At 35.6% G+C, this 122374-nt stretch overlaps 5 protein-coding genes across 12 annotated transcripts; 3 read left to right on the top strand and 2 right to left on the bottom strand.

Moving 5' to 3' along the window:
- Positions 1-5345: 5345 nt before the first annotated feature.
- LOC144962919 (solute carrier family 25 member 45-like) lies at positions 5346-14184 on the top strand. The gene is made up of 5 exons (XM_078896322.1): positions 5346-5828; positions 9006-9049; positions 10692-10772; positions 11306-11561; positions 12342-14184. Exons 1-5 carry the CDS (start codon positions 5798-5800, stop codon positions 12806-12808), a joined length of 879 nt encoding a protein of 292 aa, XP_078752448.1. The 5' UTR covers positions 5346-5797; the 3' UTR covers positions 12809-14184.
- A 6941-nt stretch (positions 14185-21125) lies between these two features.
- On the top strand, positions 21126-45872 carry LOC144962917 (sister chromatid cohesion protein DCC1-like). Of its 3 annotated transcripts, none has more exons than XR_013643542.1 (12): positions 21126-21387; positions 25410-25574; positions 31337-31502; positions 31718-31852; positions 32595-32685; positions 33699-33837; positions 34264-34554; positions 39150-40791; positions 41140-41217; positions 41643-41728; positions 45343-45405; positions 45711-45872. XR_013643542.1 is itself a non-coding variant. In XM_078896320.1 (12 exons), the coding sequence occupies exons 1-12, from the start codon at positions 21362-21364 to the stop codon at positions 45814-45816; spliced, it is 1200 nt and encodes a 399-aa protein (XP_078752446.1). In that variant the 5' UTR covers positions 21152-21361; the 3' UTR covers positions 45817-45872. The 3 variants fall into 3 exon arrangements, 2 of the variants coding, with proteins under 2 accessions (XP_078752446.1, XP_078752447.1); XM_078896320.1 differs by having other exon boundaries at positions 21152-21387; positions 34264-34340; positions 40724-40791; XM_078896321.1 differs by lacking the exon at positions 25410-25574 and having other exon boundaries at positions 21220-21387; positions 34264-34340; positions 40724-40791.
- Positions 45873-53857: 7985 nt separating this feature from the next.
- LOC144962916 (uncharacterized) lies at positions 53858-67711 on the bottom strand. 6 transcript variants are annotated; one of them, XM_078896315.1, is made up of 2 exons: positions 67434-67711; positions 53858-56460 (listed from the first exon to the last, which is right to left on the bottom strand). In XM_078896315.1, exon 2 carries the CDS (start codon positions 56215-56217, stop codon positions 55534-55536), a length of 684 nt encoding a protein of 227 aa, XP_078752441.1. In that variant the 5' UTR covers positions 56218-56460; positions 67434-67711; the 3' UTR covers positions 53858-55533. The 6 variants fall into 6 exon arrangements, with proteins under 6 accessions (XP_078752441.1, XP_078752443.1, XP_078752442.1 ...); XM_078896317.1 differs by having other exon boundaries at positions 67670-67711; XM_078896316.1 differs by having other exon boundaries at positions 67449-67644.
- A 5964-nt stretch (positions 67712-73675) lies between these two features.
- LOC144962914 (centromere/kinetochore protein zw10 homolog) lies at positions 73676-97349 on the top strand. Its single transcript, XM_078896311.1, has 10 exons — positions 73676-73928; positions 79642-79844; positions 81003-81122; positions 86292-86432; positions 88114-88786; positions 89851-90139; positions 90800-90975; positions 92205-92405; positions 92947-93081; positions 94871-97349. Exons 1-10 carry the CDS (start codon positions 73895-73897, stop codon positions 95221-95223), a joined length of 2325 nt encoding a protein of 774 aa, XP_078752437.1. The 5' UTR covers positions 73676-73894; the 3' UTR covers positions 95224-97349.
- Positions 97350-97475: 126 nt separating this feature from the next.
- Positions 97476-108324, bottom strand: LOC144962915 (uncharacterized). The gene is made up of 2 exons (XM_078896313.1): positions 103536-108324; positions 97476-101218 (listed from the first exon to the last, which is right to left on the bottom strand). Exon 2 carries the CDS (start codon positions 100931-100933, stop codon positions 99638-99640), a length of 1296 nt encoding a protein of 431 aa, XP_078752439.1. The 5' UTR covers positions 100934-101218; positions 103536-108324; the 3' UTR covers positions 97476-99637.
- Positions 108325-122374: the final 14050 nt, after the last annotated feature.

Raw genomic sequence — 122374 nt, 5'->3', positions numbered from 1 at the left:
CTACTACTACTTCTAATTCTAATATTACGAGCTCAATAACAATCTCCGTCAGCGCAACCAATAGCAGTTGCGAAAAAATTTAAGGAGATGTTGAGGTTGAAATAGTTAAGCCGAAGTAACTGAGGAAATCTTGGAATTGTGTCGTTTTTGTACTGAATTGCGTCCCTTGTTTCGCTCTACTGTATGTTATAATGAAACCCTATTATAAGGGCATACTTTTTTCTTTTTTAGTATGAATGTGGTGGGCAACAGCTGTTGTGACAATAATTGTATTATAAATACTTTGTAATGAATAATATGTCTTGTCTTTAAAAGCGATTTTCTCGGTGTTTTAATTTTGACTCCCCCCCCCCCCCCCTCCTCCTTCAAATGTAAATAATTTCGCCGTAAGATAATTTGAAAATTCAAACTGCTTTTTGTCAAGAACTGGAAAGAGAAAGAGAGATGGCGGAAGGGAGACATTATAGATAGATAAACATACAGATAGATAGATAGATAGATAGATAGATAGATAGATAGATAGATAGATAGATAGATAGATAGATAGATAGATAGATAGATAGATAGATAGATAGATAGATAGATAGATGTGCGGCTATGTGGTCTATAGAATGACACTCGCTTTCGGATCGGAAGATCCTGGGTTCGAGCCTCGCTGGTGTAAAATGAGTACCTGGCCGTTAACAGCGTTTTCTATGTCCGAAAAAATTGTAATATCGCCTAACAGGCGTCATGTCTCGTCCTACATGTTAAGTGTTGCTGTTGGCCAGGGACCCTTTGTAAAGCGCTTTGAGCACCTTTAGTGGATACTGCGCTATATAAAAGCTCAAATTAAATTAATCAATAATGATAGATTGAAATGGTTCTGACATGTAAAGAGACGAGAGAGGGAGTACGTGGGACGGAAAGTATTGGACTTAACTCAGGGGAAAGAGGGGAAAGGGACGCCCATAGATAAAGATGGTGGGATAAGGTAAAGGACGATATGAAAGAATGGGCCTGGAGGGAGATGATGCTCTGAACCGAGATGCATGGAGATGTGGCATTCATTATAGGCAACCCTGCAAAATGCGGGATAAACTGAAAGAAGAAAAACAAGTGAAACAATTGCGCAGCAATTTTTCCACAGTAATGTTTTTATCTAAATTATGTTGTTCCCTTCTGCTATAGTGCAATAGAAAGCTCATTTTCTGATCAGATGATAAAGAAGCGTGTAAAAATGAGGAAGTACTTTCGGAACTGTTGACTGTGAACAGTTTGTTTTTATTTGCTATAAAATAAATACTTTATGTTAGATATTTCGAAACAAAAAATATTTTTTCGCGACAACTAGGTACAGTAGAACTCGGAAATAGCGAGTTCGACGGGTCCACTCCTGATTACTCGCTATTTCCGAGTTCTCGCTATTCCCGAGTTGCCAGAAAAGGTCACTCGGCCGTACAAAAAGATGGAAAGACAATGTGTGTGTGTGTGTGTGTGTGTGTTTGTTCGTGTGTGCCGCAAATGACTGTGTGTGGATAAAGTGGGGTGGGGGCGGGGTTGAACACGGCCTTCGTTAACAATGATGGCCACGGGTTGAAGTTGATCCACCCCTAAAAACCCCTTCCATTTCCATCAAGATTTCATGTGTGTGTGTGTGTGTGTGTGTGTGTGTGTGTGTGTGTGCGCGCGAGTGTTTGTATGCACTAGGCATGTTTGATGAGGTAAGCAAGCGCATCACTCAATCACTGACCCACTGAAATGATGGTTCAGAAAAGTGAGTGGAGCAGGCACTTATGTTGGTAACAACAAGATATGAAGTGAGTAGAAAAGTGCCAGAAGACAATAGAGAATAAAAAATTTTTTCGCGGCGGTGGTGGGGTTTGAACCTGCAACCTTATTGGTACGACAACTCCGCCTGGCAGGTGAGAGCGTGGCTCTACCGTGTGAGCTATCCACGAACACTAAAATATTCGTTTCAAACCCAAAGTCATTTCTAGATCCCTCTCTCACCCACTTCTTGAGATCGCCGATTCGTTCACCACCATCGCGAAGTAATTTTGACCAGCAGTTAAGCTTAATAGCCAATATTCTCATCACAAACATATAACATAGAAACGATTGAGACATGGAGTATGCTCCGGTGTATGGGGTGAATTTTTAATTCAGAAAAGTGAGTGGAGCAGGCACTTATGTTGGTAACAACAAGATATGAAGTGAGTAGAAAAGTGCCAGAAGACAATAGAGAATAAAAAATTTTTTCGCGGCGGTGGTGGGGTTTGAACCTGCAACCTTATTGGTACGACAACTCCGCCTGGCAGGTGAGAGCGTGGCTCTACCGTGTGAGCTATCCACGAACACTAAAATATTCGTTTCAAACCCAAAGTCATTTCTAGATCCCTCTCTCACCCACTTCTTGAGATCGCCGATTCGTTCACCACCATCGCGAAGTAATTTTGACCAGCAGTTAAGCTTAATAGCCAATATTCTCATCACAAACATATAACATAGAAACGATTGAGACATGGAGTATGCTCCGGTGTATGGGGTGAATTTTTAATTCAGAAAAGTGAGTGGAGCAGGCACTTATGAGAGCCACGCTCTCACCTGCCAGGCGGAGTTGTCGTACCAATAAGGTCGCAGGTTCAAACCCCACCACCGCCGCGAAAAAATTTTTTATTCTCTATTGTCTTCTGGCACTTTTCTACTCACTTCATATCTTGTTGTTACCAACATAAGTGCCTGCTCCACTCACTTTTCTGAATTAAAAATTCACCCCATACACCGGAGCATACTCCATGTCTCAATCGTTTCTATGTTATATGTTTGTGATGAGAATATTGGCTATTAAGCTTAACTGCTGGTCAAAATTACTTCGCGATGGTGGTGAACGAATCGGCGATCTCAAGAAGTGGGTGAGAGAGGGATCTAGAAATGACTTTGGGTTTGAAACGAATATTTTAGTGTTCGTGGATAGCTCACACGGTAGAGCCACGCTCTCACCTGCCAGGCGGAGTTGTCGTACCAATAAGGTTGCAGGTTCAAACCCCACCACCGCCGCGAAAAAATTTTTTATTCTCTATTGTCTTCTGGCACTTTTCTACTCACTTCATATCTTGTTGTTACCAACATAAGTGCCTGCTCCACTCACTTTTCTGAATTAAAAATTCACCCCATACACCGGAGCATACTCCATGTCTCAATCGTTTCTATGTTATATGTTTGTGATGAGAATATTGGCTATTAAGCTTAACTGCTGGTCAAAATTACTTCGCGATGGTGGTGAACGAATCGGCGATCTCAAGAAGTGGGTGAGAGAGGGATCTAGAAATGACTTTGGGTTTGAAACGAATATTTTAGTGTTCGTGGATAGCTCACACGGTAGAGCCACGCTCTCACCTGCCAGGCGGAGTTGTCGTACCAATAAGGTTGCAGGTTCAAACCCCACCACCGCCGCGAAAAAATTTTTTATTCTCTATTGTCTTCTGGCACTTTTCTACTCACTTCATATCTTGTTGTTACCAACATAAGTGCCTGCTCCACTCACTTTTCTGAATTAAAAATTCACCCCATACACCGGAGCATACTCCATGTCTCAATCGTTTCTATGTTATATGTTTGTGATGAGAATATTGGCTATTAAGCTTAACTGCTGGTCAAAATTACTTCGCGATGGTGGTGAACGAATCGGCGATCTCAAGAAGTGGGTGAGAGAGGGATCTAGAAATGACTTTGGGTTTGAAACGAATATTTTAGTGTTCGTGGATAGCTCACACGGTAGAGCCACGCTCTCACCTGCCAGGCGGAGTTGTCGTACCAATAAGGTTGCAGGTTCAAACCCCACCACCGCCGCGAAAAAATTTTTATTCTCTATTGTCTTCTGGCACTTTTCTACTCACTTCATATCTTGTTGTTACCAACATAAGTGCCTGCTCCACTCACTTTTCTGAATTAAAAATTCACCCCATACACCGGAGCATACTCCATGTCTCAATCGTTTCTATGTTATATGTTTGTGATGAGAATATTGGCTATTAAGCTTAACTGCTGGTCAAAATTACTTCGCGATGGTGGTGAACGAATCGGCGATCTCAAGAAGTGGGTGAGAGAGGGATCTAGAAATGACTTTGGGTTTGAAACGAATATTTTAGTGTTCGTGGATAGCTCACACGGTAGAGCCACGCTCTCACCTGCCAGGCGGAGTTGTCGTACCAATAAGGTTGCAGGTTCAAACCCCACCACCGCCGCGAAAAAATTTTTTATTCTCTATTGTCTTCTGGCACTTTTCTACTCACTTCATATCTTGTTGTTACCAACATAAGTGCCTGCTCCACTCACTTTTCTGAATTAAAAATTCACCCCATACACCGGAGCATACTCCATGTCTCAATCGTTTCTATGTTATATGTTTGTGATGAGAATATTGGCTATTAAGCTTAACTGCTGGTCAAAATTACTTCGCGATGGTGGTGAACGAATCGGCGATCTCAAGAAGTGGGTGAGAGAGGGATCTAGAAATGACTTTGGGTTTGAAACGAATATTTTAGTGTTCGTGGATAGCTCACACGGTAGAGCCACGCTCTCACCTGCCAGGCGGAGTTGTCGTACCAATAAGGTTGCAGGTTCAAACCCCACCACCGCCGCGAAAAAATTTTTTATTCTCTATTGTCTTCTGGCACTTTTCTACTCACTTCATATCTTGTTGTTACCAACATAAGTGCCTGCTCCACTCACTTTCTGAATTAAAAATTCACCCCATACACCGGAGCATACTCCATGTCTCAATCGTTTCTATGTTATATGTTTGTGATGAGAATATTGGCTATTAAGCTTAACTGCTGGTCAAAATTACTTCGCGATGGTGGTGAACGAATCGGCGATCTCAAGAAGTGGGTGAGAGAGGGATCTAGAAATGACTTTGGGTTTGAAACGAATATTTTAGTGTTCGTGGATAGCTCACACGGTAGAGCCACGCTCTCACCTGCCAGGCGGAGTTGTCGTACCAATAAGGTTGCAGGTTCAAACCCCACCACCGCCGCGAAAAAATTTTTTATTCTCTATTGTCTTCTGGCACTTTTCTACTCACTTCATATCTTGAAATGATGGTTCCACGCTCCCTTCTCTCGCTGATCGTGTCGTTCGTCGCTGACCGATGCTGCTACTGCTAAGTGAGGCATGTTGACATGTTGGCTGCCAGTGCTTACCTCGCGCGTCGCGTGGCACCACATTGAGTGAATAATTGACCCCCACCCCCAATACACACACACGCACACAAACACACGCACCCAACCCCCACCCAAATGATGTACTACTACAGACTAGGCTACTATGTAATATTACTCGTAACGAGAAATAAGAAAAGGAAAGAAGCTAGGCTAAAAATATTTAAATCACCCTTGTCTGTTGTTTTGCTTTACTTCGTTCCAAGTCCTAGGCTGGTGCAGGAAATGCTCGTTATTTCCGAGTTGACCTCTTTTTCATACTCGCTACTTTCATGCTAATTTTATTGACTCAAATAAGAGAAAAAAACGGGGATTTAGATTTTACTCGCTATTTCCGAGTTCTCGCTATTTCCGAGTACGTTACTTTCATGTTCTACTGTATTATTTGGAAAAATCATACAGGAAAGATTGCCAAGAATAAATTGTGTGCCTTTGGCGCATTGCAGTATTGCAGTTGTGTATTGTGCAGTAGCTACAATGATTTCGATGGTTGGATAAAAGTAGACTGCAGGACAAACAATACAGGTCCTGCAATTTCTGATTTATTTTTTTGGGGGGACACTAATATTTAACCCTGCAGTCACTTTTATTTTAAAATGAATGATTACATAGCTGGATCTATTGGAGGTAAGATATCCTTCTTATAATTGCGCAAAACATGACATAACATTTGGAACTCTGCCTCTGCCCTCGACATTTTGCTCGCGAAGTGGCCCAAAGTCCTGTGCCTGTTGCTGTGTTATTCGTCTCGGACACTCAAGCTCAAACTTCAAAGGGGGCATGATGAGCAAAGGCAAAGGGTCGATGTGCACTTATATGCAGGTCTGATTACCAAGTTCCTCATGACTCATAGGCTCATGGCATAGCTAATACTTCTGAAAGTGTAATTTGTAATGGAAATCTCAAAAATTGACCCAAAATATGTCCATTACTAATGATTGCAATTACAACAATGTTAAACTTAAACGAAGTCACTTCGGAAGTGACTATTTCTCCGAATTAATGCTCGGAAAAATAAACTTGACCCATTCTCAAGATTTTTCTTGGTTGTTTGCGAGAATGTGTGAATGATGAATGTATCATACATTGTATGTTTTTGGGGGGGGGGGGGGGGGGGGGGGGGGGTTCTTTTGCCAGTGCCCGGGCGCTCTGTATTTTTTTCCCAACTTTCTGTTAGACTTCTATCTTGAGTTTGTGCTATCCCGTCTTTCAACGTCCGTTCCCGTCTTGTGACTTTGGCTTTGTTATTTAAGTTTACTTCTATTCTCTCTTCTGTTCTCAGTGCGAAGTGCAAAAGTGATTGCGCTATGGAGTATTCGCGATAGCACAACTTTTTGATAAAATCTGTCTGTCAACAATATGCCTAAAAAACGCTAGCTTGATGATTTGTGAAATTCCCAGTCCACTCTGTTTGAACATTTACTTTTGCATCAACATCTCGTCCGTAACACATCAACTACTGGAGGCTAGCCGACCATTCGGAGAAATAGAGTTCAAGTTTATTTTTCTGAGCGTTCAGAGAAATAGAGCTGGCCTAAACTTAAACTAGGCCCATAAGTGGGTTCGGATCTCAGACCTACATATATATATATATATATATATATATATATATATATATATATATATATATATATATGTACATGTCGCAGAGGGTGGAACTGATAGAAATAAAGGGAGTAGCTATTTTCACCCCCAGGTGATAACTAAATTGGCAGATAAATGTTTTCTTGGAAGAAAGGAGTTGATTCTATGTAACCTGCATGGACGGTGTGGTGTTTTGGATGGAGTTGGTCAATAAGGAAAAAGAGGTTGCTACTTGGAATAAACTATATGCCCTCGTAATTATGAATCCTCTTTTGTCCACATACTGTGTCCGTTTGTTTGAGCAAATCATTTAATTTAACTGTACCAGTGCCTTGTTAGTTGTAATTGATGATTGATATTGCAATATTTGTAGCATGTCCTGTAACCTTATTGAGTGATTTTGTTCTTGTAGAGAGGTCATACTTTATAGGCAGATTGGTAGTAAATTGAGATATTGGAATCATACTCAATATTGGTTTTTAGTGTTTACTTGTCAATAAAATTGTATCGAAATGTTTATTCTCATGAGTTAGTTATTTTACCACATAATGACATACATCATATCGGGTTACTGTTATGACCAACAAACTGTTTGAGAGGAACGGAAATGGTAAAAAAAATATACAGGACTAACAAAACCAAGAATAAATCAAGAAAATCAACTGCCAATATGATAATAATGCACAGGAACATAGATGCATGTTCTTTTGAATATTATTAAAACTCTTGAGATTCTGCTAATGAGTTTTGAATAACAATTTTTTTATCTAAGTGCACCAAAATTTACAAGCACTTAAAATTAGATCCACACTTTGATTTTAAAAGAAAACTATTAACCACAAAAATGTCAATTTTGCACTGATGTTTAGAAAGACAACTGATTTTTCAAATCAAAAAAGTGAAAGAGGCTGTGCTGTTATTGTTTCCCCGTTATTACAACATATTATAAGACCGGCCATAAATATCCATAATTGCCCCCCATTGGACACGGCACTGCCTGATACTAGTTAACCTCCAATGACCTCATGCAGGGAGGGTTAATGGCCCCTTGGGATTTCCATCTGAAATAGCTCTGATTCAGTGACCTGGAAAGAAATTATGAGTGGAGAACCTCTTCCAGTGACTCAAATATTCAACCAGCAGGACTTGCAACTTCGACCTAAAGGTTTTGAATATGGACGAATTCAAAAATATGTCTCAATAACCCTTATTAATATGTTTGTTGTTTGTCAAAGGGGAAACTCGAAACATCCACACCATTTGTCTTTTAAAATAAAATTGAGTTGAAATTCTATCGTATAATTGTCAAAGAATTTTTTTGAGTGGAAAATACATTAGGCTGTATGACAATATGAATTTAATGCTGTATGTTCTAATTGTCAATGATTAAAATAAATTTTTTTTTAAAACAAAAAATAGCTATACAGCCATGGGAAATTTTTCAGATGAGAGTGCATGCACATTGAAATTTGAGTTCCAAATTCAAGCATGAGACTGCTTCTCAAAATGATGGAAGAACTCAGTTTTATTTACTAGATAGTCATTAAAGTGGTGTCTGCATGGAATTTCTCCCAAAATGGCAATTCGAGTAAGAAATAGGGGAAGTTGAGACAGAAAAGTGGCTATATTACTGAAATTGCCAGCAGATTTATTTGCAACAAAAAGAAGAGAAACAGGAAGGTTACATGGAGTTGGTGTGAGACTGCAATTTATTTTTATTTTTGCCAGTTCCGGCTTTTTAACTGAGCAATGTTGATTTTTTAAATTATTATTCTCTTGTGATTTTGGAGTTGTTAATGGTGATTGATGGAGTCATAGTCAAAGGCTTGAGAATATTGGCAAAGGTGTAAAAATATATATTGAACCACAAGTTATTTCTCATTTTAAATCGTCAGTGGTTTGCTCTCTTACTATATCATTTACTCATATATGAGTTGTCCAGATTATTAATGAAATTTCATCAGGTCGTAACTGGCATAGGAATGATGGGTCTGTGGATAGAGCATTGTACAAGTACTTCTCCAGCTTTTTCGTTATATTTGCTTCTTTTCTCAATTGGAATGTGAATGAGCCCTGAGCTTATGCATTGGCAGATATTTTAGGATTGCTTGTACACAAAAGGACTCCTAGGATTTAACATAGCCTGCTGTACCAACTTATTTGGTAAATTAAGTCGTCAGTCCTGTGATCTTTTTAAACATTTTGTGTTTTTTTTTTAAGGTGCAGCTGGAGTTGTTGCAGGACATCCTTTCGACACCGTTAAGGTGAGTGTGTGAATATAAAATTTTTAGTGAACCATTTGAAGGTGAAAAACACCAACTTTGGTTCTCCAATGCCATCCTATATCAAGATTTGGGTGACCTAAAAATCACATTGAATTTGACTTCGCAAACACAGTGAACCACTAAGGGCAAATGTTATTTAAAACAACAACACATATTTCCAAATTCAATGCTTCTACTTCTCTGTTTATTTCTCAACTGATCACACTCACATCCCTTGTGCACCATTTCCTTTCTTATGTTCAATACAATCAATTAAATGTGTGCGTAATCATTACATCCCGCCTTGATCTTAAGATCAATATTCAATTATTCGACATAAAAATCGACCAGCCACCTAGACGACTCCAAACTCATTCTCTTCTGAACATTCATCTTCATCACACTAAACCTCATTCCTCAGATTGCATTGCTCAATTTCTACTTCCCTTTTGTCATTTACATTGCCTCTTTCCTTCTGTCTGCTTTCACACATACAAATGTCACCAATATGACCATTTGTATCTTCACTTCAACAACTAACTCTGACACAATGCCTATTACTTCTGCATTCTCCCATTAATTATTACATCTCACGTTAGTTGGCTTCACATAGACAACATCTCCTGTTTTATAAGGATTGTTTGTATCTTCCTTTCTGGCGACACATCCTTCCATCTGTTAGTGAGGCAATCTGGTGCTGTAAAATTAGTCAGCATCTGCAGGCACGACAGCGTAAACATTGGGGGACTGATTGTACCAAAATAACTTGTCATCAATTGATCTCCCAGACAGCAATCATTCTCTTTATTGTCCTATAGTTACATTCAACAATATCATTGCCAGATGATTGGTATGCACAGCTGAACTTGTAGTCAGTATGCCAGCTCTTCATAGAGATACCATCTTCATAGCAAGCATTTCAAAAAAAGCACCCCTTTCTCTGAAATATTGTTCAGTTGATCGTTGACTGCATCTGTGGTCTCATTTCTTAACTTTCTCCCGATGGCAAGTCTGTTGGGTCCACTATCAATTATGGAAAGATAGGTGATCCTGTCACACGAGTAATACCAATTGTCAATCGCTCCCACACTGTTGTCACGTCAGATGTACCATACTCCCATTTTACAGGATTTGGATCAATAGACCTGCATCTGTGACAGTCACTCACACCAAATTTCTGCTCACTGACACTCTCAAGTTGCTTTTTAACTAAAGAAACTGTTCTCTCTACCCTAAGATGATGATCGTTATGGAACTGTGTCACCTGTTCCACCATTCTCATACCCACAACAGTCTTATCTTCAAACTACCTCTTTGGAACTCTGTGCCATTCCATCAGTGATGTTCTTGCTGGATGGAATAAGCTCAATCCTGAGTTTTACACCATTTTCCTCGACTAACTATATCACTGTCGTTACATACACACATACATACATACATACATACATACATACATACATACATACATACATACATACATACATACATACATACATACATACATACACGCACACATTTTCCTGCTATCTCATTGTTTTTATAAAGCGCTTAGAGTCTGGTGTCTCGGAGTTATAGCGCTATATAAGTTTTCAGCATTATTATTATTATTTATTATTATAATCTCTTTTGTTGCATCTTTCAGGTTCAAGTTCAAACTCAAGAATTTGGAGGGAAATATACTAATCTTTTTGAAGTTTTTAAGACTGTCAAGCAACAAAATTTGGTATGTTTGTGACAAATATAAGTTATTTCAATTATAAGAATAGTCAGAAGTAAAATAAAAATGACAACAGAAATTAAATTGCGTTTGTAATCCAAACACACTATAAACATTTTGCAGATTTTTGTCAAATTTGATATACAGTAGCCCTACAAATGGATAGAAATGTCCAGTAATGTATTTTGTATTGTTCCTGGCTTCATTATGCAAATTAAAATTTCTGACACCTTTTCATTTCCCCTACTATTAGTTTTAGAAATCCAAAAAGAAATATTAAAAGGTGTAACTAATAGCAAATCTAATAGTTTTGTTGAAATTGAATAAAGCTTTATTTCCAGTTTATAACTTCACTCTCAATCATATTATTTTTTGGAGCTAAATAAGTATGTCTTTATTCCTCATCCTCCTCTGACATTGCAATTCTGACCGACTTTCAAATGTGGACAAAAAACGTGAAATATAATGTGATTATATGAACACAATTTGTATTAAGATAATCCAAATATTAGATATTTTTGTTATGTATTCCTTTACAGGCCAAAGGATTTTACAGAGGCTTGAGTTGGCCATTGTTGTCATATGGTGCAACAAATGCCATATTCTTTGGATGTTATGGTCTTACTCTTAAAAGAATAAATCATGGCGAATTGGAAGAAGACACAACAAAGCCACCAAACTACTTAGCAATTGGAACAGCCTCTGCTGTTGCAACTTTGCCGTCAATGATTCTTTGGTGTCCTGTGGAGGTGATTAAGACCACTCTTCAGTCACAGATATCACATGGAGAAGGAAGTGAGTACTATAATCAGAGAGGCAAAAGGGAGAAAAAGCGTGCAATAGATATTTAGAGTAATTGAGTTTTAGGGTAATGAGAGAGAGAAAGAGAGAGAGAGAGGGGGGGGGGGGGGGGGGGAAAGAGAGAGAGAGAGATTTTCATGCATTTAAGTATTTTATTATTTAAAGGAAATTGTTAGTGATAATGGTAACGAGTATTCATTATGGTTGTCATTTGCATCTTTCATCTAGTGACAATAAAAGCTATTAGAAAATAGAAATGATTTACTTTTATAATTTACAAGCTTTATTTATTAGTGCGGCTTTGTGGTCATGTGGTAAGACCCTCACCTTTGAACCCTGATACGAGTCCTACTGTTGACAGCATAAAGATCATTCCTTGGGAAAGGCTCTTTACTCACAATCATTCTCTAACTGTACTCGGATGTAAAGTGAGTGCCTTGCTGGTGAGAACGTTGTCTCAGAAAAAACTCCAACCATCATGGCACCCTTAGGCATCATGTCTTGTCCTATATGTTACATGTTGCTATTGGCTTGAGACCCATTATAAAATGCTCTGTGCACATATAGAGTATAAGCTCGTATTTTTTAACAACCTATATCTGCTCTTTTTTTTTTAAATAAAAAAGAGTGATTATGCTTAAATGTGCTCAACATTTCAGCATACGAATATTCCAGTTTTTGAAAAAACTAATTATGTTTGTTTCACTTTTTCCTTTCTTTTTCATTTATTACATTTGTTTATTTATATATATATATTTTTTTTTTTTGCTTCAGCGTCATCTCCTAAGAGATATTTTTACAAAGGACCCACTGAGGCATGCAGAACTATTCTGAAAACTTCAGGCATTAAAGGACTATATCGTGGATTAGTTACTCATTCTATCAGGGATATGCCGGCTAATACCGCTTACATGGTCTTTTATGGAATGTTCCAGTATGAATGTGGAAGACTTATACCATATGTACCCAGTCAAGCTGTGAATTTTGTTGGAGGTGGGATAGCTGGTGTTTTAAGTTGGACACTAATCATGCCTTTCGATGTAGTTAAAAGTAAGCTTCAAGTTGACTCCGCCAAATTAGTTTATAGAGGATTCTGGGATTGTGCAAGAAAAGTATATATTTCTTCAGGCTTCAAGGGGTTTTTCATGGGTTATGTTGCCGTAGCTTTACGAGCCTTTCCTGTCAATGCTATAACCCTTATGTTTTATTCAGAAAGCCTTGCATACTTGAACAAGCAATGAATTCTATGGAATCATGGGTGTGACATTGTTCAATTGTGCAAAGGTAATGATCCTGTTGACTAGTCAAAATGAAAGAAATTTAATCTTCCAATATAATATTTTACTTGGCTATTACATCAATTGCGATTTGAGTTAGACTGTGTTCATTCTTTTGCAGTTAGCATTGTCTTTTTCCTTGTATTTTTTACATGTCGGGGCTTATTTTTGGACTATCAACTATCTCAGGCCAAGGAAATCCAAGCATGTGATAGTTTAGTAATATTCATGAAGTCTATAATAACAACCTGCTAAAAATGATTTTGATTTTTGAAAAACAATACTATAAGAATATCATTATTGATTAGACTTTATGCCATTATAAATATGATTAATTTAATTTCAAACATTATTCAAAACAGTCAAGGAATTCTTTGGTATAAATTTTTATCATTTTTATGTTGATAATTCCTAGTCAGAATGAATAGTCTCAAACATTTTTATTTGAAATGAATAAGACATTTAATTGTCCATCCAAGAGACAATCATGGTTTAAAAAAAATAAATTATATAATATAAAATGTTTTATAGATATTCAGTAGACGTTACAAAAGGAAAGAAGTATTATTTTTTTTTAGTTATGTTATGCACTACCTCTCGTTACATCTACTGATGATGGAAGAATAGATTTCCATACCAGAAACAAATAGAAAAAAAACTGCCACACCAAATTCGTTAAATAGGCAAATGTATGGGTCTCAAATCTTCTTTATTTAGCGGATCTCTTCTATTTCAAGTCCTTCGTGTTTTTCTCCGCCATGGAGATTTGCTGGGGGTCCAGTCCTTAGCAGTATCTCTTCACCTTCATAAATTATTGTATATAGTGTAAATAGGTGATTTCCATTAACTTTCTTGTCTGGTTGCTAGTACCTTACCCATTTGATAGTTATTTAATAATAATTTCCCCTTTTAGAGTGTCAAGTGATGTGAATATTGATAATTATATGTTTTACCAGTATTGGCATTAATGGGCACACGCAAAAGATGTTTATCCGTCCATTAAAAGCTTTATGCCTGGTATCCCTAGTATTTAACAGTTTAAATGTTTACAAAATGCAAGGAAAAGAGATATTAAACTGAGTTTTGATCTTTTGACTCATATATAAATATATTTTTTTTATATCACTATTTTATCAATTTTGCTCAGTACACATATTTAACATTCTAATTTCCTTTTAATTAAATTACACATGGTCATCATGATAGGCAATGTGTGTACAAAAATGGTCTGTTAAAACAAACTCATTTAGTTCTACACATAGATATTCCCAATATCAGTAAAGAAGAATCCACAGTGGCATCTCTATCTATAAGAAAGAAAATTTAAAAAAAGAAAGAAATGAAACAGCATGGGCCATCTCGATCCCTTGACATCACCCTTTATATTGTCTATGTGTGTCAAGGATTCGGACATGTAAATATTCAGTTAGAGAATTGAGAGAGTTGACACAAAAGTATAACATCATTTATCAAGAGCAGTGAGAAGGAACTCACCTTGAAATTAAATAATGACTGTAATTTCTGAACTCAGTAAACAATAACTGTGTTGAAAACTAATCAGTCCTTAAAGACCTTGTTTTCATTGTGGCTTTGTTTAATTTATATAATTAGTAAAACGTAATTAAATTGCATTTGATTTAACGGGTAGCCTACTGAAGGTCCAGGTCACCTATTTATTTGAAACCGTTCAATGACTATGTGATACGCTCAACGACTATGTGATACACTTTATTTTTGTTTCCTTGTACTTAAAATTTTACAGAATTAGACTTTACATATCATATAAAAATATGACTATTTAAATACTTTTTTTTTTTACTTTGTTTTGTTTGCTGTTTTTGCTTTTTAATTTGTTTATTTTGTTTGTTTTGTTTCCTAGTATGTGTTATACCTCCATAGGGCAAAAATGTGCATTTCAATATGATCTATGACCCTCAGATAAGAATTTGTTGGTTTTTTTTAAATAAAAAAAAATAAACTACAGGGTTCTGATTAATGGGTACTCAAGTCCAGTTCTCCTATTTGTTTGAAATGACTATGTGATACGTTCAATGACTATGTGATACACTTTATTTTGGTTCCTAGTACTTAAAAGTTTACAGCAATAGACTTTACATATTTTATAAAAATATGACTATTTAAATATTTGTTTACTTTTTGTTTTTTTGTTTGTTTGTTGATTTTGTTTTTTAATTTGTTTATTTTGTTTGTTTGTTTTTTCCTAGCATGAGTTATACCTCCTTAGGGCAAAAATGTCCATTTCAATGTGATCTATGGCCCTCAGATAAGAATTAAAAAAATTTTTTTTTGGTGAAAACGATATGTAAATGTTATGAAATTAAAAAAAAAACCCAAAAAAACTACAGGGTTTTGATAAATGGGCTCGACTTCTCAACATACACCCTTTGCATCATCATCATCACCATCATCATCATCATCACCATCATCATCATCATCATCGCCGCACCTTTTTTGTCTTCACTATCATTATAATTTTATTACTATTATAAATATTTATTATTATTATTATTATTATTATTATTATTATTATTATTATTATTATTATTATTATTATTATTATTATATTATTATTATTATTATTATTATTATTATTATTGTTGTTGTTGTTGTTGTTGTTGTTGTTGTTGTTATTATTGTCATCATTATAATATTACTGTTATTGTAATATTGTTATTAGGTTCACATTATTATTAGCATTAGTCACATTCATATTTACAAAATGTTCAAGAATGTCTCAGAAGAGATAAATTATTTGAATTTACACATTGAAAAGATTAATATAGATAGTTCGATAATGTGATGGATGTATGGTTGTATGATTTTATATTTTCTACAAATGATATTGCCCTGTGCATTTTGGCTCTGTAAAATGGAGCTATGACTATTACAAAGGGGCGATCACTAATATATTTTTACAAATAAATCCAAAGTTCACATTCCACCATGCTATTTTATTATTAAATATTTGCCTTACACATCTACACAAATAAGTTTATATTATCTAGTCAGAAAATTTCAACAACGATGAGTATACATTGATCTTATAGGGAATGAAGGTGACGTCTCTTTGCTCTGTTACTGTTTTTAGACTGCCATTTGAGTGGTTAGTTCCCACTAAATTGTATCAACCAGACTATACACTTTTGGGGTTACACATAGTTTTGTGTTTTTGCATGATTGATCTGTCAGGCAGAAAGAACTTATGAGGTGTATGCTGGTTACGATTGTTTTGGTTGGCAGACTGGTGAGCATTTTACTCAACCGCTAGCCATCCAGTAAATAGCAAGGTTTTGCAGCATTTTCCAACATATTTCTGCCGTTGTCTTGGAATGAGATTATTTGGTTTTGTCCTGGCCATGGCCGAATACTCTAGCTGGGAGAGAAACAGTTAAATGTATAATTAGAGTTTTGGGAGATATTTTTTGTCTTTTAAATCATCTCTCTGTTATGCACTGTATTTGTTTTACTTATATATATATATATATATATATATATATATATATATATATATATATATATATATACATATATATATATTATATATATTTATATTATATATATATGTGTGTGTGTGTGTGTGTGTGTGTGTGTGTGTGTGTGTGTGTGTGTGTGTGTGTGATAGATAGATAGATAGAGAGAGAGGGAGAGAGTTAGTTAGTTTTTGTCAGCGGGTGGTTGGATGGGAGCATCACCCTTGAATCATATACCTATGATGTTCGCATGGGTGTACGATCCGATAGTGATGTCGTTTCTTCTTCTCTTTACTAGCCTATCCTGCTTCTTTGGTTTGTGATTGTATTTTTGACAGGGGATATTTTTTTTTTTCTGTAAATCTTCTGCCTGTTTGTTCTTGGTTATTTATAATTTAGCTTATGATATCTTTAGGTTATGATTTTGATTTACATTTGTACTATTTTTGTTAGATTGCTTGTTTTTTTGTTTCAGCGGTCTCTCATATAACCTCAATTGTGTTGGAAGAGACCTAAAGCAACAAACAAAAAAGTTTTTGTCACAGTAATTTGATGTAAACATTTATATGTAACAACAATTATGCAGTTTGGGATCTTAAAACTATATAATTTGTGTATTGTTTGGCTTTAAAAAACCGAACTTTGATTTTTTTAAATTCTTTTTTTTACATCTATAACGAAGTTATGTCATTAATAGAACACCCTGTTATGTATTATTTAAATGGCTGGGGTGGTGTCCATGGAACTTGACTTTTTTTTATACATCATCGCACTAACCTAGTAAATGTTTTTAAAACTATTCTAACCCCAGTAGGCATGGGTGGGGTTCCTGGCCTCTCATAGTGGGCAGGGAAGCCACTTACTGTGTCTTCTATACCCTTATACAATATGTTTTCCAACTTGCTTTTTGTCATTGTCTTGAAATGAGATTACTTGATTTTATCCTTTCCCTTGTCGGAGTCCTTGGCTGAGACTTAAACAGTCAAATGTAAGTTAAAGTTTTGGTAGATGATATCTATTTCCGTATATTTGCTGTTTTGAATGTGCAATGTAAGCATTTGAATGTGTTCCTCATAGTGGGATCCAGTGCTTCATGCTGGATGAGACTTTTTGGTGATCTCAAACTATGCACAATGATAGTATGCTCTTGGAATCTAAATATGTTCCCTATTTGAACCATACCCCCTTGTCTTACTTTTCTCGTGTTCTTTTAATTGTAAATCTAGAGTTTTTTACTCAACCATTTTCTTCCTTTTTACTGGCGCTGAAATGACCTAAATGTGTCACAAGCGCTTCAAAACGTTAAACACATAAACACCAGTAGTCTACTGTATTTAAAAGGAGCTTTATCCAATTGGTCATTCAAAATGCTATTTAAAATTTTACTTTTTTAGTTAAATTTTACAACATTAATCTACTTAAAATTTATTGATTTTCTACATAATCCGGGTATTAAAATTGTATATAAACTTCCTAAACATTTTGTTTGAGTTCTTTGTTATTTAGATTTGTGCGGCTATGTGGTCTTGCGGTATGACACTCGCTATCGGATCGGAAGGTCCTGGGTTCGAGTCTCACTCAGCGCATTGTTGAGTCCTTGGAGAAGGCTCTTTACTCACATTCTCTCACCGTATGCGGGTGTCAAATGAGTACCTGGCTGTTAACAGCGTTGTCTCTGTCCGAAAAAATTATAACATCGTCTAACAGGCATCATGTCCCATCCTAAATGTTAGATGTTGCTGTTGGCCAGGGACCTCTTGTAAAGTGCTTAGAGCACATTTAGTGGATATTGCGCTATATAAAAGCTCAATATATACAAGTGAAAGTATTGTCCTTAAGCATAATGAGGCCTTTGGATCCATACAGTTTATCTTATGTGTATCCTCAATGTTACCATCGTTTTCTACAAAATTATTTGAATCAATATACATAAAGCGCATTTCTTCGACAAATACTCAGGTTGAAATGGTTTGACAAAGTGCCAAATGCTGACCTTTGGACAAGAACAAACCAAGAGCAAATGGATGTCCAGGTCAGAGGCAGAGAGTGGTGATGGGTTGGCCATACCCTGCGGAAAGAGCCCTATAATATCTCTCGGATGGAACACACAGGGCAAGGGGAAACGGGGTCGTCCAAAACAGACTTGGAGGAGAAGTCTTCACCAAGATATGTGGGTCTCCAATCTTACCTGGAGAAAGGCAAAGGTCTGTTCCAGGGACAAGAAGATGGAAGAGTGCTGTTGAGGCCCTATGCTCCACCAGGAACATGAGGCATAAGTCAAGTCATAAAGCACATTCCAACAGATTCACCATGCTCTTTATAATGTTTTATTTACTCCCTCAAGAGTCCACATACAAACAAATTTCCATTTCATACAACACAAGTACCCTGTGAGAATTCTTTTCTATATCATGCATCATCATCCGTCCTGGCTTGTACTCGTGAGCACGTTGCCGGTCAGCTGCCTCCACATATCACAATCCTCTGTGAAGTCTGCGTTGCTTTTAAAATAATTTTTGACCATTCTTATGTTATTTAAATATGCCATTTTCTGTCTTCCCCCCGCTCTCTTTCCTTCAATCATCCCAGATGTTACCATCTTTTCTTTTCTGTCTCTTCTCCACACTTGTCCCAGAAACCGTAACTGCTTTTTTCTGATGGTATCTATCAATATTTTTCCTTTTCTCACCTTCCTCTTCGTATACTTGATTGTCCATGATAACCTCAACATTCTTCTATACGTTCACATCTCAAATGCATCTAACCTCCTAGAACATTCATTGTCAAGCGTCCATGTTTCACAATCATATATAAGGGTACATATATGTTTTCACTACTTTCATTCTGGTCTTCAACTTTAGGTTGTTGTTTGACACAACTGAGTGCATTTTATGAGGCATTTTTTGCCATTGCTATTCTTTGTTTTATATCTTCTATGTCACATGCGTCTTGGGTAATGATAGTGCCTAAATAATTAAATTTCTTTACTTGTGTGATGGACTCGTGTTGTTGTCATTCTTTGAGACCACCATGCATTCGGATTTCTTAACATTTAGTTCCAGGCCCATCTCTTAACTTTTGCTCACCAGTATACTAAAGTTTTCTGTACATTTTTTTCTAGAGAATATACCATCAGAGTACCATCGTCTGCGTATCTTATATTATTCATATTCTGCCCCCCAATGATGGCAACTTTCGTATATTCAATTTCTCTGAACATTATTTCACTATATATGTTAAAAAGGCCCGGTGATAAGACGCAACCTTGTCTTACTCCCTTCTCGATGTTAAAAATACATTTGACTGTTTCTCTCTCACCCAGGGTATCCGGCAAGGGCAAGGACAAAACCAAGTAATCTCATTCCAAGGCAAAGACATCACTTCTTTATACTTTCTATATACTATATATATATATAGTGGGCAGGGAGGCACTTACTGTGTCTTCTATTATCCCCCTATATCTGTTATCCCTTTCTGTCATTGTCTTGGAATGAGATTACCTGGTGATGTCCTGGCCATTGCCGGATACCCTGGCTGAGAGGGAAACAGTCAATTGTATAGTTAGAATGTTGGGAGATGATATTTTTTGTTTCATAAATCATCTCTCTGTTATGCACTGTATTATTTTTGCTTTATATAGATATGGTTTGTAAATATTTGAATGTGTTCTTATTGGGGACCTGTGTTTTTGTCAGGATGAGATATTTAGATCTTCAACTAAGTACACTGATAGTGTGAATCTAAATCTATTTTAACTTATTCCCCTTTGTCTTACTTTTACTTGGATGCTTTATTTTTAATTCTAGAACTTTTTACTATCCCATTATTTTTTGCTGGCGCTGGTATGACCTAAATGAATGTGTTGCAAGCGCCGTAAAACCATTAAAAACTAACAAACAAAGCAATAGTCAGGTCCTCATTCAAAATTGAGTCGAGCAGGGTAATGTGTAAAGTTATATCACAAAACCACGGTTCCACAGAGTTAAGCGATTTTATGTACCATCCAGCAACGGATCACGCTCAATGTCGCTTTGGATTTGCCTCCTACTAGTGAGTAACTGAAGCTACACTGCCTGTGTAACAATGTTCTATCACATTTTCATCTGGATGTGAATTAGACCGTGCTTAACTATCCCTGCATGGTGGAAAGTTAGATCACAAAAATAGAAAAGATAATTCCACATTTTACTGTGTTATAATATGGGGATTGAACCTGGTCAGTTTGTGAGTTAGGGGTCCTGATAGCTCATTTGGTAGAGCACTCGCTTCACGTGCAAAGGGACCAAGATCGATCCTATGTGCAGCCCATAGAATTAAACGATTCCTTGGTGCAGCCAGTACTTACTATTGGTACGTCGACAACACTAATAATAATAATCAACATCATCATCCTTCTTCTTCTTCTTCTTATTATTATTATCATCATCATCATCATCATCATCATCATCATCATCATTATCATCACCATCATCATCATCATTATAAATAAAAAAGAATCAGTCAAAAGGGACCACTAACGACGGCTACTCTTTTAGTAACGGAGGCAACAACAGCCAGTAACTTTTCAACATGGAGGTAACCAGTGTTTGGATTTGTAGTTGTTCGACTACATAGTGAAACAATGTCAAAATCGTGATTCCTAAGTAATTGCAGATTTTCTTTTTCTTTTGACCTGTATTTTATTATCTTTGTTTTAACATCAAATTGAAATACTCAATGGCTTCTGAAACATAAAGGTTGAGGAAAGTAAGTGTCAATTAGATTATCGATACTACATTTTTACAACGATTATATCGCGGGAAAAGAGAAATGAGGTGGGAGTGGTTATCGTGCTGTAGAAGTTGGTAGACCGCTAATCGTTTACATTGACAACCAACACGACTCACCAGATATGTTTGAAAATAAAGAATAATCAGACGTTCCAGCCATCCTTTGTGATAATCATAAGCACACCTATTTTTGCATTAAATTCGGGTACTTTAATATTAATACTACCACTACGGAATCTGAAACTAAAAAACACAATATGGATTCTTCTAGTGACAATTTCAGGTAAAGATTAAGTTTTTTTTAAAAGGCATCCCAGTCTTCCGCTTCATTAAAAAAAAAAGAAGATATTTTACTATATTTGCCAAATTATAATTGTAGGGAATTATATATGCACATAAACTGTGTTATCTCGATCTATAAACAATTGTCCAACAAACGTTTTCTAAAAAATTGTTAAAATTTACGCAGTGGCTATTTTTACAGTCCCGTAAAGATGGTTCTCGGGGCTATTTTTACAGTCCCGTAAAGATGGTTCTCGGGGCTATTTTTACAGTCCCGTAAAGACGGTTCTCATGGCTATTTTTAAAGCGTTGATGCGATTCTGTTCAATTATCCGCATAGTTATAGATTATCATCTTTTTGCAGTATTCACAAAACTTCACATATCATTTCTCCCGATATTTAGATGTACAGATCTAGAGAGAGAGAGAGAGAGAGAGAGAGAAGGGGGGGGGGAGAGAAATAGAGAAAGAAAGAGATTGGGAAAGAATGAAAGAAAGAAAGAGGGAGAGAGATAGAAAAAAAGAGAAAGTAAAAAGAAAGAGAGAAAAGAGAGAAAGAGAAAGAAAAAAAGACATAGAGAAAGAATGAAAGAAAGAGAGAGAGAGAGAGAGAGAGAGGCTGCTAACTAGCCGCACCTGAACGAAGTGAGTGAGAGTTTTAGATTTCGAGCTAATGGCGTCTACTCAGCCAATCTGTTACTATTTATAAATCTATTACCGCAACGCCGTAAAAATAGCCACCAGAACCGTCTTTACGGGACTGTAAAAATAGCCCCGAGAACCATCTTTACGGGACTGTAAAAATAGCCCCGAGAACCATCTTTACGGGACCCGATTGACCCAGTGTTTGTTCCGACCAGACAAGAGTGGTCGCTGTATTGCTCCTCCCTTCCCAGTTAGGAGGTTGTTTTATTGTTCTCCGCCAAAGCGGTGTTCACCTTGTGGTCAGACCCCTCTGCTTAGGCTTTGAGGTACCACGAGGGAAAGAGATAGATAGAGAAAAAGAGAAAGGAAAAAGAGAGAGAGAGAGAAAGAGAGAGAGAGAGAGAGAGAGAGAGAGAGAGAGAGAGAGAGAGAGAGAGAGAGAGAGAGAGAGAGAGAGAGAAAGAGATAGAAAAAGAAAGAGATTGGGAAAGAATGAAGGAAAGAGAGAGGGAGAGAGAGAGAAAATGAGAGATAGGGAAAGAAAGAAAGAAAGAAAGGGATAGAGAAAGAGTGAGAGAGAGAGAAACAAAGAAATAATGTAGAAAGACCGGGAGAGAGAGAGGGGGGGGGGGGAGAGAGAAATAGAGAAAGAAAGAGATTGGGAAAGAATGAAAGAAAGAAAGAGGGAGAGAGATAGAAAAAAAGAGAAAGTAAAAAGAAAGAGAGAAGAGAGAGAAAGAAAAAAAGACATAGAGAAGAGAAAGAAGAGATGAGAGAGAGGAGAAGAGAGAGAAGAGAGAGAGAGAAGAGAGAGAGAGAGAGAGAGAGGAGAGAGAGGCTGCTAACTAACCGCACCTGAACGCAGTGAGTGAGAGTTTTAGATTTAGAGCTAATGGCGTCTACTCAGCCAATCTGTTACTATTTATAAATCTATTACCGCAACGCCGTAAAAATAGCCACCAGAACCGTCTTTACGGGACTGTAAAAATAGCCCCGAGAACCATCTTTACGGGACTGTAAAAATAGCCCCGAGAACCATCTTTACGGGACTGTAAAAATAGCCCCGAGAACCATCTTTACGGGACTGTAAAAATAGCCACTGCGTAAAATTTAACTAGCGGTAGACAGAGTTTTGAATCGAAATTGAAATAAATGCAAATTCTTTAATCAAAGATATTATTCTAACTATCAAACGTTAAGAATAACACTTCAATCTCAAATCCTCATTTGATATTTTACTGTTTCAAGAATCATGTATAGTGAAAATGGGATAGATTCCAGAATCAAACAATAAAATGAAATAGGGAAACAGATTAACGTGTGACATAAAAACCTTACAGGTCATTTTATCTATACATCAACATAGAAAACAATAAATATATTTTTCCGACTTTGTTTTAGTCAAGTGGACCAAGGGTGGGAACCACACCTCTTCTGATTTTTCTCAAACTTGGCTCTATTCAAGATACTTATGAAACATGAAGAAAAAAAAACTAATTTTCAGTTCAGAATATCGATATTTGAATATTTTACAATTTTTTGAAATTTGGTCTCAAAACTTATCTAAATCAAATTTGCTCGCAGGTCCATTTCTGAGGGGCTCTAACTCTTAAATATGTTTTTATTAGTTAAATTATATTTCTCATTGGTAACCCTGTACGATTTTAAGCGCAGATTACAATTATTGGCAATGAAATGAAAAATTTTCTTCCAACTTTTAGAGATAGCTGCCTTTGAAAATGGCTCTACATGCAATTTGACAAAAAAATGAATTTTTTCAATACATTTTTTTCATGATTTTAATGGTTCATGTTTGGTCATTGATGCTATGTATCTCAATAAATACATAACATATAGTCCAACATAATATGGCGAAAGTATGGATCTGGTATTATAATTGTCCGAACGGTAAGTCGTAGCGTAACGTGACACTCACCAAAATCACAAATTTTTTCCAACTTCGAGGCTCAAAATGGTCAAAGATGTCGGCCGGGATTTTTTTCAAAGTTTGATATATTGTGTAGATACACTGTCTATAAGCAAATGAAAGCTTTCCTTGTAGTTTGAGGTGCTTCTTTGTAAATATCACCTGCAAAGGAGCCAAGTGTCTCAATTCTTATGTTACAAAGGGGCAAAATTCAATATTTTGACCACCAATATCGACTCGTATTAATTACACTACACAGCTAACAAACAAAGCTTAAAGTAAAAACTGTCACAAGCTAATGAATTCAACGATTTCCATTTATTTATTTTTGAAAAAAATGCGAAATAATACATTTAATGTGGAATATACACTCTCTATATATATCATGGTGGAGTGAATGAAAAAAAATATTCAGCTCCTTCCCAGATTTATGGTTTATTGAAGGTACTTAGTCTTGAATTCATCAAATGGTCTCATGACCTTCTAACAATTTTGCTTTGACATTCTATATTGTCTCCCACTTTTTCCTTGGTATAGTTGGTGCATCAATGTCACACATGATATGGGCCATAGGAACCCATCATTGATCATTATTTTGTGGCTAATATAGATGTTGTGACTGTGCAGGATGCATGAATTTGATCCGAACATCAGCATTTTCCCCAGAGAGGTCAACTACAATTACTATATATACCACTTTGATGCCTGATCATAAATCGCTGCTTCATACATGTCTGCTCAAAAAGAAATTGAATGCTTGGTTTGGGATTTTTTAAAAAACAAAGACAGAATTTTTAGTCAGTGGTTGGCAAATCATCCTCAAAAGGGCAAAGTTGTGGGGTTTTTTGGTGCAGTGTTTATGACTTGTAGATTTGTTGTTTTTTTAAAAACTTGCTATGTAATTGAATCTCAGGTCAATCAGCCCTTTAAATGAACCTTTGTCTTAAAAGTAGTCCATAGCCATTAGGCCCATGGAGCCGGAGTTTATCCCAGTTTCGATAGCGTGAAACGGACAATAGCAATTTCTTGCTATCCTTTGGATAGGATGCTAGTCTATTGCAAAGTTCTTTCTGCCAGATCTAACAGACCCAGCTACCCAATCACAGCTGCACCCGGGATTGATCTTGGTCCCTTTGTGTGTGAAGCGAGTGCTCTACAAACTGCGCTATCGTCGGGGACCCCCCCCCCCCCCCCTGTTTCTTAGAATTAAGGGAAAAATCAGACAAATCATCACAACGTACACTTCATAAATCATAATAAATTCCTCTTATTTTGTTTTACCTGGCCTTTTTTTTTTTGTAATTCTCATTAATGACAAATGACATTTAAAAAAAAATTATTGTTTCCTGTAATTTCAATGTTAGTGCCTATCTTGAGCTTTATAAATGCTATTAATTTATTATTGTGGTTGTGTTTATTTCGGAAATTATTTTTTTCTGTCCATATTTTAGGTCTCTTTCAGATATTAATGCAATTTTTGAATTTGCTAAATTGGAACAAACCGATTTCAAGCCAGATATCCAGTGTTTGTCATTTTCACAAAACCTTGATAATGAAGATGTAAAATTAGTAGAGCTGGACAAGCCAGTAATGGAAACTTTGCTTGCTGGAGGAAAGTGAGTTTTAATTGATGCATGTTTTTGGGAACAGTATTTCTTCTTTCAGTATATGGTATTTGAAACTGCTTGATGATATCTTAAGGGACAGTTTGGGTCTTTTCTTTTAAAAAATTAATTACTTATATTGGGCAGTTTTAATCATTTTCTATTGTTAGTATAGGATAAAAAACACAATTTTTGGTGAAAACAATACATTATATTTGTTGATACCTGTTTCGCATCCTAATTTTGGGGTCTGGATCAAAAAGTATAACAATCTTGTGGCAAAAAACTAATGAAGGAATAATCTTCATATTCTTCCATCTTATCATTATCATCTATGGTGACATAATACATTACCTCTGTGATAAATGTGCACATTTTAAGACAATTTCATGGCATAGATTCTGAGAAATATTTGACACAGTATTCCATATCCCAAGAAAAATCACTTATTGAGAAAATAGCAAATTAACTTTACTCTTTTCACACTTTCCTGACTACCTATACCCTTTTCGACCATGTTTTTTTTATGCCTTTATAATATATTTTGAGGAGTTGCACTTCGATAACATTATTTCTAAGATAATAAAATATTATTTTCCACCAAACTCTCAAAATCAATTTTTAAAAATTTTTCATAATAATTAGACCCAATCCTCCCCTTAAAGCCTTAATGATTTTCTAAAGCAATTCATTTATGTCTGTTTTTTTACTTGAATGAATGAATGAATGAATGAATTTATATAGTGTAGAAATAGTCAGTAATGATACAATAAAGTAATAACAAAATCCGTGTATAGATTATTGCTAACGTTTAATAGTGGATAGAACTTGGATTGATTGTATGGATCAGAGGACGAACCGTACAAGACTAAAAAAACGGAAGTAAACATTGAATACAATAGAAGTGCGTCGTAGTGCTTAAAATGTAAGACAAATGTTCGTGCGAAGCACCGACAGAACTGGTCGCAACACTACCCCTCCCCCAGCGGGGCGCAACAGTTGTTCAGCGGAATCTTGGTGGTAGCCGAGATTCTCGACCTGATCGAGTTGTTGTCGCCAGGCGTCCCGTGACAGGGGTCGAATTCACGCGTTTCAGTTGCGTGTCATCTGAATGAGGTAATGTCAATGGTTTTGGGTTGGCTGTTGTGTGGCTGATGTTAGTGTCTGAGTGTGAGAGGTGTGCAGTTTTTAGTCGATCGATGGAAATCTTTTCAGAGCGACCTTTCATGTCCAAAATGAAATATTTGTCCCTTTTGTCAATAATCCGATAAGGGCCGTCGTATGGACGCTGGAGCGGATGTCTGTGCGAATCAATTCTCACATAAACGTAACCAGTAGATGCCAGGTTGGATGGCACATATGTGGACTGTTGGCCGTGAAACTTGGGGGGTGGTGGTTTCATGGAACGTATTGTGTTTTGTAGCTGCTGAACGAATTCTGACTTTGGTGTAGATGTTTCAGGACCAGTCGACGACAAAAACTCTCCTGGAAGACGAAGGGTTGAACCGTAGACTAAATCAGCGGGGGAACAGCCAGAGTCCTCTCGCCAGGATGTACGAATCCCCAGCAACACAATGGGTATCTCCGAATACCAGTTAGTGCCTGTGGTCCGGGCTTTCAGTGCTGCCTTCAGTTGGCGATGGAATCGTTCAATCATCCCATTTGCTTGAGGGTGATATGCAGTTGTTCGGTTGACGTTGATGCCCAAACACCTGTTGCACTCTGTCCAAAGTGCCGATGTGAATTGTGCACCACGGTCGGAAGTAATGTTTTCAGGAACACCAAATCGGGAAATCCAATGGTGTATCAAAGCTTGAGCACAGGTAGAAGCATGAGCATCTGGAAGAGGAATTGCCTCTGGCCACCTCGTGAAGCGATCGATGACTGTAAACAAGTAAGTCATACCTTGGCTGATGGGTAGTGGTCCAACGAGATCAACATGGAGGCTACTAAATCGATTTGTTGGTAGTGGCCGGTCGACAAGTGGTGCTCGGGTGTGCCTATGCACTTTGGAAGATTGACAATGATGACACTCTTTACACCATTTACGTATGTCTCTTTTCATCCCATGCCAAACGAAACGTTGACTGATGGCGCGTTGTGTGGGCTGTGCGCCGGCGTGGGAGAGACCGTGAATCTGGTCAAAAATTTGTCGAGTCCATGACGTTGGAAGAATGGGGCGTGTTGCGCCTGTTGAAGTGTCACATAAGACTGTGGATGAACCAAATGGAATGTTCTCAAGTGTAAGACCTGTGGTAGATTTGCGATAAGATTCCATTTCCTGTGAGTGAACCTGGTCATATGCAAGTTTAGTGAAATCAGTAATGGAACAGATGCCTGAGTCTGTGGGCGTCATAATATTAAAACGCGAGAAGGCATCAGCTACCACGTTAAATTGACCTGTGATATGCTGAATATCAGTGGTGAATTCGGCGATATAAGACAAGTGTCTTGTTTGTCGATGCGAGCGGTCAGTTTGACTGATGAGAGCGGAGACAAGTGGTTTGTGGTCTGTGAATAATGTAAATGCCCTACCTTCCAGGAAATGCCTGAAGTGTTTGACAGCGCTGTAAGCGGCGAGCAGTTCGCGGTCAAACGCACTGTATTTTTTTTCTGTGGCTGAGAGCTTCCTAGAAAAGAAGGCAAGCGGGACCCAGTTATGACCTTGCTTTTGTTCAAGTTGTGCAGTGACAGCTGAGTTGGAAGCGTCAACTGTAAGACTTGTTGGGGCATTTGGTAGGGGATGGTGAAGGAGAACAGCGTGTTTCAAAGCCTCCTTGGCCTTTTCAAACGCCGTATTGCAGTCATCAGACCACACGATAGATTGTCCTTTGCCACTTGCCTGAGAATGTAGTGGGGCAAGGAAGTCTGCCACGTGTGGGATAAATCTGTGGTAATAGTTTAGCAAGCCAAGGAATCGCTGAAGGCCAGCACGGTCAGTGGGAGGGGCACTGTCACGTAGAGAGGCCACCCTGGCCGGTAGTGGAAGAATCCCTTCAGCAGTCACACGGTGGCCAAGAAAATCCAACTCGCTAACACCGAAAACGCATTTCGCCTTGTTGATCACAAGTCCGTTTGTAGAGAGGAGTTGAAAAAGTTCCCGTAAGTGTTCAATATGTTCTTTATGTGAATGACTGGCAACCAAAATGTCGTCAACATAGACGAAAGCGAAAGGTATGTCTCTCAAAATGCCATCCATGAGTCTTTGAAATGCTTGGGCAGCGTTCTTCAAGCCAAATGGCATCCGCACGAATTCCCACAACCCAAATGGCGTAATGATTGCTGTTTTTGGAATTGACGTCTCTGCCATGGGAATTTGATGATAGCCCCTAATCAGGTCGATCTTGGAAAAGGTGTTGCATCCAGAAAGGCGGCTATTGAAGTCGTGAATATGAGGTAGAGGATACCGATCATCTTTGGTCACAACATTGAGGTGTCTGTAGTCACCGCAAGGCCTCAGTTGGCCATCCGATTTGGAAACTACATGTAGAGGGGATGCCCATGCTGATTTAGAGCGACTGATGATTCCCATCTGCTCCATCTTGAAGAATTCAGCCTTTGCTGCAGTCAGTTTTTCTGGATTGAGACGGCGCGCTCAAGCGTGGATGGGCGGCCCATTGGTGATTATGTGATGCTCCACGCCGTGTTTGTTGCGAGATGAGTTAAACTGGGGAATGACAAGGTCTGGAAACTGTTGAAGGAGGTCAGAGTATGCAGTACTTGGGTGCACTGAGAGGCCGGCAAGGCTTATGGGTGAATTAGTATATTTAAGTGGAACAGAAATGTTGTCCATAGACAAGAGTCGTTTTCCTTTTAGATCAATTATCAGGGCGTTAGAAACAAAGAAATCCGCACCCAGGATGGGACGTGTCACATCTGCCAGGTAAAATTCGTGATTGAGGACTTGATTAGATTTTATTTCTAAAGTGATGGTGCGTTTACCCCAGGTTTTGATTGATGTTCCGTTTGCAGCAGAGAGTGTAATAGAAGGTGTTAATGTTCTGCGGTCTTGAGTTGAGGCGGGGTATACAGAAACATCAGCACCAGTATCGATCAAGAAAGATTGTCCCAAACGTCTATCATAAATGGAAAACGTGTTTGAATTTGGACCGATTCCACGTTCATCGACCAGCCGAAGCGTTTCCCGAAGAAGGCAAGTTTTGTTTGTTTCCTTTGAGTTTGAGTAAACTGGAAAATTTACAACCATCTTGGCAGCGACGGGCGTCTGGTCCAAATCGTTGATGATAATAGCAAATAGAGTTGGGCATGCTATGTTGAAGAGGCTGTCCACGTTGGTGGACTGTCTTAATTGCAGCAACAGTCTCCTCTGACTGTGGTCGTATGGTTGTTACATCTGCTGAGGGTAAGTCAGGAATGGTGATGAGGAAATATGTTGCACACCGGACATGCGTGTCTCCCAGATCCTGTCAGCTGCCTCAGCCAATTCTTCTGTGTCTGTAAGATTGTGCCCGGCTAAAATGCCTCGAATGTCCGGGGGAAGGTTCATGAGAAATAATGCACGTTTCAGAGTGACAGGGTCATCATTCAGTGCATTTATCTTGCGCAGTAGAGCAGTTGGGCGTTTGTCACCAAGACCATTAAGATTAAGGAGTTCTGTGTCTTTCTGGGTCTGGGATTTGCCGAAGGTCTTGATCAAGGCTTTTTTTTAAGCTGCCATATTTATCAAGATGTGGTGGGTTTACTAGCAGTGACTGAATTTCTTCTGCAGTATTTATGTCAAGAGAACTGACAACATAGTCGTACCTTGTCTGATCCTGAGTAATTTTCTTGGTGTTGAACTGTGCCTCCACTCTTGCGAACCAAACCTCAGGTGATTTAGTCCAGAATTCCGGGAGCTTGATGGAGACAGAGTTGATTTGTTGTTCACGGAAGTTGGTGGAAGCAGCAAGAGCCTGTAGTTGGCCTGTCAAATTCGCGACTTGTTGTGAGAGATCTGGTTGAGCCATTTTACGTATTCGCGTCGGGGTCACCAATGTAGAAATAGTCAGTAATGATACAATAAAGTAATAACAAAATCCGTGTATAGATTATTGCTAACGTTTAATAGTGGATAGAACTTGGATTGATTGTATGGATCAGAGGACGAACCGTACAAGACTAAAAAGACGGAAGTAAACATGGAATACAATAGAAGTGCGTCGTAGTGCTTAAAATGTAAGACAAATGTTCGTGCGAAGCACCGACAGAACTGGTCGCCACAATAGCGCCTAGATCCACAATGTGCTCAGAGGCGCTTTACAATGCAAATAAAACACAACAATAAATTGATAATTTAAGCATAAAATCTATCATATTGGAATAGCATTAATCAATTTGTAATATAATTACCACGCACAAGATGAAAATTTAGGATATCTATAACATGTAGGCCTAATATAAGTGTTAAACATCAAATGATTTTCTAAAGAGATGTGTTTTAAGTTTCTTTTTAAAGTTTTCAAATGTCGGACATTTTTTGAGGGATGAAGGCAGTTGGTTCCATAAGACGGGTGCCGACTGGCTAAAAGATCTCTCACGAAAAGATGATCTACAGCGAGGAACCTGGAAGAGATCTTGACCACTGGATCTAAGTTCTCTCTCCGGCACATAGAGATTAACCATGTTTTGTAGGTATACAGGAGCTTAAATCTGATTTGATTTTATTCAAATCATTTCAATAATAATGCATATCACATTTAAATATTAATGTTATTTTGTTTCATAACATAGGTATTTAGAAAACAATTTCTATGTATTGGATTTTAATCTTTCAGAGTTGAAATTCGAGGAGATGTAAGCGAAAGTGCTGTTCTTGTGACGGAGGGTTGCACATATGATTTAAAGGAGGCAGAAACATCTAATTCCCTACTTTTGTTACCTGACATGTCATTTGGCTGTGATATCAATACTGATGGAGAACAAAACATTGTGAAAAAACAGGTATATTTCCCACCTACCCCCCTTTTTTTTCTTTTTTTTTGTTTGTTTTAAAGTCCTTCATTTGCTTGAAGGTTAAATTTATTTTATTTTGTTTCAAAAATTGTTTTATTCATTCATATATTATTTTATTAATTCTTTTGTTTGACTTTTAAAATCTTATCCATCTTAAATGTTCATTTTTATTTCTTTTCTTCTTTTAAAAAAATTGTAATTAGGTTTGCTCAGTTCTTCACAATTATTTTGAATTGAGACCAATGAAACCAAAATTGAAGAAACTGCACACAATGCTCAAAGAAAAACCTTATAAGGGTAAAGAGTGGGAGGAGGATGAAGAAAATGCCGGTAAGAAGGTGAGTAAGAATTTTACACTCGTAACATTTTCAAGCTCCTGGGCATGCTGTGGCTTTGCTTTGTTTAATTTTTGGTTTTTGGTTGTTTTGTTTGTTTTGCTTTTATTTTTGTTTTTATTTTAGATCTGTTGTCCTTGCAACTTCCTGTCATTTCTGAGAACTTCATTCATCGCTAGATGTTTTCCTCATTAAAGATGTAAAGATCGTACTTCCAGTTATCTTCTAATTGTGTGATTTTGTGGCTATTATGATTGATTGTATAAAAGGAATCTGTATATGTGTTTTAATTTATTTATCTTATTTTTTTTGTGACAGTTTAGATAGTAATTTTTGCCTTTGAAGTTCCAGCAATGCTAATAGGCAACTATAGTGTGACGTCAAAATACTGGTTCCTATCTCATAGGAAGTGTGAAACCAGTTCCTCCTCCCCCCCTTTGTGGAACTGTTCTTCTGGCTTCAGGGTGATTGTATCTTATTTTCTAGCATAAATAAATACTGGTCGTCAATGAAGACCATTCATTCTCGCTCTTTTACACCCTGTAATAAATAATCTTCCTATTATACACCCTTTTACTTAACTAGTTATACCACCTTATGATTCAATATGTAACCTATTTATTGTTAATCCTCCGAAGGACACACTTCCAAGGAGTGTTGAACTGGTAGAGAGGAATGTGTACGTCACAACTTCTCTGTAATTAATATGGCAATCTATAAAACTTCTGTTTAAACTTACTTTCAGTACACATGGATTGATTTGTGTGAACGTATTCAAGCCAGTGACCTCCAAATTAAAGAAAAATTATCTCACATGGATGCTTTTGAATTTGAAGGTAAGTTTAGATGTCGGATTATAAAATAAATAATTGAGCAGCTATTGGTCTTTTGACCTCTGATGATGGGCTTGAGAAGTAACTCTTACTATGTCTTCTGTCCCCAATGTTTGTTTTTCTGTTCCACATTGCTTATTACCTTTGTCCTAGGGTGAGATTACTTGGTTTTGTCCTAGCATGGATGGATCCTTAGTCTAAAGGGAAACAGTCAAATGTAAGCATTATTCCTTTTCCAGGAGATGATACTCTGTAATGTAGTAAATGTTTTTAGTTTTGGAAATATATTGATATTTTGTAAGGATTAGAGTGTAACTCCTTTATAGGGATCCTATGCTTGTGCTAGTGTGGAACTTTAGGTAATCAAAAACTAAGCAGATTGCTCTTGGAATCTACTTCTATCCTTATTTGAAACTTTCCCCTTTGTTGATTCCCCTATTTGTTGATTCCTTTAACTGCCGATCTATAATCTTTGATTGTCCCATCCCCCCCCCCCCCTTTTTTTTTTTTTTTATTGGTACAGAAATGACCAAAAAGCGTTGCAAGCACCATAAATCCCCTGAACCTCCCTCCCTCCCCCAAAAAACAATAACAACAGTCCACTGTTCTTACATAACAAATCAATGTTTTTGGTGCATCGCTGATTCTCTGTCACAGATCCATTACTGAAAAATAGTGAAATGTATCAAGGAGTCCCAATCTTAGAACTTTTATTATTATTATTATTATTATTATTATTATTATTATTATTATTATTATTATTATTATTATTATTATTATTATTATTATTATTACTATTATTATTATTATTATTATTATTATTATTATTATTATTATTATTATTATTATTATTATTATTATTATTATTATTATCATTATTATTATTAACATATCGCACATTTATGACAAATATGAAATGTGGGGTTTTATTGTATTGGTTGTTTGTTTGTTTTTTTTGTTGTTGTTTTTTTGTTTTTTTAATTACCTGAAAAGAATTGTTTTAAATTTGTTGTCAGGATTCTGGAGATTGTTAGACTTTGAGTATTTAACGACTGTTGTTCATCATATAATTCAACTATGTGAGGAGAGGGATTGGCTATCAGAGGGAATTGATGAAAAGGAGTGTCTTGATGTATTGAGAGATTTATTCCCTGAGTAGGTTGATAATTTTTTTCATGTGTTTGGTTTTACACTGTAATGCTAAGGTCTTATTGGATACTCGGCATAAAGTTGCTAGTCTTGCCTATCAATATTTGCTGCCTGTTTAATTTTACACATTTTCAATCCATAAATATTTTGCATGAAAATTTGGCTTGAGACAGATAATAAAAAATTAACCCAAATAATTACTTTTAATTTTCATTGGTCTATCTCGTATTCTTTGTATGAAAATATTTGAAGAAATTAAACTGTTTTGCCTACTTTACATATTTTTCAATCTGTATGAAAAATCTAGTCATTTTGTCTAATAAAAGTTTTAGCCAAAATAATGCAGATTATTCATGCAATGATATACGGCAATAAAGTGTGTTTACATATTGATGTCAATTTCATTTCATTTTATATTATTTCAACCCACAGAAAAATCATTTTGCATGTTTTGAAGTGTTTTACAGACAGTCAGTCAGGGGAGGATAAAATGGATCTGGAAAATATCAGTATGTTGCCCTGTCGCTTTTACCTCTTGATTTTTTATTTGTTATCTCCTCACTCCTTTCCTTTCTGGATGGGGTTCCTGACCTCCCATAATGTACCGGGAGGCACTTATGTGTCTTCAATTCCCCTATATCTGTTTTCCAGGGGTAATGGTCAAATGTGTTGTTAGAGTTTTGGGAGATAATATTTTTGTCTCGTAGAATATCTCTCTATTATGCCCTCTATCATTTTCATTAGTTATTATATATATATATATATATATATATATATATATATATATATATATTATATATATATATATATATATATCGAGGGGTGCCTGCGCAAAGGCCGTAACGTCAAAAATTTCAATTTTTCCTTTTTTTACATAAATCAACTTGGTTTGGAGTAAGGTTTATTTCTACAAAAAAATATATGCAAAAATATTCATTAATTAATTTTTATTAATTAAAACCCGAACACCGTAACGTTTTTAGACAAATAATGTGACTGCCCAAAAGCCGTAGCTTGAAGCTATAAGATTCTTTAAACAGTGCCTATCAGCCACTGCCCAAAAGCCTTAACAGTAACTACCGTTTTACCGCCTGACGAAAAGGTGGAAATGCAAAGGTAAAGTTGTCTGCCCAAAAACCGTATCTAGCAATAAGGCGTTTGGGCAGGCATAGAATTATGCCACCGTTGTTACAATGGCGAGCTCAATGGCCTTGACTGAATTTACGGTCTTAGAGCAGTGAAAAATATGGGGTTGGAAATGAGAGTTAGATCAACTGAAAGACCGTAATGTGACATTGTATGAGATTCTACAAAGACTTTGATGCAATATTGTGTTACAATCTTGTAAAATTCGACTTTTAACGTTCAAGATTGATGGTGAAAGTAACTTAATCCAAATCTTGAAATTCCCTACCTGCCAGTATCAATTACAGGATAAGACATCACAACGTAAGGGATGGGTCAAGCTCTTGATTATGAGACGGTTTTTTTTTTTTCCTTTGGCCATCAATGAACTTGATAAGTCCAACTATTACTTGATAGAATCTGCGTTTTGATGATTAAGGAAAGCAATCCTGATCATTGTTTTGAAATGTAATTTTCACCTCGTATGCATAGATCTCATCGTAGGGAGAGAGAGAGAGAGAGAGAGAGAGAGAGAGAGAGAGAGAGAGAGAGAGAGAGAGAGAGAGAGACAGACAGAGAGAGTGAGAGAGAGAGAGAGAGAGAGATATGCAGACAAACAGACAGGCACACAGAGAGAAAGAGAAAGTTTTTGTGTGTGTGTGTGATAGAGAAAGAGAGACTGGCAGTTAGAGAGAGAGAGAGTGAAAGAGGAGGCAGAGAGAAAGAGAGGGAGAGTTAGAGAGGAGAAAAAGAGAGAGAGAGGAGACCGTGAGAGTGAGAGATAGAGAGTTAGTGAGAGAGAGAGAGAGAGAGAGAGAGAGATAGGAGGAGTAGTGGTAGCGTATGGCTGCAACTCCAAATTCATTTCATCAACCCAGCTTGGGAAGTCTTCCTCCGCCCTAAGAAATTTTTCATACCCACCTACAGTTCTCGTTACTGGACAGTGGAGGACGCTGTGATTGCTGGTCTCTGGAGCTGCCCGACACTTTCACAGGCATCACTGTTCCCACGTTTCAATCTGCACATATTTGATGCAGTTTTGCCATGTCCTGTTAAGGCGATTTGAGGAAACCCAGTATTTCCTGGCATTTTGGAATGCAGGCATTCTTTTGGTGGGATCTTTTATGATGTTTCCTCCTTTTGGTGTTTCCCTGTTCCAAATTTATCTCCAGTTCTCTTTCACACTGAAGTCTACCATTTTTGTTAGGTGGAAAGGTCTTCTCGATTTGAGCCTTGTTGAAGGTGCTCCCTTTATGATTATTTTTATAGGAGTGTTATCCGTGGCTTCATCCATTCTTGCATGTATCCTTTGATTAGTGTCTTGTTTCAGACTTGGCGATGCAATGCCTCTCAGTGTTGGGAGCCACTGAGTTGGAGTTGACTTGAGACATCCTGTTATTATTCTCATTGATTCTCTTCATCGGATGTCAATGCGACTTACATGTGGGCTCCTCATCCAAAAAGCATTCTCACATATAGTAGCACAGTGCCAAACAGACATTCTCAGTACCTGTGGTGAGGCTCCCCAGGTGGTACTTGTGAGTTTTCTCAGCAGGCTGTTTCTTCTTGCAATTCACTTTGCAGTTCCCTCAATGTTTTCGGTAATTAGCTGTCTGTCAAATGTGAGGTATTTAGGATTGGGGTTTGAAGGTAGTATTGAGTTACCAACTATGATTTTCAATTTTTTTGTTGCTTCTCGATTCTTCAAGTGGAAGATTGTGGATACTGATTTGGTGATGTTCATTTTTATTTACCACCTATCCAAGTATTGTTTCAGGCGGGAGATGTCTGAGTAAAACTTCTTCAATCTCTTTAGAGTTTTTCGATCGATAGGCTAAGGCCCAGTCGTCAAGGCATTCAAGTTTGAGTGCTTGGAAGTTTGGCATGTCAGAGATATAAATATTGAAGAAAGTTGGTGTTAAAACTGAACCTTGTGGTACCATGTTTTTAATTTTTGGTATTTTGCTTTTGTTTCCTACTATTATGACATGAAATTGTCTTGTCCAGTCATGGTAGACAGCAGTTTAACCGTCTTTCAACAGGGAATTATTTTTGAAAGTTTTAACATCGTCCGCCTATCCAAACAGATTCGTGAGCTACAATTAAGTCTATTAGGACTGATCCAGTTTTCTGGGTTTTTTTCTCTCAAAGCCTGCTTCAATGTATGAGGTCAGTGCAAGGACCTGTTCACGTCTGATTCTTTGTAGTCTAAAACCTGCTTGTTATGGCAGTACGCAGGGACTTACAAATGGGTTGATTCACTCTAGTACAATTCTTTCCAGGAGCGTGTATAAGCAACAAAGGAAAGATACTGGTCTGTATCTGGATGGTTCAGTCACTGGTTTGTCTGGATTTAATATGGCTATTACTTTGGCATGTTTCCAAATTTGTGGGCATGTGCCCTTGTCATGGCGTACTTAAAGAGTAATATAGTAGGGCTATGGCCCTTGTCCATGATGTCTGTCATAGTATTTGCCAGCCAGTTTATTGTTTCTGGTCCAAAGTTAGTAATCATGTCGGGGTATAACTCATCAATGCCAGCAGTTTTGCCATTTTTTAGAGAGAGAGAGAGAGAGAGAGAGAGAGAGAGAGAGAGACGAGACGAGAAAGAGAGAGAGAGAGTGGGGGAGGAGACAGAGAGAGGGAGTTAGTGAGAGAGGAGAAAGAAAGAAAGAGAGAGAGAGTTTGTGATAAGGAGAGAGAGAGAGAGAGAGAGAGAGAGAGAGAGAGAGAGAGAGAGAGAGAGAGAGAAAGAGAGTTTGTGAGAGAGAAGAAAGCAAGAAAAAGAGAGAGAGAGAGAGTCAGTGAGAGAGAAGAAAGAAAGAGAGAGAGAGGGAGTCAATGAGAGAAGAGAGAGAGAGAGTCAATGAGAGAAGAGAGAGAGAGAGTCAATGAGAGGAGAGAGAGAGTGAGAGAGAGAGAGATTTTGAGAGAGGAGAAAGAGAGATAGAGAGAAAGAGAGATTGTTTGTGGAAGAGGAGAAAGAGAGAGAGAGAGAGAGAAAGAGAGTTTGTGAGAGAGAAGAAAGCAAGAAAAAGAGAGAGAGAGAGAGAAGAAAGAAAGAGAGAGAGAGGGAGTTAATGAGAGAAGAGAAAGAGAGAGTCAATGAGAGGAGAGAGAGAGAGATTTTGAGAGAGGAGAAAGAGAGATAGAGAGAAAGAGAGATTGTTTGTGGAAGAGGAGAAAGAGAGAGAGAGAGAGAGAAGAAAGAGAGTGAGTGTGTGTGTTAGTGAGAGAGGAGACAGAGAGAGGGAGTGAGAGATGATAAAGAGAGAGTTAGTGAATAAGGAGAAAGAAAGAGAGAGAGAGAGAGAGAGAGAGAGAATGAAAGAGAGAGTTAAAGAAAAATAGAGAGGTTGGAGAGGAGAAAGATAAAGAGAGAGAGAAAGAGTTAGTGAGAGAGGAGACAAATGGAGAGAGAGAGAGAGAGAGAGAGAGAGAGAGAGAGAGAGAGAGAGAGAGAGAGAGGAGAGAGGAGAGAGAGAGAGAGAGAGAGAGAGAGAGAGAGAGAGGGGGGGGGGGTGAGGAGTTGTTGAGTCCCTCTATGGACGAATTACGATTATTTGCATACGAATGAATGTTTGTTATAATTTTTAAAGTCAAAAATGTGTTTAGAGCTCTGTTATTTTCTTTATTTTCTCAGTGTTACGGTGTCATTTCGTACTCTTTAAACAATGTACATCAGTCATTCACTCCTGCCCAAACACCGTATCGCAAGTTACTGTGTTATGGCAGGCCAGAATTACGCTTAGTTGTGGTTTATATTGCACCGTATCACTCGTTACAGCTTTTGAGCAGAATGTGTTCAGGGTAATTTCTCTTGACAGCTCTGTCTTATTCCCGGTTACGGCTTTTGGGCTGCCAAACCTCCACCTGAGAACGGGATAAGTGGCATGCACTATGCAAGTAACATGATATATGGTAAAGGGGCAGAGCGATACTGTAACATTTTTAAAAAAATGTCCCTGCACAAAAGCCGTAATGAAAATAGCTACGTAAAATGCGTCATTTTATTAAAAATGACAATCTAAAAGTGACCGGGGTCCTGACAATCAAGCAGACTATATAATCACGGTTGTATTGGTATAAAAATAATCACGATAGTCTTTGGTTAACTATTTAAATTCCATCCGCAAAGTTTTGATTTGCTCTCCTGAAAAATCAACGAAACCATCGTTACGGCTTTTGCGCAGGCACCCCTCGATATATATATATATGATTTGTAAACATTTGAGTGTGTTCCTCCCCTTAGTTGTGACCTGTGCTTGTGTCAGGATGACACATTTAGGTGATCTCTTTCTCTCATCGTACTCAGGTGGAAAATGAACACCTGGCTGTTAACAGTGTTGTCTATGTCAGAAAAAAATTGTAACATCCCCTAACTAGCTTTATGTCTCATCCTACATATTAAGCATTGCTGTTGGCCAGGGACTATTTGTAAAGCGCGTTAAGCAAGTTTAGTGTATATTTCGTTATATAAATCCTCAAGTATTTTTGTGTTTTTTTAAAAAATGATTTTAAGATTTTTAGGATTTGAAAAAATTTTCAGAAGTACATACAATCTGGAGGTCGAGCAAACTCCAACAACTCCCACCAGGAGCTGCTCAAGTTTGATTTTTCTCCCACCAGGAGCTGCTCAAGTTTGATTTTTCCATGATTCATGATTTGTGTCCTTAATTGTGTTAATTGGAAGCTTTTGTGTATTTTTTTTTTTTTGTTTTTTTTTTTGCTTACATTTTTGAAAATTTCATTTTTGTTCTGTTTTTGTTTTCCTCACAACCAGAAAGTGAAATAATTGTGTAATTGTGTGAGCCGTGCAAACAGAATGATTTGAATAATATATAGAACCTTTATAAGTATTGATAAAACCATATTTTTATATTTGTATAAATCGCTCGTTCGACCAATTCTAGAATACGGAAATTGCATCTGGAGCCCATTATATAAAAGACAATCTATTAGTATTGAAAGTGTACAGAGGAGAGCTACCAAAAAGATTTATGCAATACAGTATTTATCTTATAAGGAAAGGTTAGAATTTCTTGACTTACCAAGTTTGAAATATAGAAGAATTTGTGGGGATTTAATTCAGGTTTATAGATTGGTACATGGTCTGGATAGGATAGACTTTTCTGATTTTTTTTTCATATTCTAATCTTACTTTTACTAGATGGGACAAGTTTAATATTTTTGTCTCTAGATGCAAAACAAACATAAGACAAAACTGGTTCAGTATTCGTATTGTCCCAAAATGGAACAATTTGAAATTTGAAACAAAGAATGCAAAATCTATAGATTATTTCAAGGTGTTAGTAGACAGGAAATTATATGATGGGAGATTTTATATGATGAATAATACTTTTTTGTACTACTGTTGACAGGGCTTTCGTCTTGTATGTATATATTATGCATTGTTATATTATTATGGTTATCTTCTTTATGAGTGTGTGTGTGTGTGTGTGCTTTGCATGTCACGGTTAAAGATATATGTTTGTACACCACAATTACATGAGTACATTTAAGTTGAAATGCTATCTTTACCACGTGTATCATTATTGTACTCTTTAATCATAGATTTATGGCATTACTATTAATATTAAGGGCATTCAAGAGATTTTATCCTATTTTGCCCTATACCATATGATGTTATGTTAAATATATATATATTTTTTAAATCCTATGATTCTTAAAAATGTTTTGATGGCACTCCCAAAATTAATATATTTCTTGAAATTGTTTGACAATTCAACCTGTTGTTTTTCACTAGAATATCATCTGAATGAAGACAAAGTGTGTAGACATTTTGCAGAGTTGTGTCTTCGAGTATCTGGAAAGGTAGGTAAGATAGAGACAAGACATGAAATATAGTATTTTTATAGTTGATTTTGGTGTCTTATCAGCTTCAAATCTGAATATCGATCAAATCATATCCTCTCCTTAGTGGCTGAATTATGAATATCATTTAATTTCTGAACACATCAATACATTCTTATTTCTCAATACATATTTTATTGATACTAGTTTTCTTTTTCATCACCAGTTTTTATAATGGAAGTTTGATGGTAAAATAAAGTAGATCTCAGTTTTTATTCGTTTTCATAAAAGTTTTTAATGATTTATTATGAATAGAATGTCTTTTATCAAATACAACTGTGGTCATCATAAAGTGTATTTTTGTTCCAGTTTAATTTGAATGACTTTTTGAAGACGTGGCAAGAAAGTGTCCCTGGAGAGATGAAAACATCTTTATCCCAATTAGAGGTAAATGATAATTTTCATTTCTTTCTAACTTTTAACAAGGCCTACCTCTTTATTTAATCATTGATACTTCATGTGTATTTATTAACATATAAACATAAAACATAAACTGAAAAGAATATAGGTCTCTCACAATTACGGGCTTTATTTGACATTGGTTTTAATTGACAATGAATTGCATTGCTTTAATTTTTTCTCATACAACAATGAGATTACAGCCCAAGAGATAGAGGGAGAGCGAGAGAGTTAGAGAGAGAAAGAAGTGTAGTGCAATAATGCATTGCAAACATTGTTTAGTCATTTTTAAAATTTAATAATTTTGAACTCTCTACTTCCAAAATATTTATGCATGTTGGTACGGAAATGTTGTAAGTGATATTCACCTCCTTAAAACAAACAATAGATCTTTTCTTAAATTATCTAATTAGGGCATGGCACTAATTGATAGAGACTCGAAGCCTGAAGTCATCTGGTTTTACAGTGTAGAAGATCTTCCAGAGAATGTCGGTGAAAGGTAAGACCGTTTTTGTGATTTATCACCTTATAACTGTGTGCACAGTATGCTCTTTACTGCCTTGCATCAACTTTTGTGAACATCTTTAAATTCACTGCCTAATTAGTGATTTAATGGTGACAAGGAATATAGAGATAATATAGTGGTGTTTTAAGTTTAATGGCATCGAAAATAACGAGAGCTTGGCAATAACAAGACTTTTTCAAATCCCTGTTTTGTTCCCCACTATTTCTCAATTGTAAATAGACTTGTTAAAATGAGAAAGAGGGATTCGGAGACCGGGAACGTCCAAAACTGTCTCTAAAATAAAAAGCGAAAATGCACATTTGTTTATCAATAAACATCACAATCACACACATGCAAAGTGATGCAATCGGTATCGGAGTGTTACAATTGCAATAGGATAGCTATTACTACCAGTATGGCTGATATACGTGTTGATAAGGGACTTTGCCACGATGATCACCCTTCCAAAATTAATAAAATAACCCATCTTAACTATTATTGAATGTCCAAGTGTCACGTCAATGCATCTATTGGCACGGAGGAGATTGTGGTCCTAGAGAATAGAAAATTGGAGCTATTGGAAAATGCACCTATTTATGAAGGGAAAGTGAAAAAAATTTGACAAAGCAGAAAAAGTCACTGAAGTGAATGAGCAGTTGGAAGTTATTCACCTCTGCAAATGTCTTTAGAAAATTGGCAAAGGAAAAGGAGGATCTGATTTCCTAAATTTCTAAGCAAGTTGAGGAGTAAGAGGCCTCTATGAAATCATTGTAATTGTAATGTAATGTAAAGGACTGCAAATAGTTGATAGTTGTGTTAGATTATATGTATAGACTCATTCAATGTTTATAAAGTATAACGCTTGGCCTTCATGAGTTAGTGACTATGGTTCATAATCAAATTCTGATGTGATGACAAATATTTAAAACATTAATATAAGGCTTACTCAAGACATTTATGGCATCATTTAAGGAGATCAAGTGAATAATTACTGTTGACGTAAACAACTAAAGCTAGCAATGGATTTAAAAGTAATTTTGTAGTTTGTATGAAACATTATTTCAATTGATTTCTTTGATGTTGGTTCATGTACCAATCAGTATTACCTGAGAAATCCAAAGACCTAGTTGCAATTCTTTATTTTTTTAGTGTGACACTCATTTTTTGTCGATGGGTAAACCCGTTCAGTCTGCGGATAGAGGACTTGAAAAGATTTTGGGGTATTGATCACAATATGACTGGGGACTCTGTTGTTAACAAGTTACTCACTCATACAGTGATGCCAAAACTCCGGTTTCGCCGGAATAGAATTTGGTCCGGAGCAAAAAATTCCAGGTTAATGCAAACTTCTGTCAAATTCCGGTGAGGTCATATTGCTCCAAGGATACCCCCTCCTCCCCCCAACACCTCTACCACCACATCATCATCACTGCCACTACTACAACAACCATCACCACACCATCAACACTACTACATCTACTACAACCACATCATCATCACTGACACGACTACAGCAACCACCACTACCACATCATCACTACCACTACTACATCCAACGTCCCCCCGTCATCTCTGCCATTACTACTTCAACAACCATCACCACATCATCATCACTACCACTACTACTACAACCACCATCATCACCACATCATCACTACCACTACTTTAAAAATTGAGCTTTTATATAGCGCAATATCCACTAAACGTGCACAAAGCGCTGTACATGGGGTCCCTGCCCAACAGCAACATGTAACATGTAGAACGAGACATGACATTTATTAGGCCATATTACATTTTTTTTCTCCAACATGGAAAACTCTGTTAACGGCCAGGTATTTATTTTACACCTGAGTACAGTAAGATAATGTGAGTAAAGAGCCTTTTTCCAAGGACTCAACTATGCGCAGAGCGAGACTCAAACCCAGTCCAAAAGCAAGTGTCATACCAATAGACCACATAGCCGCACTACTACTACAACCACCACCACCACATCATCACTACCACCACTACTACAACAACCACCACCACATTATCATCATCAACATCATCATTATCATCATCAATACCACAACTACTACAACCACCACCACATCATCATTACTACCACTACTACTACAACAACCACCACCACCACATCATCACTACCCACGACAACAGCAACCAACATCACTACCACCACCACATCATCACTACCACCACTACAACAACCACCACCATCATCACATCATCATCACTACCACAACTACAACCACCACCATAATCACATCATCATCACTACCACTGCTACAACCACCGCCACCACATCGTCATCACTGCCACTACTACTATATAACCACTACCAATGTATCATTATCACTACTACAACCCCCACCATTATGTTTTGGAGCTTTACTTCATTTGAAATAAAGTGACTTTGGATGGGATGGCATTTGGTATTGTGTTTACTTATTATATAGTTCCAATCATCTATCAATTTAGAATGGTAGGACAGACCTGCCGTTTATACTGATTTAATCGGGACCGTCCCGATTTTTATGCGAAATTTGCTGCTGTCCCGATGTCCTGATTTTTCTCTCTCGCATCCCGATTTTTCTTTTTACCCGAATTTTTTTAGTTAGAAAAATAAATTTGCGGAAAAAAATTGGTAGAATTTTTTTTTTTAGCGGTAAGCAAATGATGAGGTGACCGTATGAACCAGATGTGTATAACATATCCCCACCCCATTGTACGGTATCGATATAATGTCAGTCATAAGTATTTCTTTTTATAGTATGGGCAGACGGGAATGAATTCGTAGGTGTTATTGTTTCATAGAAGACATCGATACCTGTGTTGTGGTTTATTTCAATTTCGTGCACACCATTCGTTCAATCGTCAATCACCAGTCACAGTCACTGATTCATTGTTCTCAACTCTACCTCGTGCTGAGCTGAATTGTTAATTGTGCATTTTCTTTGGATTTAATTCGTTTTTTACTACTTTTTCATCTGTGTGCATTATAATTGGTCGTTGTTATTTGTGCTATACAGTTTGGTGTCCTCAGGTGAGTGTTATAAAAAAATATCAATGTAACGTTTTGTCCCTTATTTTCAAGTGTCCTGATTTTTTTTCCTGTGTCCTGATTTTTTGAGACCTTGGTCCTGATTTTTTGTGTTGTTAAAATGGCAGGTCTGATAGGATATATAAACACAATGCCAAATACCAATTGAATTTTCTTGTTTGTGGAAATTCTTCTTTCGGCATTGAAATTTTTCAGAGTGGTGTCTAAAATTCCTATGAGCCAAATTTTAAGTTGGCGTTTCTGCTCACATACACTTTAGTCGAGTGAGGTAATTTGTCTTTCATCTACAGGGTCAGAGTTTTGCAATCATTACCACTCTTCACTCATTGACCATACTCAATATTGCCTTTTAACTTTTTCAATATGGTTTAAATTGGCCCTATTAAGTAAATATTCAATAAATGTTGGTGATTGGTTTTGTGGTTACTTTGAGATTTCTATTCTATCTTTGTTATATGGTTATTTTACTTTTATTTTGTTTGTGTATATAATTTTCTGTATATCGCATGCCGTCTTTCATCAATTGTCATTATTAAATTCTACACAGATTTGAGGCCCTTTATGAAGAAAGAAAGAAATGGACTTTGGAGGAAATTACACCATACATAAGGTATTATCTTTCTCATAGCTGCTCTTTGAACTGGAAAATGAGAGATTAAAAAAGTAGAAATTCGATTGTGCTGCTCCTAGAAGGAAAATTTTTGCCAATTTTTATTATTATGCTTTCCAGTGGTTTGAACCTTACTTAATAAATATGATAGAAAGACAACAGTTTTCCATTTCTTATAAAACGAAAAATGCACCTCAATAATAAGGAGATCAATTTCAAATAATTTCAATTTCTCTAATCAATTAACACCCATGAATTAAAAGCACTATTTTCTTTTACATAATTTTTCCTTTTCTCTTTCTCAGAGATCTAACCAATGAGAAAATGGATGTAGTTGCCTTGCTCACTAAGTTTTCCCGCTCTTCATTACAAAATGGCATCAAGATGTTTAGCTCCAAAAGAACCACGTAGCTGCATGACATTAATATTTCTATGTTGATTTATAATTAAAATTATAATTTCCAAAATTTATTCTTTATTTCTTAAATGACTTATATTACTTTATCTTCAAGACAATAGAATTTTTAAAAATATATTAGAGTTTTTATATAGCTCAATATCACTCGAAGTCTCAAAGCACTTTACAAGGGGTTTCAGCAACACTTAACATTTAGGACGACACATGATGCCTGTTGCTGTTGGTCGATATTTTTCGGACAAAAAAATGCTGTTAATGGCCAGGTACTAATTTTACACCTGAGTACAGTGAGAGGCTGGGTGGGGATCCTGACCTCCCATAGTGGGAAGGGGGGTACATACTGTGTCTTCCATCCCCTTATATCTGTTTTCCAACTTGCTTTCTGTCTTTGTCTTGGCATGAGATTACTTGGTTTTGTCCTGGCCCTGGCCGGAGTCCTAGATGGGAGGGAAACAGTCAAATGCATAGTTGTTGTTTTGGGAGATGATATTTTTTTCCTTGTAAATCATCCCTCTGTTATGTATTATTATATTTGTTATTTTTAATGTATAATGTAAGCATTTGAGTGTATTCCTCTTTGTTGGATTTTGTGCTTGTGTCTGGATGAGACTTGTAGGTGATTTCAAGCTAAGTACATTGGTGGTATGCTCTTGGAATCTACATCTGATCCCTATTTGTTCCCAGTTCCCCTATGTCTTACTTTTTCTTGGGTGCTTTAATTGTAATTCTAGAACTTTTTACTATCCCATTTTCTTCCTTTTTACTGGCGCTGATATAACCTAAACGTGTTGCAAGCGCCGTAAAACCCTTAAAAACAAAAACAAAACAAACAGTGAGAGGATGTGAGTAAAGAACCTTTTCTAAGGACTCAACTATGCGCAGAGCGAGGCTCGAACCCAGGGCCTTCCGATCTGAAAGCGAGTGTCATACCACAAGACTACATAAACACACAAGTTAGATTTGTTATCTTTATGTTTCAACTATGTATTTCTTCTGTATTTATTTTCCTGGGGTTACTTTTGTCCTGGCCCAGATTAGAGTCCTTGGCTGAGAGAGAAACTGTCAATGTATAGTGCTACAGTGTCAAATGTATAGTTTTCTGGGAGACAAAATTTTTTTCCCTTATAAATTATCACTCTCTCTCTCTCTCTCTCTCTCTCTCTCTCTCTCTCTCTCTCTCTCTCTCTCTCTCTCTCTCTCTCTCTTTCTTTCTCTGTGTGTGTGTGTGTGTCTCTCTCTCTCTCTCTCTCTCTCTCTCTCTCTCTCTCTCTCTCTCTCTATCTCTCTCTCTGTCTCTGTGTGTGTGTCTCTCTCTCTCTATCTCTCTCTCTCTCTCTCTATCTATCTATCTATCTATCTAAGTTTAAAACTCTACAATGCCATTGGTTGGTGAGGGCTATTTTGAGGGTCTTCTATTCCTTCTAATTTGCTGTCTCCTTCCTTGATCTTGCCCTGGAGTGTGGGTGACTTTGTATTACCTAGGCCTTGGCTATAGATCTCTCTGTGATGGATATAGGAGGATTTGAACGTGCAATTCTTCTTTTTTTTAGATGATATTTTTCCTCTACAGTCGCATCGTTGAGTGACTGTTTATTATTAAAAGTAAGAACTATCGTTTTAGCAAATGGTGTCTGTTTTTTGTGGGAGATTTTATATGACTTGCAGCTTGGTTCAAGGATATATGGCTTCACTATTCCCCTATGTCTTCCTTTTTCTTAGACTTAGACAACTGTGACTGAAGAGTTCAAGCACTCTTCTCTAAATCGATCGCTGTCATTCGGGAGAACCCCTAGCTCCCATAGTAGGCAGGGAGATACTTGCTGTGTTTTCAACCCACCTGTATCTGTTTTCCAATTGATTTCCTTGTTAGTCATCTCTGTTATGTACTGTTATTTTTGTATTTTTAACATATAATTTGTTAACATTTAATTGTATTCCTCTTAGTGGGATCGTGTGCTGGTGTCTGGGTGAGACTTTTAGGTAATCTCAAGCTAAGTACACTGATATAGTGCACTTGGAATCTTCATCTGTTCCCTACATGTACCATTCCCCATTGTCTTACTTCTTCCTCAAGTTCTTTTAATTGTACATCTAGAATATTATTACTATCTAATTTTCTTCCTTTTTACTGGCGCTGATATGACCTAAATGTGTTGCAAGCGCCGTAAAACCCTTTAAAACAAAAACAAACAAGACCCCCTAGTACTAGCGAACACGCAGACAAGCTTTATTTCCGTTCCCATGTAAATAATATGACTTGGATTTAACTTACAATCAAGAGTTACACAAGTTTTCACTGTTCTAAAGCGATATATAGATATATTAAACTTAAAATCTATTGTAACTGTACAGTTTGTCTAGGAAATCATCAACTTAACAAAGTAAGAGGTAAATCACCCCGAGAAACTAACAAGATCAGTGCTAGCAATGCAGTGCATATTTTCCTCGAGATATCTAACACCACCTTAGAATATATTTTAGGTGCCGTACAAGTTGCGGGAGACCTAACATAACACCATTTGTCGGGTAACTTGAGCAACACCTAACGCCTACCTCAAAGAATTAAAGAGGCAGAAAGACAAGCCAGCCTTTTAACTCACTCAACCCTAACACCGAGTATATCTGTAGTTTACCTGGATTACTTTTACCCAATGCCTATCTATTACATTTTTATGAGACAAATTATAGGCGTAGTATCAAAACTAATTTTTTATAGTTTTTACATGTTAAAGGTAGTTGAATAAAACTATCTATGTACATGCTCATTTTTAATAACTATTTTCCAATTTTGAAAAGTAGAAAAAATCTCTAGGATTAAGTGAGTTAATGGTCAAACTGAAAAGGGAAAAATAAGTGAAATTTTTACTGATGATATATTGCCTTTTACACATTGGGAGGGGGGGGGGGGGGTCTCCCTAATGTCAAGAAGGAGAAGGCATTAAGGAGACCCTCCTTGTGTAAGCATCTTCTACTTCTATCAATGATACAAATACAAATATAAGATGAAGATAATGGTGAACCAAATGAAAACCTTTTATATTTCCTCAACATAACAGGAGTATAATAGTATGTACTTTGTAATACAACTACAACCAAGATGTGTTCATTAAAATATAACGTAGGGGGATTCCATCAACCGAGCAATAAGTTGTGGCTGAAATTTCAAGGGAAATTAGCAGCGTTTGGACAAAAGATAATGTCAATAAAATGACTGACGTCCCTTGCTACTAATATAACCTCTCAAAGAAAAATTGGAGAAGGGTTGAAGTCCGTGTGTTGTATGTTGCATGTCTGATAACCCAAATTGTTATTTGCTCATTATTGTAATGGAAATACCCTCAGACCAATGCAAAATATTCTCCATGACAACAGTTTTAAAACCGGCCGATTACTGCTTTGGGTTGAGGGGGTCTATTTCATCAAATCCAGTGCGAATGACAAACGAGTTATAGTGACGCCAATATTTTAATTTCACTCCGCGCTGCTTTGAGTAGGAAACATAAACATGTTATGAGTACAAACATGATAGTTGTTGTTCAAACAATGACTAGACTGCAGTATTCTTTTTTATTCTTTTATATATGTATATTTGTTAACGTTTCCTCAGCAGACACTGGATTACATTGAATTAGTAAATCAATGAGACAAAATGTTGAATATTGCTCGATACGTTGGAGACCAATTCCTGACCGTTGGAAATGCACAGAACTAGGGCATCTGTGCTTTGGGATCTATAATTACGAATTATGTCTGCCTTGTTTTCCTGAGACACGGAACTCTGATGATAACGTGCAGAGTTAGATAATTAATCACTGTTCTAAATGTACACAAACATTCCACCCCAAACCTCGCCCGGTTCATAAAATAATGCCATTTTAAATACGACATTTATCGGATCAATTTATTTTCTTTTAATTAAAAACATGCAATTGTAGTTGACAGTGCCTTTCTATAGTGGAAATTATAGAACACGACGTGTACATTTATCCAGGTCTGACATTCGACAAATTGTAGCAATGATATAATGATGACACTGAAACCACAATTTTTGTATTTCCATGATTTCATTTTGCTCAATACATATCAGTTTCATTTACTCCCTTAATATATGATCTAGGACCAAATTTCCAAATAATGCAATGCAAATAAATAAGCCGTGTGTTAAATACCCTTTATATTCTAGTATAAGCACTTTTACAAATCCGCCACTGCTCTTTCCCACACAGACTACTCGAGTCGGGTGGGGTTACGTACCTTAAGTGCCTTATTAAGTGACACATCACGGTACTAATCTGGCGGTCCGCCTGAAAAAAAAAATCCTATATATTACACCAGTAATACAAGTGTAAAAAAAATAGAGAGGAAAAATATGACTTACAATAAAAAAGAAAGGATAAGACGTTGCCCTTTGCCTTCCTCAGGGGAAGGACAATCCGATCCTGCAGTAGATCGGCATAATTTATAATGAAAAGAGGCCATTACAACGCCATCTCTTTCACGTAAAAAACAAAACAAAAAAAAAAAAAAAAAAAAACAACAGCAAAAACCGTCAAAACCTCCAGGTTTGGTTTTTAATGTATTTAGACGTCTAGTCGAGATTCCCCCTCCGATGTGGGAGCGCTTTCCCTTGAATCAAGGAGTAAATATCATTGCTTGAATAGAGGAGTCTCCATCGGTCTATATCTCTTGCATGCACTTTTGTTTCACCTGTCCGTGTCCAGATGTTTTTATTAAGAGGGAAACATTGATTTCTGATTTTTGAGTGATGATATTTTTCCTGCTGTAAACTATCTCTCCCTAATATATATATATATATATATATATATATATATATATATATATATATATATATATATATATATATATATATATATATATGTTATCAATGATGCACACTGGCACAATCATAGGATATATATATATATATATATATATATATATATATATATATTATATATATATATATATATATATATATATATATATATATATATATATCGCAAGCGCCATAACATTCTTTAATTGTAATTACGCCCTTCCGCGCGTCACCGTTAGAGTCGTAGCGTAGACAATCCTTGGAGGAATTTAGATAATCGCTCAAACAAACGTCTGATGTGAATATCAATCATCCACATTGTCCAAAGTGGGCGAAATTGGGAGTTAATAATCTTGCCCAAAGAAAAAAAACGAAGGTGCCTAAAGAAGGGTTCGAACCGGGGACCTCTCGGGCTACAGTGCAACTACAATGCCTTAACCACTCGGCTACCTTATAAATCGTTATAAACAAGACATTATATATGAATTTTCTACTTTCACAGACTACACACATACACACACACACACACACGCACATATACACTACATTTTCAAAGTGGTCGAAATATGAATCGATCTGATATTATTGTAGTCGCAAACAATGACCTACATGGTCCTATGTCCAAATGTCTAATAATTGATATATGTGTACAAAAGATTTAGGTAAAATCAATATCTACTCGATAAACGTACTTTGAAATCGATGTATGTTTGAAATAGGGCATGGGAATGACAACAATACTATGACTATGTAACGTATTCTTTCATTATACAGGCCAAGTTGCAGTGACAAGGTATAGAAGTGCCAGTCTACTTTAAAATATTGATCGCGTATTGTTGCAAAATCCTAGAATAACGATTTTTACCAGTTAACTACCATACTCTGGAAAGATGCGTATTTAAAACTTTGGCCAGAAAACTCGCCCTTCAAATATCGATCAATTTAATGTGGCTATGCGGTTTTGTGGTATGACACTCGCTTTCGGATCGGATGGTCCTGGGTTCGAGCCTCGCTCGGCGCATAGTTGAGTCCGTGAAAAAGGCTATTTACTCTTATTCTGTCACCGTACTTGCATCTAAAATGAGTACCTGGTCGTTAACAGCGTTGTCTCTGTCGGGGAAAAAACGTAATGTCGCCTACAGGCGTCATGCCTCGTTTTTCATGTTACGTGTTGCTGTTGGCCAGGTACGGGGAGGGGGGGGGGATTGTTTTATCTTTTAAATGACCCTCACCTTAGCAAAAAGTCTCTTTCCTGGGTCGCAAGTTTGAGAGTTGTTGCCAAGATGAGGCCATTTAAATCCATCGATATTTGAAGGAAGAGTTTTCTGGTCAAATGTTTAATTACGTATTCTTCCAGAGTATGGTAGTTAACTGAGTCAAACTGTTATTCTGTGGCATCGTGTTATGGTATGGAAGGTTTAAATATCTATATGTGACCAACCGCGTCAATCTGATATCATGTTTGGATGAACAAAATGAAAATTTGAGTTAATGTCAAAAATAAACAGAATTAGACATATTCATGTGTTTTGAAGTTTCTGAAACAAAACTCAATTTTCTCAATTAGTTAAGCTTAAAATTCAACTTTTGGGGTCAGCTTCACCCGCCCACTCCCACATAATATTTTGAAACGGTTGGTCACGTTTGGTATTTCTTTTAACGCATGTCATGGTACCATGGGAATGGTATGAAAAGAAATTGTGACCCATCGCATTTCGCCTAAGGATTTCCCTATCATACGAGTTCTCGTACTTATCAAGCCGCCCAAGATGAAGGCTATAAAATCCAATTCAAACCAATGCCAGAATATGGTTGTTCAGTCTGGGATCCAATGACCAATTAAAAAAAAATATGAAAAAGGGACTGAAGAATGCAATGGGATACATTACAAATGCCTACTCGATCAGTTGCATGCATAAAACATCTAGGACGGTTACCTATTTTGAAGTTGAAGTACGAACTCGGCCTAAAACAGCAACATTGAAACAACTAGGTTGGTTACCTATCTTGGAGTTAAAGTACAGACAAGACCTAAAACAAGATAGAAACAACTAGGTTGTTTATCCCTTCTTGAAGTTGAAGTACTGACCTGACCTAAAATAACAACATAGAAACAACTAGGTTGGTTACCTCTTCTTGCAGTTGAAGTATGGACTAGACCTAAAACAAGATAGAAACAACGAGGTTGGTTATCTCTTCTTGGAGTTGAAGTACGGACTAGACCTAAAATAACAACATAGAAACAACTAGGTTGGTTACCTCTTCTTGGAGTTGAAGTACGGACTAGACCTAAAACAACAAGATAGTAACAACTAGGTTGGTTATCCCTTCTTGAAGTTGAAGTCGGACTAGACCTAAAATAACAACATAGAAACAACTAGGTTGGTTACCTCTTCTTGCAGTTGAAGTATGGACTAGACCTAAAACAACATAGAAACAACTAGGTTGGTTACCTCTTCTTGGAGTTGAAGTACGGACTAGACCTAAAACAACTTAGCACAAAGATTTAAGCGGTCTCATTGGGATTACCAGATGACCAACACTAAATGAAGTCGAGTAAAATCCAAGCTAGGCAGTCGGGGTATCAAATATGTAATGTTCCTCTATCTAATGTGTAATGTTCCACCAACTGATGATGACAGTCATCTTTACTCATTTTCCCCAAATACATTTTGCTTATGGAATTACCTACCTGATGGTATCAAGCTCTAAAAATGTACAACAGACTCAGAGAAGTATCATAATTCTAGTTTTTTTTTAATCTGCAACATCGACAGTAACGTTCGCGCGCCTGTTTGTATATTCGTTATCTAGAACATATCTGATCTGTACTAATTTTTAATAATGGTTCTTGATAGCCTAAAACATTCCATTGAAGCCAATGGAATAGCCAGTGCGGCTATGTGGTCTAGTGGTATGACACTCGCTTTCGGATCGGAAGGTCCTGGGTTCTAGCTCGCGCTCGGCGCATAGTTGAGTCCTTGGAAAAGGCTCTGTACTCACATTCTTTCACCGTACTCAGGTGTAAAATGAGTACCTGGCCGTTGACAGCGTTGTCTTTGTCCGAAAAATTGTATTATCGCCTAACAGGCGTTATGTCCCGTCCTACATGTTAAATGTTGCTGTTGACCAGAGACCCCCTGTAAAGCGCTTTGAGCACATTTAGTGGATATTGCACTATATAAAAGCTCAATTTTTAAAAAACTCAATGACAACACTTTTAATTTTAAGAACAATTTATAGAATTAAAAGCATTCTGACTAAAATCAATTTATTCATTCATAAAAAAGTACAATGCAAGTTTTCAAAATGGCACTCATTATTTTGAATTAACTTGTATCATAGATGATTATTATTTGTATTGACCTCAGTAGGGCAATCGTATAATTTGTAATTATTGCACATAATACGACACGTCAAGTATAGGTGTCCTCAATTCCAACAATTTATAAAGAATAAACATATTTATATTTATACCGATATTTTATAATTTGTGTGTAATCAATGTGATGTCCACACGCACATTATGCAATACACACGCATCATAAAAGATTATATACGTGTGTGTATTTGATTCGTCTCGTGTTCATTTTATTCTCACACTCAGTATCTTTTACATGTGTTTATATAAATCACAATATTCCTTCAAGTGGGCTTACAGCTACTATGTATAACATTCGCGCGTTTATAAAGTTTCAGGAATAAATGATAAGTACCACATAGACCAAATAATACTTGCTGTAACTATTTCTATCAGATGTAGAAAATTTTTGGCGACTCCTGAAATTGGGTCTGTCTAACATGAAGTTGAAAGTGGAACTTGGAAATTTCCCATAGACCATTATAAGGGGTATTTCAGTTTAGAAATTGAATTATCTAGTATCTCCGATGACGGAGAATTCTTACGAAACATCATGAGATTACGTATAGTGGGTCTTCGGGGTTTTCCCTTCATTATCCTATCCCAGATTAAATGTTTAAGTTAAGGGTTAGACGTCAGAAATAATCCATCATTTTTGGCAACTTCAGATCTCTTGTTTACCACTTTAGAGCTGCAACGTGAACAAATGTTGAGTAAATCTGTGTATTTCCAATGAGAAGTGAAATGTTCATGTCCTGTTCTAATGCTTTTGACATTGTAGACCACAATCCACTGCCATATTCACTACTTTAAAAAGTATGGAATGTCACTATTACTTCTTGTAGCCCAAACGCCTCCGGAACTTGACAATTCCGTATAGTGGCCGCAGCATTCATATCAATGCCACTTTAGACGAATTATTGTTTTAATGTGGTTGATGGGAATCTAATAACATGTTATGTGTGACATACGAATTATTGATGATGTTTGACTGGTGGTCTGCGAAAATTCGAAAGCGTAGTGTTTTGCGTAAGGATGGTTGGGTTGGCGCGCAATGACATTTTCGGTTTCTCCAAAGGACTTTATCTTTTTCTTCTTTCAGCTTATCCCGCATTTTGCAGGGTTGCCATAATGAATGCTAAAGGACTTTATAAGAGTTTTAAAAAATAGCAGCTTCTTTCTTGGCTGGAGATATGCTAGCTCAAAATCTTGCATAATCTTTGTGGCACATCATGGAGTTATTGAATTGTCTCTAATAATAAATCAACTGCATATTTACTCAACCCATTTCAATTTGTTATTCGGGTTGTTGTCCCTACATTCTGCTCTACCCTAACTGTATATTCACATAAAAATCCACATTGTTAATTTAAGTTAGTTTATTCTTTCTAAAACAGACTGTGCTGGAAGAAATTCGGTTAGAATTTTTTTGAAATCCATGCAAATACTCATATGCTTGATTTCACTCCTTGAAATTTATATTCAGTGCTACAACTGAGGAAATACCATGCATGCAATTCTGATATCAAGCGGTCATGTAACAGATTTTGCACTTCGAGGTCGAGATGAAGCCGGTCTTGATAAGTTATTTTTATTATCTCCTAGTAAATTGGCACTACTCCCCATTCTATGACACGTATCAATGATAAGTCTGGCTCTATGCAACTTAGCAATGCGTCTTGGAGTTGTTTGAACAATGCGCCTTGCACTACGCATGTCTTGTCGGCATGTGGTCGTTATTTTTACATCCGGTCTGTAGCTAGCACATAATTGCGGCTCCCACATTTCATAAAGAAATTTCAAAATCTCACTAGAGGTCGCACGATCGTCAGTCATTGGCGTTCCTCTGTAAAATAGCATCATCTCCTCTTTCTGGCGTGCTAGTTTTGCTGCAGCGTATTCTTCAGCTTCACGTTTCTTCTTTTGACGTTTCCCCCACGCTGAATTGACTCCCCCTATTGAACTTGAAGATGGCACACGGGACAGTCCAAAAGGCTTGGGCGTATCCACCCCTCCATTCACCGATAATGTCGCTGTTGACGCATTGGATTCTTTCCGTGAAACCCACGCCAAACGTGGAGTAACTCGGGGTTCGTTACGACTCCTCAGTCCTTCGTCGCGGTTTTCGCCGCTTGCGACTTGACCACTGTTCAAGTTCATGGCTTTCAATTTTGACAGTATAGTTGGGAAAATTTTCTTCTTTTTCTCTGACGTCATGTTCCAAAATTAAGAAAATCTGATGTAATCAATAATAGTATCATCATTGAATAACACTTGTCATACGTTTGGAACCCACATTTGGAAGTGATGTTACTTATGATATTGTTTTTGAAGAGTTTATTGCACCATCGTCTGGAAAACTGTTTCGTGCCAGGGATACAGTGAATCTCACACTTAGATTGTTCTCAAAGCAGTGAGATGTTTTCTTGTTTCCAGGGTTGAATTGCTTGTTTGTTGAATCTGCAAAAATAAGAGTGAAATTATATCTAATTAGAGGCATATTTGATCGAATCTTTTCAGTTGATAAATCGTAATTATCTTGATTTTGTGATTGAGTTAACACTTGCGCTTACTGAACTGTCACAATTGATACAAATGAATATATATAAACAATGCGGCTAGAAATCTACCAACCTATGTAGATGTGTCCGTTGCCTGTTATGTTTATCCCGTCCTTTCTCGAATTTTTTTTTTTTACAAACCCATCAATTTGTCATCGCAAATTACACACGAAAATTTGCGTCGCATGTGATATTTAGCTTTTCACGAGTCTTTTATAAAGAAGAACCTCATTTCTATTATATTGGTTCATGAATTACAATTGTTAAGATATGCTTCATTTTCCATATTCATAAAAACTTGTTACAGGCAATTTTTGAGGCAATTACAAGACCACAACGTTTGTCGTACCCCTTTTTTAAATTTATTTTGACCACCATACATAAACGTCTATAGTCTATAATTTTATGCATTGATTTGGTAGACCCAAGACTTTTTTCAACTCCAGTGACTTTAAGCAGCCATAGCACCTTGCACAAACAATTAATAAATACGGTTGACAAGATCATTTTTCAATATCGGAGCATTGCGCACTCAGCTCCAATCCATGCTTGAAAGCAATGAAGCAAGGAGTTCTAAGCTGATCAGCTCAGCGTTAAATTGGATTCTATAGAATACATTGTTAATTGTCAACACTGCATTGTGATTTAGCCTACAAGAACCTAATCTATTGTGATTGTGTTTATGTTACGAACAATACGTTTGAACTGAAACGTTGATGCTTTCTGATAGTCTCATTTTACAACCAAACAAGATCCATGGATGCGATAATCGAAACTCAAACTTTTCCTTTTTATTATACACGTTTGATTTATAACCATAATGGATATTTCTTCGGCTCTCACCGGCCCATAATTTATATTAATGGGTTTAATTCAAACTATAATATATATATATATATATATATATATATATATATATATATATATATATATATATATAAATTCACTCATCGTGAATGATGTAAATAGATTAATTGGAATGATTTCTATTGATATGCGCTACTTAATCAATAACCGATGTATACGTTTTAATTAATAGTATTTTAAAATGCTCCTCAAGTTAGCACTCTCTTTGATATCATCATCATATAGACAGGTAGATATCTACGCCTCTCGGACAATCGTCATAATGTAAACAAAGGCAGTGAATGGTAGACACAGCAAACTACACAGGTGTGTGTTTAAGTAAAATACCCACTGTTCTACTGCTTGATCACTAGAACCAACACAGAAAACTATGTGTAAATTTAACCGTTCATAATCTGATCGAGAAAATCGTGTGATAACTAGTCAACCATTTGGCGGTATAAAAATAATAACAATGATCAGAGAGAGAAGCCGATTCCATTCACGTTACTGTTTATAAACAACCAACCATGTTTGTCCGAACACGTGTGAGGGTGTGTCACAAATTCCATGTTTTTATTGGTCAAAAATCTACTGGTTAATTCCCCATACTAGGGCGTTATATAAAGGTCCTGGACAAGCATATATTATAGAATTACACTGTGAATATCCTTTAAAAGGACTCTAATCTTCAAATATTGAGTACATTTTCTATGCCATTATCTATATTATACGACAAACTATTTCATAGTTATTTAAACTATCATGACGGGTAGAAACCCAGAAATGAAATTTGAGAAGTTGATTTCTGGTGCAGAAAACGAGATAATCAGTGGCGGTTCTAGCCTATTTACAGTGGTTGGGCAAAGAGGATTCGGTCATATATATATATATATATATATATATATATATATATATATATATATATATATATATATATAATATATTGATATATATTTTTTATTTTTAATTTTTTTGTTTTTTTTTTAATAAAAAATTTTTTTGATTTTTTTTTTCGCCTTTAAACAAAAAATATTTCAACCACCAATAATCACATTCACAATGAAATGACAATACCAGTAGATTTTAATTCTTCCAAACGTAATCAAAAATGAATCACGAAAGAGAATACAACTAAAAAATAAAGCGACGAGACAAAATGCGACAACACCTTGACAATACAAGTCCATTTCCTTCACTCGAAAAATTAAAGAGATGCTTTAATCCCTCAACGGCGATATTAATATTGCTTTTACATATTTCTGGTTTTCAGTAGTACGTAGTAACCTTAAAGTTTTCATGGAGAAGCAACAACAGCGATATGACTCGAGTTTCATTCAGAGCTCAAATTGCATAATTTTTACTGCTGTCTTGGTGGTTAGAATGATTGTGCCGGTGGTGGTAGTGGTTGGAATAGTGGTAGCGGTGGTGGTGGTGGTGGAGGAGGAGGAGGAAGACGAGGCGGTGAGGGGTAATTATGGTAGTGGTTTTGGTGGTGCTGTTGGTTAGAATGATAGTTGTGGAGACGATGACGGAAATTGTATGGTGATGTTGATATTGTTTTTATTTCTATTGTTGTACTTGTTGTTAATATTGTTGTTGTTGTTGTTAATGATGATGATGATGATGATGATGATGATTGATGATGATGATGATGATGATGATGATGATTATGATGACAACGACGATGTCGTCGACAATGATGGTTACCATACGATATTACAAAATTTATTCAATCTTAGGCTTTCGCCAATTAATCATACAATTTGATGACCACATACATGAAAGTGGAAAATAATGGCAAATGGGACCAAACAATAAACTGATACCATTAATAACCACCAAAAAAAAAATACAACAATAGTAATACCACCAATACGTACAATAATAATAACAATGATAATAATAATAATAATAATAATAATAATAATAATAATAATAATAATAATAATAATAATAATAATAATAATAATAATAATAATAATAATAATAATAATAATAATAATAATAATAATAATAATAATAATAATAATAATAATAATAATAATAATAATAATAATAATAATAATATAATAATAATAATAATAATAATAATAATAATAATAATAATAATAATAATAATAATAATAATAATAATAATAATAATAATAATAATACCATCATCATTACTACTACCACCACCGCTACCACTATACCACCATCACCATCATTATTACGTTTCCAATTATTTTTTCTCGTTTTTTAAAATTTGATATCTATCAAAACAGACGAAAATTCCGGTGATTTTTTTAAAGGGTAGTTAAAATATCTACGATTTTATTAGCCCTGAAAACTACGATTTTTATTTTCCTATCTAAAGTAGGCAGGTCTGCTATGACAAGTATCAGTATCAGTTCCATAGTCAAAATAAGACAAACAAAAACAACGTTTATTTAATATTAGGCTTTCGCCAATACTTCATACAATATAATTAAGACAAAATAATGTTACCAATCTCTCCTCATGTATTCGTTTGACTATAGTCACAATAATTACCGTGTAATCTTTGCTCCTTACCCAACCAATCCCTTGCTTCCCGCCTCTTCATCGCGAACCATCTTATGTATGTATTAGCTTCAGGACGGGCAAGTACGGAATCTGCCCACCCTTCCGTATTTCCTCTATAACTTAGAATTCAACTATCTCCTTACTCAGAAGAGTATTTCTCGTATACTAATTCAATTGTTGAGAAAACCAAAATGGTGGTTGTATTTTATATATTTATTTAGTCGTGACTTTTGAATAAAAGTGTTTTGTTTTATTAGAGGGAATACAATAGAAAATTACATTGTTTTGCAAAAATATTTAGTCTGGCAATAAAAATACAGCGGTAATTACTTTAAGAATAATAAAAAAAAAAAAGAATTAACAAATTAATTTGTTAAAAAACAAAACAAAAACAACAACAAAAAACAACAACAACAACAACAAACAAATAAGAAAACAATTTAAATAAATGAGTTTTGAGAAACACTAAAGAAAACGAGGGGAAAAAAAAGAAATAATTTAAATGGATAAACAAATATATTAAAACAACACAAACTAATACTAAATTGATATAATATTAGTAAATTAATAAATTTAATTCAATACTGGAACCTTCCCAGCACAAGTAAGGCAATTAATAAGAAAAAGTTCGTTTGCCAAAATCTCTATTTAGTGTACACTGGTTAATAAGGTGGGCTCATTTGAATTAGCCCGACCTAGTACTAGAGAGGCCAGACAGCAAAATCACCGTCAGGCGACGTGACGATGAGATGACGATGTGGGCGGAGTGGAGTGGAGTGGTTGGGGGGGGGGGGGGTGATAAAAAGAACAGGAGCGTATCCTGGTTTATGTATTACGGGATGCATGGTGATTCGCAATCTATCAAAAATACACACAAATTGATTTCAGTACAAAGTATCAATTTTAAGTAGTAACTTTTGAAATTATCTAATTTAGATTTGATTATTTCGGACCTGGTAATACAGCATATAACTTGAAAAAACAGGCTGGTATTTGCCCACCCTGCCCATTATTACCAGCCGTCCCTGGAGATAATAAATTTGCATGGCCCTTTATTTCCCGATCTGGTTAGACTTTTGTCGACTCATTAAATTAATGTTTTCATTTTTATTGAAGTAATTGTTTTCGTTGTGTTTTCTCTTTAAACTAAATCTAAAAGGTGATCAATAAAGATAGCGTTGGCACAAGAAATCTATTATTTATCAGTTCTAACAATCGTATGTTTGCAGCGTAACTCATTATCAATTTAAGCATAACGGAGTAGACACAAGGAGACTTTTGTCCAAGACCACATAGTTTCTAAGACTTCCTTCAACCCCGTTCTATCACAATCATACATCTATTGTAACGTTTTAAATTATTGAGGAGGACTTGGAAGAAAGGACATAAACGGTGAACTTTTAAAAATACCAATATCTGTCATGTTTGTGCCATGGTTGGAAGCTACTGAATCGAATATTTCATAATTTAAAAAATATGACGTTAATCGTGCCTTACATAATAGGGCGGAGATTGTATCATTGTAATGGAAGTTAATATATAATTTTTTTTCGTAAATTAATATGATTTAATCTCAGTCCTCTTAGAATATATTTTTTCTGCTCGGAGCGTAATATGCTTCTTCTTCTTCTTCTTCTTCTTCTTCTTCTTCTTCTTCTTCTTCTTCTTCTTCTTCTTCTTCTTCTTCTTCTTCTTCTTCTTCTTCTTCTTCTTCATCTTCTTCTCCTTCTTCTCCTCCTCCTCCTCCTCCTACTACTACTACTACTACTACTACTACTACTACTACTACTACTACTACTACTACTACTACTACTACTATTACTACTACTACTACTACTACTACTTCTTCTTCTTCTTTATCATCATCATCATCGTCATCCTCCTCCTCCTCCTCCTCCTCCTCCTCCTCCTCCTCCTCCTCCTCCTCCTCCTCCTCCTCCTCCTCCTTCTCATCATCATCATCATCTTCTGTTGCCCATAATTTATTTCAGTTAATTCTATTCAAGGTATAAAACCTACCGATACTTTAACATTCATTCTTGGTATCGTAGAAACGATTCTCTTTTATATCAATTTACGAATGTAACAGCAATTTAAATTAAATCTTAATTAGGTCGATCTTTCGTATACAAAGGAAACAATACACGGCCTTAACTCCTGTAAGTATTCCCCTTAGGGAATTAAAAATTCAAGAGCTATAAACATTAGCACTGCCATTACCAACTAAAGAAGTCTTAAGCTCTATTCATCATCCTCCAACTCATCCTCCTCCTCCTCCTACTCCTCCTCTTCCTCCTCCTCCTCCTCCTCCTACTCCCTCTTCTCATCATCACCATTATCATCACCATCTTCCAACTCCTCCACTTTCTGCACATGCTCTTCATCCTAATTTTTTTTTTATTTCCTTTTATCTTCCAAACTGCTATTGCCCCATCACTTTAATCACCACCTCCACCCTCATTGTCCTCATCATCATCATCATCATCATCATCATCATCATCATCATCATCATCATCATCATCATCATCATCATCATCATCATTCAGTATCCAAGGATTGGGGACTACGCACGACAGTATATCTAAGAATAGAATTGCAAAAGACACTTTGCAATGCAAAATACTCTAGGAGTTATTATTGATACCATGCGCTATGGACTGAACAACTTGAATGTGTATTATATTAAACGGCAAATTGTGTCTTAGGTTCTCTCAAAAGAAACACATTAAGCTGCCAAAAATCCATTAAAGAAAAATGTTTTTAAAACCCAAGCTTAATCAACACTGGATTGTAGTCGTTCAGTTTTGGGATATTTAATATTAAAATCAAATTGGAAGTATTGAAAAGTACAGAGAAATGCGATAAGATAATGTCACAAATTGCTTCAAATTCATTAGTGGCAAAACACACACATACACACACACACACACACACACACACACACACATGCATGCATGCATGCATTACGCTGCTTGACTAAAAAATCATGGCCAAAAACAAAAGACAAAACAAAAAACAAAAATCAAACAAACAAACAAACAAAAAAGTGTTAGACAAAATATGCCAATACAACGACAAACAATGGTCTGCCTAAGTCTATGTTCCGATGGTTTCAAGCAAGTCATATCAATAACTTTGATTATCAAATATTGCAATGATAATAAAGCAAATGATGCAATGTTTTGTAAATGTAATTATCATTAACTGTTGGAAAACCAGACAAACACAACACGAGCGAGATCGTGCTTGCCGACAATTCTAAGTTTATAAAGTAGTCCTTCGGAGCTATTAGGCCCATGGAACCGAGTTTATCCCGGTTTCTATAGCGTGAAATGGATAATAGCAATTGCTTGCTATCCCTTGGGATAGGATGCTACTCTATCGCAAAGTACTTTCCCCCAAATCTAACAAACTCAGCTACCCATTCACTCCAGGGTGGACAGGGGGATCAGAAAAAAAAAATCTCGACTGCACCCGGGATCGAGTGCTCTACTAACTACTTGTCGACGATACCTGCCAAATACTTGTCTGTCGTCTGTCTTGGTGATTAGTGATGAATGAATGTTTTTATTGTTTTTGTTACTGACTGAAAAGGGATTTTGAGCCCTAAATAATCCGTGTTTGTAATTTGTTATTTTTTGAAGCTGTTATATTCGTTTTTGTTCATGACTTTTTCCAGTATTATAGTTGGCAAAATCAGCTGATGGCGAGAAGTCCTTCAGTGAAGTAAATATTTTATTAACTATTTTAGTACATTCCCTAAAAGTGAAAGAGATACATTCTAACATTCTTTAAAGAGTCTCGAATGCTAAATCTATTTTCGACTTAATGTGACTTTACGCCCTAGGCATGAATTCATCGTTAAAAAAGGAAGCACTCATATACGTTTCTTTCTTTGGGAATATACTTTTTAAACGTAAATCATATCCATGTTTTTTGTATATTTATTGTTATTACGTAACCAAGAATGCTAAATAAGTCTGGAATACTATTATCAATTTTTAATTAAAAACTGTATATTAAAAGAAAACCGGATTCCATAAAACCTTACCGGATGATAAACGTTAAGTAAGGCGCATTCAGCACGATAAAATCATGAGATTAAGCTGTATTAATAGTTATCTTTATTTCACAGTTTGTGAAATTGGTGGTTCATATTTCAAAAGGCGTCATATTGTAATCATTGTAAAAAATGTGTGGTTTCATGACGTGTTCGTTTATTGAACATAATATTTTGTCATAGTGTTAAGTCAAAGTTTACTTATTTGCAGGACAGATCACTCATTGTTGTAATGGAAATACTCTCAAATCAACGCAAAATGTTGTCCATTACAATAACGTTAAATCAAGCTCATAATTGCGTTCGGTTATCAGACCTGGTAATATGTGCACACCTTGTGATAATTGGAATCTTTTAAGCAGTTTTTTTTCTGCATCGGTTATATATAACCGACGTGTACATGTACAGGTCCAACATCCTAACCCACTAATGGGCCTAAATTAACATTGGACAATATTTTTTTCGTAATTTTTTGAGATTTCCATTACAACAATGAGCCCATAAGGAATTTGGTTATCAGACCTGCAAATAAGTGCACGACGATGATGTTCTGAATTACTTTTTAAAAATTATATAAATGCTTAATTATAGTGTGAAATGAGAAAAACATGTAATTTGTTGTATTATAGAGGCAGGCTATAATAATTCATATTTACCGTCCTCGGAAATAACCTAAATCAAAAATCAAAAGCCCCCAAAATTATGTAGACCCACTCGGCACACAAAAATGGGTGTAACTCTTTCTCTTTATCTCAATCATAGCAAGTAGATAATATTACTATTGTCAATGTAGTGAAAGATAAGGTAGTATATTAAATATTATGACATTCCATTTTAATCAACTATAAATAAGTCCTCGCATAACCCAAAATACCACGATAATACACCATGTAAACATACAAACCATCACGTGTAATCACAGCTGTAACAATCACATGCGCGGAGTAGAAAAAAAAAATATTCCCCCCCCCCCCCCCTTTCCTGTTACGACGATTAAGTCAAATTATTAAGGACATGCCCGTGCGTATGGGCTTTTATTTATTGGTTTATTATCATAATATATCAAAACATCGGGCTTAAAAATGGACCAATCGATCCTTAAATGCCATGAAATTGTTGGTTATAATGTTCTGTTAGCACAATATGTGTCACACAATGTCAAATTGAAAATAAGTATCCTTTTTTATAAAATCCCTTAATCAAATTGAAAATGTATAATATAATATGTGTCTTGTAAGATTATAATCGTATACATATTCCAGATAGATAAATTCTTTGTAAACAGAATTTTAAAAATCAATGTTCATTATAGTTTTATGATATATGTATTTTATATATATATATATATATATATATATATATATATATATATAAATATATATATATATATATATATATATATATATATATATATATTATATTACATATATATATATATATATATATATATATATATATATATATATATATATATATATTATATTACATTAAGCATATCATTTTCGTAAGCTTTGGGCAAAAATTACCGAAATACATAAACAAAGCAGAGCAATATAAATAATGGAATTTAAGAAACACGTTTTTCTTACACTGTACATCCTATCGCTCACATTCACTTGCAAACAAATAAGTATCCAAACTGAAAGATCCAGTTTCAATGTAATTTAGGACAAATTTACGTCATCACTATTATTCTGACATAGTTTCGAACACAGAAACAATCACATCATGATTTATGTAGAAACAGCCAAGTCCATCAAAAGAATATCCAAACAATAAAAATTAGGTACTTATTCATTTGGGGTTTTTCTAATAGTATATATCGCCGATAGTCCGACCCTTACCATTTTCAATGAATGCCATTATAATTGATTGTCATTATCACAAAGTCATTTCACAAACACCATACAACCATTAAAACGTTTAACGACGGCGTCACAATCCTACCCCTATGTTCAATGACATGGAAATTAAGTCATTCCAATGTAAGGCGCTCAATCAATACGTTTTATAAAAGATTTTCTTCAGTCGAAGAGCAGTGGGGCTGGCCGACAAAGACGAGAGAACAAGGGGCTGGCTGCTGCTGTATGTGATCAATGACGAGATTGTAAAGCCAGTTCATTGTTCTGGAACTAACAACTCTGGCCGCTCTGTGTCACAATAAGCATAGATTTTGTAGGGACCAATCACTCTGGCGTAACTCGAAAATACTCAAAATTTGACCCTTTTACCATGCACTCGCAATGAGATATAGAAATACCAAATAAGATAGATGACTGGCGTAAAAATAAAAGAAAGATAAATATATATTAATGTCACTATTAATTAGTCTTCCAAGTAAATGAAAGTTAAGCAGTTCGGAAAGATATTTGTTTACACATTAAGAATATTTATATTTAAGAATATAGTGAGGTTACAGCTAGACTTGTTATCAACTAATGATTTTTGGCGCACCTATTGTAATGTGCTTATGTAGGAAAAGGGAAACGCGTTTTAACATAAAGGCCCACGCGGCCCTCTGTAACGTGCCGGTAACGGTAGATAACTCATTCGTGAATTAATAAATCATGGCAACAATAACAAGCGTACATTATTATCAATCCGTTTAACAATAAACAATCACCTACGTATTGTGATTTACTAGTCTATTATAATAATAGAAGATGTAAGAAAAGCCTTTGTTTTTTCAGTCCAGTTCTATATTTGAGGTTAAAACTGACACAAAAGGTCATTCAATTTTGAATTCAGGGAATATGCCACAATCACTAAAGTGGGTAATACATAGTTACTTATCAATAGGTAGGTCTAGTGTACATTCGAAAAGCTTTACGTGACTATATGTTTAGAGCGTTTTCTATATTTTCTTTTTTCTTTTCTTTTTTTTTTTCCCTCGAAAGCATTGTGTTTAAAATATCAGGCAATAAGTACAAAGATTTTAGAAGGGAAAATTTTAAACAGATTTTGATGAAAGATTCTTATTTTTAGAGAATGTATCATCGCTCACAGAGCACACAACTCTGTATTGCTAGAATATCTATGGTGAAGTATTGTAACACCGAACATCTAGAGGTGCTTAAATGAGTCAATAAAATATATAGTAAAATAAAGGGAGTAAAAATAACTATAATGCCAATGTAATATAACATATTTCCTTTTCTTGTTACCTGAAGAAGGCCAAAGGCCGAAACGTCGTTTACTTTGTTTTGTATCTGTTTAAGAGGCATTTTAGTCCCTTTCTTTTACTATACATTTTAACACCGAGCAACAACTTAAAAACAATAAGTTAATTTTAAATTCAGGTGCTATTAATAAATTAAATAATGTTTCACCAAGGCATACTAACAAATTATTCTATACTTAAATTCAAATAAGAATAGTGTCTGAATAAACCTTTAATGATAAATAATACAAAGACTTACTTGTTATTAACTTACTTGTTATTACAAAGAAAACTGGCAATCACAATGAACTTCAACCGCATGACGCCTCCTTATAAAGTTTTATATCGTGCGTTTTATATATTATATTATATACATCTTATACCAATAAGAATAAATACTCCAAATCGCCTGACTATATGCAATTTGAGAAGATCAGAAATGAATGAGCAACCGGAGGCATTCGTTATCCCAAGTACTTATGAATACCAGCGTACCATTGTATTCTCTCTACTTTATCAATTCAGCTTTGCAATCAGTCGTTGGGAACCACTCAGAAAGCAAGCTGTGGTGACGTCCACACACCTCCAATCTGCTAAGATCCAGTGGTGGTTATTACATAGCGCCCAGTAATCCTATTGCTTCCATTCCACACGGGCTTTAGAGCTCAGAGTACCGTCTTGATGATGATGGTAATGTCGGGCTTTTACTAAACAAAGAACGGATGGAATGTGGATTACCTCGCTGCCACTGCTTTGATGAAGAAGGCAATGTACTGAAAGGCTGTAAATATTGAATGAGATTAAAATTAAACTGATTTTGTTCAAAAACAATCTTGAGCATTTATACTGAGCAACAGACATTAAATATGCTCAAAGCATTGTGCAAGAGGTTCAAAGCCAACAGCAACACTTAAAATAATATGGAACGAGCCACCACGCTTGTAAGGCGCTATTATAGTTTATTATTATTATTTTTTTTTTTTTATTTTTTTTTTTTGGGGGGGGGGGGGGGGGTTATTCTTTAAATGACAACAATGCTTCATTTTACACCAGCATACGGTAAGAGATTATGAGTGTGAGTGAAGATTCTCTTCCAAGGACTCAACTCTGCGTCGCCCAGAGCTGTACTCAAACCAGGTAAATAATATAGACCCGAAGGCGTGCGTCAAAATGCTTACCACGAATCTGCACAGGTAAAACTGACTATTCTCACTCATTTCAAGGAAACGCGTGACTTCAATAAAAATGAATCACATTTGTGAAGCACATTTATTTATTGAAGTGCTCAATTTTCCGATTGGTATTCAAAGTTTCGCTTATTGTTCATTTTGGCTACAACTAAGCATTTTCACCAAGAGTTCAGTGGTGCAAGACATGATGGAGTAGATCTACATCTTTTGTGGTGATTACAATGAGATATAATGAATTAGAGTAAAATCAAGTCTTCGTCTAAAAGGTTTAAACTACTTTTAATCCAAAAACGAATTCGGATCGACATTATAAATATATAAAGTTATTATGATACACGAAAAAGTATGGTAACTGTCCATGGATCTGAGTGCAACAACTTAGCCGAATATATATATATATATATATATATATATATATATATATATATATATATATATATATATATATATATATATATATATATATATATCTTACCAAATCGAAACATAAGAAAATTTGATTTTTTGACAAAAGGCACTATCCATATTGTGGATCCGAAAAAGTGTTTATGAAACGGTGTCAGACAAACAATAAAGAAAAATAGAAGGAAAAAAAAAATCATCCCAACAATTCAACCTGTCTCTCTTGACTGGAGCCTGCTCCCTTATCGGTCACTATCTACGCCCTATATTGTGCCTAATCATTTTTACGACATGCCTTGTAGTTCAAATGATTATGTAGTCAGTGCCTTTTGTCACGTGGCCAATGGCCTCACAATTGCCTTATGGACCAAGGAGTAAGAACTTATTGTTGCTGTTTCAGTAACCCTACACGAAGTTGGCGAATGATTTTGTCGCCAGCTGGAAAGGACAGTATTTATGTATGGGTCGAATCAATTAGGTATCGTGAAATGAATACGGAATATAAAAACAATACAACATGCTCTCTCTCTCTCTCTCTCTCTCTCTCTCTCTCTCTCTCTCTCTCTCTCTCTCTCTCTCTCTCTCTCTCTCTCTCTCTGTGTGCATGTGTATGTGTGTGTGTGTGTGTGTGTGTGTGTATGCACGAGCCAAAGGTATTAATTGGTAGCCCAGTTGTATTTGGACAGGAAGCTCCGATTCGAATCCTATCGGCAACACTTTTTTCTTAAATTTATTGTTTTGTTGTTTTGTTAGTTTTTTTTTTGTTTTTTTGTTTTTTTTTGTTTTTTCTATGATTTTTTATGTTTTGTATAGCACTGTTTTTTGGGGTTTTTTTTGTGTGTGTGTGTTTTTGTTTTGTTTTGTTGTTGTTGTTTATTTTGTTTGTTGTTTTTCCATTTGTTCTTTATTCCTCTTGAGCGCTGTGGAATTTTAAGAGTTCGGTCCAAAGCAATAGACGGGAACAGGACATGGCATAGAGGAGTCGGTTTTTAATAATCTACATTGTGGTGAATGTGTTAGAAAAGTGAAACTCTAAACCAATAAAATTTCGCTATTTTGTTTTAAACGCCATGAAGTAAGAATCCAGTTCAATTAATTTTTTTTTCTTGATCATAACCGAATACATAATTTATGGTATAAAAAATGTTGTGATAAAATGGCCATAGATCATTGTTTTTAAGTTGCGGTTAGTATCAACACAAAGGTCTCTATGTTTTGTTTTTTCTTGTTTTGTTTTTATGTAAGAATTGCTGCAGGAGCCCAAATGCCTTGGACACATCTTGGACAGTCTTTGTCCACTTCTTTGCTTCACCCCACGTCATCTAGGTCTTCCGGTCGGTGTCCAAAGATACATAAAAACAAAAAAAAAAATAATAAATTAACAGTTTAAAAAATGAAACTTTGATTTATTTTATGTGGTTTGTTGAGATCGATAGACATCTTATAGTAGAATGACAAAAATTTAAGATCTCGTATTTCTGGCCATATTAATTTTGATACGTACGGTACCCTCTTTTTTGGTGTGTGTGTGTGTGGTGGGAGGTGGGGGGGGGGGGTATTTTGGTCGGCCCTTATCAAACTCATAATTGAGACGATAGGTCACAGATTTCATTTCTCAAAAACACGTGGGTCCAATCCTTAGTCTGCACCAGTGTGGTATCGAATCGGGATATCTAACAGTTCTGTCATGGTATCACCAGTGCCGCTAAGCGTTAGGGCCTCCGATAAGCCTCTTAGGGAATAATCGCTACCCGCCCTACAAGAACAGAAACGTTGTTAGGAAATGGGTTTATAACAAAATCCCTGTCAATCCAAATACATAGAGTGAGTGCTCTTTACTTTGACCTGAGCAGGAGGATCATATTTATCTTATATCATAAATAAGCTCCTTATGATTATGGTTTTGATTATATAATTTACCTATGAACCTTGTTTGCCTCAATTTCAGCTCACAACATAAACCTACTTGTTTTGAGTAGATGACACCGAAATTAACCCTGTTTACATGACAAATATGTTTGGTTGTCCCTTGACTACCAGTTGGGACAATAATATTATGGGGAACAAAAGTGTGATGTCAAAGAAAATGGTTCCAATCTCATTGGAAGTGTAATATTACTATTACGGAGGACTAAATGCATACTTTGTGCAAATGCTCATATCGTTTAAGAGCGATGGCGTCTTTTTTTTTTTCAGGTTCTAATATGCGAGTCGTCAATGAGGATCATTTTCAAAAAGTAGTCCTTCAGAGCCATTGAACCCATGGAGCCGGAGTTTATCCCGGTTACTATAGTGTGAAACGGACAATAGCAATTGCTTGCTATCCTTTGGATAGGACGCTATTCTATCGCAAAGTACTTTCTGCCAAGTCTAACACACCCAGCTACCCATTCACTGATGGGTGGACAGGGGGGGGGGGGTCGGAAAAAAATCTCGACTGCACTCGGGACCGATCTTGGTCCTTTTGCGTGTGAAGGGAGTGCTCTACCAGCTGGGCTATGGGATTCCCCCCCCCCCCCCCCCTATGAAGATCATTCATCTTCACCGTTTTGTGTCCCGTAATCCACAGAATTTGCCTAAAAATTCTGCTGCTAAAATAGTTATGCCACCTTATGATTCAATATACAACGTATTCATTGGTAGTCCTCCGCAGGACTGATTATATACACACTTCCTAGGGTTTTGGAACCGGAAGAGTTAAAGATGAGAAGGCACGACTTCTCTGTCCTATTCTTCTTTCTAAAAAATATAATGTTTTGCTCAATTAAGGCTATTTTCATGGAAACTCTGATAATCTCAATACTATCTGCCTATCTGTGCGGCTATATGGTCTAGTGGTATGACACTCACCTTCGGAGCGGAAGGTCAAGTGTTCGAGTCCCGCTCTGAGCGTCGCGTAGTTGGAAAAGGATCTTTACTCAAAATTTCTCAAAGTACTCATGTGTGAAATGAGCATATGGCCGCCAACATCGTTGTTTCCGTCGAAAAATAAAATATGATATCGCCTGCGTCATTTCCTACATGTTTAGCGATGATTCATGATGATGCTGTCTAGGAACCCTCTGTAAAGCGCTTTGAGCATGTTTAGTGAATGTTGCTCTATATCAATGCTCCAGAGACAAGAAGCTATATATTGTGCATTTATCGACTATGAAATAGCATAATATGACATTATTGACAGATCTGCGTTCTTTACAAAATTGATAAAATCCGATGTTAGCTCAAAATTTGTCAAGCTATTTAGAAATATTATGTAATCAAAGGTCAAGCTGGCATCGGGGGAAAAGGTCAACAACAAGACGTTTTTCTTGAACCAGCTTGTAACTGGATTCGTTTAATTCTATGCCTGAGAATTATTGGGAACTTACTGGGTGCTTTACAGAAGCAAGACAACACCTCAACAGAAGATCTTAAACGTTGTCAATACACTTCTGCTTTGGCGCTGAACCTGCTGATAATAATCCATTATCATCGCAATAAGTCCATTCAAATAAAAACCAGGATATCTATTTGATAAGAGGACTACATAGCAGTTGAATTCTGTGCTGCCACTGGACTTCGCAATTACTATTTGGAAAGCGCCAGATATTATTGTTATGAAACATACCAATGGTCACCGGCCGATCTATGTGGTGTCTTCGTCTTGTGGCCAAAAGGCGGATGATTGGTTATGATCCCAAAACTGTGGTCCAATCAAGTTGTCCTTCGTTGAAGCACTTTAAAGAGATTTCCCGATTATACTCAAAAGTGAATGATTCCATCTAGTTACAAACGTGACCCACAGTCTCCAATCGGTATGGTGTCGGGATGAATACTGTCCTTATATATAGACCAACTCGATCCATGCGATCCGCCACTATAATAAAGTATGCTGAGCGTGGTTTTGCATTTTCGACTCCAATCATAAGGAATTCTTTACCACATAAAACCCGACAAGGTGAGAATCTACCAGTCTTCAAACGACATTTAAAAACAAATCTGTTTCATTCTATTTTCGTGATTTTATGTGAACTTCGATTAAGATATGTGTGTGACTGTTGTGGTGATTTTGTAGTCGAATGAATGAACTTGTGTGTACGAAAAAAAAAACTATTGTAAAGCACCTCTGAGCACTATTTGTGGATGCAGGCGCTATATCAAATAAGAATTGTAATAATAAGAAAAACGTGAATTTAGGATTATAATGACAAGAAACAGGAACTTTGAGTATTTTGCAATGTATACATTATATTTATGATCTACAATAGCGAATAGAAATAAACCCCACTTTTCATATTTGTGGCTAAATTCAATTGTTATCACTTAGGTCACCCCGACATTATACTGCTTTGAGACAGTGGGTCACAAATACTGCAAGAGTGTTTATATAAAATGACGCATTGCTTGCAACTTTAACGGGTTGAAATAAATATTTGACTCAATAATATGGCCTTCTGGAGGGAGTAAGTAAAAATCCTCTAACTTGTAGTAGTAGTGGTAGTAGTAGTAGTAGTAGTAGTAGTAGTAGTAGTAGTAGTAGTAGTAGTAGTAGTAGTAGTAGTAGTAGTAGTAGTAGTAGTAGTAGTAGTATCTAGTAGTAGTAGGAGGAGGAGGAGGAGGAGGAGAAAGATAGAGGGGAGGGGGGAGAGGTGAGGAAGTAGAAAGGCCTTCTCCTGCTCAATTGGATTCAGTAGTCTGATGTCACGCCGCCTGGCAACGGCGGCCATCTTGGTTCTAAACAAAGAAAATCATTTCTTTTTATTATTCGTGCTGGCTAGAACTTTTCATATATCTTGTGATCAGAATGTGTAAAAGTCAAAACATGATCAAATGTATGTGTTTTTTCCTCCGGATACGCTTTTATGCTTGCCGCAGAAATATTTCATACGGGCGTCCGCCATTGTTCCGATAGTTTAGAGCCAGTGTTACTAAGTTACCATGCGTCATTAGGAAGGAAGTGACGTTACGACTGTTGAAGAGTATTCAAACAAAAATAACGCCGTGACGGAAATCAACAAAAAGCAACAATAAAATAAAATGCGAATTAATACAAATAACGAAGGTCTTCCGTTTCCGTCTTCCAGATGTCAACATTGGGCTGTTCAAAAATCTACCCAACACGTCAGTGATAAATAGAGTAAAACCAAAGATGTCTTTTGTTTCTAAGGTCCTGGAACACTCAGGTAATTGAGATTCTCAGAGCGTTTTAATTTTTGACATGTATCTTTTTCTTGCCACTGTAATTCTTCAATTTCAAGAGGGATGCGGCCACCAAATCACAACAGTTCAGTTCAGTAGACTCATCACGGCCTCCTTGCCTCGGTCTTAGCTTAGTCTAAGCAGGAACTCTTTCAATTAGTATATTCACAGTAGATCTTTTTTTCAGGCGTTTATTTATTCAATTTGTCAATATATAGTAACGTTTTATAAAACCATAGAACAAGCCTTGATAGTTTAGTGTACGCACTTTGATAACATTTTCAAACATCTTAATTTGACGACATGTAATAATGTGAATGGAATGGGGGACGGGGAAAAAAATAAAAATTTGATACTTTATTTATTTGTGTTGCTCTACAACTACAACTAAGGGTTCCAGAGTTATTATTTTGATTTTTTTCTGTTGGAAATTTTAGTCAATTTTACAGAGAGAATCTGTGATCTCACTGCTGCCTCAAAACCAGCATCTCGCGGCGATCGGGAAAATTTTGGTTTTAGTTTTTGCAGTCAACAGAACATGGCCCAACTAAGTTCACTAATAAACTAAGTCAAGTGGGCCACTTAGGATTGTTTTCAGTAATTTTGTTTCAATTAAAAGATAAATGGCAAGTGTTGGGTATCATTTGAAAGGTCAGAAAATAAACTTTGTTTTCGTATATATATAATTTTCATTTATGGTAAGTATGAAAAAATTAGGGTAAATGGGGGAAAAGGCTGTCATTATTCCCAGACGCCTGTCTGGGGATAATGAAAATTGGTTATCCCCAGACGCATGTAGCAAGGGGGCAGAAAGATTTTATGCAAAATGCCAAACTAGGCGTGAAAAATACAAAATATTCTGGAAAAAATACTAGTGGTTGTGTCCCAAAACAGTTAATATATCAAGTGATATTTAACACAAGATGAAAGTAAATAGTGATCAAATGTCAAATCCAGCTCTTTAAAAAAATTATTTTAAAGCAAATGGATCAATGAAATTTCTTTTGTTACTTTGATCTGAAAACGTCAAACTGGCAATTCGACTTTTTATTTTCAACCAGGAAGAAAGTTGTTAATCATCAAATCTGTTCATAGTCCACCAGCCATCATTTAAATTTTCACTACCTACCTACCTGTTAACTTTATTGATCATCTCTTGTTTCTATAATTTGCTCATTCTGGCCACAATTTTGGGGATGACCGGGAATTATTTTTTATTTCGCGGACGAATTCCTAGAACATGGTGTTGTTCGCCCCAAAGCCCAAAACTGACACCTGTTATTTTCCTGTCTTCTTCGCACAAGACAATACAATTTAGTATCACACGTCCACAAAACTAGATCCAACAACATATTTTTATTCGAATCAGAGATGAAAATAACTACCAAAACAAGGAAGCAAAAATGGAGGAAATATGTTAAGCTTATATATGAATTTAAGATATTCCGATAGCGGTGTGGATAGACAGCTCAGTGGGATAGGCCGCCTTTCATTTTACTCCTTTTAGCTGCACAGATTCGAACCAGTCGCACTTTTTTTTTTTTTACTTTTTCTTTCTTTCTTCCCAATTGATTTTCATTGTTTTCACTTTTGTTCCGAGTTCCGAGCAAGAGTTTTTTTTAATCAGTTGAATTTTTTATTTCTCCTATAATATTATTTCATTATTTAATTTGCTCTAGATCTATTGTTTTTTTTGTTTTGGTCAAATGATAATATTAATAATAATAATAATAATAATAATAATAATAATAATAATAATTGTTATTATTATTACTATTACCATCATAATCATTATTATATTATTATCAATAATAATATTATTTTTATTATTAATACTCTTATTATCATACTATTACTATTATTATTATTATTATTATATATTATTATTATATTATTATTATTATTATTATTATTTATTATTATTATCATTATTATTATTATTGTTATTATTATTATTATTTATTATTATTATTATTATTATTATTATTATTATTATTATTACTATTATCATTATAATTATTATTATTATTAATATTATTATTATTATTATTATTGTTAACACTATTCCCTGCTCCAAGGGAAATCTCTCTTTTTCTTTTTTTTTTATATTTTGACCTAAACCTTAGAGGTTTTTGTTTGCTAAACCTTTATGTAAATGTTCCGTTTCTGAGCATGAATTTCTTAAATTGTTTTTATTTTTAAAACATTTATTGTTTTTTTTCCTCCTCTATCTGACCATTTGGTCGCTCTCTGAATATTTCTGTTTGTTTGCTTTTTAATTAATTTTTTTTTTTTAGACACTATTTGAGATCGGAGTGGGGACGAATATATTTGCTAGAAACTAGGAAAAAACCAAGAGAGAGAGAGAGAGAGAGAGTTTAATAAAAAATAAAAAAAGAGGTGGGGGGAGGATGGATAGGACATTTATCCCTTTCAACGTTCTGTAAAAAGAAGACAGAATTTAAAAAAAAGTGACGTTACCAGGATTCGAACCCACAACGTCGATTCTGGTCAAAATTCCAGGGCAGACGACTAAACCATTCGGCCATGACACCCACTTCGAAGTCGATGCATATTGTGTATATGTAGTAACAACTGATTTTAATGTTGGTTAATTTTATGTTTTTATAGATATTTTATTAACTTTCCTTATTTCTAGAGCATCTGGAAACATTCCATTCTGGAATGTGGATTATTTTTTAAAAGAACGGAGTTTCAAATATGTGTCTGGGGATAATGAAAATTGGTTATCCCCAGACAGGTGTCTGGGGATAATCACAGTGGGGGAAAAAATATGCAATTTTTTGTTTAAAGAAGTGGGGTTGATGGTGAGTAAAATAAAATAGTGAGCGAGTGAATCAAGTATAATTAAAATGTATCCATAATTTTAAAAGTTATTATAATTTTAAAATTTATAAATTTTTACTTCATTAGTTTTCTGAGAAATACAATCAGGAATTAAGGATGAAATACATCGTTAGAAAGATTGTTTTGTGCCCTTTAAAATGATGGCCGGCTCTATTTCTCTGAACGCTCAGGAAAATAAACTTGAACGACGTGAGGTCGATGCAAAAGTAAATGCTCAAGCAGAGTGGACAGGGAATTCGCATGAATCATCAAGCTAGCGTATTTTAGGCGTATTGTTGACAAAGACAGATTTTATCAAAAAGTTGTGCTATCACGAATACTCGTGCTGCTTTGTCAAAGAGAGAACAGATGAAAACCTAAATAACAAAGCCAAAGTCTCAAGCGGGAACAGAGGATGAAAGACAGGATAGCACAAACTCAAGATAGAAGTCTAACAGAAAGTTGGGAATAAAAGACAGAGCTCCCAAGCAATGTTTAACAATTTTAATCCATTACAGATACTCGAGTCTTATATGTAAGATCTCTTCCACTGGCCTACAGTAACAAAGATATAAAACAAGAAAAAGCAAATACTTTCAGGCCTTTTGGCCAAAAGTTGATTTTAAATCTCTTGAATAGAGTAGAAAAGGTAATTTTTAAAAATTGTTTTAAGGAAAGGACAATTCATTACAAATTTACATAAAGTATGTTATATCTCTCCTATTAAGGGTATATGTACATTAGAAGTAGTAGTAATATAATATACGAAACTATGATATTTTATGTTACAATTTTGTTGAGTTTGGCAGATGGGCAGATACATTTTCCTCCTTTTTAACAAATTACCATTATCATCACTGATAAGAAAGATGTGACTGCAAATTGCTGTTCGTGTCTCCTTTTATAAAGAGAAATGTATATTGCAAATATTTTGGATAATTCTTTTCGTCTATCAATTTCCTTTTAAATGGTGCCAAAACAACGAAAAATCAATCTAATATTTCAGGAATTATATGAAGTTAAAATTGGCAACTTAAAATGTGTTTATTTTTTAAATTTTCACAGCGTGTGTTTTTAAAATAAAAATGTTTGTTTTTAGAATATCATCTAAACTTTATTCATGCCAAGATTCAGGGCTGTATATATATACGCAGACACTTTTTAACTCTGCGCCAAAATGTCATGGCTGCCCGACGATATCGATATTCATATCAATATCTTTTAGTTATTTATTATTTAATATTTAGTACATAATGTATTCAGTACTATTATTTACTATGTGTTTTTATTTTTAATACATACTATACTTTCCAAATTTTTTAAAAGGGCATTTTATTGTTTTTATTTGAAAAGTTCATATTTGTTTACTTCGTAAAATCCAATATTGATAAAATCAACATTTTAAAAATACCAGTTGCTTAAATTTTATTTCAATTTGCCATCAAGTCATCAAGTTTCTTTCCCATTAATTTAGATATATTTGTTATCATTAGTATTTGCATTCTAAAGGCTAAAGATCTTAATAATTATGGTAATATTAAGTTCTATTAGTTGTAAATCTTGACAACCCACGCATTAAGAGAAAGAGAGAGAGGGGGGGGGGGGGGGATAAAATTATATTAATGTCAGTCCAAATGATGTAATAGTAATAGCAATAAACCCAAAGAGTTTGGCAGAATTTTCAAAAGCCAGAACTTTCCTTCCAATTAAATTAGGCAAAGTGACTTGTGTGAATCCTTTTCAATTTATTTGAACTTTTGCATTTTGCCATTTTATTTTTATGCCAGGGGTAAAAAATAAACTCATTATGTCATTATGCAACTTGTTTATATTTTTTCATTTAAATTCTGTCTCAAACCCTTCTTTATTCTATCTATTAAATCAAAGAGGGGAATTATTTACAATTGTTTCAGTGAGATATTGGGATTAATCCAAAAGTGATATATGGCAAATTATGTTTCTTTTGTCTCGCTGATTTTAATTATAATGTAACATTTGCGTCATTTTTTAAAATGTGTTATTTTGAAATTTGTATCTTCATCTTTATTTGCAATTGTTTCAGTGAGATATTGGGATTAATCCAAAAGTGATATATGGAAAATTATGTTTCTTATGTCTCGCTGATTTTATTTATGTAAAATTTGCGTCATATTTTTTAATAATGTGTTATTTTGAAATTTGTGTCTTCATCTTTATTAACGTAAAGACATTGTCCTTGATTAGACGACCATTCTGGTATACTTATTCATTTGAACTCCATATTGACTGTTTTAGCCATTAACATCACACGATTTCGATCACAACTTTCAAATGGTAACTTTGGGGTAAAAATCAGTCTGAAATTTTAGACTTATGACTGCCATAACTACATTTCTATCAAGATAGAAACAAAATTCAGACAGTTTTATAATCCGTGTTGCTAGCTCTTTCATATGGCATTGGTTTCAAGTTCATGAGTTACGTTAAGAATTTTTGTTAAACTCCCTACTAATTGTACCCTATTTTATCCAAGATCAAAAGATATACTAAATTGGCATTGATTGAAACATAAACAACACCAAACAATAGGGCAATTCCTCGTGAAGAAAATAATACATAATCATTAAAATCCATCCATCAAAAAATAATCTATGGAACTTTTTCATCACTCAAAAGTCCAAAAATATCAGGTCACAGCCACTAGGCCGTTTACCAGCTCACTGCTGGAGTGCCACATGGATGTTTACCCAAGTACCTACTAGGTTTTATTCAGAAGTTTTTGTTAAAGTTAATATAAAAATAGAGGAAATGTATCTTTCCTATATTAATCTCGCTTTTATATATTTTCCTACCTCTTCTTATTTACCTCAGGACAATTGGAAAGAAGGGCTGTTCATGAGGATATGGAAACTTTGATTCAGAAGCAGAGGGAGCTACAGTTTGAAGTACACCAACTGGCAGAGAGTAAATTCAGTCAGTTTCACCCATCACTGACAGACTCTGAAAAGCTAAAACAACGAGTAGAAGATATAAGGAAAAATATTTCTGGACTTGAGGACAAAATAAATTGTGAGGTAAGTTTCCAAATTTGTAGAAATTCTCTTTCTTTTTCCATCCTATTGAAACAAACAAACCACAATAAAAATGCTGGGGCTATTCAAACTTGAGTCTGAATAGTTTCCCATGGCTATTCAGACTCAAATTCCAATGTGCATGTGCAATCAACAGATTATTCAAACTCAGTCTGAATAGTCTCCCATGGCAGTGGGGTTTTTGCTTGTTTTCGTTTTTATTTCAGCTATCAATAATTACATAAATTTGATGCAATGTAAAAATAACAATTATAGTGACTACCAACAGGTAATCTAAACCCACTTTATTTGACAAGAAAGGAAACATCATAGATCAATTGAAAGTCCAAATAAAAATTAAAAAGGAAAGAGTTAAAACTCTCCAAAAGGGACAAAAGTCAGTCAAAGTAACTGCTTTTCTAACAACATAACACGATGTCCAAATAAAATCAGGACAAAAAAACATAGTCTGATTGTGTTAGACAGGCAACAAGCCTGCAACAGCACGAAGTAGGGTTATGAGATGGGTCAGTAAAGTGTGCAAAACAATTTCTTCTGAACTTTTTTTCCATCTCTAAATCAGTTCCACCCTCTACCTGCATTGTCACGGGAGACTATTCAGACTTGTCCGAATTGCCACTTCGAAAAAGAAAAAAACAATGTACCGTAGGCTTAACTCACTCAATCCTAGAGATTTTTGCTACTTTTCAAAATTGGAAAAAATGTATTAAAAATGAACATGTACATAGACAGTTTTATTCAAATCAACTATCATTAACATGTAAAACTAAAAAAAAATTTAACTTTGAAACTACGCCTATAATTTGTCTCAGAAAAAATGTAATAAATTTATAGGCATGGGGGTAAAAGTAACACCGAGTAAACTACGGATATAGTCGGTGTTAGGGTTGAGTGAGTTAATATTGCATTCCAAAGATTGAAATCAGATCTACACTGTTTTTCCCTCTTTTTATTTTATTTATTTTTTTTTTTTTAATTTGTTGAACCTGAGACATCAGATTTTTTTCTTTCCTTTTCTTTCTTTATTAAGACATATTTTTTAAAAATTCCACATGTTTATTTGTTTCTATGTTTACCTTTTTTTTTTTTAATATTTGTCTTTAGTGAAGAATAACGGTAATGCACTTACTTTTTCCTCAGATAAAAGGCCAATTGTCATTATCAACTGCGGAATTCCAAAGTCTTACCAAACAGCTCTCAGAGTCCAAAGCTATTGGAGAGGCTCTTGATTATCTAAGTCAGGTTTATACTTTACATGAGGTATGAGTCTTTTTAAAAAAAAAACTTTTTTCCTCATTTATCTTCAGAATGTAGCCAAAGTGATTTTAAAAATAGATGCAGTTCAATCCTTGTGAAATGATTTTTATGTTATAGTTTAGATATCCAATTAAACATAGATTTAAATTATGTCTTTTCTTCTCAGCAATTTGTCCTTTGTTTTTTATTCTTCAAATTTGACTTGATTTTATTGGTTTATAACAGTTTCTTGTTGAAATAACAAAGTGTTGATGATATTAAATTTACTAATTTGATAAACAGAACAATCAAACTCTCATGTACTTATTGTTTTCTTTTTCTCCTTCTTAATTTTTTTTCTCTCTTATTGTTAGTTTTATTATTATTATTATTATTATTATTATTATTATTATTATTATTATTATTATTATTATTATTGTTGTTATTGTTATTGTCGTTATTATTATTATTCATGGGAGATATTAACGCCAAAGTTGGTGAGGAAAGAGTGTAGAACATCTTTAGCTTTCATGGTTTTGGTACATGGAATGAGAGAGAAATATTGATAGACTGGTGCAAACACGTGGTTCAAGCAACGCGTTAGAAGAAATGGACATGGTTAAGTCCTGGAGGAAGTCGCTTCAAAAATCAAATTGACCACATATTAATATCACAAAGATTTAAGAACTGTATTAAACGGCAACGACCATTCCCAGCACAGATTCCAACAGCGACCATCGGCCTGTGAAAGGTGGTCTTGAATTAAAGCTGGAAATGATTAAAACTTCTAACTAAAACAGAGCCAAAACGACAAATTGATATACTAAGACAAGATGCTTCAATGGTGGAAAATACAAAGTTGTGGTGAAACAAAAGCTGGAAGACCTGACACCAACAAAAGATATTGACCCGCTCTGAATGATATATCCAAGTGTATCAATGAGGTCATGAAAGACATCCTTCCTGTAAGATTATGTGAAATGAAGCAAAAATGGATGACAAATGAAATACTTGAAAAAATGGATGGAAGAAGCAAATTAAAGAGAAATGTTATGGATTATACAAATGCCCATGTAATTATTAAAAAGGATAATTGCAGAGAAGCAAAGAAATGCTTGAAGAGTGCAAGAAAATAGAAAATTAAACACAAAGCGCTTTCATGAATCTATTGCAAAATTAACTGGAAGAAAAAAGTCTATCACCAAAGTCAATTGCTTAAGAGATGCAAATTAAAAACATAATCATGAGCAACGATGCATGTTTAAATCAATGAGTACAATATATAGAAAATCTTTACACAGATGATGATAGGGACACAGTGTTGAAGACTTGCCAGAGAACAACAATCATGAGTGATAAAGTAGAGGCTGTTTGCAAGAGATGAAGAAAGGAGAAGCCGTTGGGCAGGATAATATTTCGATCGAGCTTTGGGATGCATTGGGTGATGTAGGAATGGTCATACTGACAAAAGTTTTTGATATGATCTTCAACACTTGCATTGTACCAAATGAGATGAGTCTGTCTTTATCACACTCCCAAAAAAGCGAGTGCAATAGATTGTGATCAACACTGCATGATCAGCATCATGAGCCAGATCACAAAGATCCTCCTATGCAACATAATGAAAAGAGTGAGAAATGAGATTTCACCAGAGATTGTTAGGGAACAATTCAGCTTCATGAAAGGCAAAGGTACTGTGAATGCCATCTTCACATTAAAAACAATATTACAAAGGCCTATTGAGAAACAGAAATGCCTGTAGCTTTGCTTCATGGACTATTCAAAAGCCTTTGACTCAGTTAAATATAGAGAACTTTTTTAAATGCTCACATCCATTGGAATAGAGCATTATTATCTCTGCCTTGTGAAAAAATTGTACTGGAACCAAATGTGTAAGATTGGACAATGAGACCTCAAATTTTTGTTTATATTAAAAAAGGAATGAGGCAAGGATGTGTTTTATCACCAGACCTTTTCAACATGCACACTGAAATAATTATCTTTGAAATTGAAGAAGTACCAGGCATCTGTGTTAGAGGTGAGAATTTGACGAATCTGAGGTATGCAGACGATGCAGTTCTTATGGCTTACACCACACCAGAAAACCTTCAGACCTGGCTCGAAAAATTAATGGTAGCGAAGCGAAGATGCTTTTGCTGAATATGAAGAAATCCGAGTACATGATCATTAGCAAACAAAACCATCTTTTCACCTCACCAGCAAAGGGGAAACAATCAAACAAATTAAAAAGTTTAAATATCTCAGTTCAACCATCACAAACGGCGATAGAGGTTTTGTGAAGATAAAACAAAGAACTGCGATCACTAAAAACACCTTTCACAATCTAAGACCAGTCATCTCTGCCAAAAATATTAAATTAAATACAAAACTTATGGTCTCTCATCTCTCCTCTACGCATGTGAAACCTGGAATCTAGACAAGGAATGTCAAAACCGCCTAAAAGTAAGCTTTCGAAATTGGTTGAACCAGGGATGCCACTTTTCCGGTTTTAGCCGGAAATCCGGTTTTTTTACCACCAGCCGGTTTTAATCCGGATCCTCCGGTTTTTGTCCTTCGTCACTATTCAAAAAAAAAAAAAAAATTTTTTTTTTAAAGAAGAAGAAAAAAATCGCGATCGAGATTTGAGCCTGAACTTTTTCGCGGGTGAATAATTTGGGCTGTCACCGCCGGTCGAATATTTGGGCACCTAAATGGTAGTTTATCTCCGCCAATTCCCATCACAATTCCTCTTAAAAAAAAAATTTTTTTGATATATAAACAGTGATTTTGAGAATTTCTCAGAAATTTTCCGCTGAATTTGCCGTGTCAAACATTTCCCTCAAAACCACAAAATCACCATTATGTCTTATGTCATATTTTGACACCTGTGCAATAGTCTGGTGAAATTTAGTGACGGTCCCGTTTTTTATGACGTCGGGCCAGACTGAATGGCACCAGATGTCACAATTGACACAGACGACCAGTGGTGTTCTTTGATTAGCTAGTTGAAGGGGAAGGGGAGGGACAAATATCTCCTCTCTCTCTCTCTCTCTCTCTCTCTCTCTCTCTCTCTTCTTCTCTCTCTCTCTCTCTCTCTCTCTCTCTCTCTCTCTCTCTCTCTCTCTCTCTCTCTCTCTCTCTCTCTCTCTCTCTCTCTCTTTGCCTTTGCCTTTCTTTCCATTTCTCTTTTCTTCTTTTTTTTTTCTTTGATATAGGATTCCTAAGATCAATTCATAAACTATTCTGGTAGAGAAGTCTCTCTCTCTCTCTCTCTCTCTCTCTCTCTCTCTCTCTCTCTCTCTCTCTCTCTCTCTCTCTCTCTCTCTCTCTCTCTCTCTCTCTCTCTCTCTCTCTCTCTCTCTCTCTCTCTCTTTATTTCTTTCGCAACCATCCATTAAATCATCTGGTTATACAGAGATAATACATTAGAATAAAGCAATTGTGATTGGCTTAGTTTATTCTTCTTTCTTTTTACCTATGGCTTTAAATTTGTGAGATTCTTGGGTTGTATTCAGAAGCTGAATAACCACTAGGTTTCGGTAAAAAATAAAATATATTGTAGCCTGCTTTATAAAGTAAAAATCAAAACAAAACAACACTTTCTGGTCTTTTATTTGAATAACATTATAGGCCTTTAACATGTGGAAAGGTCAATTCATTAAATGTTTACATAAAGTAAATTTATGTTTAATGATAAGAATGGATTTATACTAGTAATAGTAATATATTACATAATACCAATACAAAACTATGTTACTGTTATTTTTACACTTTGCTTGCGTTTGACCGATAGACGGAGACATTTTCCTCCTTTTTGACAAATTGCTATTATTATCACTGAATAAAAAACACTCACCAAAACCACTACAACCACCACCACATCATCATCCCTACCACTACCACCACTACTACTACAACCACCATCACATCATCATCTCTAAGACTACTACTACTACTACTACTACTACAATCACCACCACATCATCATCCCTACCACCACAACCACATCACCCCTACCACCACTCCTACTACAACCACCACCACACCATCATCCCTAGCACCACTACTACTACAAATAACACCACATCATCCCTACCACCACTAACAACTACCACCACATCATCAACCCTACTACCACTACTACAACCACCACCACACCATCATCCCTAGCACCACTACTACTATAAATAACACCACATCATCCCTACCACCACTACTACTACAACTACCACTACATCATCATTCCTACCACAGCTACTACAACCACCACCTCACAATCATCCATACGAGCAGTACTACTATAATCACTACCACATCATCCCTACCACCACTACTACTACAACCACCACCACATCATCATCCCTACTACAACCACCAAATGTAATTACACTTTCAATTTTTGAAATTCTCCCGAGTCGTGTCAGAAATTGCTGCGAGACAAATTTTGGATCACATCTCAGTGAAGATCTTCACAATGAAAAATTTTCTCCTTTTATGTGACCAGTCATTCTCACCCCTGATAGCTATTGATATTAATTTGTCTCTATTTTGTTTTCAGCACCTTATTTTATCAATTTGAAAACTGTTAACTCTCCTTTCTTTTGTGTGTTATTTGCTCTCAATTGCAATAATAAGTACTGAAACAATATTCCAAATTTGATATTTTTCAAATCCCTACAAAGCCCTTGACGTTGATTTGTATCTCGTCCGCCCAAGTTTTCAGGCTTTTTTAAATTTGCCTGGTGGCATCCCTGTTGAACAGAAGATTGCTATACATAAAATGGTCAGAAAGAATAACAAGTTTTGCATGGAATAGTGAAACCCATCCAGAATGTGAAAATCGTCAGAAAAAGGCAAATGGGCTTCTTGGCCATTAGTGGCTACATATAAGGAAAAAGAGTTCGTGGTCATCAAAGTTTGATGTTTTTTATCAGTTTGAGGCTGCCAACAAGCAACAAACATCCTTACAAACTCAGAGTCATGAGGGAGGCAGCGGATAGATCGTCGTGGAAGCATATGGTTGGCAACGTGCATACAAGTGCAGGCCATGGATAAGTAAGGAAGTATTATTATTATTATTATTATTATTATTATTATTATTATTATTATTAGTATTATTATTATTATTATTATTATTATTATTAGTATTATTTTTATTATTATTATTATTATTATTATTTTATATCTCTTCAGTCTTCGGTTGATGCTTTGAATTCCAAGAAATATAGTGAAGCAGTATCCACTTTAAATAAATTGGACAAGCTTTTCAAGCAGCCTTTGTGTGATCAAGAAGATAAGATTAACATTTGCCTTACAATGAAAAATGAAGCCTTTGTAAGTACCATATCTCATTTCCTATTGGAGGTATTCTAAATCTATATATTTTACGACATTTTTTTTGTCTTGTATTTTTGCTTTCAAAAAAATTATTATGGATCAGTTTTGTCATTTCCTACTACTAATTGTCCCTGTTTTAAAAGGAAAGTCAATATCTTTGTTTCAGAGACAAAAATTCTTTAAGAAGTCTAAAGCTTTCTTATCTTGTTTTGGTTTTGTTTTTCAGTGATTGAGTTTGTCATTTACTCAAATTAAATATTGAAAATTATTGCAGTATTTGAGGATAAGGTTGATATCTTTTTAAATTTTGCTACAAATCTTTGTTCTCGGGCTAACAAGATCATCATCATAGCTTGTCGCTCCAACACCAAACCCACTCCACAGCATCTGTGGATCAGACTCTTAGATCATGGTCAGTGCAGATGGGCCTATCCTGGCATTCGCTAAGGATGTGCTTCATCGTCTCCTCTGGGCATCCACATGTACACACGCTAGTCTCAGCCAGCCCCCACTTTTTCATGCTTCCAGCTGTTCTCCCAATTTTTGCCTGTGCTCTGTTCAGTGTTACCCATTCATTCCTGGGGAGCTCAGTTCCGTAGGGCAGTTCTTCTCTGGGATCTTCAACAGCTTCATTTGCATGATTGTCCCACTCCCTCCATGTGGAAAGTCTGTATACAGCTGCATGGTCAGGGTTGATGCTTTCTTCCATCATGACGTGCTAACAAGATGAAACATTGAAACAAAGCTGTTTTGAAGCAGCTGTGTAATCTCAAACAGTTTTGTATCATTAATTTGAGTTAGCTACTCTTTTTAGCATATACACATATTTTTAGCTTTTAAAGTTGAAGATATACCACAATGGATGCATTCATAAGAAGAGGAGGAATTAATTTTAAAACCATCTATGGGTGGAGCAAAGTGGTAAAATGGTTAAGGCATAACAACACTGACCCGGAAAGTCCTGGACAACATGGATGATACCTGTTGACATCAGACTTTATTGGCATATAACGATAGTGGGCGGAAGGGCATAATTTTTAATTATTTTTTTTTACACATATAATAGTATAGGACAATGATAATAGACAAACGCCACTCAAAAGAAAGAAGGACGAACTGAAATGTGCGCTCTTGAAATTGTTGCTACGATATGGTGTCTTTGTCAATTCCATTCATAGAAGCGCATGTTCATCTATGCATTAGCATTGTCAGCTTTTAAATGTCTTTTTTAGTATGTTCCTTCAAAATGTCTATTCAAGCCTTAAACAATTCCTCTGGACTTCTGTAGATACTTCTCTCTATTTCAATTGCCACTTTCTAAAACACTGTTAATATTTGATTGAGTTCATGCCTGCTGTTAATTGAAGACAGCTCGCTCTTGAAAGGCAAATGCTACAAAACAATTCCTTGTCTCTCATGATATCCAAACAAATGTTTGGCCATGAGTGAGGCTTTTCATGAGCGTAACCGAACTGAGAGGTACAATGAAACAGCAAGTGGAAGAAATGGAACCTCTCTTTGCTTCCTTACTTATTTATTGCTAACTTAATGTTGAGCATGGATTGTTTTAACGTCCCTTTGACTATTTATTATATCACCAACTTGCCCAAAGTCCGAAAGTAGGTAAAACCTGTATATTTCTTTCATATTAAAAGTGTCATTGAAATTGTCTCCACAGGTGCATCGCCTAAAGGTGGAACAAGATATGTCTGAAATGTGGGCTGATTGTATTAAGTGGACTTTACCCAAAGGTCAAGGAGATTCTACCAAAGCAAAAGATAGTTACCCTCATACTATGATCTTCAGTGTTGGAAAGGAGGGTTTTGAGAAATCGCTTTTGAAAGAACTTATCCAAGCGTTGTACATGACCAATTTATTGAATCTTAGAATGAAAACCTTTGCTGAAAAGTTTCAAAAGTTTATAGTGCCTTTGATTTTAGAGCCACACAGTGTTGAAATAGATAAAAAATTATTGCAAGGTGTTCAGTCATTGAATTTGAGTATCACTCAAGGCACTGATGCAATGGGTGGTAATAAAAATAAATCATCCAAACAAAGTTCTAAGAAGAAAGTAGAAACAATCCCAGAGAGCCAACTGTACATCACTGTTTTTGAACGTTTAATCACTGTCTTAGAATACCTTCATGATATGTTATTAAGTACAGACTTTGGAGGAATTAGTGAGACAGGAGGACCAGCTGAGTCAACTTTGATGGGAATATTGGGTCGGGAAACATCAGAAAGTTTGTTGGATGTACTACAAAAGGAAATTTTGGCTAAGGCCATTCCGACCTCTGCAAAAGACCTTGCAGGTTTTGAAAATGTCAAGAGTGCAACTTATAACCTCCATGGTAAGTATGCTTTGAGGCCTATTGTAAACCTGAAATATGTCCAATTAGTAACCTGCTGAACAGGATTATCTATATTCTCTAAAATTAGGGATTTAATTATTTGGAAATTCTTAAAATAGATTATTTTAATCACTTTTTGAAAAATGTACTCATAATTTCAGCATGATTTATATCTTATTCTAGCTGTATTGTTATTAATATTATGACATAGATTTTAACATATGTAATATTTTGTCAATTGATTCATTTTTATAATGTATTGTCAGAATTTGTTTTTAATTCCTTGTCATAATTTGAAGAATAGTTTTAACTTTTCCGATAATTGTTATTCAAACAGGAATTATAGGGTGAAGAATAGAGGAATTGTAGGATTAAAAAGAGGTTGGAACCAGTAAATCTGAAAAATGTTGTGATAGGTCATGTTTTTGCTATGAGCAATATCAGGTATCTGTAGACTGTTATTTCATAAAAATAGGACCATAGTGAGCTGTTATCAGAGCTATAATTAGTACAAGCTTTAGTTCAGTCACTGTTTACTTTTCCCATGTATTTTATAGATATTTTTTGTTCCACTTTTAATTCTGACCAGTAAAAGTGCGTGAAGAGAAGATTCTTTTAAATCAATCCCCAATATGTATAATTGCTCCTGATAATTATTCACAAAAAACCCCGCAAAACACTTATATTTACTTTTGTCTTTAAGAAATTTGAAGTGAAAGACATAGCTGTGAGATAATTAAAATGCTATATTCTGTTTCTGTCAGCTTGGTCATAGGGCATCAGTCTCTCATTTTCAGTAATTGCCTTTTTATTCCTAATTAATGTGCTGTACTTATGAAAACGCAATAGGTTTTGCCAAAGTCAATTTTGGAATCTACACAACGGCCACTGGTCCCAATGCTTACATGAATAACTAAAAATAGCAATGGCCTTAAGTACAGGGCATCTAATTGTCTTGTGTGTTGTGTATAATCTTCCTTATTTTAGTCACAAATATAACCTAAAAGCGTTTGACATCATTGTTAATCTACTATTGATCATGACTGACTATTTTCTCCCCCCAGAGAAACTGGTTGCTCTGGGCTACATAAGCCCTGATTATCAAGGCCTGAAGGACAGTGTGGAAAATGTTAACATTTTGTTTTCCAACAAAAAATGTGCTCTGATCTTGGAAGAAGCCAGGGATTTAATGACCTCTAACCTTTTAAACCAGACGTCTGTTGCAAGTGATAACAAACCACAAGAGGACTTACCAATGTTGACTAAAGCTCCCAACAAAGGAAAAAAGCCACAATCTTTAAGTGATAACATGTTGAGTAATGACACATTCAAATTGCCAGACTGTCAAATTAGGTAAGAAATGTCTGTTTTGATCAATATAAATTTAAAATCCATTCTAGCTCAGGAAACAAAAATAAACGTCATCTATGTAAATGGAGTTTACTTCGTTTACCTGTCAGTTTGGGCACACTATTTTATTTGCATTGGTCTACTTTAATTGAAGATGTTTTGTTTGCAGGCATACAAATAGATTTAATTCAGTTTATGAAACAGTACTTTTGACTACGACCTTGAAGTGAGAAAATTATAACCTAACTGTTTATAAATGATACGTTTCTTAAGCTCACACTTTTCTCTTCCTCCTCCTCCTCATCCTTCTTCTTCTTCTTCGTTATTATCGTCATCATCTCAATCCTGTACAATTACAATCCTGAGTGCCAACATTTTCATCACCAGTTTAGTCAGTTTGTTTAAATTGATGTTTAGAAAATATTCTTGGGTTTAAGTGGCATCTCTGTATTAGAAAATATCTATAATGATAGTTCTATATTGTGTAGTTTAAGTATTGTCTTCATAAACCTGGTATTACTAAACTATGACAACCAATGGTATGTCACTTAGGTATGTATAAATAATTTAGTTAAGGATAATAGGCTTATCAAAGAAATATATGAATAAACAGGAAGTCACCGCTCTTTCCATTGATATTTTTTTTTCCATCTGTTTTCTCAGTGAAAATATCATGCTTCTCATGCAGTTAGCATACACAACATTGCAGGAAGCAACCGAGAGTTCCCCTGAATGTGCTACACAGATGTACTTTGCTGTCCACTATATGTTTGAATTGTTTTGTTATGTGGTCCCCACACATCACAAACAGAACATTGAAAAGCTCCCACAAATGGCTGGTAATATAATTTGTTTGTTTTTAAGTGACAGTTTACTGACACTAGGAGATTGTTGTAAAGGAAAATAATTTTGGGCCTTTTTGATCTATTTACTTATTTCTTTGTTTGGAGATTCCATAACATTAATTTGTTTAATAGTACAAACAGTGGTAATTTTTATTAAAACCAAATTGAATATTTTATTATCCATAATTACTATCATCCGACTTTCATCTGAACCAGTTCTAATTTTGTTTTTGATGTACCCAACCCAATTATTATGACATAGATGTTTAAAGTTTATAGTTTAGTTTAATCAACTAAGACAAATGATGTTGTTTATCAGATTTCCCGTTTCTCAACAATGTGGGAAAATTATGATTGTGACACAGTCCTAATTACTTTCTAATTTACTGTATCAAATTTATTTGTTTTCTTCCTCTAATGATAGTGGACATAGATGATATTATTCTCTAACCCAATTTCAATTATTGTCAAACATTCATTATTTTGTATTCTGTTATCGTGTCAAATGCACTCTCTTACTTTTTTTTATCACGTGAACTTCGAGGCATGGTGGAGTGATTTCCCTTAGGGTGGAATAATTTTGGCCGTTTAGGAAGTAGAGTTTTAACTCTACTCTTGCTTTCTCTCCTTGTGGTTTTGTGTCCTTGTTATGAAAAGAGACCATTTGTTTTCACCTTGCTTGAAGTGTTTTGCAGAGAAGGAAACACGTCAGATGGGTTTATTTTTTATGGGAGGGATGATTCTTTTTTTTTTTCATTTAAATCTCAATAAAAATTTTCTTTTATTACATTTAAATTTTGGCAGCTGTTCATGTGCAAATATGGGTGGGACATTAGAGGTTCTTAGAATAGTTCCACAGATAGATTACTTATGAATCTGCTTCTATTCTTTAACTAGTCCATGTCAAACTTTTTTTTTTTTACTAGGTGCTTTTAAATTCATCTAAACCCTAACGTTTGTCCCTTGAATATATTACCATATCATTTTATTGAAGATGGCCTTAAGTACTTCAATAATTGTAAAACCCAAGAAGGCAAGATTACAGGGTGACAAAACGATTTTAGACATTAAAATTGGTTATTTTTTGGATTGTGTTACAATTCATAGTAATAGATCAAGTTATTTTGTATTTCTTTATTATTTTGAACCTAAAGAATAATTTATAATGTTGTCCATCAGTTTTTTACAATGTGCAATTATAACTTCCTTACATTCTGTTCCAGCCTTACACCACAACAATTGTATGTACATCACTCACCACCTTATGACATTGGATCACCAGTTTGCGCTTGCCTTGCCCTCATCAGAAACAGTTACATTTGTTTCTCTCATTTCACATATCCGAGATGATGGATGGAATTGCTTTCTTGCCCAAGTGAAACGACAGAAAGAAATTCTCCTGGAGTGCTTGGATGAAGCTGATGGTAAGTTTTGTCTATATTCAAAGTCTAGGTAAAGAAAGGGTTTCCGTTATTGTGTTATTATAACATTGGGGACAAAGTGGCAGAGTGGCTAAAGCATTGCACTGTAAACCCAAAATATCCCAGGTTCGAGCTCTGCTTCCAGCACTTTTGTTTTTTTCCTTAGGCAAGATTAGTTACCCCCAATTTGCTCACTTTGGAAAAATGTGTGATTTCTTTCGACATCAAACATCTTGTTTGATGGGATTATCTATATCTTTGTGGAAAGCTTAGGTGACGGTATCTAATGATGCCGTCGTGAAAGGACATAATTTTTTTTTTAAATTATTATATCATTAATTAAATTAGAAACATTGTCTTATTAATTACACCTAGCATGGTTCTGCTCAAAGTAATAGTTTTGTTATGGGTGTATAAGTTATATATAAATATTTTCCAGGTAAACACATATAATGCTTATTGATACTCAATAACCGCAAGTAAAATTATTGATGTTTCAAATATCAGGTTCATTTTTATCGTCATGTGTCTTCTTTCTCTTTAGCTTTTTCAAATGTCGAGGAGGATGCAAATCGAGCTAAGTCTGAGCGTGCTGTTAAACAAGTTTTACATCAGCTCAAGCACTTACACAAAGTATGGCAACCTGTGTTACCTGTCAATTTGTACCTGAAGGCAATGGGTAAGGGGAAGATTATTTTTGTCCATTGCTATTGACACCCATACAAAAATATGGAAGACAAGATCAATCTTCTTTTATAAAAGTTAACAAGTTTATCCTCCCATCTGAAAGTGAAAATGTGATTGATTCTCATTGCTTATCTTTTCACATCTATTACTTTGTCATGGATAAGTAGTTTTCAGGAGCCAGATTTTGCAAGCTTCATTTGTACTGTCACTGACTTAATTTTAGGCTCCTCTAGAATAAATCTTTCATTCAAAGAATGGGAACTTTCAACACACTCTGCTAAGGAGCAATGTTATAGCCAATGATATCCTCTCCAAAAATAGACTCAGTCATCCTTTTTATTTTTAGACCTGTCATTGATCTCAACTTTATTTATTTACTTAGATTTTTTGGGCTGGAGGGGGTGAGTGGCAGGTGATAAAATATGTGAAAATTCGAGTTTTATGGTAAATAATAGAGGATATTAGGTTTTATATTTGTATTTTTTTTTCACAGAAATAGATGTTTGACAAAGGCTTTTGTTATTTAAGCATTTTAAACTGGTATCTAGATATAAATAAGAAAGGAGATCAACCTATTTTGATTGACACATATCTTATAATAAATTTGAATTAAAATGAAATTTATTTAAAATTGTTTGTAAGCAGCACTTTAATTCATATATGGACACCATGTATTTTGGGTTGATACAGTTACAGTTTTATCTCAAATGTTTTTCGGATTTTAAAAAGATATATACGAATTCTTGTTTCCTACCTGTCGTAGATCTGAGTGTATTATGACATCTTAATATGTTAACAATTCTGCATTTTCAATTGCTATCCTGTCTGAGTTTTTTTTTTTTTTTGTGTGTTTTTAAATAAGTTTTTATAAGTGGATTGTGACAGTAGGCATGAAACCCAGGGGAGGGGGGAGGATGGTAGATTTGCAGATCAGACTTAACAAGTCAAGTGATAAAGAGAGGCATGTAATTTTTAGGTTTTGTCTACTACACATGGAAGATTTTCCCATGCCTCCCTTATTCATTTGTCTCAATGAACAGGCACTCTGGCAGAAACCAATGTATTAATTAATTATATGTATTTATATTCTATTTTTATTGAGATGGAATTTCAGCACCCTGTCAAATGTTATTCAACAAAGAAAAGAATAATATTTAGAAATACAGGGCAGTGTGATTTTAAATATTTTTTTTTAACTACCCGATTAATTAAAATAGCCTCAAAACTAGAAATGATAGAAACGTTTCCTTTTTTGTTTGTTTTTGTATTGTATGGTTTTCCATTCAAGTTTTTTCTGGTGAAAATGTCAGGAAGATGCAAGTTTTTGACTCGTTTTATTCTTCTTCCATTTTCTGCGTCATGAAATATTTGAGTCAAATTTCTCTCTTTTTACAAAAAGTGTGAATTTATTTTCATGGCTTATAGCATCTTCATGAAATTTTCACCACAAAGATCTTGAATAGTAGTAATGGAAAACGATGCAAAAAAACCCAAACTAGATGTTTCTGTCATTTCTAGTTTTTAAGCTATTTCAATCCTTTATCGGGTAGTAATAAAAAAAAGCACCTAATCTCTCCTGAAAGTTATTGATTTATTAGATTGATTTTTTCATGCATGATATTATTCTTTTGTTCTTGTCGATATTTATTTATGATTTACTTTATCTATAATTTTATTATACACTTTGAGCCCTACATTTACTTAATAGGTTGAGGTCTTAACAACTGTATTATACTATTATCGTTATTTCATTTGGGCATTGATATGTTTTTACTTTTCAGGTAAGTTGATTCAAGCCGTAGTGGAAAGGATCACAGACTACATAACATCCATGGAAGACATCACACAAGAGTCCTGCCTTCTACTTACCGTCATCATAGGCCCATTGGAAGAAGAATGTGCCCATGTAATGGGCATCAATGCAGCAGTCCTGCCTTGTCATATCTCAAACTGGCAACGTCTGACGAATGTGAAGACTGTTTTGAATTCCAGTTTGTTGGACATTGACAACTTGTGGTCAGATGGTAAAGGACCACTGGCTCTGACTTTTACACCTGCAGAGATGAAAAAGATGATTCGGGCTTTGTTCCAGAATACAGAAAGGAGAACTGAAGTGCTGTCTAGGATAAGATGAAAACTGTTCTGATAGTGATAGAAAATTTAGCAAGGATAGGTCAAATTTTTCACTTGCAAATATGATAAAAGCAAGACTTTGATTAAAAAGCTTTTGTGGTACAAAGCATCTCACTTTTTAAATCATCAAAATCGGTCCATAAATAAAAAAGTTATAAAAGGTTGAAATTTAGAATCAGGGGACTTACATTGACATAAGCTTAATAGTAAATTATAGTGAAGCCGATGGTGTAAAAAATGCTAAGCTTTTCAGGGAATTTAGCTCCAGAAAGGACAAATTTAAAGATAAAGGAATGAAAATCCACAACTTGTGGTAAAAATATGTGAGGAAACCGTTGGACATGTCAGATTGGCCATTTAACGCAGTACAAGGGAGATAATTACATAATATTATGTAATTTTTAAACATAGATTAGCCGTATTGGGTTGTATAGACACTGTTTCGTTGACCTGAGTGCAAATTTATAACTATATGTATGTAAATTCACAGTATACGTTGTTAACATGTAATTTAACTATATGTGATGACAAAAAGACTGTTATTGAAAGCAAGGGAGATAATTCGACTCGACATAATAAGATAATATCATATCCGACATTAATTCTACAGTCTCGACCCAAACCAAGAGAAAAAGGAGGAAAACAAACATACACTAAAAATAAGTCGCAAGTAAACTGCATGGTGCGGTATCAACTGCCCGGCTAATTCCAAGGGAGATAATTACCCAATGCTAGATAGTATAGAATAAAAGCTTTTTTTCTTCTTTTTTTTTCGAGCAAATTAAAGAAAAGATGAATACAGTGAACGTATTTAAAAAAAGATGCGATGATGACGGGGCTATTTGATCCAACATAGTGGGAATAATCTAAGACACTGTTGAGAAACTCATCATTTCATTGCAACTTTTCAAAAAATATTTTCATTCACATAGAATGTGAACTTTACCTCTGACCCATATGTTATTTAAAAAAATGGAGTAAGAGTTTCCTACCTGAAGGGATTTACTTGGATGACATGGAATGAGGGTGAAGAGAATTAAAAATAATCCGCCTTAAATTTTATGAAGGCGTTCTTGATGGCATCATAACTGTTGACAATACTCCATGTCCTACAATTTTTTGTGTCCAGCTTGAAATTGGAGTAAAAAATAAAATGACGATGCACGGGGTTCTATCTTTTCCATCTGGCCACTTCAAATCTCTTTTGTTTGAACACCAGTGACCAAAGTTAATGTCAAACATATCAGAATCTACTATACCCTCCAAAAGACCTGAAATAAAATGCTGCGCTTTAAAAGGTGGACCGTAGTTTGGTGATGCATGATTGCAGAGGGACGACGATGTTGACTGGAGTCAAGATCTCCAAAATTTCTCTCGCAGACCAAATTTGTAGTTGGCACAAAGGACGTAGATTCAACATCTTCAGATGTTAAAGATTGTGTGATGTATGTGTTGAGTTGTCTGTTCATAAGTGTAAGAAATGCATGGATGAGGGTGTCGAGTACTGTTTCAAGTTGTGCATCGATTTCTTGGACTGACGGGATGATGTTGTAAAGTTGTGATTGTGACATGTAGCGTTGTAATGATGGAATTGATGTGTCTGTAACTATAGATTTTGGTGTCTGTGTTAAGTGTTGGAGATCAGAGTGTAGTTGCTTGATGATTGGTTGTATTTGGAGGTATGATAATTTTGATGTAACAAGGGTCCAAAAGGGGTCTGTGACTTTGATGTACATGATAGCAAGTGCCTTGATGATGACCATGAGATTTTCATCTTCCAGATCTTTTTGGAGTGCTTGTAGCTTTTTGTTTGGATTTTTTATGTTCTGCAGAATGTTAAAGAAATGTTGATGGAAATTGTAAATCCAAGAACAACAAACTTTATTTGAAAAAAATCGAAACAAGAAATAAATAAGATATGAATTTTTAAAGTTTTATTCGGACTTAGTATTTTTTTGGTCCGTTCAGACTTCAGTTTTCAGTCATTTCAGTCAAGTTTTCAGCTTTTGAACATGGAATAAAATAATAAAATAAAATGATTCATAGGATACATAAATTACATCTATGCATGGGTCAGTTTGAGGATAAAAAAAAACAATATTGTAACATCAAAAATGCAAAAGAAAATCACATTTACAAAACTTCAAAAATTCCTTCGGACAGATAAAAAAGGCAAAATTCTGCTCCGCCAGAGCTCAAAAGCATGTTTTCTCGAAGTCATAGTGTAACTTTTAGATGAACCAGAAGGTCAAAATTCAAGGAATCCACAAACATTGATGTGTAGATAATGCCCAAATTTTAAAAAAACAATTTGTTCATTGAATTTCAATTTTATACTTTGCCGAAAGGGGTATGACAAGCAAAATTGCCTATTTCTCGCGAACGAGAGGAAATGTTAAAAATTGATATACAAATTGTCGAAAAATCATAACGACTGAAGCTACAAAGCTGAATAATATATCAAATTAAAGGGCATTTTACGCTCTGTTCATTAAAGTATTTAACAATACTGTATATTGGACTTGTTAATTGACAAGTTATTTTATTCTGAAAATGAAATAAAAATTCGCGAGATGTTGAATATTTGAATCCAAATCGTCATAAAATGATAACCAATTAAGCTACAAAGCTGTAGAATATATCAAATTAACATTAATTTTATGCTCTGTGCATTTAAATCATGAACAGTACTGTTTCATGACTCATTAAAGTTAAAGAAAATTCATTGATTTATTTTGAGAAGAGAACATGAGCGTAAAGTCAAAGATTTGAATGCAAATTTTTATATTATACTGAAACCAGATTTTAAAAATTACTCGTTACTTTAGTCACGGTACTTAGTTAACACTAGACGAACTTGGAGAAAGCTCTATAAGCTGCAATAAATGGGAGTAAAGGGTCTTCATATTCCCTGTTACTTGAACTTTCTCTCCAAGACAAAACTTCCTATATCTTATTTGGGAGCGTAAACATTCAAGAGGATTTGGTCTTTCCATTAATGCATCTAGATCCTTCTTTGTTCTGCAGACTCCACCGCTATTAATCAAATCATCCATTATGACAATCTTCTTCTCAGAAGCCTTGTCTAGCTTTTCATCTTTTTTTCTCTTGTTTTCTTTCAGTCGCAGCTTTATCTTTTCAATTACTGCTCGGTGTTCTTCTTTGCTTCTCTTTTTCATTTTGGAGCGAGTCTTATGGCTTTTGCAATCAGCTTCTGTCTCATAATGTCACTTTGACGTCTTATGTAGGATGAGGTTTTGTTATGCTTCCACATATTGAGACTGCTACGTAAGTGGAGGGAGGCATGCCTTCTCTTGTACATGTCAAAATCTAAGTCCCCAAAGAGACGCTCCCCTGTTAAGTTGGTCAGTGGGCAGGTGTCTAGAATTTGCTGTACTTCTTCATCAATCTCCCCTCCAAAAACACCCCCCTCCAAAAAGTCATGCAGCTGTCGTTCGTAGACAATAAAACATTGCTGTGTGATCTGCTGGATGAAGATTGTGACTTTGTTGATGTTATATGAGCCTGATCTTAAGTGCTGGAGGATAAAAGATTGTGATGCAAAAGTCTTCAAACACAGGTGAAGATAAAAAGAAATCAAAATCATCTGACATCCATGATTGAAAGGTGTTGTTCATGAGTCTAACGTACTTTGGAAACTGGCCGTGCGGTTTTGAGCTTTTCATCAAGTTCCAGTAAGGTGTGGAGAGCATTTCATTGTAAAATGCCAGAGTTGCTATAAACTCTAAAATTTTGTGGTCAGATATGTCCAATAGAATGCTTTCTAGTTTTTGATTTGAATTTGAACAGAATTCTGTCAAGAATGCCTGGGTGTCCTCTTGGTGGTAGAGGAGAGCGGTTGCATTTTCAAAGAGGTTGTTGAACCTGTTACTACGATAGCTGGTGAAAAGAGACGTCTTTTGCCGTGATGTCAGGAAAGTCAACCATTCTTTGCGACAGCCACTCTTTTCATCCCCCCCTTGGGCCTAAAACCTCTGCAGTAGTGCGGAGAGCGTGGTTTACTGCAAACTCATTATTTTGAGCAAATGATGCAAATTTCAAACTGTTATCGCGTCCCAATCTGGTACCACTTCCTTTCACTTCAAACTCCATGTTGTTGGCAGCATCAGTAGCAGCAGACCTCAGCCCTAGAAGGAAGTGAGCATTGCAGAAGAGAAAATGTGTCGACGTTTCTTCTCCTGACAGATCACTCTTATAAGCTGCCATCTTATTGTCGAAACACTTCATCACTGCAGCCCTATCGGACATGAGACATTTCAATTTGCTAATCATTTCCTTGTAAATGATGTCTTCTTCCAAATGTGGCTCTTCTGAACAGTCGAGGGCTGTCTCTGCCAAATTCTTGAAGGCCTGAATGGTTGTCTCCAACAGTTTGTGAGTCGTCACTTGGGATTTCACTGTATCCAAGGAATAAAGTTTTCCCATTGTCCAACTGAACATGTTTCTCCAGGTAGCGTTTTTTCTGCCTGCTTGTTCCATCCGTAGCACCATGAATCTACTTCTTTGGGGCAATTGTGATGTTTTGGGTGTTTGTCTGTAGATGACCCATGATCAACTATGGCAGCAATAGCAGTTCTCATCCCCTCTATTGTTGTATTGCTCCGAATGGCTCTTGTGTAGTATTTTTGGAGTATTGTGATAACTTCTGGTCTCAGCTTTCCTTGCCCTTTCCCACCTAAAGTAATTTTTGGTTTACATTTTGATTTTGTAGTGATGAGGTTGCGCAGAGCTGTCCCAAGACGCTTGCCGACGTGATTTACGCATTCATGTTTTTGGACCTTAATGCCAGGGTACGGATCCAGGTTATGTATTTCAGATATTGTCTTTGCATCTCCATCACTAATCATGGAGACATATCGAAGCTTGTTCTTCAAAATGGACCTGCTCCACATTCTTAGTGCAGCCTCTTTCTCCATTCCTCCACTAGGACCATCATAATTTGCACTGCACTCGCCTTTTTGTTTATGTTCTGCGAGCCACCGCTCATACCGTAGTATATTTTGTTCCTCAAGTTTTTTACCCGTTGTAGCACATTTAGGACAATAATTAGTAAGTATCTCAAAGTCTACGATCAGGCCAGTTTTCCTTTCTATCACTAGTCCTAAACCCGATTTAGACGTGTGGCCTCGTTTGTGCCAACTTCCATCAAATGACACATGAATATCTTTAATGTCGGTAAATTGTTCCGGGTGGGCTTCTTTAACCTTTTGTACTGATCTATCTAATATGTCTATAGCAAACACATTAGTTTTGTCGCAAACAGTTTTGGTGTGAGCAGCAAATGTTTTATGGTGAATTTCAGGAATGTTCATCATTTCGCTGAAATTGCATAGCCCACTATAGCCAATACGAGTAGCAGATACAGCCGGAACAGCTCCCCTATTGACTTCAACCACTGAATTTGCACCGACACATTTGTTTGAAGTCATGGTTGAGGATGGCTCATTACCACAATTAATACATTTTACAAATAATGACACTGCAAGCCCACTGTTTTTGTTCCTATTGCTTTTGAGACAAAGGGAAGGTTGATAGCACATGGGACACAGAAGCCCAGAAAACAGAGGTTTGAGCATTTCAAGGTCTGCGATAGTAGAGGGTAGTCGGCCGTCATCTTCAACAAGACAAATTTCTGAGCTGTATGCCAGTTTCCACTTTGACACTTTCGTTGTGGAAGCCAAGCAAGACATGAGCCATACAGAAAAAGTGTTTGAGTTTCAGAGCAGAAATCGAATTATCTTTAGTGACATTATCGCGCCATTGAGCAAAAATGGCGTTACTTTTTCTCTCATTGGCAGCTCTATCGCTCATCGTATACTGGAGCTTAGAGAGGGAGTCCTTGTCCTCCGCCTCAACTTCTTCCAATTTTTTTATGCTGTCAGTAGCATTTGCTTGGCCTGTCTCAGAAGCCACTGTAGAAAATCCTAGAGACAAAGTCTCCCCATTGTCAAGACAGACAGCAGTATCCAGGACGGCTGTTCATTTTACCACATATCGTTCCTTTTAGTTTTCATGCTACCTGCGTGATTCATCACGCCGCACAGTGCCAGACCAGGGGTCAGCGAGGTTAAAGTCACTGCCGGCGAACAAACGTAATAAGTGACTTATGATTGTTCTTTTCCCTCATTTTCTCTCCATTGTTACACGTCATCTAATATACCCACAGATATAGAATAAAAAAGAATTGTAAATTCTAACCACAACTCCATTAACTGTTAAAATTGCTAGGTCATGCGATTATTATAACACATAGTTTTAGTTTCGTTTCGTAGAGTGGCTCGACTGAGTACTAGTGATTGGCATACGTAATTTTTAATTTAATTACTGCGAAATGTTCGTCAAAGATTATTTGCTTAAAAATTGTGGCATGATTACATAAAAATAATAAACTTCATTATGAGTAAGTTTGAAGATTTCGATTATTATAGGTTTTAAATGGTGATGCCATGAATATAGTTTGTTTTAATATAGTAGAAAGTCATTTACACCAGTCATTATCAAATGAAGATTGAAGGACATACATTAGTTCTAATGTTCACAATTTGGTGTTCCCGATCATTTAACCTCACTGTGTTATTGATGCCCACTGTCGTCTTTATCATGACCACCACCAGCACCACCATTCCCCGTACAACTAGTATCATCACCATCACCACCCCCAATCCCCGTGCCTCTATCACTACTACTACTGACGTCACTATCGCTCCAACCCATACACTATACCATACGTCAACAACACATCACACAGCCCGTACATTAAAAAAACACACACACATTTTAAAAATTTGGCCAGAAAACGTGTTCTCATCGCATCAAAAACTCTCGAACCTGGAGTTGGATTGAACAGGTCATTAATTAAATGATCGATACTTAAAAGGACGAGTTTTCTGGCCAAATTTTAAAAAATGAAACGTGTCGGGGAGTTTTTTCCGAATACGTCACAAGCATTAACATCTCTAATAGATGATAATGGTCACAAGTATTAGCCCAGACGACAGCATTACCATAATTTTCAGCAGCACCAGTACTGCTACTGTCCCTAAACCACCAGCATCACATACGTTGTTGCTATCACCACCGCCAGCATCATCTACCGTCAACCAAAATGTCGCTATCCACCACATTAAAACTATCCTCACATTAAGACAAAAACTGGCTAAAATCAGAGAGTGAAAAATGTCTATAAACTGGGCTGGTCATGAAAGTTGGCCACACATAATATTATAATACTATAAATATTATTATAGTCCCTGTACTAGCATTCGACTGCACTATACTATTATATTATCATTACTACATTGTACTGGTCATTGGTTGTGTGAATACACATACTGTATTACGATATAAATGGATCTCAATCCCACGATGTTCTTAATGTTTGCATCTCTTCAACTCTTCTGTGCTCTGTGAAAAATAATTAAATTTTGGCCAGAAAACTCGTTCTTCAATGAATATCAATCGAATAAAATGATCCTCATCTTGTCAAAAACTCTAAAACCTGAGACTTCATCTTAACTAAAACTCTCAAACTCAAAACCGCAAGGAAGTCTCAGGTTTGAGAGTTTTTGACAACGTGAGGGTTATTTTAGTTGATCAATATTTGAAGGACAAGTTTTCTGGCCAAATTTGTTAAAATGGCATTTTTTTCAGAGTATAACAGAAATATGGCTATAACATTGCCTGCATCGTATTATTTGTGTTGTTACCAACAGCATGAAGTATCGTGATGATTACTTGATGACTTTCTCAGATTTTAGTATGATAACAGTGGTCAGCACTGTGAAGAGACTTGTTATTCTACTGGTTGGTGGGAATTTGACCTGACAAGTTGTTAATCAAAACCACATTGCATGAGTTTCAGAAAATCGCACTGAAGATTTTTGTAGGGTGAAAAGTTCAGTATTATCCCTGTATTATGTATGGATTTATAGGGGTGGTGTTTGTATAAATGTGTTATTTCTTGATTCAATTTAGTATATGTGTACTTATGAGTATTTGAAATATGAGGTCTTTTGTTTTCATTGTTACATGACGTACATCTATCCCATAGAAACAGAAATCATATGAGAATAAAGATGAAGTGTCAGAGAAATTATATAATACATAACAATAGTTAAAGATTATAACGCAAATGAATTACAAATGATTACATTTGATCATTTTGATGAAATTTTGACGGTACTGGCAGTAGCTCGTTGACCCCTGCTCACCAGGTAGTATGACCTCGTGACCGACTGTCGTGAGAGCAATGTACTCTTCAACTAAAATGCAAGCTATTTTCCACCGTGCCACGATCTTGACTTTTTTTTCTTGTGGTTCCGTCTTTATGCAGCCCCCAGGATGAACTCTCCTTCATACGTTGGCCAATATATTGCTTAGAATGGCATGCCCTTCATCAGCAATTTTCTGACAGGTTGACTTGCTGGGGAGGTCAACATCTTGAAAATGTACTCCAAAAACATGACTGGATTCAGCCTTCATAACATCCCTGACTTTTCCGGGACAAAGGGCAAACTCGTCTGATTGGTCGCCAAATTTGAAAACAATGCGATGTCAAATAAATGAGCTGTAGCGGTTTAATTAAGTGCGGAGTTACAAAACCTCAACCACGGCTTTCGAACTTTATTGGTCACGATCCGAAACGAACCATACTGTGTTCACAACACGATAATGAAAAGAAATAACAATAAAACACAGACATGTTATATACCATAATAAAGAAAAATTAATTTAGCAAATAGACATGCCATTTATTATGAAATTGATGCATATGAGTCAGAGATATTGAGATTTTAATCCAATGAACCACATCGCGTTCGGCCATCGCCGCTTTGTCAATACATTAGCGGCGATCGCTTCTCCTTGCTAGAAAATTTTGTTTAATGTGTGTCATACACAAAACAGTGCTCTCTGAAAGAAATGTTACTTTTTTCTAAGTTTCAAAGCTACTTTGTTGAAGTTTAAATGCAAAATCTGTAATTTATTGCAAACAGCTTGCTCCCATTTACAGACATCTAACTTTAATGTGCAAACCATTGTATGTTCCAAAGACCATATAATAATAATGATACTGTACACTTATATAGAGCCGTATGCAGACCATAGGGGGAACAAACTCAAATGTCCCTCTTTTCTGACGAACTTTGATTTTAATTGAATACTAAATCCTTTGCCAAATGCAATTTCAACATTTTGTTTCTTAGGTCATGGGCAACTAGGAATCTATTGGCCCATTCCAGGCTAAGTGGTCCTAGGTAACACAAAAATAAACAAGACAAAACCATAATTTTGTTCAGGTTTTTTAATTCTTAAAAAGTTAAATCATAAGAACTTTAGAAAATCATCAAGTAATGCGGTCAAACATTTTTTTAAATACACAACCATGCAAAGGATATATTTTGTACAGAAAAAAGCGTTAAATTGTGAGAATTATTGTTTGGTAACAAAAAACACACAAAAGCTTATATATAATCACTACTAATGGCTTTATAAGGTACTTCAAAGACACATAAAACAAAACAAAATGACAAAACATAGTATACAAGACATTATTGTTCATTAAATGCTTTAATAAATACATACTAAATGACCTGTCACACACGTGACACAAAATTGAGTTCAAGTTTCAATGACGCAAAAAGTTTACACCACTCAAAGTTTTAAATACATTTTTTAAGTTAGCTTGATCAGTTTTACAACCTAACAAACAAAGCTTAACGATAAAGACATAATTTTTTTGTTAAATTTTATAAAATGTGTCACACACGTGACGTCACGCGTGTGACTTATAAAAATAAGGTACAACTTTGTTAATATTCAATTTAGAAATTAAACATATGATCATGAAATGAAAAATGACCCCTTGAATCTGTGGGGACAGGTGGGCTGATGTTTTTTTTAATACATCATCTAATTTGTAGAAGATTTTATCTTCTTTCTCAGGCCAAATCCACCTGTGACCAAAAACAGAGTGCATGACCGACACCTCTGCATAACCACCAGAAACAGTAGATATGACACCTGGGTAGTTTTTTTTCATCATATTTGACCACAACCCAATCCCCAACATTCATCAAAACTGATGAACAAGCATTGTTCATGGAACAGTAGTTGTCAATAACAATAGACACATTATCCACACATGTTGGGAATAGATAAATTCCATCTTTTTTAAGCTTCATGGCATGGACTTTACTAATGCCTGCCACCTCAGTTACTTCTTCCCATGGACTTTCCCTATTTATAACTTGTGTCTCTTCCTGAGAGACATGGCTTACTGTCACTGATGGCATCAGTTAACGTGTGGCTTTGCAGAAATCTATAGAATTCTGAACAATGCCTTTCCAAGCCATGACTCTCTGACGCACTAAAGATTTGGCAGAGCCACCTATGCCATCCACAACCCCGTTTTTATTAAATTTCCTAATCACTTTCGCCACTGTGGAAAAACCAATCGAACTTCTTCCCGGATGAAGTACATTAAATTCATCTGCTATCCTTCGATATGACCATCCTCTACGGCCACTGAGAAGTACCAGCTGAACTCTTTCTTCTTTTGTCAAAGCCATAATTGATCTGTGGATTTAAAAAAAATGTATTAATAATTTTGAATACTATTTTGAAAAATATTTAACTTTACTGTGTCCAGACTTTACAGACACCTGTATAATATGGACAGAATTTTTTAATTGATTATATTTACCACATTTCAATTTGAATTTGCTACATCATTTTTATCAAGATCATTAATCATATTTAACATGCAGTTCAAAGATCGGAATGTTTTCTTTAAAAACAAATGTTTTTTCTTAGATAATTTTTAAAAACCAGCTTTCTGTTTTAATTTCTGCAGAGAGAAACATAGTCCGTAACTTCTCTCTTGCACAACGAGTAGAAGCTGAGATGTGACCAAGGCATTTCTGAAGTCCCCATTTGAATAGCCCAAGTTCAAGCAATATTATTCTTCAAGTTGCTCTTCAAGATTCTGTCTGCACCAAAGACCTGGAAGGCATCACTGAGGTGCATTTAAATATTAAGCATCTTTCTCCTTAGCTGCCTTAACAATCCTCAGAATTCAAAGCCAGATCCAGGTGACAGGATAATATGAGCTTTGGCACAATTTGGAGAACCATTGTTCCACCTAGAAGGGAAAAAATAAGAAGAAAAACTTTAACGGCTAATCACACAATGCCACTTCACTTAAAAGAGACATAAGAAATCAATGTTAACTGGCTAAGTTCAAAGATAAAAATGAAAGCATGGGTAGGTTTGTTGTTTGCACTTCACGGGTGGCTGCGAAAACTCAGGGAGCAAATTACGTGCACTGATGAATCAATTGTCAATGTAAGACATGATATAAATTTGTTACTTTCACACTTATTGCTGAAAATAGTTGAACATACTTAGTTTTTAGAATATTACAATTACAGTGCCACTTTGTATATTTGCATGAGTTTGCTTATTTTTAATTGTTGCAGGAATTGTTTCAAATTTGTTGTTTTGTTTTTTTTTCCTTTTTTTTTTGTTCTGTTAATGTTACTGTTACATCTTTTCATAATGGCTTTGGCATTATGCTTTGGCCATGATTATTCTTGACTGTGATATTTTTTTGTTGAAATAGCTTTGGTATTGAATAGTTTGTTAAGAGTTTTACAGGAAGTATTTTATTAATACTTAACGTGTAAAAAAGTTGACATGTAAAAAAGTTTTTTTGTTGTTGTTTTTTTTCTTTCAAAGTAATGAAGACGCGATCTTATTTCTTAAACAAGGGACAATAGATAAGAAAGGTATGTTAATTCAAAATAACAAATTAGATGTAGTTGTGCTCATATTTGTAAATGATCATTTTTACTATATTCTCATTACTTTAAAAAATCATGATTTGTGATGAGGGTATCGATAAATGTATACAAAATGTGAAATTAGTAAAAGTAAAGAGAACTGGTTGACTAAGTCATATTTAGTAACTTTTTCATATATTGTGATTTGTAATAAATATTCTAAAAACCCTACATTTCAGGTTTTTGTTTTATTTTAATCATTTTAACAATTATGTAAAAGACCTTGGTTTTCTGTTTGGTATCACAATAATGACTTTTCAGATTGCAAGTGACGTTTTATAGTCATATCCATCATTACCATTAGTCTGATGATGTTAATTAAATAAATTTGGGTGGTACATCCCCTACAAATTACAAAACAAACTTTGCAGCTCCATTTAGTTACCATACATTTCATACGCTGAGGTAACATTAATCTATCGGTCTGGGTGGGGATCCTGACCTATCATAGCGGGCAGGGAGGTACATACTGTGTCTTCTATCCCCTTATATCTGTTTTCCAACATGCTTTCTGTCTTTGTCTTGGAATGAGATTACTTAGTTTTTTTTCCTGGCCCTGGTCGGAGTCCTGGCTGGGAGGGAAACAGTCAAATGCATAGTTATTGTTTTGGGAGATGATATTTTTTTCCTTGTAAATCATCTCTCTGTTATGTATTATTATATTTGTTATTTTTAATGTATAAATGTAAGCATTTGAGTGTGTTCCTCTTTGTTGGATTTTGTTCGTGTGTCCGGATGAGACTTATAGGTGATCTCAAACTAAGTACATTGGTGGTATGCTCTTGGAATCTACATCTGATCCCAATAATTTGTTCCCAGTTCCCCTTTGTCTTACTTTCTCTTGGGTGCTTCAATTGTAATTCTAGAACTTTTTACTATCCCATTTTCTTCCTTTTTACTGGCGCTGATATAACCTAAATGTGTTGCAAGCACTGTAAAACCCTTAAAAACAAACAATCTATCGGTAATTTTCTTCACTTTGAGGGTTCTGAATGTTCAGGGGCTAAGATCGATCCCCGTTGAAATAGATATTATTTTTTCTAAACCCGCTGTCATCCCAGCAGTGATTGGGTAACTTTATATGTTAGATCTTGTGGAAAGTACTTTGCGATGGACTAGCGTTCTATCCCAAGGACCTGTTTCATGCTATGAATAAAAAAGGTTCAACTCGGACTTTCTGGGCCTAATAGCTCTGAATGACAATTGTCTTTACATAGTTTTTGGCTGCAAAAAAAAAAAAATCTTTTCAACTGAAATTGAAACAGTATGACAGGGACCATCTCACTCATGTGCAATGTATTAAGGGACAAAACTTTCAGGGTCACTTGCTATCAAGATGATCTTGAAAATCTTCCGTCGGCTACTTGTCTTTTGTATTATGTTATGGTTGTATTATAATTTGTTAATAACACGTTAGTTTGTTTTTAATGCCAAGGTCCAGGTGAGATAGTGATATTCTGTCTGAGATAATGTGCAAAGAAAAATCTGTGCGGGTCCTTTGACCTCCTATGGTGGGCAGGAGGTCTGTTTTCCGAGTTGCTATCTGTATTTGTCTTGGAATGGGATTACTTAGTTTAGTCCTAGCTCTGGCTGGAGTCCTTGACTGGGAGGGAAACAGTCAAATGCATAGTTTTAGTCTTGGGAGATTATATTTTTTTCTCGATGTAAATCATCTCTGTTATGTATTGTTAGTTAGGTATTCTATAAACATTTGAGTGTGTTCCTCTTAGTGAGATCCTGTGCTCATGTCTGAAGGAGATTTTAAGGTGCTCTCAAACTAAGTGCATTAATGGTATGCTTTTGGAATCTACATCTGTTCCCTATTTGAAACAATTCCCATTTGTCTTACCTTTTGTTGGGTGCTTTGATTGGTAATCTAGAATATTTTGACTATTCTATTTTCTTCCTTATACTGATATGATCTAAATGTGTCCCAAGCGCCGTAAAACCCTTAAAAACAAACAAAAAATCAAGAATTTCTTTTTTCTACTGTTCTTTTATCCAAGTTGATCTTCCTACTTTTCTGGCGCTTAAGTAACCCTGCTTGTGTGTGTTGCAAGCACCGTTTAACTTCTTGAAACAACAACTTGCTGTCTGTCTTTGTCTTGGAATGAGATTACTTGGTTTTGTCCTGGCCCTGGCCGGAGTCCTAGCTGGGAGGGAAACAGTTAAATGCATAGTTATTGTTTTGGGAGATGATATTTTTTTCCTTGTAAATCATCTCTCTGTTATGCATTGTATTATGTTTAGTTTACATATTATATTATATGATTGGTAGACATTTGAGTGTATTCCTCTTAGTTGGGACCTGTGCTTGTGTCTGGATGAGACTTTTAGGTGATCTCAAATTAAGTACTTTGACGGTGTGCTCTTGGAATCTACATCTGTTCCCTATTTGAACCAGTTCCCCTTTGTCTTACCTTTTCTTTTGTGCTTTAATTGTAATTCTAGAACTTTTTACTATCCCATTTTCTTCCTTTTTACTGGCGCTGATATGACCTAAATGTGTTGCAAGCGCCGTAAAACCCTTAAAAACAAACAAGCAAAACAAATTGGATGGGGTCTTGCTGTGCCTTCATTCTGATTAATTTTTCTCTTGAAGGGTTGACCTCCCATGATGGATAAAGGTCACTTTTGCTGTCTTCTATTCCCCTATATCTGTTCTCCTTTCCCAAGTTGGTTTTCGTCTTTGTCTTGCAACGAGATTTCTTGGCTTTGTCTTGGCCCTGGCTGGAGACTTTAGCTTAAGGGCAAACAATCAATTGTGTAGTATTAGATTTGGAAGGTGTTTTTTAACTTCTGAATCATTTTAGCTGTGTAGAATTTTGTTTTTGGTGTAAATTTTGTAAGCTTTTGAGTCTATATTCCTCTTTGTGGGATCCTGTGCTTGTGGCTTGATGTGACTTTTTGGTGATTTCCAACTGAAGACGATGATTTGCTCTTGGAATCTACTTCTATTCCCTATTTGAACCAGTCTTCTTTGTCTTACCTTTTCTCGGGCGAGTTTAATTATATATTTTAAATGTTTTTTACTACCCCATCTTCTACCGTTCTACTGAACCTGAAATGACCTATACGTGTTGTTTGTGCCATAAAACCTTAACAAAACAGATAACAATAATAATAGTGTACATTTGTTAAGCGCTGCTTATCCCGCTATATTATGCAGGTTCTGGGTGCGTTACAATGACATGTAAATATATCATAAATTCCATTACATCACATGCACATCATGATTGCACTCACAAACACTTAAACACACACACACACACACAAATAATTTATCATTCATTGGGAGGAACTGCTCACCGTAATATGACCGAAAAAGATGAGTTTTCAGTTTCTTTTTGAATGTTTCTAGGCATGTGGATTATCTTATTTCTATTACTATTATTATTATGTCTTGTATAGAACTTATCATTTTCATATCTACAAATTATTTCTTCTTTAATTGACATACTTGTTCATTCATCAAACCTGTCCAAATCAAACATGACTCCAAGGTTCCTAACTTTATTGACAAAGGCACTTTGGTGTTCTTTACTTCCTAAAAAGTTTGATCAATTTTATTAATTTTGTTCGTATTCCCAAACTATCAACACTTTAGTTTTGTCTGCATTCAATTGTAATTTATATTTCCCCATCCATTCGCTCACTTCGCCAATGTAGTTTTCACTGCGTTCAATTTCCCTGTCAAATGTTGTTTGATGATTGGTGTCGTAGATCTGGTTTTCATCGACATAACTATGGTGTTTAAGACTATACGGACGAATGATATCTTTAAGTGGTGATTTATAAAGCAAAGAGTACTGGTCCAAGAACGGAGCCATGGGATAAGCCAAAGGGAAGTCTACAATCGGAATTAGAGTTTTCAATCATAATTTGTTGTCATCCCGTACGATATGTTTTGAACCAGTTGAGTGCAGTTCCTTGAAGACCAAAATTGTGGTCTATAGTGTCAAATGCGGCTGACAAGTCGAGCAAATATAACACGGTTGTACTGATAAATGAGAAGCAAACCGCAAGAGTGCTGTTTCGGTACTGTGCAATTTTCTGTACGCTGATTGAAGAGGCTCTTGGAGCCCTTGACTTGCTAGGTGTTAATTTAATTGTTGGAGAACACCTTTTTCCAGTAACTTTGATAACGGTAAGTTGGAAATTGGGCTGTAATTTTTTAGGTGATCCGAGTCGAGCCCCTGTTTTTTAAAGAGGCTTAACAATTGTGGTTTGGTATTCTTTAGGGAAAATTCCTTGTTCCAAATAGTTAATGATTATATTCGTGAAAGGTGGTACGATATCATTTATTGACTGCTTTAGTAAACAGGTCAGCATCGGGTCAAACTGGCAACTCTTAGTTTCAGATTCGCTAATTAGTTTTGTGATTTGTTCATATGTGACTTCTTTAAAATTCATGAAATCATCTCCATGAAATGTAAGATTACTTGTATTGCCCAAACCATGGCTCGAATTCTCAGTCGAGGGGAAATAACCAAATGCATAGTTTCTTTTTTGGGAGATGGTTTCCACGTAAACACATCTCTTAACATATGTTGGTAATGTTAACATTTGAGTGTATCCCTTAAAGAGGGATCCTGTTCCTTTGTCTGAATGGAACTTTAAGTTGGACTCATAATAAGCACAGTGGCAGATTGTGCTTAGAATCTACATCCAATTCCCCCCCCCCCCCCTTTCAGTGACTGTAAGATAGTGGCTCTGTAAGGAATCGTGGCATGCGTCGTTTTCGATAACTCATTGTATTTTCCAGTCCGTTTGTAAAAATTTGTTTGTTATCTCCCTTCCTCTTCGTGCACATTTAATTTGTGTGCTGATTATTATTATTTTTTTGTTTGTATGTTTGGTTCTCAGTTGCAAATCATTAAATTTACTCAGTGACTGTAAGATAGTTACTCAGGAAGGAATCACGTCTGCTTCATTTTCGATAACTCATTGTGTTTTCCAGTTCGTTTCTTTGATTTGTTTGTTATCTCCCTTCCTCTTTGTGCTCAATAATTGTGTGCTGATTTGGCAAAACTCGTCGGATGTCGCACGAGCTAGTTTTGAGATACGAGCGAATAAAGGTGAAAAATCATTATCTGCATGGTTTTCGTTTGTTTTTTGTTTTTTTTTTGGTTTGTTTGTTTGTTTTTTTTTTTCACTTCATCGTTTTTATTCTCCATCCAACTACATTCTCACGAAAGGATTTTGCAATTTGAAGCTTATTCTGACCTCTGAAGGAGAGATACTTTCAAAATTGACATAAAATCTGCCTCTAAGGGAGAGGATTTCGATTCAGCGCTGAGAACCAAAATCTTTAACAAACCCCAACACATCTATTAGATATCATTTATTTATTTTTTTTGGTCTTTTTTCTCTCTCTCTCTTTGAAATGCAAGTAAATGCGCATGAATACAAGTACAAGCTACCATTGCGTCAGTATAACGACTGCGCATATCTATAAATAAAACGAGTAACGCGATAAGCAGTAGTCCAACATTCCAATTACTCTCCTGTATTAAATAAGCACTGTGCCATCAATAAAACCATGCCAGTTAAGCATTGTTCTTTCAATTTTGTATTATAATTTACAGTGCAACCTCTGGATAACGACACCCACGATTAGCTTGGAGTGGCGGATTTTTAAACGAGAAATGGTCTGCTTAAATTAATAGGTTTAAACTGCGACATGGATTTGTCTTTAAAGGAAAGGCTCAAGATATGTGTCTGAAACAGTTTCAGACACATTTTTTTTTCAGATCTATATTTTATACCAGTGCCTGCTCCTTAATTTATCACTTTCATATTGTCTTTAAAGTAGCCTGTAATGAATCTGCTGAGCACTGTTTACGATCGAAACAATGACAATACACATCGGAAAGTGAAAGAGCAATAACTGGTAAACCTTTTATCAATGGGCAAAATACACATTGTACCGTGTTTAGGACGTTTCTTATCACAGCGCGTAGTCTCTGACTATGTCTGACTTTAGTCAAGGACTTGAAAAAAAAAAACGGATTTCATGTGAGCTTACTAAGCAAGTCCCAGACTAAAATCACGGCATCTTCCTCCGTTGTCTTGAGGCTACCGGATTTAATGTTCTTACTGAATCTTTATTTTAAAAGCTTATTTTTATATATTGTTTAACATGTAAAAGAAGGGACTATCGGATTATTACATTGTTATCGTTCTATTTTTCTCTATACCAACGTGTAGCATATTACTTAGCTTCTTTGTTACCTCTATACAATCTGTTAAAAACGGTGCAGTTAAAAATATCCTACACTTTTTCCGTCAAAACCCGTGGTTTTTCCCCCCTCCTCAGCTCAATTAATTCTAAATCGCAGCATACAACAAAACTCCGTTATCATTGTTTTGACCAATGGGGGCAAAAAGAGCTTTGTCGACCTTTTTCTTTTAACTCCTAACTTACCAGAATATCTCCGCCAGGAATTTTATGGAGTTAGCATTTAATAATGATGATGATAATAATAATAATAATAATAATAATAATAATAATAATAATAATAATAATAATAATAGTAATAATAATAATAATAATAATAATAATAATAATAATAATAATAATAATAATAATAATAAAACAATGAATTTATTCTAGCGCCTAAACGTCCACGTTAATCGTGCTCTGCGGCGCTTTACATAATATAAATGTTTAAAACACATTTAGTTACTATTATTATTTGAATATTTTACAAATTGACATTTGTGGAATCAGGAATAAAAAGACAGAGCTGAAGAAATTATTAAATGAAAAGGAAGTTCACACTGCTTTACTTCAGGAAACCCTGTATAAAAATAGCGATCCTTATATTGCCGGTTATACATACTATACCTGCAAATGTGACGACTGCCGTGGTAGGATTACTTATATAAGAAATGACATCACGGGAGATGTTACTTCTAAACCATCACAGAACTCAACCGATGTACAGAAAGTCACCTTATGGCACCTAAATAAGAAATTTACCATTTACAACATTTACAACCCTCCACGGTGTACTATAAACCTAACAGATCTAAACAGTTCCCAATACAACAACACAATAATTGCTGGTGACTTCAATGGCCACTCTCCACTATGGGGATACAAAAATTTAAACAACACAGGAAAAGAACTAGAAAAGCTTTGCAATATAACCAACCTCACCATTTTACAAAATGCAGACTCAGTCCCCACCCTTCTTCACAGAGCTCATATGTCCCTGAGTCATCCCGATCTAACCATCATCTCCTCTGACCTTCTGAATTCTTGTCACATTAAAGTCCTGGATGAAATAGGCAGTGATCATAAACCAATTTTAACACAAATAACAGTTCAAACACAGAAGAAAACATTTGAGCAGAAATCCAAATGGAATTTCAAGAAAGCAAACTGGGATGTTTTCACAGCAACATTAAATGACCAGCTTCCAAAAATTAGAGATACATCAAGTGTAGAACATTTAAACGAAGCCCTCACCAAAGCCATTCTTGCAGCTGCAAAAGCAGGAATTCCAAGAGGTAGTCGACAAAATTACAAACCCTTCTGGAGCAAAGAAATTGAAAAACTATTATTGACTTTCCGCACCTTTATGACCACGGTTCAGTTTTGTCTCGAATTCCATTATTTGAAAATTTCATGATCATACTCTCAGTCTCAAACGATTTAATTTTTAAAAAAGTTTTGCTTCTAAAGTAAAGCCATATTGGTAGAAATACAATGAAACCAATGACCAAAAAGACGTTCCGGGTTTTTAATAAAGAGAAATTTAATATAGCGAGTGCAATCTAGGTCGTTCGTGTTTTTCTTTTGAAATCCACCTAATTTCATTAATTTTCTCAACAGTGTTTTTTCATGTCCTGTTCACCCCATTGTCTTCTTTGTGTTTATCGTTCTCCTTCTACAAAAACAGAACAGTAAATCCTTGCTATATCGACCGGCCTATAAATCGCTTATCGCCATATCAATTACGACCACGGATTGTATAACGAAATAAATATTCTTCATCCGACCAACTCGTTATATCCCTCAAAACGATGGTCAATTTTTTTCAAACCCTCCGATAAAATCGATATAATTTAGAAGATAATGTTGCCGTTTTATATCGAAATTTCTTCCCCTCTTCTAGTCAATTTTTGGGGTTCCTTTTTTGATGCAAAGTTCTGTCTAAAGCTTTGATTCGATTGCAATTGCTATGACAGACAATGATAGGATTAAAAATGAACATTTGAGGACTATTTTACTTTGCTAAATAAGTAGATACTTATTATCCAGTGAGAATTATTTCAATATCGGAAGATTTGGGTCGCTATATTTAATGTATATAGAACGACGTGCACATAAAAGCAGGTCTGACAACCGAACGCGATTAGGGGCTTCATTTAATATAGTTGTAATGAAGAATAATTTGCGTTGGTTTGAGAGTATTTCGATTACTACAATGAGCCCATAAAAATTTTGGTTATCAGATCTGCAAATTAGTATATGTTGTTATAGAATGTAAGTTTCATTTGAGTTTGCAAAGACGTTTTTAATCATGTTTAATTTCCATTACGTTGATTTTGTGATGTAATCTTAAAATTCCAAGTTTTGTTCATCAATTCCCCCAAATGATCCTGCAATTATCTGATTCCACGAAGACAACACCATGATACCACTAACCTTAATAGCAAGATAATAGTGTTGTTTATAATAATATAATTAAATCTGCAGATCCGCCTGGCGCTTCTTTTCTAGCATCTATTGGCGTAGATCAATGATCGATTATTATAATCACTAGAAGTCCATTATATGCCAAAAAAGCTTTCAGGAGATTATGATGTAGAGGTAACAAGACGGAAGAAAAAGATCTCTACGAAATGAAGAAAATAATAATTGCTTATGATGATATTGATATGATTTAATGAAATATAATGTTAAAACCTCATTCAGCGTTCAAATTTCAATTCTAATTACCATTATGGAATATCTTTAAACTTGTCTTCATTTTTATAAGCTTGACTCTCTTTGTGTAGATAGCGTTGGAAAAAATACGGTGGGGGGGGGGGGGGGAAGTGTTATGAAATGTTGCATATTCCAAATCTGATTAATTTATTATTTTGGGTAGTCAATCCTACGCTATTTATGAATGTTACAGAAATGATATATTGGCACAAGCTCATATTATATAGATATACAGCACTACAGTCGAGTCCGGATAAAGTGAATAAAACCATTTAATCGATTAATGGAGAAAGAAAATGACTTCTGTACAACTAAAGTTTCAATGCAGAAGAGATATATTTTTTGTATCTGATTCCTTTACACGTTGTCCAGTTTTTTTATAAAGACCAAAGGACCCGGGTGCAGTCGATATTATTTTTCTGATCCCCTTGTCTACTCAGCAGTGAATGATGGGCAGTTGGGTCTGTTAGATCTGGCGGGAAGTACTTTGCGATTGTGTCTTATCCAAAGTACAGCAAACTATTTTTATGATCCGTTTCACGCTATAGAAAATGGGATCGACACTGGCGGGTCAACTGTTTTGCTTTTCTTCTTTTTCCATATATTATTTGCCCTTTCCATGTTATTATTCTGGAACGAGACAATAGGGTTCAACAGTCGTGACATCACTTCCCTCGTAATGACGCATAGCAACTAGTTCTAAACTATCGGAGCAATGGTGGACGCCATTATCTCAATCACCGGCATAGAAGTGTATCCAGAGGAGAAAAACATTATAAATCTGATCATGTTTTGACTTTAATACATTCTGATCACATGACACATATTAAAAAGTTCTTGCCAGCATGAAGAATTAAAAGTAACGATTTTTTTTTGTTTAGCTGTTGGTTGCTGGGCGGACGTGACATCAGACTATTGAATCCTATTTGGATCCATTTGAGCTCTTAGGCAGTTTTGACCCCTTTGCTGAGAGTGAACAGATAGTTAGACTTGTGTCTTATTGTGTGCGACGATTTCTTCCCCGTGTAAATAATATCTCCGTCATACACATTAGTTATGGCAATGGCAATGTCATTTTTTCAGTTTGATGCTTATTTCGTAACTATCTGGGTGTTCTCAAAGTAGACAGCCCAGTCAGCGTCGATTTGGGACGTTTTGGAGGTTATATCTCCGTCATACACATTAGTTATGGCAATGCCATTGCATATTTTTTAGTTTGATGTTTATTTCGTAATCATCTGAGTGTTCTCAAAGTAGATAGCCCAGTCAGCGTCGATTCGGGACGTTTGGGAGTTTAAGGCTGGCGACAAGGACATAATATTGGCCTTGAATCTAATTCTGATATATAAAGTTCACGTTCCTTTTGTTGTATTTTATTTTGAGCTTGATAACTGTATCTATTTGTCTTTGTTGGGGTTTTTTGTGTTTTTTTTTATCGTCTAAGATTTTTTTTTTTTTTGGGGGGGGGGGGGGGAATTTCATCATTGTCCTTTTTTTTTACTGGCGCTGAAATGGCCAATAAAAGTTACAAGCAACGCAGTCTCTACCCAGCCCCCCCCCCCCCGCCCCCCTTCCAAAAAAAAAAAAAGACTTATAATGTCTGACAACTTACGTTTGTGATATTAAGAGATTTAACTTACAGGAATCTCCTTTTCTTGTGTCTCATAAATTGTTACTTAGAGATCTAGTCTGTTACCAACTTACCAGTAGCACCATTTTCATTAATCTGAACACATTCCTTTTCTCTGTATTGTCTGTTTCCATTTCTTGATTTATGATTATTATCCATTTTCTTCAATTTGATGAAGACTTATTTTCTATAAAATTAGATCGAGATTCGCAATAAATTGTCAAAATATAAAGATTCCAATTACCAATAAAAAAACAAAAACAACCCCCCTCCAAAAAAAAATCCCAAACAAAACAACAAACTATTTGCTTTATTTGGTAGTTTAACAGGATTCAATATACCCGGAGTCATATGAATACAATCCTCATTAATAAAATTAGATACAATAACAAGATGGACGAGGTTTTTTCATAAATAGATAAATAATGAGGGCAGGGAGTGAGGGAAAACAAGCAGAGAGAGAAAGAGAAAGACAGAGATAGATAGATAGATAGATAGATAGATAGATAGATAGATAGATAGATAGATGGATATAATAATAATAATAAATGGCATTTATATAGCGCTTTACCCCGTTGTCACAGGCTCTAAGCGCTTTACAGTGATATAAAACAAAACATATTACAGTGAGACAAGTGTGAAGGAAACGTGATACGAATTCAATTTAACAACAACAAAATATGAAAATAATATTGCAACATTATGACGTAAAAAGATAAAACTTTAAGCAAGATTTGAACGTTGTCAACGAATCCGAGCATCTCACGTGTGACGGGAGAGAGTTCCAAAAATGGGGGGCCGAAAATTGAAAAGACTGTTCACCTATTTTACGCAATGGCTTAGGTTTGACAAGGATTGATTGGTCATTGCTTGACCTCAAGTTTCTATTGGGGACATATATGTTTAGAAGGTCTTTAATATAGGAGGGACTGTTCGTGCTCAGGGATTTGTAGACAACAGTACAAATCTTATAGGCAACTCTTTTTCAACAGGAAGCCAATGTAACTCACGGAGAAGAAGAGTTGCTGACGGGTATTTTTTGTTATTGCGTACAATGAGCCTGGCTGCGTTATTTTGAGCAACCTGAAGTTTGCTAATTTTGTCTTTAGTTAAATTCGCCCAAAGGGAGTTACAATAGTCCAATTTAGATAAAACCAAGGAATTAATTAAAAGTTCTGTTATATGCTTCGGTATTAAATTACGAATTTTGCTTATTTTTTTCATTTCTATGTACATAGATTGTATGGTGTTATTCACGTGGCTTGTCATGGAAAGATCTTTATCAATGATGACGCCAAGGTTTTTTGCTTTATTTGAAAATTCTATTGTGCTATTTCCGAGAGTATTTAGTGATTTATTTGCCTGTTTAAGGATACTCGGTCTTCCACACATTAAAATCTCAGTTTTACTATCATTTAATTTTAACTTATTGTGGTACATCCAAGATTTAATCTCATTAAAACAGCTCGTAATTCGTTGTATTAAGAACTGTAAATTACTAAGGGGTGCTGAATCATATATTTGCGTATCATTTGCATAAAAATGATAACTCAGATTGAATCTGGATATCACACTAGAAAGGGGCTGCATATATACAGTAAAAAGGACAGGGCCAAGAACAGAGCCTTGTGGCACTCCAAAATTTAGTAATACTTGTTCTGACTGAACACCATTCACCACGACAGTCTGCCATCGATCCTGTAAATATGATGTAAACCATTTAAGGGCAATTCCTTTTATGCCGAACGTATTTTCTAGTCTTCTTAACAAAATGTCATGGTCAATGGTGTCAAAGGCAGCTGAAAGATCTAAAAGGCATAATACATTGATATTGTTAGCATCAGCATTACATAACAAGTCATTAAAGATTTTAAGAAGCGCCGTTTCAGTACTGTGTTGATGTTTGTAGGCTGACTGAAAGGGTTGTTCCAAACTGTTGTTCTTAAGATGAGATGTTAATTGTGTAAGAACTACCTTCTCCAAAAGTTTTGACAAAAAAGGTAAATTTGATACAGGACGATAATTGTTTAATATATTGTGGTCCAGTGATGGTTTCTTCAGAAGTGGTTTGACGAGGGCACTTTTAAAGCACGATGGAACTTCGCCAGTCAGTATGGATGTATTTATGATTGATGTAATGGATGGTAATAATGTATCGATAGAGCTGGCCAAAAGCTGTGCTGGTAGGGGATCAAGGTCGCAGGATTTAATGGGGGCTTTTTTATCAACTCGTTTATGAAACTAGGTGAAACTGGTTGGAACTTGTCTAAAGGGGTACCACAGAATGTATTTGTATCTATAAATGGTTCATGCCGATCTAGTTCTGAACGAATGTTATGGATTTTGTCTTTAAAAAAGTTGACAAATGTGTCTGGCAAGTCTCTTTGATTGGTTGTAGATGGTAATGAAGTGCATCTTTCACGTCCAAGTAGATCATTGCAGATGTTAAATAATTGTTTACAAGATTTAGAAGTTTCAAATTTTGAAAGAAAATACGTGGTCTTTGCCTTTTTTATTGTTGTCTTCCAGGCACGAAATGCGCTCTTGAATATTTCACGATGAATCATGAGGCCTGATGTTTTCAGCAGTCTTTCTGCTCTCCGACACTTCGTTTTAGCTTCTTTAACGTCCGACGTATACCACGGAGCATACTTGCGGTTGGTGACGGTCCTTGTTTGGAATGGCGCATGTTTGTCAAGCGTTTCAATGAGACAACTATTCCACTGGTCTGGAGAAATAATTGAATTTTTAGTAAGTTTTGTTTCTAAATCGCCTCTGAAATTGTCCAAATTAATGCCTTTAATGTTTCTGGTTGATGTGGTGGTGGTTTCTTGGCATGGTTTTGAAACGTCAAGATTGAAAGAAATGAGGGAGTGGTCCGAAAAGGGGAGATAATCGACGGTGGCGTTGGTTTTTTGGAACTCTGAATTTTCTACAATTACCCAATCTAAAATATGACCAGCAGAGTGGGTTGGCGTTGTTACGATCTGGCACATGTTGTTCTCTGATAATGACTCGTGCAATTTGGCGGTGTCTGTGACGTTGTCGAAGTGAAAATTAAAGTCGCCGAGTATAATTGAATGGCCAGGACGCGTGTGTTGCAAAGTTAGCATCTCGTTGATTTCCTTCCTAACATCAGGTAATTTTATTTTGTTTTTCTTGTTTTCTGGCGGTCGGTAGATGCAGTTGAAGTTGTATCTTGTATTCTGGAGGGATAATCTAAGATCAATGGCCTCCATTGTTTTGCAGCGCATTTCGATGATTTCCACATGTTTACATAATTTTGTTTTATAAAATACGCCAATGCCACCCCCTCGCTGATCTTTCCTTGGATACGATCTAAATTGGTACCCAGGGGGTGTCATAGCTTTTTCAACTGGGTCGTCTCCAGACTGTGAGAGCCATGTCTCTACTATAAATAGAATATCAAAGTTCTTCTCCGTTAATAAATCGTTTAATTCTTCGGTTTTGTTACGGCAGGACTGTGCATTCAGAAGACCAATAACAATGTTATTGTTGTCGTTTGTGAAACTGTTTGTGGTTGGTACAGTTACAAGTGTTGGTGGTGGACGGGGGTTTGTGTGGGGGCGGGGTGGACGACGAGTTGTTACCATTGAGATGTTATGTTGTTTCCGTTTGCCTCCCCGAGGCCTGTACTTATTAATATTATTGTAAAAAATCGGATTACTTGAGCTAAAAATCGCAGCTGGAATGTGACGTTGTTTACGTTTACCGCCTCGAGGCCTGTTGTAAAAATCAGATGTTGAATAAAAGTGTTCACAATTATTAAAATAATGATGGTGGTAAATCACGGCTAAAAATAAGGTGAACAATGTTCGTAAGAGTGCGGCGGCCATTAAGTGACTGTGCAAAAATCTTTTAAAACTTACAGTTTCCATGATAAAATACAGAATTATACAGTAGTCCTTTCTTAAGAATTGATAAAAACTATACAATAAGAAACAGTATGTTTTAACGAGTCCAACGAAGTAAAAATGTCCAGGTATCAATATGTAGAAATCACAAAACAATTAAAATACACCAGAGCACACAACGACACGTCTTGCCTGTTAGGCGTGTTTACAATCTATATGTATATATATATATATATATATATATATATATATATATATATATATATATATAGAGAGAGAGAGAGAGAGAGAGAGAGAGAGAGAGAGAGAGAGAGAGAGAGAGAGGGAGATGAATAACGCTAGGATGAAAATGGTTAAATCTATTTAGACACAGAGTAAATACAGACAGTGCGCTCTCAATGAGACATTTTAGATTTCAGTTTAATTTCTATTAATTTAGAATCCATATTGCCCGAGTAAAAAGTCACAATTCTCAAGGCACCCGTATTATTTTTCAGCCCTTTGTTATAGCAGTTCACGTAATGGGATTAGACAATCGAATAATTGGTAGCTTGTTTTGAAAAGAGAAAGTCCAGATGAAGCAGTCCACATTTTATCTCCGGTAACCGTATTTATATTAACTATTATTTTGCAGTTCGCACTAATCGTAAGAAAATGGATGTGTTGGACTGTATGCAATTTTTAACAAGTTAACTGTCGTACTCTGGAAAGACGCGTTTGAGAGTTTTTGCCAAGATGCTTACTTAGGCAGCCCCCTGGGGCGCCCAACATGAGCCACAAGTCTTCGCCATTCTGTTCTGTCCTCCATAAGCGTACGCAGCTCCCGGGTGTTGTCCATTCCTGTG

The sequence above is a fragment of the Berghia stephanieae genome, chromosome 1, assembly GCF_034508935.2.
Source record: "Berghia stephanieae isolate SIO BIC M18660-M18661 chromosome 1, UCSD_Bste_1.3, whole genome shotgun sequence".
Taxonomy (NCBI): domain Eukaryota; kingdom Metazoa; phylum Mollusca; class Gastropoda; order Nudibranchia; family Aeolidiidae; genus Berghia; species Berghia stephanieae.
Note: the sequence above shows the minus strand (reverse complement) of the source record. Positions and strands in the feature narration are given on the sequence as shown.

Bases quoted from the DNA above. Each gene is read 5' to 3' on its own strand.
- LOC144962919 (XM_078896322.1), top strand. From the start codon at position 5,798: ATGAATGATTACATAGCTGGATCTATTGGAG. The intron at 9,050-10,691 runs GTGAGTGTGTGA...TGCATCTTTCAG, and splicing joins ATCCTTTCGACACCGTTAAG to GTTCAAGTTCAAACTCAAGA. The intron at 11,562-12,341 runs GTGAGTACTATA...TTTTTGCTTCAG, and splicing joins GATATCACATGGAGAAGGAA to CGTCATCTCCTAAGAGATAT.
- LOC144962917 (XM_078896320.1), top strand. From the start codon at position 21,362: ATGGATTCTTCTAGTGACAATTTCAG. The intron at 25,575-31,336 runs GTGAGTTTTAAT...TTAATCTTTCAG, and splicing joins ACTTTGCTTGCTGGAGGAAA to AGTTGAAATTCGAGGAGATG. The intron at 40,792-41,139 runs GTAGGTAAGATA...TTTTTGTTCCAG, and splicing joins GTCTTCGAGTATCTGGAAAG to TTTAATTTGAATGACTTTTT.
- LOC144962916 (XM_078896315.1), bottom strand. From the start codon at position 56,217: ATGACGTCAGAGAAAAAGAAGAAAATTTTCCCAACTATACTGTCAAAA.
- LOC144962914 (XM_078896311.1), top strand. From the start codon at position 73,895: ATGTCTTTTGTTTCTAAGGTCCTGGAACACTCAG. The intron at 73,929-79,641 runs GTAATTGAGATT...TATTTACCTCAG, and splicing joins TAAGGTCCTGGAACACTCAG to GACAATTGGAAAGAAGGGCT. The intron at 88,787-89,850 runs GTAAGTATGCTT...TTCTCCCCCCAG, and splicing joins TGCAACTTATAACCTCCATG to AGAAACTGGTTGCTCTGGGC.
- LOC144962915 (XM_078896313.1), bottom strand. From the start codon at position 100,933: ATGTCTTGCTTGGCTTCCACAACGAAAGTGTCAAAGTGGAAACTGGCA.